Here is a 107,389-nt window from a genome sequence, read left to right on the forward strand (position 1 = left end):
GAGGGTCAGAGTAAAATACATGAGCTGCATCACTTACTTGCATTATGTTGGGCAAAAAAGTTTACTAGGTGAACTGAAGGTATGTTAACCCCCAACTTCCAAAGTCAAATATCTCTCTTACATACACACACATGTACCACATACTGTAACTTCGCTCCCTACATTTACACAATATATTTAACATTTGCTAAAAACATTTTTTTCTGGGGCAAAAAAAATAAATAAATAAAAATTAAAAAAAAATAATAATAAAAAAAAGCTATGAACTTTCCACCAATATGATATTATACCTTTTTGTTACACACAATATGAGCTATTTATACTACTTTAAAGACACTGCCGAGTTCACAGTATGCAGATGAGAGATGGGTGGGTCACTACTCTAGGTAGCTGCAATCCAAGAAGATAGATGCACAATGATGTACAGCAGTGGCAAAAAAAAAAAAACGGACCGACCCTTGTAGCTGATTTCAGAGCCTTGTTCACTCCAGAACACAATAGACTGGTAACTAAGACTTTCGTGGTTCGAATCCTGCCTGGAAAGGAACCTTTTTTTTTTGTTCCTTATCCAAATTTATTCCCAATACTTTCTGATTGCAACGATATTATACTACTTAATTAACTTATTATTCCCAGAACATGAATTTTACCATTTTATTTTCTAATGGCTTTCAATATGGGCTACGTCAGCAGTCGAGACTACAACAATTTCAATAGATTACTCGCTATCTTGTGAATGCGGGTGTGGCATGTGCAGTGGCTAATTTTGGGGACTTTGATTATTCTGTCGGTCCGGGTTTTCTTGCCACTACTGTACACTGACGTTCAAAATATCTGGCCCTACTAATCGATATTTTTTTTGGCGTAAGTATGGCTCATTTAGTATTACTTGTATGAATACATGGTGATGATAATAGTCAGTGTTGCCAATCATACATAAATATACCCGCATTATAGAATTCAATTTTTCATCCCACACTGCTGATTGTGAAGCAACACTGAATTTAGCGGGAAACTATGTCAATTACGAGAATAATTTATGCTCAATCTACATAGTAATTTTTCCTGACACGTTTTTAACTGCTCAAATAATGTTTTTTTTTATTGGGTTATTTTACGACGCTGTATCAACATCTAGGTTATTTAGCGTCTGAATGATATGAAGGTGATAATGCTGGTGAAATGAGTCCGGGGTCCAGCACCGAAAGTTACCCAGCATTTGCTCGTAATGGGTTGAGGGAAAACCCCGGAAAAAACCTCAACCAGGTAACTTTCCCCGACCGGGATTCGAACCCGGGCCACCTGGTTTCGCAGCCAGACGCGCTGACCGTTACTCCACAGGTGTGGACTCAAATAATGGTACCACTTATTGAGAATAGTGGAATTCTTCCAATTTTTGTCAATTTTTAATGTCTTTGGTTCTGACTTATTCCGTGATTGGAAAGTTTGCCTACATGGTCATATAATCATAGGCCGGATATCTTTGAACGCCAGTGTACATGTGATGCTATCAACACTGTACCTACTTTCTTCTCAGAAGAGACTCAACAATTATTTAATATCCTTAGTTTTCTCTTGAAGTCTGGACCAAAACAATGTGACTGGTTCAAAAACCGAGTCGATCAATTAACCCTAGATAGTATATACATATTAAACAAATTATTGAATTGGTCCTGACTACAAAGAGAAAAATTACAATCATTCAACACATATTTTTTCATCACAGTCCTCAAATTTTTTCAATGACAGTTTGCTTTGAAATGTCTGCAGAATGAATTCTCCCATACTTGGAACTGAGTGAAAACTTCGTTTCTGGGCAATGAAAGACTTCCAAAATCGTCATCAAATGCCTTGAAGTAAGTAAATATTTGATGGCTTTCACTCAGTTCTCTCTGGCTTTCTCCCAGAGTGAGAGTATTTTTACAGTGACTGCATTTATGTTTTTTGAGGAACCTTGAGCAAATGTACCCTGCAATGTAGTACACAGCATTATCGTCCTCGATACTTCCAGTATCACACTCCACATCCATTTCGACTATAGTATCAGGAGTACAATCACTGATACAGTTTACATCTGTAACAGATGACGACTCCTGAACAGCCTTGTCACTAACAGAAATACTATTCAATTTCGTCAACACATACTCAACATCTTTTTCGCAGTTATTTCTGTGTGATAACTTGGAAAGAGATGTAATGACTATGTGTCGAAGACCACTTTCAAGTTGTTGGACAGATGGATTTACATTGCACCCGTGCTGTAGTCTTATGGTAGCAAATGTATTCTCCAATGCATCCTGACTCAGAAATCGAGTCCTTAATTTAGGAATGTTGTACTCAGAACTAAGTTCATCGAACAAATTCAGCAAGCTCTGAATACTAATTCTCCAACCTTCAAGACAAGCTGGCTGACGCTTGCAACCCACGAATTCCAAGGACTGAATGTCATTCAAAGTTTTTTTCAAAAATTCTACGTGAACGGAGTCAGGAGTTATGGCAAATCTATATTTAAATTTATCTGTTTTCAGTTTCGTGCTGTTGAAAGTGTCAAACAGCTTGTCCATCATCTCAATGAAGTCGGCAGTATGCAGAGCACTGATAGGTAGCTTTCCCATTCCGACATATGCATGAATTGCAGTATGTACAGAATAGGAAAACACCTGTGTTGCCAGCTTAACGTTCATACGAGAAAACATTTTAGGGAAAACATGGTCCTTTGTCAGTTTAGGAACTAACTTAAGTTTTAACACATCATCATGCATATCATAGATAATTCTAATATGTGACCAAGATACAGGTTTTTCCATGTAATGCAAATCATATCGCAATAAGTTGTTCCTAATGGACTTCAAAAGGTGTGGTGGATCATACATGAAATGGATTTTATTCCCATTGACTTCAAAATACGGTCTTACTGCTGAAACCCCCAATTTAGATGCCAGACTTTGATTATTTGTACCTTGATCACATATTAAAACCTTAATGTGGAACCCGATTTTGTGAAGTTCACAAACACACAAATTGACAATGTTCAAGAGAGATGTAGCAGATAGAGGACCATCAGATATCCAATAACCTATTACCTGTTTCCATCCCTTCTTAATCCCTTTAACCATTGCCATCAAACAATGGTTACCTATTTTCATGGGATATCTTGCTATTCCATCGTCAGCAAAACCCTTAATCATATCAGATTTAGAGTCATAATGCAACTGCTGACGTATGATAATTTCATCAATGATCAGAGAACATACATTCTCTGATCTGTCAGACAGAGGCCCTGCAGCAAGTGACTTAAGAGTTGTCAAAACAGGCTGCATCAGACCTGGCTCAATGTCTCTTTTGTTCTGATAACTTTGAAGTGTCTTGATACTGAGCAATAGGAAAAGTTTTTTCATAAAATTATACCCTTTAAGACTGTGATAAAATAATGACAGAAAAATCTTTCATGACGTCACGACGTCACTCCATCTATATCCATGTTTATGAATTTTTCTCATCTGCACCTGTGCCTCGTATATCTTTTGAACAATTGTTGGCAGTTGAGATGATGTGGCCATTGGCTCCCTTCTCCTTCCAACTTGATCCGAAATTCTGTCTTCTTCGACTTGTTGCAATTTTTTCTACAGTCTCTTCACCTTTGCTTTCAGAGCTGCCATTTTTAGTTTGTTGCTCCTGGGTGAAGATGAGAAGTGAGGACTGGAGAAAAGTTTTCGTTTTGCAACACCAGGACCTAAAGATTACGAAATTAACTTCAGATTAATCTAATTGCTGGGAACTATTTTAAATAAAAAATGAAACGTGACAACACCTTTAGCCTTGTTAAGTTAATGTAGGCCTAACAAAAGGCATGCAAGCTATGGATAGGCTATATAACATACTACAAAATTGACAATACATCAAAATGTGATCAATATTTACCAAGTTTGGAAGGAGGTGTAGCTGAAGCTGAAGGAAACTGTTCCATCATGGATGTATTCATGTCAGTATCTAAGGAAATAAATGATAAATTAAATTGAAGCAAGAATTGAACAGACTTTGTGCTCCATTCATTTCAAACTGCTCTTAACTGTACAAATTATAACTCATATAAATGTTAAGTAATAGTAACAATCCAAAAGTTTAATGCTGCAACAAATTTGATTGTGTTAATCTGAATTGTTCGTTGTAATGTAATATAAAATATTTTTTTGCTAATAGGCTGGGCCATAGAGGACAACTGACACTAACAGAAAGGGATAATCAGCAGAGGTGTTGGGATATTAAAGAGAAGTCAGTAAGAGGGAATGATGGTGTACTTCGTGCCAGGGAGACTTGTCAGGATATCAGTTGCAATATCGATCGTCTGGTTCAAAAGTGCGACAACTCAAAAAAACAAGGTTTGAGATATCTTCAGTTGAAAGTTTCAAATAAATCCCCTAAAAAGGGACAGATTTGTGGTTCATAACCACGACAATTAGAAATGAGTCAGTATTCAGGACGAGTATATCACGATCTTCCAGTTCATTATTAATAGATTTCGAAATGTAGTAATAATGAATTAATAAAGCCCATAGTTATAATTACTTCTAAAGCAGTTTATTTCGTTTTTATTCTTTTTGGTTGTAAATATGACTTATCTCAATATTGAATCGGAAAGACCTCCGAAAGGGGCTTTCAGTAGTATAAATAACTAAAAAATGGCAATTTTTGAGTTGTCGCACTTTTGAACTGGACGATCGATATATAACAAGATAAACACCCTGCCCTGTAGTTAAGAGGATTTGTTATTATTCGCTACTGTAAAAGAATGAAGTATGAAAACTGCAGACATATGGCAGGGGGCAATTAACTTAAATGATTACTAGCATGTTACCAGGCTCACAAGACAGTATCGCTTACCTTCAGCTGTGGGAACCACATTGAATAGGAGCGATGGTTGCTGATAGCCCCTCAGCTGTTCACCAATCATACTGTTCCCTGTAATAATCACAAAAAAAAAACTAAACATAATTAATTATGTATTTTGAAACATGTAATGTAAGAACATCTGATGAGGAACTAAGGCATTCCTTGAAATCCATAAACTTGACTAAGTGGAATAATTACCTTGTTGGCATGCATCTTTATTCATCCCGGCATATGCCGTCGAAGCAGTAATCTTTGAAGCTGGAGTACTCATAGGAGCAGGAATTGTTTGAGGCCTAGCTGCCAAGCCTGCAGCCTGCTCAGTTGCAGCTTGTAAACCTATGAGACTACGCGTACCTGAAATTAAAGAAAAGAGTAATGAAATCGGAAATTTTAAACACGAATGACATAAAAACATTGCTAGTGTACTAATTACCTTCAGCAGCTGCAGAATCAATCTTCGCCCTCCTAGCATACGTCCGCAAAGTCTTGTGATGCCTGAAAATTGGGGTAGACCCCGTTGATAAGGTCGCTCGAGGCATAACTGGGCTAGATGGTGGGCTTCGGATTTTAGGGTTTGATGGCACCACTAATCCATTAGCATCAACAGTGGGCACTGCAGTTTGCTTAAGTATCACTTTTTGTGAAGAGCTATAATAGTCAGACTCAATGAAGTGGTCCATGCAGATTCTCAACCTGTGTGTGGCATCTGCGGCAACTCGATACCGGTCCTCTAGCCCACAAAATCGGAGCCACTTCCAACACCTAAAGCAATGGATTACAATTACTAATGAGATAAAGTAGAATAAATATTGAATAGAAATCATACAAAAATTGGGGAAAAAAATAATAACTTATCTGCTGCATTTGTGTTATTTTAAGAGATGTCTAATGCGCATCACTAGGTGGTGAGTGACCATAGGAAAACTGGTAGCAGCAACAGATATTGGGTACAAACTAAATTAAATATTAGGCCTAAGCTTATTATTATTATTATTATTATTATTATTATTATTATTATTATTATTATTATTATTATTATTACACATGATTGAGAATTTCTCCAGAATGGCTAACTACATCAAAGAAGGCATAATTTTATTTTCCATAACTGTGAGATGTTTATACTAAAAACCACGTGGTTTTAGTTTGCAGCCATGTGGCCTAATGCTACAATTCAGGTTTACGAGGTTTCATTTTCAGCCTTCTTGCTCTTTTTCGTCAATATTTCACATTTCGTTACAGTTTGACTGAATTTTGGAACCATCTAAATTTATACTCCTACTATAATCCTAAATAAATGAGCAGAAAGCAATGCACAGCTCGTCTAACCTACTTACCAAAAAGTACATTGTTTTCAAGTGTAAGGTTTAGGCTACACAGGACAGAATAATAATACTAAAGCTTACCTCATAGGTTCCTGAGGAAAATAGAAAAAATGCTTCCCTCCCACAGTATTAACAGTCTTGCATCCAGGCGCTGAGCATCTTCCTCGAATCTTTTGCATTTTCTGGCATCCATCTTGTCTTCATAACGCTGTTGGCTGGTCATCGGCCAACGTTCTGACTACTTCGTATCGGAAAGTGGAGATTTTTTTTTTTGAACAGATTGTTTCTTCTTAAGTACCAGGTCGGATTTGACCCTTTCCTTTTAAAAGAAGTGTAGGAAATCATATGGCAAGTTTCAGCTTAAATATTCCAAGGCAACGTAACTCTACCAATAGTAGAGGGAGCAAATTGATAATATCTTGTAAGAGGAATCGGTATATTTCTACTTATTAGTGGATTTGGATGGTTGTGGAGGGATGCTAGAAATTTTGTACGAAGAGTTTTGATGTAAGCTGAGAAATACAGTATGTCAAGATCGTCGTACAGTTGGCTATTTCGGATGAGGTAGTCCGCTCCAGTGATGGTTCGACAGATGGATCGTTGAAGACCGTCTAGTCGTTCAAGATGTCGCGCATTTGCTTGAGCCCATATTTCGCAACAATGTCATGTAGGATCGAATTAAAACTTTGTATAACATGGTTTTGACGTTTAAAGATGTATAGCTCTTGAAAAATGAGTAAAGGAGCATATATCGTTGGAAGGCCTTCTCACGAATATGTGAGACGTGATGTTTAAAAGTAAGTCTCTTATCAAGAAAAACTCCAAGATACTTGACGGTAGTTGTGAAAGGTATGTTTTCATTTCGAATAGTTAAGAGCTGTACTTGCTGCGGAAATCTTCTTGTGAAAACAACTGCATGCGACTTGGAGCCATTTATCTTAAGACGCCATTTTGTGGACCATTGTGTAATAATATTTAAGGCTTCCTGCATTTGTAGACAAGCAAAATGAATGTTTATATGTTTCGTATAAATAACAGTATCATCAGCGTATAGCGGAAGATTACATTTGGGATGAATTGGTATATCACGGACATATGCACAGTACAGGGTTGGACTTAAAACTGATCCTTGAGGAACTCCTGCAGATATGACGTGAGCGTTGGAGAGACAGCGTCCATTTTGAACACGAAAAGTTCTATCTGTAAGGTAACTGGCGATAAGTTGAATATAATTTATAGGAATGTTAAGATTGTGAAGTTTATATAATAAACCAGTGTGCCAGACAGTATCAAAAGCTTGCTGAATGTCGATAAATGTAGCTACTGTATGTTGTCCAAGTTGAAATCCTCCTTGGATGGATGTTGTTAATCTATGAAGTGCTTCTCTGGGACTATGGTGGGGTTTAAATCCAAACTGTTCATGGTGGATGACATCAGGTGCAGTTAAATATGGCTTTAGTCGTGCCAGAATGATACGTTCAAAAATTTTTCCAAGGAAGTTGGTTAGACTGATTGGTCTATAACTTTGGGGTAATGTTGGATCTTTTCCCGGTTTAACTATTGGTATAATATGTGCTGTTTTCCACGCTGTTGGAAAATAATTATGATGTAGACATGAGTTGAATATCTTCGTTAAATGTGTTATGGCTCATTTTGGTAATTTCTTCAGTATGGCTGGTGTGATTTTATCCGGACCAGGTGTCTTCTTCGGTGCTAGATTTCGAATTATGGTCTTGATTTCTTGTGGTCGTACGTGAGGTGCAGTTCTGGGTTCTGGACGATGTAATATGGACTGTACATGTTGTGATATTGTTGTTGAAAAGTCTTGCATTGAGGAGTGATGATGGGAGGAGAATCGGTTTTGAAAGGAGTTTGCAAGAGCTTCAAGCCTATCAATAGGCTCATAAATGAATGTACCACTTGAGTCTTTAATAGGTGTTGACTTTTTTGCGATAGTTTTTCCTAGCATTTGTTTTGTAAACGTCCAGAAGGTTTTTCCTGTAGGCTTTATGTTTTCCACTGTGTCGGCAAACTTATTGATTTTATAAATCTCGTATTTTCTTCGGATAGCACGTTGATACAGATAAAAAGCTCTTTTTGCTTGAGGATCCGCATAAAGCTGCCACCATTTTCGAGCTTGGTTTTTAGCTTTAAGAAGATATTTTAGTTAATTGCTACCGTAAACGTTATCTGATGTCTCAAAAGTTAATGTGGAGGACGTTTCATCGAATGTGTCTATTACAGTGTCAGAAAATATTTGTATAGCAGTTTCTATTTCAGAAGTTTTTAAAGTCGGTAGTTTACCCGGGATGATTTGGTGCAAGCGTTTCGTGAAAACATTCCAGTCTGTAACTTTCTCTGTAGAAGGTTGATTTGATATCATATGGAAAGGGGCCTTGAAAATCAAAAGTACTGGGATATGGTCGGAGTCAAGAGCGTTTAAGTAGATTTGTTGAACTGGAGAGTATTTAGTGTTACATAAACAAATATCAAGTACATCTGGATGATGAGTAGTTATCCAGGGATATCCTGTTGGTGCTTTTGGTCCTGTAATTGAGTATTGAAATTTATTTGAATGTAGTAACAAGGTTTCACCTTTTGAAGTATTCAGTCTAGAATTCCATGATTTGTGTTTTGCATTTAGGTCACCACAGAAAATGCAATGTTTGTGATGTGTGATAAGCAGGGTCAGATCATTTTCATTGAGTTGGGCGTATGGCGGATAATAAACATATGCTATTAATATTTCTGTTCCTTCAAGCTGGATGAAGATATCGGTGGCTTCAAGATTTTGAAAAGGCGGTAATATGGCTGTTCGATATGGCATGGAGTTTTTAATAATTATCGCAGTTCCTCCTCCAGGTCGGTTGTTTCTGTCTGTACGGATAACAGTATAGTTGCGTATACGAAATTTGATGTTGGGTTTTAGATGAGTTTCACTAATACATGCGAGGTCAATATCATAATTAAGGAGCAAGGCTTGTAGTTCGTAAGTCTGGTGAATTATTCCGTTTGCATTGAAATTTAAGATGTTTAAACCTCTGTGTTTGGAAAGCATTTAGAGGTCTTTTATGGATTGTTGTAATTGAAAAGATTAATGAAACCTTCAATGAATATTATTACCTTGGATATTGAGTCATTTGCATTTTGGATTTTATGAAAAGTTGTGCGGATAAGCTGAATTGTATGTTGAATGTTCAGTGAGCGTAGGATGTTAACAATATCTTTGAAGGAGTCTGATATTGATTCTGATGATGTTGATGTTGCACTTGGAGTATTAAATGTTGATTGGAAGGCTTTGGTGTTGCCGGGATTAGCAAGTAAAGGGAAGTCGCTCTGTTTCCATGTTGGTGGTGTAGAACGTTCTTCGGAAAGAATTCTCCTGTTCCTCATCTTCTCGTGAAGTTCCGCTTTCTTCTTCAGTTGAATGGGGCACTGACTCTAGCTGGCAATATGTGCGCCGTCACAATTTGCACATTTTGGAATATAGACAGGACCTTTCAGAGGACATTCGGCGAATAAGTGATTATTTCCACATTTAACACATCGAGTAGGTAAATTACATCGACGTGAAGTGTGTCCAAAACCCTGACACTTATGACATTGTGTTATATGTGGACGAAGTCTATATGACTCAATTTGTATGATATGATTGTTAATATCTTGCAATTGGTATATGGTTCGGGAGTGTTCATTATTTGGAAGTGTAAGTATCCAGATGGGGATGGGACGTCGTGTCGGTATGCCATCAGTGTCGTAGCAAGGAAGAGTAATTTGACGAATGTGTTCTATTTGAAAATCTAAGAGTTCAAGTTCTGTTTTGAGAGTAGCAGATTCTACAAACGCTGGAAGTCCTTTCAGTACTACTTGCAGTAATTTAGTTTCCCGAGGTTCGTGAGAATAAAACTGAAGGTTTTCAGTTTGCAAGATATTATATAACTTGTCATAATCAGCACGACAACTAGTTAAATATTTAATTCCTTCAGTAGAGTATGTGATTTTCAGTGGCTGGCTAAGTAGTGACTGAAATTTTTTATTGTTTGCAAAGAAATTTCCGGCTGGGATATTCTTCACAATTATTGGCAGCATTCGAGCTGATTTGGGTCTAGAAAAATCTGTGTTGGTGTTATCTTCTTGGTTCCCTACTTGAGGATTTTTTTTTTTGGTTTGGTGGTGATATGTCGGTATCCATTTAATGGACAAGAGGATCAAAAACATTTTGTAGTTTGATATCCGGATGAATTGATGTTTCATGAGATAAAGTTGCTTGTGTATCGGAAACTGTAGAATTTGGTTTGGCTTTGTCCGTATTTAGTTTCTATTTCTTAATGACATGATCTCTTACTTTACTTTTACTTGAAGTTGCGTTTTCCGCGGGATTAATTTGTTTTCTAGTTGAATTGGGTACGCGAGTAGGATCACATATAGTCATTGTAGATGTAGGGGTACTACTAGTTGTTACAGATGTTGTGGTTGAGGTCGTATGTGAAGTCACTATGTTGTAAATGCCAGGTTGGTTTTCGATTAGACACCAGTCTTCAGTATTTTGGGTCATTTTAACAGTCACTACGCTTGGCTCCGAGAGCCAAGCTAAGGTAATTACTACACAATCACTCGATTATGATCGCGCACGTAACACATAAATAATGAAGAAATAAAGATATATCTTAAACAAACACCACACAATGTCGTTAAACTGTTAAATAATAATATAATTCCACTAAGTATAAACTTGAAAACACTACGCAATTTCGTAAAACACAAGAAAAGTCGGAGCACTGTTCGATACGATGCTTCTCTGATCAGCACTCGATGCGAACTCCGGAAAGTGGAGAACGCTGGTTCTCACGTACTTCTATGATTTACCACCTACGACGTCGGGCGCTGATCACCTTATTTCAGAATACCGCATCTAGATCGTGCTGACCGCAGTTTCACATCCTATTATATATTTATCCATGACCTGGGTATCTGCTGATATTTTAGTACTAGTGTGTATCCTCCTGCCAGTAACATTAATTGATAATGAGATAGTCTTTTCAGCATATCGAAAGTTATTCTATCTGGCCGGGAGAAGAATGGTTAATATGTTTTTTGTAATATGAGTTTAATTTCTTACTGTTACGTGTTCAAGTAGAGGATGTTGTTGTAGTGTATTTGATTTAGATCCTTGTACTGTTTCCGTATTACCCCGCTCCTGTACACTGGGGGGTGCTACCAAATCCAAAAATTCAGATTGAAGATCCCCGTTATAATCCATTGGTCTATAAACCGAGATTTTCTTGTTTGTAAACCATTTAATTTTGTGTCATATTCCAGATGTACTGTGCCCTGGGTGAATTTGGGTGCAAAATTTTCTCCATCCTTGTCTTTTTTTTTTCTTTTTTATTAACCGCATTGTGTTGGCTATGTGATTTTTCAATGTGAAAACAACTGTCTTGTTTGGTTTTTAACGTATTGGGGTAAAAGTAGTCGAAGTTTCGCAATCGCCTGAGCATATTCTGGTGTCCATCATATGGGCCGACATTTATATTTGTTGGTCTTAATTTCTCTTGTTGTAGTGGGTATCTAAAATGTGAGTGAAAGCTATTTGAATTTTCTGGATGATGTCTGGATCCGATTCTTTATTAGGGTTGTGCGATATTTCTGTTGCAATTTATCTTCAAAGGCAGACCAATTGTGTATTTTAATGGGTGGAATTATTATGTGTTTACCTAGTGTCACCATATTCTTATTGATAGTGATTTGTATTGGTTTGTGATCACTGCCCATGGTATCGCTGAGAACCTGCCACGTAGCATCCGTGAAAAGATTTTCAGTTATGAACGTTAAATCCTGTGAAGAATGGCGTTGATTGCAATGTCCCAAACGAGTGTAATCGTCGGTGTTCAACAATAAAAGTTTCTTGTCGACTAATGTATGTAAAAACATATAACTGTGAGTGTGAGTTCTAATTTCTGCTGGCGTTACATTTAAATTAAAGTCTCCGCAAATCAATATTTTTTTCTTCTGGTGGAAATGTAAAATTATTGTTCCAAAAGGCGTTGGAAATATGTATTTGCATTGTATACCGCTAGTAGTATTAGTCCAATTAATTTCACTTGTATCGCCTGAAAATTTTCCGTGAAGTGATTAATTGTTGTAGTCTGGGTAACTTTAATCCTATGTTTTATCAGTATCAAAATCCCTTCTCCTACCGTAGGTCGATCCAGTTGGATCCTGTTATATTGAGGGAGTTTAAATGTTTGCTGTGGTTTGAGCCAGGATTCTACGATTATAATAAATCGAAACTTTTGTTGTTTAAAAAGTATTTAACATCCTGAAGTCTTGGATAAAATACTGCGTGTGTTCCATTGCAATATGGATAGTTTTGTCGGAGTGTCGGGTGACATGTTAGTCCGAAATTGCTTTTCTAAGATTCTGTAGCTGTGCTTCTATAGCCTTTTTCGTTTCGTCTGACATAGTTGGAAATGAATGCTGGATGTTAGATATAACTTGTTGAAATTGATTTCTTTCAATGAGAAAGTATTGTGGTATGCTATTATCTTTAACTTCTCGATTAGATTCTCGTGTTGGTGGGCTAGGAGATGTATCTTTATGTAAGTACACTGGTAGCGAAATTTGGTTGGGTTCTCTGCTGTGAATAGTCCCTACTGGTTTTTTTCGCATTAGCTTTCTTGCTAAGTGGTTGGTTTGTCTGTGCCTTTGCCGTCGGTTTTCGTGGAGAGTTCGGAATCATTCCTTTTTCTGTAATCTGCGGTTTTGTTTTAGTTCCTTGATTATATTGTATAGTTTGTTCAGACAGGGTTTTCTGCGCTTCGCACTCCCTTTCGTGGATTTCAGAGGTACTGCTGAGAAACGTTACGCACCATTATTCTGGCTTGCTAATGTTTTCACTTTCTCCGCATAGGAGATAGCCCCTTTCAAAATTTGAATACCTTCATATTTAGAGATATTAAGGTCATTAACATGCTTTAGGATACTTAATTCCCTTTTAAACACGATATACATTGGGGGTTATTTGCTGCATGTTGCATAGGAAAATCTGGGCATTTTAGTTCAGGTGTTGTGCAAGTATCTGTCGAATGAGATTGCGAGCATTTCAAACACGTTTTCGAGTTGCGACAAATTTTCGCGGAGTGTTCAAATTTAGCGCATTTTTTGCATTGCAACACCCGCTCCTCATATTTTTCAATTGGAAAATAGCTGTAGAATAATGTAATCGCTTGGGGTAATCTCTGTGCTCTGAATGTAATTAGACATGTTTGTGTTAGTATGAAGTTGACTTGTCCTTGTGCATCTACTACTCTTTTATGAAAGCTATGTACATGTTGGATTTCATATCTTTATTTTGTTTTTGATAACGTTTGAATTTCCTCTTCGGAAATTTCCACATCTACATGTCGAACTATTCCTTTTACGTGGATATGGTTGAATGGAATGACCGCCCTAAAATTATGTTGTTCCGCGAATTTTGAGTTTACTAACTTATTGGCTGCTATGTAATTTTCTAAATATATTTTTCAAATTTGTTTGGTCCTATCTTTTTTCACTTGTGTTATTGCGTCTTTGTCGTATTTTTCAAATAGGAGTTTTCCCAGTTTTAAGGGGTGTATTTTGTCCATGTTACCTTCTTCCCCGGTAGATTAACCATGAATGGACCCGAGTCTAAGCAGTTATAGTTAAATTGTTGTCTATTCATAAGGGTGCTTGCCTTATTAACCGATTCGTCCTTTGCTAAGTTGTTTTATCTTCTGTTGTGTTGTTGTTCGTCATTCTCTTTCATATGCTGCATTTCTGAGTCTGTCATGGAGTTATTTTGAGGTGGCTGTTGGATGGTGTTTGGTTTCACTGTAGGGAATTGTTTTGGTGATTCACTTCTATGTCCATCACTTGTTCTTGCTGAAATTGTGAGTGTCGTATACGCTCCTCGTTAGTGACTGACGTCACCGACATATTAGATTTAACAAAGTCAAGTTGATCACTATACATCCCGGAGATACTCACGGGGAGTCACTTCACCCGTAAACGGAAATAATCCAAGACGTAACTAGTCGTAACTCTCAACACCAGAAAAAAAAGTTCGATAAATTGCTTCGACTAAAAAAATATATAGAACGTTTAAACACACTACACCACTAGACCTGCACTTGACTTCGATGTTGATCGTAATCAATTCAGAGCCAGACTGTCAGCGATTGTTTAATGCTAAGATTTATTGAAAATCATCTGTCAAGTGAGGCTGATTACTTTGATCCGGATAATTGAAGTGGAATGCAGCTGTTTTAATAAAAATGAAACTGAATCAACAAAGCCTTCTTGACTAGTAACCTCCACAGAGTTCAATAAAAATTCTATAGTTGGCACAACTGATAACAAGAAAACAGCTAATCATAACACACTATTGCCATCTAGCGGAATACAATGGTGGTCAATTCCACTGTGACGGGTGTTACGTTCAGAAAGAGATTCTTCGAAATTTAACTGGAATACAGTAATTAATAAAATATTTATACTAGTCCTTTTGTTCTCCAATGAATCTCCACTTCTTGCTTGTCAAACACAATTAATTATTTTTTTCTAACCATCATTTCTCAGGTGATATAAATGAAATAAACAATGTGACGGGTGTAACATGAAAAAGACATGCATAAATTAATGATAGTGTAACTGATAACTCTGTGAATTTCACAGTTTGAATTAATTGTGTTACCTATTTTCAGTGAGAGGAAAGTTAAAGGAATCGAGTGATATAATGGATGTAATTAAAATATTAAGCCTTGCACTTACAATTTAATTAATTTTATGTGACGGGTGTTACTTAATAATGTGTCGGGTGTTCCTTGTCTGAAGAAATTTCACTTTTTTTTTTTTTTTGTTCAAATCATAGAACATTTACTCTGAACATACATCTTCTGTAGTCCACTACATAGACTAATATCAAAGGTAGACATGTGTTTTAAAAGTGTGCAATTTTTTTAAGTTAACTTTCACTTAGTACATTACAAATATGATGTTGATAGGTTCAAAATTGTACTTCTGACGCTTTAAAGTAAATTAATACAAACATTTAGCCTAATAGAAACAATAAAAAATACATCCATAGAATCAAAAGAGTGTGGCTAGAAAAACAGACCCGCTTTTGATATTAAACTGTTGTTCCTAACATAAATTTATAATTCTCACAATAGAATTTAATAATTTTTAAAACTGTAATTACAAAACAAAAAGCAACAACTTAAGCAGCATCTCACTCAGAGCTGTCTCAATTTTTACTTTTTGGACAGCTTTTCCTACTGACTGGAATTTCGTACATAGGTGAATCACTGAAAATACTAGTGTTTATTAATGCAGCTTTTCTTGCCCTGTAGTTTCGAACTTTCAATTTTGTTTTCTTTCTGTCAGCAGTAAGTTCTTTTCTTGAGAGCTTCTTTGTTCTCCTAAGCTTGTCCCTCTGTCTCTCTCCTTCTGCAAATAGTCTTGATATCCATGTTGTCTGGGTAAAGGGAGATAAGTCATAAAAATGAGCTTGGAAATAAATTAAAATTAAACTTGGAACTCTTACTGAAAATAATTTTCTGTACAAAACACATCAGCTGCAAGTATTCTTTTCATTTTCACACACTCACTTGTATAATTTAACTTGTGTGTTCATCTGGGGAACAAAATTCCATCTGCACAAAAAATTACTTATCCCCCATTACTCGAACACCACAGAATTTTATCTTTATTTAATTTTATTCGCCTACAGCATTCAGCTTGCTTCTCAGCTGGTGATTTCCCTATTCTGCAATTAAATATATACGGTGTCCAGCTATCTCAAAACGTTAAAAAATTTAGTTGCCTGCAGCTTCGTGTATCCTTAAAAATGCAGCAGCTCAATCTACATTTGTAATTTTTTAGGTTTTGCTAGTGGTTAATATCTTCAGTAATTCATTCCTTGTTAACTAAGCAAGAAATAATGTTACAGAATAGAAAAGTAATATGATTAACTAAAATAGAATATAAGTACATTTACCTTTGTAGCCTATAATTTTTAAGTAAATCAGAACTTTCGACCAAACATTCAGCTTAATGTAAATTTGGTGGGAAATCTTTCAGACAAGTAAGCTTCTGGAGGAAACAGGTATTGACGACTGTTGATAACTTAAAATTCAGTTTTACCAAAATTTGAAACCTATTTAATAATGTGTTGTAGGAACTACCTGCAATAAATCAAAATACAGAATTCCTGTGTTCTCCGAACTCTAATTTTGTAACACCCGTCACATTAAAACACTTGTTATTTTTAGTTAAAAAAAATTAAAAACATACTGTACTTTTGGCATCATATTTTGACTTGGCTATCAAAAACTGCTGCCTTCAGGACAAAAACTGAGAGCAAGAGAGTAACTTTAAGCATATTCTGTGACGGGTGTTACATAAAAATATTTATTTTTAAAATAGCAAATTTTTAAACTCGCTGAAATTCATAAAAGTGAATTGACACTGATTTTAAAGTCTTCTCTTCCTGTTAATAGAATTACAACAGAGAACGGCCTTGTTTATTAATTTTAAGTTATGGTTTGGCAACAAACTGCAAAAGTAAATTTGACAGAACAAAAGTACACACTAAAAATATTCACTTCGGATGTATGTAAAACAAAAATGAATTAAATAAATCGAACTTCTCTGCTAATTTCTAAAAATTTGAACATTCCTGAAGAAAATTATATAAAGAACATATACTGAATACGAAATTTAATTTTAACTTCAATGTCCAACCTATCGTGGAATTGACCTGGTAGAATAATACATTTGAAGACAGTTCAGTATTTTCGTAAGTCAATATTTTATTGTAGTGGAGTACTTCGTTACTTCTAATCTTTATATACTTTCTTTTAATTGTGTAATAGTCACTCGAGTTTTGATTTTCTCTAGATAAATCATAACTTCTAGTGAGATTACTGTTCAAAAAATATAATTAAGAAGAAGGCATTTCCGTGATAAACATAAATTGTTTTTATGTATAATGACAGAGAATTTGAGCAAAAATTTAGGTTATGTAAGGATTCGTGTGTTTTGTTACTTTCAAAAATTGAAACAAATATATACAGACAGAAAAATCGAAACCTTCCACTTTCTCCTACGAACGAAGTTCTAATAACGCTGAGATTTTATGCTGTTGGAATTTTTAAGGCAGTCTTGGATGATCTTGTTGGGGTCCACAAATCAACTATTTGTCGATAGATAGGAATGTTACATGTGAAATTGCTTTGTTATCGCAGGATTTCATAAAGTCCCCAACTTCAGACAGGGAACGATTTGAAATCCAGAGAGAATTTTCAGCCATGTCACTATTTCCTAGAGTAATTGGTTGTATAGACTGCTCACATCCCCATCCAATCACCTGGTTGAAATGATGCCGAACTTTATCGAAATAGAAAAGGTTTCTTTCCTGTGAATGTACAGGCAATATGTAGCCTACACCATCATTCAAATTCTGGAATGTTGTAGCCCGTTGACAGGATTCTACACATATTTTTAATGAGTAGAATACGAGCTCAATTTGTAAACAGAGAGATGGGAAATGTTAAAATAAGTATAACTTATTTCTGTTTTGTTAATGTTTTTTTTTTTTTTATTTCTCGTGTACCAGTAACCATTTGTACTAAATGAGTTGCTTTCACTATATTCCAATATATTTTACTTTCTTTTTTTTTCTATTGTGGTATTATTTTCATGTTGTTTAGTGTCGATTTTATTATGCTATTATTATTATTTTTTTGTAATATGTTAGTATTCTATTCTCTAACTTTTTGTTAAATTTTAACTGCTTGTATACTTTGTGACCTGGTAGAGTGTAAGAGAAGGCCCTATGCCTCAACTCTGCCAGTATAAATAAAGAATTATTATCATTATTATTATTATTATTATTATTATTATTATTATCATTATTATTATTATTAGCTTTTATTAATATCCAATGTGGTTTTCGTAAGCACATAAAGCGTATAATTTTGTGTTGAATATTTTTGTGTATTGTTGTATGTTTTTGTATTTCGTATTGTTCTTGACCATTCAGGGCTATAATATGTAATATCTCCATATCTGTTCCCATAGTATTGTAATAAATAATTATGATTAGTACTGATAATAATATATTCTGTGTTATTGAGTTTGTTATAATTGTTGCTGTCCTGGTATGACTATAATTCGTTCATTGCATTCTCTTTGAAATGACCAAGGTCTACCTGTTAGTGCTACTTTAAAAGTGAGGACAATTATTGCATTTAATTTTGCATTCTCGTCAGGTTATAGTTATTTATTTGCTTTTCTTCAATGTTTACGTATTTGTGTGTTATATGCTATAATAGGTTCAAACGCTCAATTTTCTGAATGTAGTCTTTTCTTTGTTTGTTATTCTGATAGATTAATGTAATGAATTTTCTTTTTTCTTTTTGCGTTTGCGTATCCCTAAATTATTGTTACTACGAAATACTGCATTCATAAATAAAAATACTGTCCATATAAAAAGTAAATTTCAAGTTGTGTTATTTATAATTGATGTTCTGTATTTCCTTCACAAGCTATGTATGTGAAATATGCACTTGTAAGTTAGGAAGCAAACTTATTATTGGATATAAATTGTGTCTTTACTGTACGTTTGTAAAGGAAAATAAGACAGCTGGAGTAGTGGTACTGATGTAGAGGTCAATAAGAAAGGGAGGATTAGGTTAACTGGACCAGTTAGGTTAAGTGGTCCATGCTTTTAAATTTTGGCGAGATTTGTTTTCTGTCCTATCCAATAGATGGCATAAGCAATACTACAGTACAGATAACCTAAGCCTTCAAAAACAATTGAAGTACATAAGGCTTTGTTTGTTTAGAGAGGCTTTGTTGTTCATGGAGGTTAGAAGTTTTTTTTTCTGCTTGTTTTTTCCTGGTTTCATTACTGCTGAAGAAGACTTACGGGAAAGTTAAACTCGCTGAAGAGGTAGAAGTGCCAAGAACTATTTTTAAACTGAAACATCGCAATAATATTCCTTATAACACAGTAGAAGACATATCGAAGAAATATATATATATATATATATATATATATATATACCTTTTGTGACTCATGTCATTGTTCAGTTGAACAACAGACTTCGGTCACATGAGAGATTGTTTCTTTACAGAAGATTCTTTCCATTAGATGTTTGAATTCTAATGCAGAAGAATAGTTCCGTCCTACCTGAGCCAGCTACTATAATTGCCGAATTTAATATGTAGAAGAGAAAGTGAATAAAGAAGAGCCCAGTTCAAGACCGCAAAATGATTTCAGTGCATTTCTTGCATGTACCTCGCATTTTTTCCCCAATATCAGACATCTGCTATTGATTCCTGTTACACTGCCAGTTTCAATTGCAATGCCAGAAAAAACTTTTTCCACCGTAAAGCTCCTAAAACGTTATTTAAGAAACAGCACTCATCAAAGCAGACTCACTGGACTTGCTCTTCTCTATGTGTACCGTATTGTTCCTGTAAATGCAGATGTTATGGTTGATCGTTTATTCAAGATTCCTAGACGATGTTAAAGGTAGATAACAGACATTATAAGCCTTGTACTCTGATTCCTTGTTGAAACAAGAAAGTAAACATTACTGGAGTCACAGAAATCTTAATATGTTGTGATTCATATAGACACACATAATATTTTTAATACTTATTCTGCATGTCAATATACAGTTCATCTCTTCATCCCCCCGAACAAAAATCCTGTATACGCTCCTGGGTAGCCCACTCTATAGACCGTTGGCATGCTCAGCCTAAGGTCCCGGGTTATATGTCCGGCCCCGGAACATTTTTCACTTGTAATTATTCATGTCTAGCATCTATCTAATAAGAATTGTCTAAGCTTATTTTGAAACAAGGTTAGTGTCCGACAGTCTCTGTTCTCGTGTGGGATCACTTGCTCTTGAGACTGGCAATCTATGTAAGCATGAAGCAAAACACTGGGAAGTAGAGGAATGTAGTATTTTGAATAATAGTGATAGACTGTGTAACTGACGGTGTTCCTTAAGGCGCAACCACAATAACATTTGGAACTACGGCGTGACATGATCTCACCAGTGAGTATTACAGACAAAACACACACAAGCATTATGGACACGTAGCATACGTTGTGTGAGAGAGCTTTCAGGTCCGTGAAGAGAACGTCACAGTAGTCGAAGTGAGGAATCACAAAAATGCATGCGTATTTTGAGGCTAGTTCGGAGGATGTCATTTAAGAGTCTGACTGGAGTATCAAAAATATTTTTTAGTGATTTGTGTGACCTTTACTATTCAATTTTAATTTATATCCAGCTGGACTCCTAAATTTTTTACGGTTTTAGATTTTAAAATGTCCCTATTCATAAATATATTGGAAATGGTTTCAATCTGTAGCGAACTTAACAAGCGCTGGTGCCCCACTTCGACAGCCTGTGTTTTGTCTGTGTTATATCAACAATATACCCCTACCAGAAATATCAACAACCAAATTTCTTGGTTTGTCTATTAATAATACATTAAATTGGAAAAATCATATTAAAGAAATAACCTCCAAACTTAGCTCAGCATGCTTCGCAATTAGGTCGTTACAACAATTTCTAAACAGCAGTATCTTAAAGGCGATATATTTTGCCTATTTTCATTCCACTATGTCCTAGGAAACAATGTTTTGGGGAAATTCTGCAGATAGTAAAAATATATTCTTATTACAAAAAAGAGTCATTAGAATAATAGTTGGAACAAAGGCTGGAGAATCGTGTAGATTATTTATTAAAAAATTAGAGATTCTGACCTTAGCAAATGAGTACATATACTCTTTAATAAATTTTCTCTTATGTAATAAAGGAAATTTTCCAACTAATTCAGCCATACAGAGTATAAATACCCGCAGGAAGAATGATTTTCATATGCCATCATCAAATTTCTCATGCAATCAAAGGAGATAAAAATGTTCAATCGTCTTCCTGAAGACATTAAGAATCATAACCAAAGCCCTGCATTATTTAAGGTAAAACTAAAAAATTACTTAATATCTCACACTTTCTATTCTGTAGATGAATTCTTAATATTTCACAGTACTGTGTAAATATTTTAATACTCCTAACCCAAATTTTCCTGACGTCCTCATAAAGTGTATTTTATGTCATCTGGCGACATACTAGGTAAGGACTATTTTAATGAGCCCAATTTGTTTACGCAAGATTTATGAACCTGTTAATAATTTACAACTGTTTGAGACGTGTTTTGAGTTATGGTAGTAATAACAGTGGTTCTGCTTATTTTCCATGGTTGAACTTGCTGACATTGTGGTAGAAAGGTGAGTACTGTGTTCTTACAAATGGCTTAATCTTCTAATTGCGAGTTAGATACAACTCCGGAGATGATGCTTGATGTACTAGATAGTTTGTTGTTTAGTTTCGTCTTAGTAGGGTGCCGTAATTTTGAAATGAATTAGCACAGCCTCATAAGAGGACGTCAGGAAAATACAACTTACTTTGTGTTTAGAATAACTCTGTCTCAGAATAAGCTGTTAGAGCTTCTTGAAAGGAATGATGATTCCGCAATTATTCTTACGACATTATTGCATTACCTGCAGCAACTGTGAATAATGATTAGGATTAGAACCAGAAGACTGCCAAAATCTTGATCACCTTCCAGGTTCACAGCTGTGAGGGGAGGCAATAATTAGTTTACCGGGACCTTCATCAGCTATCGATAACGTAAATTTATCTGAACCTATTCAAAAACAAGTGTTTTGCCCCTCCTTACATTCTAGATCTCTCTACCTACAGTAGTAGGCCTATAGATCTCAACTTCAATTTTCTCCTGCAAGTACTTCCACCTTCATTTCAGGTTCAAGTTCTGGGCTGCAAGTACCAGTGATGGTTATATCATATGGGTTTAACCATTCCAAGGGACAGGAACGTGTAATGACATGTAAGCAGATGAAGATTTGGGATATCGAGCTGATGAAAATGTTAAATGTTTCTTTAGATGTTTCTTATTTTCCATTGATTGCACACATGATAGGTCTGACAGAACAAAATGCATGGCAACTATACAGGAGGGATGGTGGCAAATTGGAATGTTTGAGTTTTAGAAGAAATGTAGCAAATTCCACTCTGAAATCAAATAAACCAGTTGTTTCATCAAAGGCAGGTCCACTAAGGAACGGAAAGTGCTATAGATGCGTTATGATGGTGTGGAGCATTTTGTGGCAGACCCTCAGTTCGACAACGAAGTTAACAGAAAAGAGCAACAGCACTGCAGACAATGCTCCAAGAAGTGTAGTAGGATATGTTTGAAATGTGACTGCTCACCACATGCTTCATGTTTTCTTACATACCGTATGAAAGTTTGAAGTTCAGCATTTGGTGTTTTTATCTAGAGTTTAGTGTTGGAAAAAAGGGAAGCCTCAGGTTGTCACATTTTGTTATACATATTTCGTGTATGAGTTTCTGATTAGTTTTAATTTTTCTGTTATTTTTAGGGGTTTATTGATATCCTATCCTCTGATTGAGGTTCTGGCTGATATATAGGCCTACTTGTGTTATCAGGCAATACATCTCGCTTGACATTATGTGTCAGAGAAAGAACAATTGTTTGTGTACATCTGAAGTCTGACTAGTGTAATATGTAGCTAGTCGGCGCTGTAGGCAATGGAGGGGGTAAGAAACTGGGACACTACCAAATTATCTCCTGGCTTAGTTGCCTCGAGTGGTTCCTTATTGGTATCACTTATGAGGTTTAGATATGTCTTCGGACAGTTGACTGAACAACTGATGTCCCCACTGAGAGTTTTCAGATCCCTTTTAGGCATATTTCAAGCTTCAATCTTTACACAAGGGCACGATACTTCCTACGAGTTTACGGTAATGCATGTTATGGTTCATGTATATGATATTTTGATTTTCTGATTGTTCTTAGATTAGGTAAGTTGTTGGAAATAACTATTTCTTTTTATACTGAAAAATGTTAAAAAAAATATGCTTTGAAAATTTCCCATTTATATTTCATTAAACCTTGCTGAGATGGTGGATTTTCCTGACGTCCTCATGAGAGGATGTTTAATTTCATGCTTATCAAGCTCGGACTGTGTTAAATTGTCTAAGGTCTACAGGTGCAAGTTTTATAAGATATTTTCAGAAAAAAAAATCAGAAATATCTGGGTTAAATGGTAAACATAGTGCATTCTATAATAAGGTATTTTCTGTATATAGTTCATAATATTTGCATTTTTATATGTTAAACGTAAGAATTTGACAGGTTCTTTATTCTATGCTATAAAGCAAATGAGGGGGTTGGGGGAAAAACCAAGCAGTTCCAATTCAGTACTTTTCGAGATAATGAAGAAAAACTTACCGCCAAACAATAAGCATGTACAGAAGAGACAGGTCCAAAATATATTATAACTGTGAATATAATTCTTGGAACTACTTGGTTCTTCGACCAAACGATAGAGCGTGATGTTTTGTCCTCTGTGCATAAATAATTCAAAAATGAAAAAAAATTGGAGGCGGCCTGGTTTTTTCCCCAAATCCCTCAAATGTAAGAATATTATGGAACGAATAAATCTATCTATTTCTCAACGAGAACTCGTTGCTATTTCTCTGTCTGCCTTTCTAATACAACCTCAGACTCGTGCTAATATTGGAGAAATCATTTCTCAGAAATGGAATGTCTGTCCGGGATTCGTATCTTTATTCACGGCTCCTTTAATCATACTGGATACTTGTCATCCTCACGACAGCTGTGTCCATGCCTGAAACGAAGTGAGAATATCGCTATTTTGGGGTTCATTTTTATTGTAATAGCCTAGTCCATAGAGGTAAGTAATGTATCTCTGAATATTGCTAGTTTTTGCTTTCTGTGTAATTATCATTGGATTCTCTCTTATCATTAGTGTCTTGTTTATCCTCTTATTGTACGAGCGTTTTCAGAACACAATTTTACAATATTCTTGCTGCTTAGTAAGGTTGATGTAAGTTATTATTTGTAGCACGTTTCATTGCCAATAATTTATTTTGTGTGCACGAAGTTGGAATTTTGGAGGAAGAGCAAAAGGAAGGTAAGACGTGTGTTCTGAAATTTTGTACCGTAATTCTTGCAGATCGTTTAAAAAGGGTTTAATTCTGTCGTGTGACAAATTTAATATTTGGTAATTGTGGAGATCCACTCCATCGATTTTTATTTTTATTTTCTAAAAATTGCTAATTTTTACCCCAATTTAAAAAAACTTAGAAAAAAAAACTAGCGAGGTGCTTACCTAACTTAACCTAACGTAAATTTCGACTTAGGCATCGTTGCACCGAACAGAACAGATTTATGTGTTTGTCGGATTGATGTCTAAATCAAAATTTAGGTTAGGTCATCTCGCTACTTTCTTTTGAAAGCTGTTTTGAAAAAGGGGGCTCAGAAAATAAAAAGAAAATTCGATGGTGAAGCGGATCTCCACAATTACTTTTAAATGTGCCTAATGACAATTGTAAGTTGATTTTATGCTGTCCACATCCAGTAGACACTTCGGGGTATGATTAACTACTCTTTGGGTTAAAATCAGTTTCCAGATCTTAAGAAGTCCGGTCATATAGAGCGTACATTTTTTTATTTTGGACATAATAGATGGGAAATTGATTCTAAAGTTGTGAATTAAATATCTATTTGTTGATTAAGAAGAGTGAAGTCCACACCTTTGGAGTAACGGCTAGCGCGTCTGGCCACGAAACCAAGTGACCCGGGTTCGAATCCCTTTCGGAGAGAATTACCTGGTTGAGGTTTTTTCCGGGGTTTTCCCTCAACCCAATATGAGCAAATGCAGGGTGACTATTGGTGCTGGACCCCGGGCTCATTTCACCGGCATTATCACCATCTCGTTCAGACGCTAAATAACCTAAGATGTTGCTAAAGCATTGTAAAATAACCTACTTGAAAGAAGAATGAATAAGCCTAAATTTGAGTGAGCTAACGAACTGTTCACTCGTATTAATAATAATTATATGTTTCCGGCGAAAAATACACGAGTAAAAATTAAAACAAGTGTAAGGATGACTTGTGTTGCAATTAGAAATATAATGAATACAACATTTATGAATAGATTACAGGGATATTAAACCAAAATGTCCTTTTATTTTAAAATGATTGTATCTGTTTTGGACATCATAATAAAGAAAAGTGTAAAAAAAATGTAGTTGATGCACAGTGGGACGGATGGACAATCTAGCTGGGATAAATTAGTAACTTCCCTGCTATGTAACATATTCTCACAAAACTGTATTTTGTTAACAGGTAGCATACTTGTTTTTTGTACGAAGTCTCAATACATCTGGATGGGGAAAACTACACACTGTTGTTGTTTAGTCAACCGTCCGAAAACAGGTCAGAACCTCACAAGTGATACGAAAAAGACATCACTTATGAGACAATTAGGCCAGGAGATAATGAGGTAGCGTGTTCCTCTAGTACTTACATCGTCAATTAGCTACATATTACATTAAGATCAGACTTGTGATGCATACAATCAATTGCTCTTCCTCTGACATATATCATCAAGTGAGATGTACTGCCTGATAATACATGTATGCATGAGTCATAACCTTTTATAGAGGATGTATATTCAAGAATACTAACTTCTCTCCTATCTAGCAGATTTTCACAAGATACAGTATATTAGTTAAAAGCACAATACCTGTTTCGTGTACCATGTCTGGTTGCATTTGGATGAGGGAAACTACCCTTTATAGGGGTGAATCCATACAAAAATAAGATATTCTCTCCAATGTAAGAGATTATCACAAAATGTAGTAAATCAGTTACAAGTACCATACTTGTTTTGTGTACGGAAGCTAATTACGTTTGGTCCACACCTGTGGAGTGACGGTTAGTGCGTCTGGCCGCGAAACCAAGTGGCCCGGGTTCGATTCCCGGTTTAGGGCAGGTTACCTGGTTGAAGTTTTTTCCCCGATTTTCCCTCAAGCCAATATGAGCAAATGCTGGATAACTATCAGCACTGGACCCCGAACTCATTTCACCAGCATTATCACCTTCATCCCATTTAGACGCTAAATAACCTAAGTTGTTGATAAAGCGTCGTAAAATAACCTAAAAATATTAAAAGAATTACGTTTTCATAAGGGGAACTATCCTTTTATAGTTGTGAATGTTTACTAAAACAATTTGATATAATTTCTATGTAGCAGATTTACACACACACGCACGCACACACATATGTGTGTGTATATATGTATATATATATATATATATATATATATATATATACATATATACATATATAGTAGCTATATTAGTTACAGTTAGCATACTTTTGTGTACGAAGGTAGATTACATTTCAATTAGGGACACTATCCCTTTATGGAAGTAAACGATTGGTATGCTTTCTTTACTTTCGTTGCCCTTCGAGGAGTTGTGACAGCCACCTCTTTGACCATTTGGGCAGCATTACGCCTTCCCGAAAATTTTAAGGAACACTGTACTGCCAAAATGAATTCTTCTCAATGTGTGAATAAATTACATTTTTCACAACATTTCACCAACATTTTTCGCTCGATTCTGCTAAAAGTTTACGGGATCTCCTTGCTGTAGATGTCGATATTCTATCTGTTAAAAATGTTATGTTTTATTTAACGATGCTCGCAACTGCAGAGGTTATATCAGCGTCGCCGGATGTGCTGGAATTTTGTCCCGCAGGAGTTCTTTTACATGCCAGTAAATCTACTGACATGAGCCTGTCGCATTTAAGCACACTTAAATGCCATCGACCTGGCCCGGGATCGAACCAGCAACCTTGGGCATAGAAGGCCAGCGCTATACCAACTTGCCAACCAGGTCGACTAACTATCTATCTGTTAACAATGCCGAAACTTCAGAAGAAAATTTAATCTTCTCGGGTAGCCATTGTCATATTACAAAAAAAAAATCTTTATATCTCTTAAATTTTTTCCAGAAATTACGAAATTCGCGAACGAAATTCAGTAGAGTTGTTGAGAGAGATTCCTTCCACCTTGACAACAATTCTCCATTTAAGTTTTTGAGTAACAAAACATAATAATGAGTAATTTGTCACGATGTTAATACTTAGGCCTAACACTTGAAAGCGTTCAAGTTGCATGAGAGAGCATCTTTCCAGGGACACTGTAAACTTTAAATGTGCGCTCCATTAGCATCTAGTAGCATGAACAAACTCAGAACCCTAAATTCTCAGTATGTCCTTAATATGTTGTCCTGAAAATTGCAATGCCCACGGCTGCCCTTCATATTTAAAAGTTTAGATAAACTTTCACTAAGTTCAAAATTTTAACGAAATGAATGCCTATAAATGTGACGTAAATGAAATGTTTTATCGCGATATATTTTTCATACACATATCCAGCTTCAATTTCCATTTCACAACTCTACATTCTGCCCACAAACAATTTAGAACCACGTACTATTTTGCTCTATCAGCGATTGGACGAGACCTGACTCCACCTTCTTCCTATATGCTTAACTTCTGGAGCTAGACTAAACATAAATAAGACCTTTCCAGGGCTATCAAACATGGTGTGAGATAATATAGGTATTGCTTAACAGCTCTGATATCTGAAATTGTCAGAATATTAAACTTGATATTTTTAATTCTTTTCAGCTAGATTGTCCATGCGTCCCAGCGTGGGATGTAAGGAAATGGTCTACTCCTGCATTACAACTTGTAAATTTTTTAAAATTTTTTATGATCAGACTGTTCGTATAAGCTGTGGAGAAAGTTTTTGGGATTTACAGTGGATGTTCCACGTCCGTCGTAGAATATTCTAGATTCTGTACATTTTGTGCCGACATGTTTATTTAGCAGTGTTTATATTGAACTTCTGATAAGCTGATCATGAGTCATCTCCACTATTTGCCCAGGGGGAACGAGATGTTATATCCTCCGCTGCATATTTAAAACGTAAGTTAAAAGTTATTGAAACTTTGATCAAGCTATACAGTTCACATGGGGCTGACGCCTTATTTGTGTTGCCCAATTTCATGATGAAATGCAACTGTATGAGACATAGTTTAACTTTACAAATATACATATATATATATGTATCAAATATGAATGAGGTCTCGCCCACCTCATTGCATATTACATGACTAGTGTGAACTAGTCAGTTTGTTTTATTACCATTAAGTACGAGAAAAATTCGTACCGGCACCGGGAATCGAACCCAGGACCTCTCAGCTCTGCGCGCTGAGTGCTCTTAACCAACTGAGCCATGCCGGGACATGATCCACGACGCCGGCCGAACTCCTCTCGTAGTAATTATGTTACGGCCTTACTACCTGCATTTAAGACGATACACGTCATATTTATACAGGAGCGCATATTAAATGACTTTATGGCCATATTTAACAACAGTTTCTGATGACTGTTAACATTATATATGTATCAAATATGAATGAGGTCTCGCCCACCTCATTGCATATTACATTATAAAATTTTAATAAGCAAGTATTTTGCATTAGTTTAATAGGCCTACTGTTTCTCATTTTTATTACCCTCCCGTGTGTGTGTGTCTGTGTGTGTGTGTATGTGTGTGTGTGTGTGTGTGTGTGTGTGTGTGAGAAAGAAAGTACTTGTGTCAGTCTTGCTCTCAGAATGTTCACCAAAAATCGAAGGACGTAGAGATAAAGTTGTAAAACACATTTTATGCATGTAGGCTACTGCTGGATAGAACAAATAATTTTGGCGAATTGCTTTTAAGTTTTTAGACTTTTCTTGAGAATAGTAAGAGCATGAGTGGCACAAGTGCGAAATTTTACAGCAGTCGTTTGCTGAAATATGAATGATTCTATAGCTTTTGACACATGAAAATACTCGTTTATCAGAATTGATGAGATTCAGAAAAATAGTAAAAATCTTTCCTTTTCAAAACTATCAGTTCAATTCTGTCTACCCTTTCCGTTTTGTTATATAAGCTTTCACCATGAACTGTATATAGAAATCATACCATTTGATCAAAGGAACAACAACATAAGTAACAGCAGCACTGACTATGCTCGCCACTTGTGGCCAGTCTGTACCGAGCGATGTAAGCCAAAGAGTAACAATATTCGCTAGTAAAATTTGTGACTATAATGTTTAAGAATTGACTTCACTACTGCAGTAGTGTTTAGCTTGTATGGTGGCGAGTTTTTTTAATGCACCGAAAGAAAATGCACGTCTCCAAAAATTTAACATGTTATCAGAGTGAAATGAAGGAGGAATATAATGTGATTCAGGGAATATCGTGATAATCGACGAAAACAAGTTCGGGAAACAAAATCTATTATAACAGTGGAATAATGTGGCTGACATTCACTAAGCTTCCTGTCATTTTTGCTCGATGTGGTTGTCATTACTCTATCTTCTTATTAATTTCTATCTCAATCATTCACAGTGGGCCTACTTGTCAAAAACCTAAACCCTCATCAAACCCTACCTAACCTTATCACTGACAGTGCGTTTGAAACTGATTATCTCATCTACCTCCACCTAACTCTATCATTAACAGTGGGGCTGCTTGTTACTAATCTATGCCCTCATCAAACCCTACCTAACCTTATCATTGACACAGTGCGTCTGAAACTGATCTATCTCGTCTAACTCCACTAACTCAATCACTAACAGTGGAGTCCACACCTGTGGAGTAACGACTAACGCATCTGGCAGAGAAACCAGGTGCCCGGGTTCGATTCCCGGTCGAGGAAGTAACCTGGTTGTGGTTTTTCCGAGGTTTTTCCTCAACCCAATATGAGCAAAACTGGGTAACTTTCGGTGCTGGACCCCGGACTCATTTCACCGGCATTATCACATTCATTTCATTCAGGTGCTAAATAACCTAGATAACGCGCTGACCATTACTCCACAGGTATGGACTCATGCATATATGTTGGCGACATCTTATACTTTGTTAGCATCATAATGACTTCCACACCTAATGTCCAGTTTAGCTGTACCCCCTTTTCTATGATATTTCAACCAATTTTTTGTTATTTTACATGTCTGCAATATACAGTCAGAGGAAAGGACTGTTGTATAGTGAGGATCACGTAAGTTCAGTTCCCAAACAGCAAATATTTCCGCCTTGTCAGTGTTGCCAACTGTTACCAGATATCACCACATGTAGTAAAATCACGATCCTATGTACTGAATGACTTCTTTACTCACCGAACTTTACCTTAATGTTGGAAGGTTATTCTAAATAGTTTCAGTAATAATGAGAATAATAATAATAATAATGAGAAATGTATTGCTATGTTCTATTCTTTTATTCCTTTACATTATTATTAGTATTAGCATTAATAGGTTACCATACGTAAATATACAACAAAGTATAGTATATAATATTCAAGAATCAAATCTGTTCCAAGACCAATTAAATTATTGTCACTTCACTTCAAAGATTCCAGCGTACATATACCGTACTTCCTAAAGGTAGATAAATTAATAACCAATTGACTTTTGGTTGGAATTCGAATGAACTTCTGATTATCTTTTGAAATTAGTAAGGAAATGGATAATACAACTAGGCTAAAACTGAAATAATAATAAATCAACTTACAAAAATAATTTTGGTCCTTAAAAGCCATAAGTAATTTCACTTCTAGATACCTTTTTAAAGATTTCATTTGTTTGTAAATTGCTTAATAATGTTACACTTACACTTATTATTTCTGCAACTCCACGTCTGTCATTGAAAAAATGTATGATACATAACTGTGAAGTCTCTTTTTGGCTCTTGTGTCCTAAATTTAAATAAGAAAAAACAAATGATTCAAGAAATGTGAGCTGGTGAAAATTAAATACTCAATTAATAAAACAATTACTACCAAAAGAGTATTTTATTAATTCTATACAAAAGATGGATTACACAGAACAGATGGCCAGAAATCATAGATTTATACACAACATACAGCATGAAACGATCATCAAAAAATGCTTTCTGTACACAATAACATCTTTCAAACGAAGTGAAATAGCCAATAAGTTTAATAAATATTATGCTAATAAGTAATAACTATAATTAATAATTATCTACAAGCTGTAAAAGGGAATAAAATAGTATATTGTTGAAATTAGGGGGTTATGGTTTATTACGTGTATTTATAATTTTAATTACTTTTTCTACATTTAATTATATTTTAATTTCTATTAGATTAGTTGGTGGTGTGGTTGTTAGTTTTATCTGTGTACGTCAGACTATTAAGGAAAAACTGAAAGAAATATTAAATCTACAATCTACTTTATATAACAATATTTAATCAAGAACTGAATATTACTATTAATTTAATAACATAAGACCCAAAACATCTCCAAGTCCAGACAATACACATGCTGATTTTCTTAAACATGTTGGCAAACAAGCAAACTCACTACTTTTATCTTGTAATCTCATCTGAAATACAATATCTGTCTGGAGAAAATCTATCATAACATCAATTTTGAAAAGCAATTATTCAACTAATATCTTTTTGAGTTATCGACAGATACCACTTACTAGTATGATAGCCAAAATTATGGAAGAGATGATTTCATAGATTGAATTGGTTCCTGGAATCTAGTAACTAACTTTCATCTTATTGAGTTGACTTTAGAGAATTGCATTCAACAAATGGACAGATTTTAAATTTTAGTCAAGATATTAAAGATATTTTAAACAGAAAACAAAATACCTTAACAATTTTAATTTATTTTCAAGGATCATTTGGCTCTGTAGATATAAATCACTTAAGAAATTGCAAACTTAGGGTGTCCATGATAAAGTGTTACACTGGGCCTGTGACTTGATTATTTGATTCATTGTCACAAATATGTAAACAGAGACAGATTCATCTGGGCTTCCCACATTGTTGTTTTCAGGAATACATTTTCCAATATTAATGTCGATGGTCTAACTAAAGAAATAGATCTTATGATAATCTCATCATTTGCAGATAATATGGTTCTCTAGAACAAAAAATCACAGTCCACAAATATTAATAAACTGAGCCAAAATCGCAACAGACTTTTTGACTCTACTTGGAGAACTCAAACTTGCTCAATTAAGGGAAACTTTACTAATAAAACACAATCCCAAGTTATTTCAAAATGAATAGTATATAAGTTAACTTTAACAGATGATGTTAAGAAATGTGATACTTCTCCAGACATTTTAAAAATCATTAGAAACGATAAATGATCTGGTCAGTGAGTGACTACACAGTATTTTTTTTATAGATGGATCCTGTTTACCAAGCCATAGATGTAGTGGTGTTGTAGTACAATACCAGTATATTCCCTTTTACAGGGAATTATATTCAAACACTTGTTTGCCCCATTTTAACCGTGACAACGCTTTTTAGTTTTTTAAACATTCTGGTTATTGTATTGTGTTTGTGTTTAGTGAAAGATTTTAGATAAGGGCGCAAATAGCCATAGTAGCTGACGCGCCCTTTTTAAACGCCACTAACTAGCTAACTAACTAACTAACTAACTAACTAACTAACTAACTTCAAACACTGACTAATTTTGATAGTGAAAATTTAGATACACTTTTAAGCTTACAAAATCTCCAGTATCGACTTCATAAATCTGAGAAGGCTGTCATACTATCAGATTCAAAATCAGATATTCTTGCTGCAGTATTGGACGTAACAGCATGAAATCTCAATATTTTACAGTGTTTTAATATTTTAAGCAAAATGGTCGAAATACATCGACGACTGGTACTTCCGTGGATCCATGAACTTTATGGAGTGGGAGGTAATGAGGTAGCTGAAAGGTAGCAAAATTACTGTAAGGTTATCTATACCTGCATCTTACCACACTGTTAAAAGAATAACAAGATTAGAACATGACAATGTGGTAACAAAAATCGGAATGATTCTAAAGCAAATGAAAAAATTGCAATAGGCCATCCGGCATCCACTCCACGATGGAGGAAAATCCTCAGAAGAAACCAACTAATCAGACCAAATGGGGAATCCAAACTACCCTCGAGTGCAGCTCTGAATTTGCAGGCCAACGAGTCTACCGACTAAGCTACATTGGTGGTTCCACTAAAAATATGAAGTACATGGCACTCAGATTATTAAATTGACAAACCTAAACAATTATTCATCAGTTAAGCTATAAAATATAATACATAGCAAGCAAGTTAATTCAATTTAAAAGTATAAACAATTCAATCAGTTGAAATATACAGAAATTGATAATAAATATCATGCAAATTACTTCACATTACAAGCATAAACAATTCATCACTTGTGGTATACAGCCTACTATTTAATTTACAGCACATACAATTCATCAGTTAAGCTATAGGCCTACAGTCTACTATTCAATTTACAGCATATATAATTCATCAATTAAGCGAAACAAAAATATAGTACAATACATAGTAAAAATAATACACCTAATTTAATAACTGAACTTCTATGAAAATCTACAGTGGCAGTACTCATATTATCACAGGCCATAATTGTCTCAAATATTTACAAAGAACTGATATTTCAGAATCTCCCCATGCCATTTCTGAAATCTCAATGAAGATATGGATCATTGTCTTGACTGTTTAACTTTACACAGCTTTCAATCATCTGGTTAAATATTGGAGTGCAAGATAACAAATGACATCAACTGCTGAACACTTGGTATCAATCAACCAACAACTTCATTACATTAAAGGGGGAAAAAAACTGAAAGAATTAATTGTATATAGACACAACACATAAGACAAGGCCGCTTCAGAACAGTAATTGGCAAGGCTCTGTTGTTTTAGGATTCTTATGTAGATTCAATTTCACCTGAAAGAAAAAAGTAGCATCCATAAGTATGCCTAATTATGAGAAATAAGAGAAACGGTTGCAATAGTAGTAGTAGTAGTAATAGTAGTAATAGTAGTAGTAATGATACTAATGATAATAATGATAATGATAATAATAATAATAATAATAATAATAATAATAATGACTGTAAAGTATGGAAATTAATATTGCAATGTAATATCAAAAGGTGATTTCACACCATCAACTCTTATCATTTAGTACAACAAATCTATTATATTCAGTTGCAATCACCAGTAGCTGTTCTTTCCTCCATTTTGTTGTTGGCTGATTTTTCACAAGTCTGCTATGATATGCAACACTATCCATGACAATAACGCATTGCCCTAATGTTCTCGGGTTAACAACTGTGTTTGCACCCACTTCTCAACTACAGGGCTATTCATAGCACTATGGTAGTCCTGACTTTTCTTTCAATTGCATGAAAAAATTAAATCAGCACCTGCAATAAAAATTATACCTGGGCATATAATTACGTCACATGAATTCACAGCATTTAAATAAAGAAAATAAAACATAACATAACATAACATGACATGACATCCTCTTTGGTGAAAGGCTTTCCCACGTTTTTATTTAGTCACCAATTTTTATATTTTTGTACCCTGATTAAAAAAATTACTCTTGCCAAATTTATGTAAAATATAAATCAATGTAACTTACCGAGTATAAATCCACCTTTCGTTCTGGCATCTAATCTTCCACCCTCATTTGTTGGTCTACGAATAACACCATTCATGTCACTGGAAACTTCACCTGGTTTATTTCATGAATAAGTGGGTGATCCTACTTAAAAAAACAGAGAGAGAAAAGCAATTCACATTGACACTCTAAGAGACACAAAAATTTTAAAGACAGGAAAACCGTTCAAGAATTTTATAACTAGCCTCTAGTTATAATATGAAACTATTAATTGCAAAACATGTTGTTCCCACCTGAATTCATTACTAGTAGCCTATATTAATTGCAATTTCATATTCCACATAAGTGTTAACCTATTTGTTAGTAAAAAATTCAATCACTCAATGTCTCACAATACATTGAAATTTACCATTCATAAAAATCCAAGTCTCATCCAAGAATACTACGGGTTTAGGGTTCTCACGCTCCACATTTCTTATTTATTCTCTTAAAAACGAATAACATCACTTTCTCGTACATATGTATAAGGATCCCCTTTGCTCCATAGAAATTTCATCTCTTTCAAAATTTTTTTCACCGATGATAAGGATACTCTAAATAAATATCTTTCATAATCATCATTCATATGTTCCAGAACTTTTGCTGCTGTTAGTACTTCCCCTGTAACAGTAAATGAAAATTATGCCATATTTTTATACATATGACTAATATCAGAATTACATTGCATAAATCAACACAATAATTCCTGTAACTTCCCTACCTTTATGTAACTTGTCATAAATAAAGCTCGCAATTGCATCTTTCGTAAAATCATCAGCATCAGTCACTGGATGTTTACGTAGTCTATGTTTTCCTGGTGTCACAAGTGGGGTCCCCTTCTGTGAATTTATCACTTTCGTGGCTGTAGTAAAACCAAGCTGTAATAACAAACAATAACATAACACTTCTAAAAATTGTTATATCATAAAATTCATGCATGATACCAACATTTACAGCTATATGAATAGAAAATGATCAACATGTTAGGTTGGATCTACGATAGGTTTAAGTAGGCTAATATTTAGGTAATCATCAAAGAAGGCATAATTTTATTTTGTTTAATTGATTTCTGTGATATTTACATAGTGATGAACACGTGGTTTTAGTGCACAGCCACAAATACTTTCAGCACAAAAATCCTTTGACACTTACCTGTATATTCTAATGCATTGTTGTAGTCCCTCCCTCAAACGTGTTACTAATTACCAATATAACATGCGAGAGGTCCAGGACGAAGAGAAATGGTTAGTTTCCCAGTAGTGCGTCCTCGTCCTCTCGAGTGTTATATCTTAACAAGTACGTTGGGTGGGGTAGCTTTTCTGAAGAAACACCATATTTAATATTACTTAGACCAGTCATGAATAAATTATTCAGCCAGAGTCAACGTTCCTATGCTTTATAGAGTATGTTATATAGTTATTATATAAAATTGAATTATTTTTAAGCACCATAACAGGCCAACATTCATGTAATATTTGCTGCAATATCAAGTTAATAATTACAATATGACTTGTATTTTCTTCGGCCGATGTGGCATGTAAATTGTGATCTGAACGGTTAATTTAATACCAAAAGAGAAAACTGGAAATTTACTTTCGTGCTGTTTGATTACTTGTTCGTCTAATTTGTAAATGTATTTAAGCTATCACCTACTGCAGTATTACAGTATCTTAAATGTATTTAGTTTGGCAATATGAAAATCACTGACTTGATTAAACATGTAGGCCTAACCTAAAAATTTGTTTTGTTTGACCACAATCATGAAATTATTAGTGCAAACTCCTAAAACTGAATACCACTTTGAAATGTATGCTTAAGAATACTTACTCCTAATAATTGTCCTATTCTGGTTGTAATTGCTGTCTCCGTTAGCATAATTCCTTCTTCATTATCTTCTTTCTTCAACTCATTATACACGTGAACTACAGATTTCTGAAGCGTACTCTGAATGCCACACATTTTCTTCCTTGGAGGAGTCACTGCAACACTATTTCATTTTTTTGACATAGTAATAAAAATCTAAACACGAAAGAAATTCATTAAAATTTGAAATAATATTTCTATCCATTACCCACGTGCATTATCACGCCCAAGTATATTATATTCATTCGTACTTATCTGACTATTCTTGAATTATAACCACAACGCAACACATAAAATAACTATTATGTATTAATATTAATACTAATATTAATTAATTATTAATAAGTTCGAATTTCACTATCTTCCAGTAACCGGCTGAGAAATCTAGTACAATTTTAATTTCATGGAACTCCAGTACCGGCAAATATTGTCGATATTTGCCTTAGCTGCCAACATACCGGTTACAAAATCACTACCATTTATAGTATTTGTCAGTATCGAAATTCGAAACGAAGTTGGCAAAAGAAAATTCAACCTTCAAACTAGAAAATCACCATAATCCACTAGCATTTGTAGTAATGGGGGAAAAATGGTTAGGTTTCACCCTTAGGGTATCAAGTTACCTGGTCTTCCCTATATAATGGCACATTCAAGCGTGGTTAGAGACAAAATAAATGAAACACTGTTTGACAAATATTATGTTAGATTTTTCAAAAAGGGGAAATATGTAATATGTATTCATAACACACGAATGACTAATTAGGCAACAGAAATATCCAATGAAAGAGAAAACATTTCAGAATGTATTTTCGTGAAAGTTGTACTGGTACAGTGAAATTAATGGAAAGCATGTGCATTATGTTTCTCTAAATTTAGTGTCCTTATTTAGTATAGTTACATGTCGATTTAGGATATTATTGACTGAAAGTAGGTTGAAAGTTGCAGAAATTTGTTCATAAAGGAAGATATTTATCATATTATTCCACTTCTTTGTAGTTAGCCTGAAAATCTTTTAACTGAACTCTATTCATGGTTTTTTTTCATAATGACTGAGAAATTTCGCTTCGGCGCTCAGGATCGAACTCGAATCCCCCTGTTCTACGTACTGGGTGCTCTAGCACTGAGCTACGCCAATGCTCAATCCACAGCACCGGATCGAATATTTTTTCTTTGTTTTTTTTTTTTCTTTAGTGGTCCAGTGCAGAGAACTGGGGGTCCCAGGTTCGATCCTCGGCGGAGATAATTCTGTAGTACAAAAGAATAATAATCCTTACTTAGATTATTCGTTTAACAGTGCAAATAAACTGTAGAGTCCCGGCCGAACAAGTTAGTCACATGAGTATGCTCCTTGTGTGACATAATATAAGTCGGACATGGAGTAAGTCCACAAAGGGAAAAACGAAGGAGAAAGATTCGATCAGGTGCTGTGGGTTGAGTCTCGACATTGGTCAGTGGTAGAGCACCTAGTGCGTAGAATTGGAGGTCTCGGGTTCCATCCTCAGCGCATGAGTGAATTTTTCTCTATCATGAATAAATATTAAGCATTAACAGATAATTCTGTAGGATCTAAAAATTAGTAATTCTTACATAGTCTATTCATAGTTGTTGGAACAAATACACCGTGTACCAAACAGGACTTTACAAATTTATAAACTTACAGAAATTTATCCACGTATCTTACAGAAGTGGTTAAAATATCATTTTAAAACAAAACACATCACGTAGTGCCATAGTATCATATTCAGACACCAAGAGCGCTATATCAGTTACATTACAAAATGGCTGGTTTCTCTGGTGGGGAATGCGTTCTCTGTGTGTTTTGGTTTCACGAAACAGAGTCCTTGACTACAGTGCAGCGTAAGTTTCGTACTCAGTATCGTAAACATCCTCCAAGGAGGTCTACAATTTACTCTTGGCACAGAACTTTTGTTGAGAATAGTTGTTCTGTCCGACATGGCAAATCTCCAGTTCGCCCGCGAATTTCTGATGCTGTTGCTGAACAAGTCAGGGAGAACGTTATTCGTAGCCCCAAGAAATCAACGAGAGATGCTTCTCGTGAGATTGGTATAACACACGTCGTCCTCAGCAAGGCAGAGTATCGTAAGCACCATTTTGCTAACTTTACAGGAGAGGCAGTTACGATACTTATCCAGCATGTTGGTGAATACAATAGTTTAAGTTTAAACCAACTTGGCAGATGGAAAAGAAAACTGTTGGAGGCTTACGGATTTCTACAGTCGATGCGCAGTGTTGGGCATTTTATTCTAAGCACCATAACTCATTTTCGGCAAAAGTGGCGCTTACGAAACTTTGCCTTGCATGGAACATGACGGTTTGGCGGATACTACGAAAGCGTAGTAATAAGTGATAGAGGTATATCAAGATATACTCGAAATGTTCCTCATTCCGCAGATTGACGAAAATGATCGAGATGGACTCATTCACTTCCAGCAAGATGGAGCACCACCTCACTACCTCCACGAGGTTTGTGGGCTACTTGATCTGCTTTTTCAGTCGTTAGATTGGTCGTGCAGGGCCAACTGCATGGCCACCTCGCTCACCAGATCTGACACTCAACTCGATTTTTTCCTGTGGGGTTCGTCAAAGATCTTGTATACGTTCCTTCTTTACCTGCCAATCGTGCTGAGCTGAGAGCTCGAATTACTGCCGCAGTCGTGACTCTTGATCTACAGGCTCGTCCACACCTGTGGAGTAACTGTCAGCGCGTCTGGCCGCGACCGGGTTCGAATTCCGGTCGGGGCAAGTTACCTGGTTGAGTTTTTTTCCGGAGTTTTCCCTCAACCCAATACGAGCAAATGCTGGGTAACTTTCGGTGCTGGACCCCGGACTCATTTCACCGGAATTATCACCTTCATTTCATTCAGACGCTAAATAACCTAGATGTTGATAAAGCGTCGTAAAATAACCCAATAAAATAAAAATAAAAAATCTACAGGCTCGTGTGTGGCAAGAGATTGATTTTAGGTTGGATGTCTGCCATATCACAAACTGAAGTCATATCGAATCAAAATAACTGCCTGATAGAAACATGATGTGTTTTGCTTTACAATGACACGACAACCATTTCTGTAAAAGTCCTCTTTGATACACAGTGTATTAATTCTGGTTGTAATTGAGTTTCTGTTTCTAGGTGTTATTACTTTCCCAAAGGTGTAATGAGTGAGATTTTCACATTATTTCATCGTATTGAAGCTTGCCTATGTAACCTAGTATAATATTTACGACAAAATTAATGTAACAAAAAGATTTGGTTGCAATCTCCATAATAGTCTTAAAATTAGCTTCTAACAAACGCATCTGTCGTGTGAAACACAGGGCACATTGTTAGGGCTTATTAGTGGCTCATAGTGAAATCACTGTTGTAAAATAGTTTAATTATCTCCTATTGCTATGACTCTTAAGCAAGTCAGGGCATGCCAATATTGTGTTGGTTTCATTAGATGTGTGTTAAAATGTTGTTGCAATGCGAGGACAAAAAAAAATGATGTCTGCAGATTGTGTCTCGTTTCTAATATCCACTCTTTCCTGTGTATAGTTTACATTGTTGTGCATGTGTTTGTTACTGTGGAATAGACATAGAAATAGAAAAAATGTTTAGCCAATTGTTGCATTTGACAATTACGATTTCAATCCAAAATTAATTTATGTATAAACTTAATCACTCTTCTATGTCGCAGTGATTATTATTGAAGATAACCACGTCATAGGTGTAGCTATATTAGCAGCAAATGGGTAATTTTTTGACAGTGATCTTTCAGTTGTAATGGATGCTATCAAGATGGAACCCGAGGTCGATCCTCTGGCAGTACAGCCATGTGATGACGCTATTAAACAAGAGGAAAATCCTTCATCAGATGTAAGACAATTTTTCTACTGTCTAATTCTTGTATTACTATTTATTTTTATTTATTTGGCTGCAGTGTGTTACAATGCATTGGCCTCTGTTCATACAATTTTATACATACATAGGTAGATCTACTTAAAGGTTATACTCTTGAAACCTTACCGAGCTGTTTGTACCATGCTGCCAACATAAGTGCACAATGGTAAGTTGGCGAACTTAATTGTCATGAAATGCATTGCGCTTTGATTAAATGTTGCGATGATGTGCCACAAATAAGTCTATTTCTCGCATTGCACTTGAGCGCCAGTAGCATATGTTGCGTTTTTTTTTCCAGTCGAAATGTACTTTATAAATTTACTTTTGGGGCAGTGTTGAGTGCCTTAATGAAATATCCAAATTGAATCAGGAAATATTGCAGTCACTATAATGACAATATTTTATCTTATATCAGCGTAATGTGAACTGAATTCCTTCACAGATTTGGCTCTATTCACTCTCATAAGTGAAGATTGCCTTCTTTCTGACATATTTTACTTTTAAAGTCTGGTTTTAATTTTTCTTCAATTACTTCCATACTTTCTTGGCTGTACTACAATTAGTATTGAAGCACTGCATGGAGACCCAGAGTGGAACCTGTAACACTTGTGATCAACTTCTGTCACATTGTAATATATTACTCAGTCAGAATGCCTCTTTGTTCTGCAGGAAGGGAATTCATTGGATCTGCACGTGACTAAGATAAAGGAGGAATACGTGGACGACAGCTACGATCACACATCTGAGATAAAATCTGAAGAAATTGTATTGTCCAATAACTTTCCCGTGGTGAAGTGTGAAGCCGAGGTGAGTGGAGCTCATTGAGAGTGCTGGCTCTTCTTTCCAAAGTTTAGCTTGTATTCTTTTCGTCACAGAACCTTCTCTGTACAGCTATGATGACAGCGGATTTTGGTTGACAATGGGGAAATAAAGCTATATGCATGCTATTTATTGTTTATTTCGGAATAGCCTAAATTGAAATTGCGATGTGCCTGTTTTTTTAAGCTTTGAAAAAAATACTTTCAATCATAATGCAGTTATTTTTGGCAAGGAATGAGATCTTCCTATATTACCATCTTGAATATCCCTTAAGTCCACACCTGTGGAGTAACAGTCAGCGCGTCTGGCCGCGAAATCAGGTGGCCCGGGTTCGAATCTCGGTCGGGGCAAGTTACCTGGTTAAGGTTTTTTCCGAGGTTTTCCCTCAACCCAATACGAGCAAATGCTGGGTAATTTTCGGTGCAGGACCCCGGACTCATTTCACCGGCATTATCACCTTCATTTCAATCAGGCGCTAAATAACCTAGATGTTGATACAGCGTCGTAAAATAACCCCCAAAAAATATATATCCCTTAATGATTGATGTTGTCTATAAGTGGAGTGAACCTTCCAAAACGCAGTTTTGTACATTTTTTATTTTCAAGAAAATTACAAAAATCTGCTGTACGAAAAAAGAAAAATTCTAAAGCAAGTTTATGCGTGCATAACTGATAATTACTGTATTTTGACACGAAAATCATATGTGTTATATCGAGACCTACCTAAAAAAATTACATCGAAGCAATTTTTCTAATTTTGTACAAATGTGTGTGATAGTCTATTCCTGATATGTTCTTTCCACAAATTGAAGGCTACATTTAAGCTCACACATTTAACATACATAAGGTTCTAAGAATTATATGAAGTTGTGTTTTGTTTACAATAGTTATTTATGATACAAGTGTTGAAAGTGGCGTTTATTTCGTAAGTAGGCCTAGAGAAGTTTGGGAAACGAGGCAACACTTGTAACATGTGTCAAAACCGTGTTCTAGATAGCTGTTCATCTGTGCTGGTAGGGTATAGAGATAATTCTGGCAACCTATCCAATGCTGTTTTCTCCTTCAATGTATTCTTGAAACATTGTCACATTAAAAGGAGGAGATGCCATAGCTCAGTATTCGACTACAGATTCAGAAGTATCTGCTTCAAATCTTGGTGTCTCTTATATTTTTGTAAATAAATTTAATTCTTAATTGTGTCATACAGTTAATCAGTAAAATAGTTGTTCAAGCAATTTCTTTATTTCATGTATGTTTCTTAACACAAAAGAGTTTAAACATGCATGCTACGCCTCTTATCATTATATCTATTGCTTGAAATATTTAAAAGTAGGGTAAGATGAAATCTGGGAGGTGCTACAGATATCCGATGCTGATAGAGGAATGTCTTGGTGGCCAGGGTCCAGGGCCGGATTTTCCAATAGGCCAACTAGATCATGGCTTAGGGCTCCTTCTAATAGGGGGCACACTAAACTTAAGAAAGAAAGACAGAAATTGAAAAGGAAAAAATAAATATCAAGTGTTTCAATTTTCTTGAACTTATTTATGGGTAGAATCCAACTTAATTAAAATTCTCGGACACGTTTTCAAGTTGACGAAATTGTTGAACGAATTTTGTAATCAATTTTATTTCTAAGATATAATTGTTATATTCACAGGAAAAGAATCTCTGTGTAATGGAGCTTTAGTATAATAGTATAGTTCTTAATTTTGCTTGACAGAAATGATTAAGCTGAAATGGAATAAATTAGCCAGTAGTATCATTGCTATCAGCATATGCTCAAAAATTGAATTATCAGTTGAAATGTCTCTTAACTGCTTGGATTATGAGCGCAGAAATACTATCAAAATTCAACTATTCGATATTGTATAAAAGACATTATAGTGAAATATTTGATTGGACACTTCAGGATTGGAAGTGAAATCCCAGTCACAGGAAACCAATGAACTAGATGGCCAATTAAAGCTACCTCCTTTATTTATTTCTCTTCTTAGGAATATTCGTTCGATGTGGACAGAGTTCAGCAGGCGCAGACTCTGGAAATATCGACAGAGGAGGATGAAGTGTTGATTCAAAGGTGAGTGTAGTGTGCAAGTTTTGTCTTTCATCCCTTCACACCTTCATGTATATGGTGACGTAAGGAGTTACATTTATAATGTTTGATGCTATTTGCTATCTAATATATGGATGTGGTTATTCATTGGACGGCTTATTTGTGTTTTGGTGTTGAAATGACATGAGATTTACTTATATTATCATTACGATTAATATTATGATACTAAGAGCCCTAAACTTCTTATTTCACCCACTGTGCCACTCTTTGTCTGGCATTTGCTTTCTGATCACATGTACTATCCTTACTATACTTCCATATTTCAATATTTTACTGTTTCTGGTACACTCTTAGACAAAAAAAAATGACCGGGCTCCAGATTCTATGTCCGATTCAGAAGACTTCGGGTGCATTCGTCAGAGCATGATACACACACGGATGAATTTCTTCTGTTGTAAATGTTTCCGCTACTCCACTGCCACCACTATATGATGAATATATAACATGCTTCTTAAAGAGTCATCGTCTCTCTCGCATAGCGTAGTCGGTAGCATTGTGGCCTTATATTCGAAAGGTTTCGAGTTCGAATTTCAGTCTATACTTTTTTTTTTTCATTCTCATTTTTTAGTTCTTGTATAATGACAATAACCAGTATTGTGAAATATTTAACGGAAATTTAATATTTACAAAGGGCAAGTTAGATACATAATAGCAATCTTTTCCCTTTTATCTTGTATTTAAAGAAACTAAACGAAATCTTCTCGGATAGAAATAAACGATAATAAACATTAAGTAAAAGAAATCCTTCTCGGATAGGAATAAACAGACATAATCCTTTTCTTTGTATTAAACAAAATAAAGAAATACATCTCGGAGACCAATAAACAAAAATCAAAATAGACAAAAAATTCAATACCGGGTATGTAATCCCTCCGCATCTATAACCGCCTGCATTCTACAGGGTATGGATGCGATCAGGCGTCTCAGGTACTGTCGACGTGAAGATACACGATCCCAAGCGTCCTCGATAATGTTCCAGAGTGCATCTTTTGTGGTCGGCAGACGTGGTATTGTATTTATCATCGCGTTCACAGTTTTCTTCACCTCCGACCACACATTTTCTAGGACATTCAGATTTGGTGAACAGGGAGGCCATTCTATCAGTCTGATATATGGCCTCTCTGAAAACCATCTCATGACCTCGGCACATGTGTGAACACGATGATTAACCTGTTGAAATATGATCTCATCATCATCAGGATGTATCATCCGTACAGAGGGAAGCATAACATTTTCCAATAAGACCTTGTATTGTTGGGCATTAAGATTTCCGTCGATCTGCCATAGAACATCCAGACCGTCACTGGACATCCAGCCCCAATATAGAACAGATATACGGCCACTGCGAAAGCAAGTTGCCACATGCGTAGGATCGTATCGGGATCCCCGTGAACGGTAGACATTTGCCTCCCGTAATTGTCAGAGGAAAAAGTAACTTCATCTGAAAATATAACCTTATTCCAATCAAAATTAACATTTTCCTCTGAAAATGCAAGGCAGAATAATCTGTGGTCATTATTATTATTACTATTATTATTATTATTACTACTACTACTACTTATACAAATTATAGTAACTGATCAATATTCCTTATGGAGAGGGAAGAAGATCCAAGAACTGAACATCTGTTTTAATTCAAGGGTAATTAGGAAGAAGTCTACGATATTAGTGAATGTTTTTGTTTAATTGTTCAACTAATCCAAACTCCTGTGCACGTTAATAAATGTATCATTTGTTTCTAGCTAGAGAAAAAATAAAACGAAACAAATATATATACTTACACGAAGGCAGATACGAACCTGGGTTTTCTGCGTGGGAAGCCAGAGTTTTACCACGGAGCTATGACACACACACAGTTCAAACCGTTGTTTGCCGATGTAAGAGTATGTTCTTGTATCTCGCTGGTTTCGTCCTTACTACTCTGACTTTAGTCTTGTGTATCAGGCGCACAGCCGAACGGAACTTAGACAAATTTACACTTCAAGAGTACGGTCATTTTTTTTTGTCTAAGAGTGTACATAAACCTCTTCTTCTGTATGTTTATTTTTTCTACTAGTATTTACTTTTCAACTCTACACTGTCCTAAGATGTGCATTCTGTTCGGAATTTGGTAGTGTTAATTTGAAGATGTTAGATTCAAGCATAGATTCACAAATAGCTCTCATTTTATTGATAAGAACTAGCACTTCGTATACAGAATCCTGAACTGGTACTTACATCATATAAAACTATACCTTATCCTTGAGAGTACAATAGTTCATTTCAAAAGCCTTTTTCTTGGTGACTGGGTTATCAGTGGAACAATGAGCATGGAGAATTCACTGGTCAGGTCGCTTCTTCCTTGCTGTCATCGATAGTATCATGAGGTTCAGTGATAACAGCTGAATGTGATACACTATATGCGGTGCAATCCTAAGGTCTACATAGACTGAATGCTTGTCTTTCTTAACTGATTTGTATAGTCTATTATGAAAATTCGATTAGCAAATAATTGTTCTCATTATTCTATTCTGCATTGAGTGATTATTATTCGTTTATCTGTACAAAATCCTCTCGTGCTGTCAGCAAATTACTTCAAAATAAATACACCTGTGATCGCGTTTTAGGTCATATATGCCTACTAGAGTTCATAAGTTTGTTAATGAATTTGGGGCAGCGGGAACAGTGTAAGATGATGTGCAAAGAAGACGTCATACAGTAATCACAGAAGAAATGTAAGATACCCATGTCACACCTGTGGAGTAACAGTTAGCGCTTCTAGCCTCGAAACCAGGTGGCCCGGGTTCCATTCCTAGTCAGGGCAAGTTATCTGGTTGAGGTTTTCTCCGGGGTTTTCCCTCAACCCAATACGAGCAAATGCTGGGTAACTTTCGATGCTGGACCCCGGACTCATTTCACTGGCATTATCACCTTCATCTCATTCAGACGCTATATAGCCTAAGATGTTGATAAAACATCGTAAAATAACTTACTAAAAAAAAAAAACCTACTAAGATAACGCTTAGGAAAATTTCTCTTAAATTATCTTCTGCATATTTGTCAACTAATGGGATTATACTATATTTCCGAAAAAGTGTATAATAAGTTAGTTGAGTTAAACTGCTGTAGCTTGACTGTAATGGAAGAACTTCAACCACGTGATAATGTATTTATGAATGCATGTACATTTTGTAGTGATAGCTGTGAGCAGTATGGAATGAAGATAAATGTCAACAAGACGAAGACTATGATCATAAGAAGAAAAGTAAAGAAAGTAAGCATTATTACAGAAAAATTCGAATCAAATCCAGAATCTCTTAGCTATGTGTGCTGAGCGCTCTTTCGTCTGAACTATGCCGTGACCCGATTCAGTGCGCCGGCCAAACTCCCCTCCTTTTGTCTCATCAGTGGTCTCCTATCTGCATTTCATACATGTAAGTCATGTAAGCAGGAGTGCATATTTAAATGATGATACAAAATGAGGGGAGTTCGGCCGGCACCGTGAATTGGGTCTCGGCATAGCTCAAATGGAAAAAGTGCTCAGTGCGCAAAGCTGAGAGATCCTGGGTTCGATTCGCAGTGCCGGATCGAATTTTTCTTCAGTAATACGTATCTACAGGTATGACTACTTTTAGTCAATGATTGTTCAATGAAGACGGCGAGGTCTGCATATATGAATATTAAAGGAGATAAACTTGTGAATTCTAAATGAGACAGTAGAGCAAGTGCACAGCTTCAAATACTTGGGGTGTACTATAAGCAGTAACATGAGCTGCTGCCAGGATGTCAGAAGGAGAATAGCAATGGCAAAGAAAGCATTTAATAGAAAAAGATGCATCTTCTGCGTACCTCTAGAGAAGAACTAGTGAAGTGCTTTGTGTGTAGTGTAGCATTGTATGGAGCAGAAACCTGAACATGAAATGAAGAGAGGCGACTAGAGGCATTTGAAATGTAGATATGGATAAGGATTGAGCATGGAGATTGAACAGACAGAATGAGAAATGAAGCTGTGGTGGAAAGAGAGGGTGAAGAAAGAACAATGCTGAAGCTGATCAGGAAGAGGAAAATGAATTAGTTGGGTCACTGATTGAGGAGAAATTTGCTTCTGTAGGTTATATTGGAAGGAATTGTGAACGGGAGAAGAGTTCAGTGCAGAAGAAGATACCAGATGATGGACGACATTAGGATATATCGATCATATGCAGAGACTAAGAGAAAGGCAGAAAATAAAGACTGGAGAATGCTGGGTTTTGAGTGAAATACCTGCCCTTGGACAGAACACCATGAATGAATGTACACTTTGTGAATGGATTTTCGCTTAAAATGCATGAGTCCACACCTGTGGAGTAACGGTCAGCGCGTCTGGCTGCGAAACCAGGTGGCTTGGGTTCGAATCCCGGTTGGGGAAAGTTACCTGGTTGAGGTTTTTCCGGGGTTTTCCTTTAACCCAATATGAGCAAATGCTAGGTAACTATCGGTGCTGGACCCCGGACTCATTTCACCAGCATTATCACCTTCATATCATACAGACGCTAAATAACCTGAGATATTGATACAGCGTCGTAAAATAATAAAAAAATTAAAATGCATGATGGAGAAATTGATTCAAATCTAATTTTGTTTTCGATCGAAGATTCCTTTCACTTACAAGGATATGTTAACAAAGGCGACGAATGGAGTTCCGAAATAGGAAATCTACTACATGAGGAACTTCTTTATGATGAGAAAATAGGAGTGTGGCTTGTAGTTAGCAGGGACGAAATAATGAACACGTATTTTGATTTTAGGAAAAAATTATGTGATGTAGAGGATGTGAAGAAATAAGCCGACAAACTTTCTGGAATGACCTTCAATTAAAAAGAATTATAAAGGAAAAGGTTTCAACTTTCTAAGTGAAATAGTACTGTCGACGTCATATAAACACTTTTTGTGATTAGGCATTGTATTAGTGTACATGCTTATTTGAAATTTCTTAGTTGTTTTGCATCGAACTGTTGAACTTCTGGAATCTGAGATCAGCTCTCAATTGGCTGCCTATCACTCTGATTCGGTTGGATTTGCATAATTCAAAATATATTTTTTTGCTTGGTTATTTGAAGAGTGAAACTGGGAAAATGTTATATATACCATTGAGGATAATTAGAGGACAAAAATACGTTGTGCAGCTGAACAAGGCACTTGAAACTCTTTGACATTTTAGTTAATCTTTATGCTACTTCTAACATTACTAGTGCAATGCTCCTTTGTTTGCATCAGTATCATGGCACATAGAACTTGAATCACGAGAAAACAATTTTCAGAAAAACTTTGCCTTTTTCACCATTCATTTAACGACGCTGTATCAACTACTAACTTACTTAGCGTCGATGAAATTGGTGAAAACGAGATGGTATTTGGCGAGATGAGTCTGAGGATTAGCCATAGATTACATAAAATTCGCCTTAAGGTTGGGGGAAAACCTCTGTAAAATTCAATTAGGTAATCAGCCCAAGCAAGAATCGAACCCACGGTCGAATTGACAGGCAATTGTGAGCCGATTGTACTATGCCAGTGGTTAATTTTATGATTAAAAATTGGAAATCACTTCAGCATAAAGAAAAAAACCGTTGGAAATGTATTTTCTACAATAACGCATATCCTTTCTTTTTTCTCGGCCTTCGAGAGATTGTCTGACTTTCATTATTGGGACTGACATTCAACATAATCACAGAATGAAAACTACAAAATTATTTAAAATCGAACTGTGTGATTTTCATTGGCATATTTCTTCATTCTGTGGCTACTACCACAATAAGGTATCTGTCTATTTTTGAGACATTTTACTGTCAAACCTCAAAGTCTGTCAAAACTAGTTTAAACAAGTGCTGCTGGTTCAAATCAGTTTTATCTCGTTAGAACTAGTTCTAACTAGCAAATCATTTTGCAGCGGTGTTTTGCTCATTTAAATGTCATTGAGCTTATTTTTGCATTTTTCCACCAGAACTATGCAACAGCATGTACAGTCAGCTTTTCTTGCAGATATTCACGACGTCTTACACGATACAGTTGCCGGTAACACCATATGGCTTGCTTGACCCCACCCTCTAGCCTCTGTGATTACTAACTTTGGGAAAGTTTAAAATAATAAATTTGTCAGAAGTCCACACACTTTACGCAAAGTGAGAAATAACATTCATCAACATATTAATATTGAATCAATTTGTCAAAGAGATCTAATTTCGATGATGCACGATTTTATTGTCAGAAATGTGTGGATAATGAAAGTTGGCAGCTCAAGTGTTGCTGTGCATGCCATGAGTGATGTGTGTGTGTGTTTATGGGTTTTATCGAAGATGACATTCACCACATTTCGAGGTACAATCCGAAAACTTAACTTTGTTACTGTCCAAATGATTAACCTTTGCATACAATCATTTGATTTTATGGATTCAAACCATAAGGGGAAAAAATATAGTTTCTTCAAGCCACACTCCTTACAGTGAGTACTGTAAGTGAGGATTATAGTATTTTAATCCGTATTTGACTACTTTCTGTATTCCAATACAGTATTCCTATTTTACAAATAAAAATAACAAAACAAGAATGTTATAAAGTATTTAAAAAAATTATAGTTCTCTAGACTTTCATAACAGTACCAAGTACGTAATAATGTGGAAATATTTCTTCTTTGAACTCTATTTAATGTTTTTATATAAGAGTTAGATGAAAAAGACGTCTTGTCCATAATGAATGATTTTCCACAATTCGCAAAAATTTCCTAAATCGTAACAGGAAAAATCTGATTACACTGTATGATGGTATTAAACCCTCATTTTGTGGAAGATCAAAACTAAAAAATATAGGTGTAGATTGAATTTGATTATACGTCTGAATATAATTATTAATATTTGACAATAATTGAACCTGGAGAAAGAAACATTGACCTACAAATCCATTACAGAGAACATTTCAAATTTTTATTGCAGTAACGCTAATGAAATATGCAAAGATTTGAAAAAAAAAGTATTTAAATTCAGTGCAAGACAAGTTTTTCTTGAGATTTTCCATTGAAGATGCATAAATCCAGAGATAAGAATGTATTTGTTCAGAACTTTATGGAAGGTTGATGCAAGTTTTGCATTAAATTTTTATAATGGATTATTCGAGTGATGCATTTAATAACGATTTTCCAGAACTCATAAAACTGTAAATAGGCAAGTTTGATGTAGAAACAAATTCGATATGGTAGTGAACATCGAGTATACGATGCCATGCCTAACACACATTTTTATTTAGATTAGAATTAGACGAGTTTTGCATCTAACAGCCTCATATATATATATATATATATATATATATATATATATATACACACACATACACTCATTTATGTTGACATCATTTCTTTAGTATCTATGATGACGCTGCTGTTATGTGCAACTGCATTTTACTAGAGTAATACTCTATTGTTGCATGTTATAGTCTGTAGAACCACAAACAGCACACCCCTATGTTGCTGTTCACCTTTAATCAAACCTTCCACGGTCCCAAGAGTCCGGCCTTACCGTCAATTCTCTGAATATCCAGTTACAGAGTAATAAGAGACTCTCAGTCGCTATCTGATGAGATAATATAGGTTCAGTGATAATTAAGGAGCGGATTTCTATGTAATTAAATATTATTTTTGCTTGTGCTAAAACACAATTAACAACGTTAAAAATTCCGAACATGAAGTTTCAAGTTTAAAACCCGAATTTTATTTCTCATAAAAACACATATTTTCACAAAATAATTATGTAAATACATATTTTCAGGAAATCTATTATAAACACATAAATCTTGGAGTTTTTTTTACTTAAATAATTTTTTACAAGAACTTTTAAACATTTTAAAACTAAATCAATTATTTTACTCAGAAGTGCGTTATCTTTTTTAAGAATTCTTGGTTCCTTCGTGTTTCTAAGCTGTGTGGTGTATCCGTGATCCATTTTTGTAATAGTATCGCCTCAAGTTCTGAGAACTGCTAGGCAGCATGTCAGTGTTATTATTAGAGAATAAATTAACATAGACAAGGAGGAGAGATCTTGCAACACATAATTATAGGAATGTTTATTGTTGCTGAAGATGATTTCATTCCACACTTTGTTTGTGAAACACAACAGATAAGAACTCGGGTATGAACATTATTTAATTTAAACAAATCTTTTGACTCTCGCTCATGTCCATCAAGTAAGGCAATAAGTTATGTTGTGATTCCCTGTTATCGGGCTTCATCAATCGATATCCTTCAAGATATACTGAAAGATGGTTGTTTAAAAAACGATTTGGCTTTCCTATTAGCAAATCTAAGCTTTTTGTGTGACACCATAAAAGAAACTCGAAACATCCAAAAACCTGTCGTCTGAAACAGGGAGGTGCGTGCCGTGAAAATTAAGCTGTACTCGCTACCAGTTTCAGAAGTACAAGTACTATAGTCCTGTCGCTCTAATTTCCGGCAGCGAATCGCGTTGCAGGTCGGCTACATTTAAACGTGTGCATCTTGTGATTTGCTTATGAAGAAGTTATTCATTTCTTAAGGCTCGATAAATACTTAATATAATCGCCCGCCATTTTGGCTCTTCTGTTGGCGTTCACAGAAAGCACACGAAGACGTTATTTGCCGCTCAATTATTTGCTGAATTACAGTGCGTTTGATTTATTATCATAGGAGCTACGGCATGATAATGTTTAACGGTGTGGCAAATAGATTCCTCGTATGGTAGCTCGGGAACGAAAGAGCAAAAATGGCGAACTATACTACCTACCTAGACTTTATAGAGCCTTCACTTCCTAAGACGTAAGCAAAGAGGCGGAGTCACGCTGGAAATAACAGCTTCGCGACTATAAGGGACAAATTCAAAAATGTATTTGGGAAAAACAGTGGCTATAAAAAAATGTGTAAAGTTGCTCAAGTATTGGAGGATGTGCCTGTAGGTGAAATTGACGGTGTTTGTGTTTGTGACATTCCTCTCTTTAAATATGCACGTCTGACGTCCTGTGATGTGGAAAGATCGTTTTCACAGTCTAAGTCGTTGTTCAGAGATAATCGGCATGCATTTGCGATGGAGAATTTGGAGATGACCTTTGTTGTTCACTGCAATTCTCGGCCAACTACTATCACTCAAGTGTGGTTGGTGAATACCTAGTAACAATTTTTTTCCAAGCTAAGTAAGGTATTTTTGTCATATTTAAAAAAATATATATATTTTTTATTTTTAGCACATAAAAATCCGCTCCTTAGTGATAATTCTACATTTATATGCATGCTTATATAGCCTATTTTGATCTCACCACACAGAGAAGTTCTTAGAATGATAATTATTCATTACAGCATTGTGGATAATGTTGAGAAGACTGAGTCTTCAGAATGCGACGGGATTGGTAGTGATGAAGACATGGTAACACAGATTGGCAGTTACCGACCCCATGGTTCATTTGTTGGTGACATAAGCCATGATTCTATCAAGTGTAATATATGTAACAAGGTTTTTGTAACGCCGGAATCTATGAAACGTCATTCCCATATTCATACATTGGAAAAGTCATTTAAATGTGATGTATGTGGAAAGCGTATTTCTAATTACAGAAATCTCAAAAGACATATTGCGCACCTACATACAAACAGGAGCAAATTTAATTGCGATGTATGTGGAAGGAGTGTTTCGGATGCCGAAATTCTTAAAAGACATATGCGTCTACATACAGACAGCAACAAATTTTATTGCGTTATATGTGAGAAGAATGTTTCGAATGCCGAAAATCTAAAAAAACATATACGCCTACATACAGGCAGGAGCGACTTTAATTCCGATTATGTGGAAAGAGTACTTCGGATGAGAAAAGACTGAAAAAACTATTACAGCAACACAAGCGAATGGCCATTGAAATGTGATGTCTTTGGAAAGTGGAGTGCTAAAGAATCACTCACACGTACACACTGGGAAGAGACCTTTAAAATGCGAACTGTGTGGAAAGTATTTCTCATATTTGGGACATCTAAGGTAACACTCTCGCATACACACTGGCGAAAGACCTTTTATATGCCGTGATGCTGGAAATCTTAGAAGACATTAAACGCCTACCTGCAGTTGAGAGACCATTTAAATGCGGAAAGTTTTTCTCAATCTGAACATCTGAAAAACCATGCATTCCTATACAGCTGAAAGCTTTTTCAAATGTAATTTCTGTGGAAAATATTCCGCGCTTAAGTGTTGCCTCAAACAGCATAAATACATCGACGTTCACGCTAGACATAACATATGAATTGTGTTTGTAAATTAATTCTGTAGTAATACAAAATTGATACACACTTCTATCCCTTTATTCATGCGTGAAAAGTAAATTTTTTCCACAGGAAACTCTGCAGTGTATTCACAGCATCCACAGTATAAGAAGAATCAATAGGGACAATTAGCCCGTTTCATGGGAACAAATTCTGAGTGTGCATATCACGAAACTGGGTCTAATATCTTTAACCTCAACCAGATGGTTCTCCATCTACATCTAATTTAATATTAACTGAAAGCATTTGTTACTCATCTTTTAACAAATTTCAAAGACATGAGGCAAAGGAATGTCAACAAAATCATAATAATAATTACTTCCGTATGTAAACATTATGAAAATATTCACTAATTGACACTAATTTTAAAGTCATTGGTAACGTAATATTGAACCACTAGCTACATAGATCATGACATTCGTTTCGATGAAGTTACGACGTCAACAATGGCTATAATAAAATTTTATTGTCTGGCTAATAACATTATATTAGTGATGGATATTATTTCATACCAGTAACGTTATACTTAGGCCTACATGATTATTCCTTGTATATTGATATTGGTTTCCAAATTGGAATTAACATACACATTAAAATTTCTAACTGTATCGGTTGAATAGAATGTCTCTAAATAAGTGAACGAAAACATAACCTCGGCTACATAATAATTACGTTGGTGTGTAGCTATGGCTAGCTCTTGGATCTAGTTATGAAAGAGTGATTGAAAAGGTACAAAAATTGATAGGAGCAATGACCCTTGCCCGTGTAGTAACATGCCTTAGTTTGAACTCCGTGAATGCATTATTTCCTGGGTTCGAGGCTTGTATAGAGATAAGTAATTAGTATGCGTATGAAGGAGTTAAAAAATGTCAACATTTACATATGTAATGAATCTTGCCCATAGTAATAAGCCATTGCTTCAAATTTGTAAGGGAATTACAGTATTTCCTGAGTTCGACTCTTATAAAGTTATAAGACGTAATTAGGATTTGGTGTAGGACTCTTGTGTCTAGATATGAAGGAGTTAAGAATTTGTATTACTGACTGCAAAAGATTCTTTACGAGAATGGAAGAAGGCAAGAATTTGTTAATTGAAAATTAGCCTATTACAGCAACGGAAAAGTGAAAGAAGTTACCGGGATTTAATTGTTGTCAGTTAAGCATTGCCCACCAAGTGTAGCACTCCATAATGATTTAAGGATTACGTAGTTATGTGATAAAAGTTGCGGTAAGTAATTATTAGGCCCTCTTTGTACACCTAGGTAGTTGTGCCTACAATTAGTAGCCTTCTACATCATATATACAGTGAATACACATTTTCAATTTTAACAGGTTACCCCGAATTCTTGTTTATTTATTAAATGTTTCCCTGGTGTATGTATTTTACAACATATTGTGATCCAAGACGAAATGCAATTGATATGAAGATACAGAATAAAATGGTAAGCACTTCGGTAATAATATATTTTAATTCAATCATGAAGACAGGAATTTTATATGTAATTTGAAAAGAAAAAGTGAATTTGAATAGACCTACCTAATAATTGATTAGACCTACATTATAAGACACAAATATCACTATAGAACAAAGGAGTGCAACATTAATACATAGTTTCATCTGAAAGTTTAATATGTCAATGTGGTCCGAACTGCTTTTCACTAAAATCAGCTGTTAGCTCTGCCGATACTAGCGACATAGTTGGATTCATTGAGAACTAGATCTTAGTGAGCTTGATCTTAGTATCAATAAAATCAAAGGTGCCGATAAGATTTGTCCCTACTGATTCTTCTTATACTGTGCACCATCTTGAATGTTGACCTACGAAGTACAGTGAGTAATAATTTCTTATTTTAATATGTGATGTCACTAAGTCGTCATATTCTGAAATGAGAGCAGGATTTATTGTCATATTTATACCTTATACTGTACATGTATATACCGGTATATCAAGACATTAACATTAGGTACATCAGCGCGTCTGGCTGCGAAACCAGGTGGCCCGGGTTCGAATCCCGGTCGGGGCAAGTTACCTGGTTGAGGTTTTTTCCGGGGTTTTCCCTCAACCCAGTACGAGCAAATGCTGGGTAACTTTCACCAGCATTATCATCTTCATATCATTCAGACACTAAGTAACCTAGAAGTTGGTACAGCGTCGTAAAATAACCCAATAAAAAAAAACATTAGGTACAAATTTTCTTTAAATGTTCGTAGCGAATTTTGTATTAAATTCGATACATTTTCCTGGTACTATTCTTATAAGAAATACGTAGAATTTCTTAAAGAATAATTAGAGCATTCTACCATTAATTATGCATAAGTTTATGTTTTAACTTGTGTTATTTTTTATGTATTGATTATACTGTATTAAACACTGTTTCTGAAATACTTTTCTTTTTTAATTTTATACGAGTTCCTCATACGTCAGTTAATGCATATATTACATAAGACAATTAAGTTGATATAGGTAAGACATGTAATATTTGCCTTTTTTTTTTTAATTATGTTGACGTTGATAAATAATTTTGGTAACAACATTATATAATTCTGCATGTTAGATTATTAATTTGAATAAAAGGTTCTGCATTTATTCACTTCCTTTTCGGGCTTATAAGGATATTTACTTTATCTTTATGCTAGCCCTGTACCTGGTACTTGCTAGAGGTGACTTTTACTAAATATAGTCATATACTTACTTATTTACTTACTTATTGGGTTTTAAGGAACCCGGAGGTTCATTGCCGCTCTCACATAATCACGACATTGGTCTCTATCCTGAGCAAGATTAATCCGGTCTCTACCATCATATCCCACCTCCCTGAAATCCATTTTAATATTATCTTCCCATCTACGTCTCGGCAAAGGGGAGCAAAGGTTTTTTTCCTCCGGCCTCCCATCTAACACTCTATATACATTTCTGGATTCGCCCAAACGTGCTACATGCCATGCCCATCTCAAACATCTGGATTTAATGTTCCTAATTATGTCAGGTGAAGAATACAATGTGTGCAGTTCTTTATTTTTCTTCCGACAACCATGGTATTCGTCTTATTTGCATTTATTTTCGTCCCATACTGCTCACAGCTGTCATTTAGCTCCAGTAGCACAATCTTATCCCTTAGTATAGTTTCCTCTCCTGCTAACAACGACATATCATCAGCAAATCTTATACACTTAATTCTTCTTCCTCCTAATTTAATCCTTCCCATGTTGTGAAAAGAGTTCTTCACCAAATTCTCCAAGTAGATGTTGAATAGGTTAGGTAATAAAGGGCATCCTTGTCGTACTCCTCTCCCTATTTCACTTCCTTCAGACATTTCTTCTCCTATCCTGATTTTGACTCGTTTCGTATAAAGGTTACTGAACAATCTCCTGTCATTCCAAACCACACCTATTGTAATATTTATCATTAATGGGTTAGTCCGGGGCTGGGCGATTCGTGTTAGCTTGAGCGAACTACAGGTATCTGTCTCCTACTCCCGTATTTGCCTCATAGAAAATATTGTCCCCTCCATTGAGGGTTAAACGCACAGTAGTGCTCAGAGAGAGGCTACACGCCCGGACCTGGGAGTGTATTGATGTAAATCATAATTATGATATACAGCATGGCCCATATCCCAACAGATATTTGTTTCCGGACACATGTTTATAGGAACTTTGTTTCTAGTTTCGATCTCTACTACCTCCTATAAAAAAAATGCGACACTTTTTAAGCACCCTGTATGTATGTGTGTGTGTGTGTGTATATATATATATATATATATAACCTGACCATCCCAGAATGAAGTAGCGCCAGACTTTCCGTACCGTATCGCTGTGTACACGGCGAAAGAATCGTATTGCAAGCCATAAGTCATTTGTGCGCTTTTTCCTCATAGCCTCTGCAATCTAGCAGCTCGCTGTGTAGTTTACACGATGCAATAGCGACCTTGCGCTGGAAATTCATTGCAGTGGACAGAAAACTAGCTGCGTGAAGGAGTACCTTAAGAATACTCATTTCTAGCTCGTTGCTGCCAGCTGATGGAAGCTAGCAATTGACGTTAAGATGGCTGACGTTAAAACATTCATTGACAATTGACGCGAAGGTAAGAAAACAATACAAAAATCGACAGAGAATCAAACACGAAACGTACCAATGCTAACATTGTCTGCACAATAAATGTCGCCGAGAGAGCTGTTAAGCACTCGCCAAGTGGGAATGGTAAGTTTGGCAAGTCAACCGTTGTTACCATAGCAACAGGCCTACCATGCTATGTGACATTCAGTTGTTTTTCCGATCGCAATGCTCCTGTCATGTCCCATCTTAAAAAAAAAACAAGTATAATACAGTACTTACTTAGGCCTACTTATGGCTTTTAAGGAACCCTGATGTTCATTACCGCCCTCACAGAAGCTCGCCATCGGTCCCAATTCTGTGCAAGATTAATCCAGTCTCTATCATCATATCCCACCTGCCTCAAATCCATTCTCTGTCTCTAATGCTGTTATTAATAGGCCTACAGGAGGAATAAGTAAAAAATTCAAAGCAGGTATACTATTTATGACATGTAAAATATTTAATAGTTCCACAGCTTGACATCAAAATCAAAAGTCGACCTGGTTGGCAAGTTGGTATAGCGCTGGCCTTCTATGCCCAAGGTTGCGGGTTCGATCCCGGGCCAGGTCGATGGCATTTAAGTGTGCTTAAATGCGACAGGCTCATGTCAGTAGATTTACTGGCATGTAAAGAACTCCTGTGGGAAAAAATTCCGGCACATCCGGTGACGCTGATATAACCTCTGCAGTTGCGAGCTTCGTTAAATAAAACATAACATTTAACATTTCAAAATCAAAATAAAATTTCTTTACTTCAGATGATATTTTGTGTAACATCTTCTTAAAACCCTATAAATCTCAACATCCAAAATTCCGTGTCCTTTCTGTCAGCCGTTTTCCAAATTTTTCTATGTCCTCTATATTTAAACAGGGTTGCCAGATAAAGGAATCGAAACCGTCGTACTAACTTATGAAAATTATCGTACTTCAGCATAAAATTGTCGTACATTTCTCAACTTCCTAATATACTTCTAGTTCACCGCTGTGTAGTAATGGTTAGCACGTCTGACTGTGACCGAGCGGGCTAGAGGTGAAATCCCGGATGAGACGAGTTATCTGTTTGACGTTTTCGGGTTTTCCCTGAACCAATTAAGAGGAAATGCTCGTTAACTTTCGGCACTGGAGTCATTTCGCTGGCATTATCACGTTCATGTCATTACGCAGTTGATAAAGAATCGCAAAATAAATATATCTACCAGTAAATTTCAGTTCCAGTTAAAAATACTACAAATTATAGTTCACATCCACAATGACATTCAGCATTGAAACAAATCACCATCCATTTCTTCATCATCAACACTGTAATCACAGTAAGGCGTGCACGATGACGCTTGGTTAGAATCAACTTTCTTATATTTAAAGTCAGCAGAATTTGATCTTTGGCCGGCGCGGCGGCAATAGGCCTATTTTAGTATTAATAAATGCGGCGACTGAAAATTGTATCAAATTAATTCATCTACAGTCGACTAAAACCCGACACTACTATAATGTCGGCGCGTTTAGCCTTCTTAATGCTACTGCTATATTACTTAACTGCCTATTACACTTTTACTACGTCACACTACTTTTGACCAATAAAACGGTACGAAAGGACGTCTTTCAACCAATCATGGCTGCTTATCGCACAATTTTATCGCGTACCTAGCATTCGTTTAATTTTATCGCGTCCCTAGCATTTGTTTATTTTTATCACTACCCTAGCATTTGTTTCTTTGTTTGCCAACATTTCAAACTGCACTGGTCTGGACGTCAAAAAACAGAAAATTACAAACCACTCCAGTCGATGCACAGCACTTTCAAATATGACTCGCATTGGCATTCAAGAACAAGGCTTAATAAAGATCCAAAGAGTTTGTAATATATAACTAGAGACACCAACGGCGCTAGTTTCGCGTACAAAATTGAACCGCTTTTCGGCCGCCATTAAAGGGAGTTGATGCTTCGCCAGGAGTGCAAGCAGTTCATGCTTATTGAGGAGTACGAATAAATATGAGTACACTTGAAGGGAAATAATAAGAAAATGGTGAAATCCTGCTCCGCAAATAATTGTTCGAACATAGCTACTATTGTAGGATGCCCAGGAAAGCATGCATATCTTAATATTTGGAAAAATGTTCCAAATGCAGTTCCTCCTTTGAATGTGTTGACAGAAAGTCGGAATATTTCTTGGATAAAGTTTTTCCAGAAACACATTAATCAGGTTTATAAGGTTGATTTCAACAAAGTATGTAAGGGTTAGATGCCATCACATTACAGTGAATTATAATAGCAGAGTGCATAAGAAAATCCTCAGACTATATCTGTCTAAAACTGTTTTGTTTCACAATAAATGAATAATTAATCATGTAATTTTCGTTTTGTATAGTATGTACTTCTAGTTTTTGGTTGTATTAAATGCAAAGAAATTAGTGAAAATATAGCTGATGGCCTAGCTAGGCCTACTATTACCACTACTGCTAGGCCTACTATTACCACTGCTCCTAGGCCTACTATTACCACTACTAATTATTGTATTAAAAAGTCTGTACTGACCTCCTACACAATGAATACGTTGTTTTGTGATAAAATTTATTCTCATTATATTTTAAATCAGTTTCCAGAATTTTTATGATCTCATATTTCACCACTAAATATTTTCTAAGCCCCATATACCTTCCTCTTCCTTTGCATGAAAGGACTGAAATATGGATCATTTTTAATATTACAGTAAATATGTCCTTAAAACAATACTAGTAATGCTGAAAATTAATGTTGACATTGCCATTATTCAATATTTCACATACTTATCCCGAGCGTATATGGTAATTTAATTTATTTTTTTTTTTTAGAATATCGTCAAAGATGAATCATTATAATACTTTAATAAATATAGCGCTCCTCTGTCATTCATGTTTATTTCATCACAACTCATCCTTTGTAAGAGATGTTTGAAACAGTGTTTATCACCAGGCCACATCAATGTATTGTGCTACTGTTTTCGAATTTCGCGCCGCAAACACTCCTTTTAATGGCGGATGCTAGCCGATTCAATTTGTGACATTTTTCTTGCCTGCCACTCACGGGTATGTGTCTCTTAGTAAGTATTACAAACTCTTTGTAAAGATCACAGGTCATATGAAATCCTGAATAAGTTGAGGGATACACCATGTACATCAACGAGTTCACTTCTTTTACGCACACGTCCAATATAACATCAACTGAACTACCAACCACTAAAACATTCAAATATGAAAATTATACTTTAAATAATTGTTTCTTTTAAAATTTTTCATGTTTATTTTTTATTTCATCATCGTCAATTAAAACGTTTCTTGTTTATTTCATCATCCATAATTAAAACTTTTCTAACACTTGTTTTTATTATTTAGGTTGTGTTTGTTATAGCTTCTGCTATATGATATTATGGATAGTCACGTATCAGAGATTGTTAAATACTAAGATTTATTGAAAATCATCTGTCAAGTGACGTTGATTACTGGGATCCGGATGATTGAAGTGGAATGCAAATGTTTTAATAAAAATGAAACTGAATCTAGAAATCCTTCTTGACTAAACCGTCCACAGAGTTCAATGAAGATTGCATAGTTGGCACAACTGATAACAAGAAAACATAATTATAAAACACTACTGCCATCTAGCGTAATGTTGAGATGGTACAATAATACATTTGAAGACAGTTGTATTTTCGTAAGCCAATTAATATTTTATTGTAGTGGAGTACTTTGTTACTTCTAATCTTTATATACTTTATAATAATCGTGTAGTCAATTAAATCCCACTCGAATTTTGATTTTCTCTAGATAAATCAAAACCTCTAGTGAGATTACTGTTGATAGAAAATTTCATCTATCGAACAAACAAGGAAGTTAATAAAATTAAATTCGTATTATTTTGATATAACTGCACCGTCTACATGAAATCTAGAGCTCAAGATGACAAATTATGACTTGCATGACAAGCATAGTTACCAGATCGATTTTCAAAGCATCCTCCTTAAAAGCATGTTTCTTTCATATTAGTCCAGGACTTATTAATGAAGAAAACTTGTCTAAAAGGGGCGAATTAACCATCAATTTTATTTTAATTATAGAGCAACATTATAAGTTCCCAATTATTCTTTCCCTTCAGTGAAATAGTCGTACAAAATTGCGTACGACATAGTGTGTGGTCGTACCTCTTACAATTAGTAAAAATAGTCGTATGCGTACGACTATAGTCGTACGTAGGCAACCCTGTATTTAAATCACAATATCATAGATAGTCACAGAGTAAGCCGTGACCGATGGTGTTATGTGACGTGCATTTTCTTTCGTAAGCAGTTATTGAATACTGAAATGCACAGGTATGTGCATGGAATAACTATTTTGTGTGATCTGTGATCGTGGCTAATTTTATAGAATAGAGGTCAGCGTGGGAGATAGACCTGGTTCTTCTTTTGCAGCTTTCAATATTCGTAAGTAGTTATCCAACTATTAATAATGGGTTAGGATTGCGCACGCTGAGCATAGATACGGCTGTCCTGTGTGAAACGCCTGCTACACTCGAGATATCCAAATATTATCCACGCCCCTTATAGAGTAGCCAAATACAGTTAAGGAAGCATTCCTTTCCCCAAATTTAATGTACCTTTCTTATAGTGACTATTTTGTCAGGCTTCATTCTCCTATGTAACAAATACTAGAATCCAGAAAGCCGTGTGCGCAACTACGCGTAACCCAGTTGTTACCACCGTAACAGTGATTTTATTTACTTGGTTATTTAACGACGCTATTAACTACGAGGTTATTTAGCATCGATGCGATTGGTGATAGCGAGATGAGGCCGATGATTGGCCATAGATTACCTGACATTTGCCTTACGGTTGGGGAAAACAACGGAAAAACCCAACAAGGTAATCAGCTCAAGCGGGAATCGAACCCGTGCCCGAGCGCAACTCCGGAAAATATCGTAACAGTGGTAGATTTTATTGTATTCGTTTCTCTATAATTCAGGCAGTCTTCTTCTATTACGCTAATACCAGAATATAACTAGTGAATCATTACTAATGAACGTTCAAACCATTCTTAAACTCTTTTTGAAGTGGGGACCACTTTTTTAAATCAGAACAATTCCGCGGACCACCCTACTTTTGTTCCCTTCGAAAGCAAATTTATCATATTTGTAATATATTTTTAATATCAATATAGGCTACTTATATTTTAAAATAGAATTAATTAATTGAATTAAATTAATTTTATATTAGTAATAACTAATTAAGCTTATGTTAATAGAAGAAAATTCATTTTTGTTTCTTTAATAATTCAAGGCTATTAGAGTTTGGATAATCTTTAACTTATTAACTAAAAAAAAAATGTTGGTACCCACATTAATGAGATGGATAATCCTGCCGATTCTTGCACAGTTGTTCTATGTTTTGACGTATGCTGGTAAGCATAAGTCAGAGGTTGTCACATACATCGAGTCGATTTCGGTAGCTACTATGTTTTTATTAGAGTTTGTTATGAAAACCCTTTCTCACACAGACACGTAGAAACAAACTGAATTATAATCTCTAAAGCACCATTGTACAGTTCACTGTATTCTCTTTTCACTTGTGATGAGGTCCAGAAATTAACCATACCTTCTGCTTGGAATTTCATTTTAAGTCCGGTCTCATTCGAGAGTTCAATTAACTGTTCTCTTTCACTCAATGAAAGTAATCACGAACCCATAAAAATTCGTCATATTTCCTTGGAAAATATGTTTCAAATTGTGACCTCAGAGTTGTATTATTGGTGTACGACGTACAGTACGTGACCATTTCCATGTGCAGACTGGGTGTCGGCAAAACTATTAAGAAAGTCATAGATACATGAAAAGATTCGGTTCTCTGTTGTGAATTTGGTGGTCCCTGGCTGGGTTACAGGGGCGGCGCCAGATGCGCAGGGAAAAGATGGCGAGAAACACCACATTCATAGTGCTTTAAATCCCTCTTTTGTTGTTGAGAGTAGAGTGGGAAGTCAGTAGACGAATAGGGTAATAAATTTCATAAAATGTCAGTACTGAGAGAAAAAGCGAGAGGCGATTGCCATGTGTCATTTCCAAACTCTGAGATTTTCAGCTATTGAATGATACGCAATTCATTTGAATTTTATTTTTTCTGCCCTTTTTGAAGGACCACAAGGTTAGACCTCGAGGACCACAGGTGGTCCGCGGGCCATAGTTTGAGAAACACTGGGTTAGGCTATTGTTATTTATTCTTATAACATTAAGTGCCATTGTATAAGTTATTTTATTGTTCCACGAAAAGTTGGATATTCATAAAGTGTCCATATTGAATTACAAGATTTCTGATTTATAGTGCGACTGCAGCTGAATCAAACGTGTTGTATTCATTATATAGAGTAGTCTGTGTGAAAACCTTAAATCCAGTTAAATCTATCTTCCATCTTTGAAAAGAGACAGAAAATTGGACATGGTTGAATTGTGGTTATTAAACATTGAAAATATAAAGGAAAAAAGACTTGTGTAAGCGAGCGGCCAATTATAATAAGGTTATAAATTGCAGTACATATTGTGCGAATAAATGGATTTTAGCATAGATATTTAATTTAGGCATCAAGAATTGTAATGTCATCGTTATAGAAAAGGTTTATGTACTTTTAAGTAGGTACATTGTGTTGTCTGTACAGATTAATAAACGTAGCTGAGTTTTCACCAAAATTTCTGTGTAACATTATTACTAGTTACTGACAAGTTTAGAAATTTTTAAAATGAAATCTACTATATCAAACAGAATAAAGTTTCTCTGCACAGTTCAGTTTCTGTCAATCACTGCCAATTGCGCATCCTTTTCTTTCAGTTGTGATGGATGTGATCAAGATGGAACCTGACGCTGATCCATTGGCCTTACAATCACATAATAACACATTTGAAATAGGAGAGAGTAATACTTTATCAGAGGTAAACTGAAGAGACTTACTATATATTTTGTTTCTTTAGTTGTTTAAAAGTGCAAGAAAAACATACATTTCACATTTTATATTCAGTAGACTAAATTAGGATCCCTGCCGTATTTGTGCAGTATAAGGCGTCATGGTTTGCACTGGCGATATGAAATGCATGTGATCGGAGTCTCCACGTGGGAAGGAATTTTTTTTACATCCATTTCGACTTCGGTACCCTATGGGAACCAATGAGTTAGAAGAGAGATTGTACCGTTGCTTACGAGATTATATACAAGCTGGCGCATAGCACGATCGAGAGTAGGTCTCTGAGCGTCTTGACAATTTCTGCCGCTAGGTTCGCCTCGCAGTCCTATTAAATGATGAATAGTTCCATTACTTAGCATTTTTAGTAGGTTTTTTACGACGCTTTATCAACAGCTTAGGTTATTTAGCGTCTGAATGAGATGAAGGTGATAATGCCGGTGAAATGAGTCCAGGGTCCAGCACCGAAAGTTACCCAGCATTTGCTCATATTGAGTTGAGGGAAAACTCCGGAAAAAAACCTCAACCAGGGAATTGCCCCGACCGCGGAATCGAACCCGGGCCACCTGGTTTCGCGACTTAGCATTGTGTATCGTGAAAATTCTTTGATTAATTTTCCTTTACTGATCGAGTACGAAGGTTATAAACATGACAAGCATATTACAGTCTTATTTGAGATTTATTGATGACTTGTTAAATATTAGTATGCAGATTTTCAGCGTCATTTAATGCAATTTACAATTTTGTTTCCCGAAAGTCTGAATTTGTTCAGTTAAAAATTTTACTTCTAGACTACATTGTTCATCTGGTTCATTTACTTTGGCAAGTTGATTGTTTTGAGTTTCGTGTTTTCCCTTCAGATTTCGTTCCCTCTAATTTGTTATAACTGCTGAAAGTAAACTAGCGGTGTCTTCTACTTTCAGACTTTATTATTATTATTATTATTATTATTATTATTATTATTATTATTATCAACATCACATTATCATCATCACTATCATCATAATCATCAAACTACTATAGTTCTTAGTTTGTCTTGCAATCAGTAGCGTTTTTTGGAGGGGAAGAGTAGTCTTTACCATCATCATTTATAGTGGCGAAATATTCCACGACAATGGTTAATGCTGAATATTGACACATATGCGATTTGCATTATTTAGGATACAACATACGCAGCAATGTGATTTTAATGTTGAGCATGCCAAGTTTGGTATTCCCCTCATCCACCAAGCCAAATCAAATATTATTACGACATTACGAGTAATAAATAATAATTACTACAATTATTCATTATGATAAAGTACAATTATCACTGCATGGTGTAGCGAAGATTTTACTTTATGTTTTCATTAAATTGACATGTCACGAGTGACGACAGAAAACAGCTCAGGGGAGCGAGATTCAGACATTACTAAAAATGAAATAGGGATCGGGAAGAGCAGATGCGCATGTGCCTATGGGCGGCAAAATTCTAAAAAAAATCATCCCTGAGATATTTGTTTATGTTTTGGAAAATGGTGAAATTCGAAAGCCATTTCTAATCACATATATGAGGCACTCAGAAGCAAAGTGATACAAGTGACATTTAAAAAAAAATTGAGATAAGTGTATATTCTAAATCTTAAACATCAATTCTGTTCAGAGAAAATTTAATATAAGTGCAGTTCCAGTCAGTGCTGCTCCATATTGGCCTTACTCTTGTATTACATTGCATACAGAGTTTTGACTGAGAGGCAAACTAATACAAGTGCGTTGTTTACATATTGTTGTTGCGTTTCTTCTTTTTATGACTAATTTATTTGTCATATTGGAGAGGGGTAACATATTACATATTCGTGGAAGGCCTGCACACATTGAGCTGGACCAGTTATACAATAAGTATAACTTTTGCTAAGTGGAGCAACTTGCAATAGCTAAAGAAATTCATTCCACCCATACACTACTCTTTACTTGATGACCTGAAGCATGAAGGATGGGCCTGTAATAAGGACTGCAGGACGTGGAAGAGTGTGTGGAAGAGAGAGTTCAAGGAATACTGCGGTAGGAGTCCTACAGATGCACTTCATGACAGACACAGATGTTGCAGCAGAGAGATGTGACTTCTTCAGATGAGGCTAGTGACGTAATGAACAGCGACTAAGGCTGAATTTCATTGAAAATTAAACATTTTCTTAGCCCTATTCTTTCGGAGTACTAAAAACGACATCAACTGTTGCCCTAGAAATTGAATGTAGGCTTAATATTCAACCTATCAGACACTATGTATTAAAAAAAAGACTAAAAATACATTTAAAATTGCGAGCCTCATCCAGATATCAGATATTCTTCAAACTGTCACATATCCTGTGTAATTTCTACGAAATAAAGAAAGAAGAAATACCAATATATATGACAGACACACTCATTGTGAAAACTTCAGTTGTGAAATTCCTCCATGGAAATGGGTAATTCCAGAACATAGCATACAAATTCCAGGAAATCATTCCAAAAATGATCCTCCATACATTCTTAAGTTAGATGCCATGGAACTACTCTGCAGCACATATAAGGATCATATTCAAATTTATACAGATGGATCTCTAAACCCTGAAGATGGGACATCAGGAGCAGGGTATTATATTCCAAAATATCAAGAAAGTTACTTCATACCATGTTCATCCTCCTCAGTCTTAACACTGAATTGCTAGCTATTGATGCTGCTCTTCAGTGTGTTACTCAGATTTCTAAAAAATCTATTTGCATACTTACCGACTACAAGGAAGCTAAATTTAATATAATTAAATATGTACCAAACCTATATGCACATAGAATTATTCCAATTCAGAAACAACTAAGTAAACTGAAAAAGCTCCAAAAGGAAATAACATTTCAATGGATACCTAGTCATTGTGGTGTACCTGGAAACGAGAAAGTCAATAACGTTGTGAAATAGGCAACATATTTGCAACCAAGACCTCTTCAACTGATATCTCTATCCAATGCCTTTGCTTCAGTAAAGTCTCATTTTATAAACTTATAGATCAACAATTGGTTCTCTTCTGAAAAAGGAAAAATTTTATAGTCAGTTCAAAAGAAACCAAATGACCTGGAAATGTACAAAAAAAAATTGCCCAGACATGTTCAAACATTTTTAACAAGAGCCAGAACAGGTCACATTGTCACTCAATTGTACCTACACTGATTTCACATTTCTGATAATCCTACTTGTCTGTGGTGTAATAATCATGATGAAGATCTGGAACACATTCTTCTATACTGTCCATCCATAAACCACAAAAGAAGTAAATTAAAATCATTAATATCAATTGCAGAAGACACAGCTCTGCAGTATATATTGACTACTCTAGCTACTAGCAACAGGCATCTATAATGAACACCGTTCAAAATACCCTTCACTCTTCATGAAAAACAAAAACTGAATAAACTATAGGGGACTTTATGTTGTCAGAAAAGAGCTGGATACGTTACGAAGACTGACTGAGTGATTCTTTCGTTTATACAAACACATTTTGTGTTATAATATGATAATCAGAAAACTCAAATGCTGTTAAGACAGAAATGTTTGAATGTTGTAAGCAATGCTCTTCTTCTTGTTTTAAATAATATAAAATACTGAAAACTGTTGCACTTATACACTTCTCCACAAAAATATTTTCGTGGAAAAATAATACAAGTGACTTTAGGACCCTATTTTACCTAAAATGTTTTAGAATATATAATTTCTATTTAGAATTTAAAAATATAGGTACCAACATACACAACTGTAAATTTACTGCAACATAGTCCTGTAACAGATTTTTTAATTTACTTTTCAACTTCAAAGTAATTTATCTCAAATCTTACTAAATGTCACTTGTATCACTTTGCTTCTGAGTGCCTCATATTACAGACTAACTTCCTAATTAATTTAATTCTAATTCCTAATTAAAAAAAACTGTTTACAAACACTAAAATATCATAGCATTTGTTTTTACAATCCACTACAAGTTAATCAGCAGGCCTATTAGATACGTATTTCACCACTGCAAGGTGTGCAAGAAAACTCGCACAATTTTACTAATCATGTATTGCGACTGCTGTTTTCAGTAGTAAAAATCATAACACTTTAACGTCAATATATTTTCAAAAAAGAAAGGAATAAGTTAGGCCCGATTTCAAATGATTAAATTGTGAAATGAGGGAAATGGAAGATAATACAATACATTAATTCATTGGAATAATAATAATAATAATAATAATAATAATAGTAATAGTAGTAGTAATGATGATAATAATAATAATAATAATAATAATAATAACAATAATAATAATAATAATAATAATAATAATAATAATAATAATAATAATAATAATAATAATAATAAATACGTGAAAAAGGTAGACTACAGTGTTCATGTAAAATATATTAAGTTTCTTTCATTATTTCTGAAAAGGTACGATGTATCAAGAGGTCTAGAATAGTCGTCTTGCAGTGTATGAATTGAACAACAGGAAGGTAATACCTTCGTTTATAATATGTAATATCTTTTAATATCAAGAATGACAGCCATTCATTTTAATATTATTGAGACTTAGAAGTTTTGAAATTACGTCTATTGACCATAAATTATTGTACGAAGCTTTTAATAAGCAACGGTGAGTCCTTTAAATGTCCCAAATGTTAATGTCATTTAAGTGTTCTGCTGTGAATATCTAGGACCGAACAGTGCTCCGAGCAGCAAAATTGGCATTATGAGGGAACCACTTTAGACCCGTATTTCAAGCGCTATGCACCAGCTTGTATAATCTCGTATACAACGGACTGTACATTGGCCAAGTTGCCTTGTACATCGCTCTTAGCAGTGCTGCCGCGAAATACGGCAGAAATAGGAAGAGATAGGATAAAGTTCACCTTTCTATTGAATAGAATTCAGAGTCTCGGCCACTGACCGGCCAGACAAAGCCAATGTAACTAGAATACGTAGTCCATGCAGTCATAATGCTATCGGTCGTCAATATTGTGATTCGTTATCTCTTCTGTTTTTATATATTTGTCGTGAATATTATTTATTTTATCAACTGAGTATATAACATAGTTTATCCGTTAATTGATGTTTTACCGATAAATCTAAACAACAATGGGAAATAAGAGACTAAACACTGAAAAATAAATAAAATAAAAAGAGAATTTAACGTTCATAATTATAATATGTTGTCGGAGTTTTGATATACTTTACTTTGGATTATTTAACTTGCACCACAAGAACGTATGAAAATTAATGTTAACATTACCTATTTAGTTACGATAGTAGTACATTGGAACATTTGTGCATATAGCCTGGTCACAATATATAAGTAATCCTATCCTAACCTAAGGAATGGTAGTCTTGTTAATTTCATACCTACATGTTCGTATAAAAATTATACAACACAAGAATTATCTAGTTTGTAGCCTGTGATATTGTCTCGTTTACAGTATTATATAATATACATTTTACGGTAATTACTAGGTGCTTCAACAATATATAGTTAATAATATTATAAAATATACAGACCTAATCCATTACCAAGAAATACCCCTTCCTTCTTATATCCATTATTACTGTACTATTTTTATAGGCTACACCACAATATGCTGTAATTGCTATAATTTAATTTGATGATAACATTAAATAGTCAGTGGCTGAGTTAAGCGATCAGCATTGCAAGGAAGCATATAATATATAGGCCTTTATTATTTCACAGTTTTTCCTTGACTGTAAGACAGCCTAAACGACAAAACTTATTAACATATAAATTTAAACTATGACGATAAAATTGCATTATATTGTATATATTATTCCAAAATATGCAATACTACTATGTTTAGGACAGCGGCACCCAAACTTTATTTGTAAGGCCAGTAACTCTACAAAGATGATCAATCATGGACCGCTTGTTATAAAGATAATTCTTCGAAATAAAAATAAATTTACATGTACACGGTATGCAGTTATGCGTTAGCTCTGCAATTGGGATTGCCAGATTTTAAAGATATTAAAGGCAGACATTTTACTGCAGTTGATATATAAGTGACTTTATGATAATGTATTAATTGAAACAGTGTAGCCTATGTATGTATAGGTTAATTAAACAATTACTTTTTCAACATTTGAATAGATATTTGTCATTATATTTATTTTAATTTATAATACTGTGTTATTTAATGTGATAATTTAATATAAAAATATATATTTCTTATTTAGATATAAAATATGAAAGTACAAACTTCAAGTAGTAGGAAAGTATTCCCTTAAATTTGCATATCCCTCAAGTCTGAACACGGTGCATGGTGTATTTGTTTCACATCATGCACTAATTTCAGTTTCACTTAGGAATGGGTAATATCTTAAAAAAATGGGACATTCTGTGTCCTGTGGCAGGCATGAGTGAAAAACTGGAAAATTTAATGAAAATCGAGAATGTCTGCCATATCGGGACATCTGGCAACCCTAGGTATACTCCTGGTGGCAGTGATATATAATATACAATACCATTACAATAATTACAACATTAAACGTAAAATTAAGGTTACTTTAATGCAATAAACCTAGGAGTACGTATAAATAAAGACTCAACTATAAATAACACCTACTATAAAGATCATTCCATGTGCAACCAGTCAAAAAATTAAAAAATTCAACCTGATCACCTTCAATTTTAATGAAACTCTCAGGAATCATTCTTCACAAAGACCTAAATTAAAATATATTTTTTAGAAAAATTATATTTTGATGCTAATTCATTTTTAAAATCTGCAAAACACTTTTTTTCGTTTACAGTAACGCTTTCAATCTTGAATATTTCTGATTCTGTAAGTTCTATACTGTTGTTTTACACCCCATTTTAAAAGGAATATCACGAGCTTCAGTTTGATATGCAGTTCTACTATCAAACCTCTCATTCCATCTCTGTTGATTTTAAAAGAATTCTTGTTTCCTCTTTGAGTTTCAGATTCTGTTAGTCAATAAATTCTTCCCGTTATTGTTGTAGGATCCACTTTGCTCAATATCGCAATTTTGTGCACAACAAACATATCAGAAAATTGGGGATATTTGAAAGGCAGAGAAGATCCATGTGGTTCCAAAGGTCTTATTTTTACCTTCTACTCCTAATAAACAACCTGTTCATAATTAATTCCAGTATTGGCATGCAACAAAACCGACAGTGTCGTTGATATCCACATCATCAACTGCTACCATTATTTTACACTTAAGTCCTCTGAAAATTAGTAGCTTTTGACGAAAACTCTAGTCTCATTTACAGGACTGTAACTGTGAAATTGTTGAGTATCCACCCTTTATTGTGTTTACTGATTGTAACCTATTCTTCAGAATCTTTTCCTCTGCTAAGCATTTTACCGTTTCTCCCACCATCACACACATTCCCATGTGAGAATGCGAAAAAAAATTCCAATCAGCCTTAATGTTAAATTAGTAGTTAAATTAGTGAAGTAGTACGGAAGATATTAACATTTTTCTTTATAATGGTGACTGTCTTAATGGCAGAAATGGTTAGAATATTACATTTGAAGTACATCGCAATATTATTATACGGTTTTTAAAGCAAAAATTGTTCCATATTGTATCAACCCTGACATTGGATATGTTCAGTGCTTTGTTTTCTTTGTAATTCCACTTTGGTAGGTATTGTGAGTATTAAAATATCCTTCTCCAAAAGATATTTTCACAGACTGTGTAGAATATAAATGAGTTTCTTTTACACATATTACAGTAGGTATGTAAATTATTTTGAGAGGGAACACCTGGCCTATTATCACAGGTGGCCTGTCCTCCTTCTGGTCTCGTTCCTATTCTGCCTTCAATATTTTCCTCTAGTTTGATGTCTATGTTGAAAAAGTTAGTTAATGACTGCCTTACACAATCAGATTGAAGGTTTTTACACGTGAATTCAACTTTACAATAGTTAAATAATGTTATGCAAAATGTTTTTGTGTTCTGTAGGAAGGGAATTTATCGCATCTGGAAGTGGCAGGCATGAAGACAGAATGCGTGGAGAACAGCTACGATATAAAAACAGAGATAAAAATTGAAGACATTCCAGTGACTATTGACTTTCCTGTGGTGAATTCTGAAGTTGATGTAAGTAATTTACTATCATTGTGCAGATATATCAGTAGTGCATTTCTAAGTACGTGAAAGCCATTAAGAATTTTGAATAGTATTATTTTTCTCCCCAATATTTCCTAAATTTGGACGGCTTTCATTTTTTTTTTAATTGGGATAATAATTGGCAAATAAATATTTCCGGTGGGTAACAGAGGATTATCTCCAATACATGGAGAAATTTCCTCCTAGGAACAAGATTTCATTTGAAATATACAAAATTTTTCTTTTGTTGTACTGGTCTCGCAATTAGTATGTTATATATTGAATGAAAGGTTCAAACTGATGTAGTAGGCTATAAATTTATTAAGAACTCAAAGAGATTTGGGAACCCCACTACCTTTGTTAAGAAATAAGTTTATAAGAAAATAATATTAATACAGCTTTGAGGCTAAAAGACTTTATTTTGTTCTATTATAAACCATTCCGTGAAAATATGCCATCAGCTGCCCCTCGCAACTTGATTCATATTGTATTCTGCATGTTTTGTATTCCATGTTTTTTTTTTTTTTTTTTTTTTTTTCCCCTTGGACGTATGTTAGAATGTCAGCATTAACTCCGTTTGCTACGGACGGTGAATGTCATAACATTCATCTGCCACGAAACTAGTTTCTTAATATCTTAGTCCCCCACAGTGACGACAAATTTCAAGTCCCATACCTCAATCGATTTCGAGTTACGAATTTTCTGAAGCCACTGGAACATTCTGTGTTACGTATCTTTTATAGTGAATTTGACTCAGGCCAAATGACATGTGTGGAGGTAAAACTTTTATTTCCTGTTATCTTATCTGAAGAGAATAAATCGTATTAGAGAGTATGCACTTTTGAAGATATGAAATTTTCAACATTGATATGTACAGCGAATTGCATTAGTTTATTGCTTATCTGCATCAAATATTGTAAGAAATTCACGTTGGATATTTTATAGCACAATTAAACATCATATGCAGATATTTTAAAGGTTGAAACTCGATTCCAATGCGTTTCAATAGCCCGAATTTAAGGAAGGATATAATTCAAAGCAATTTGTGGGAACTAATTCGATTTTGTATAAAAGCCATTACAACTTTACTGAATAATTAGATTGAATTCACTATGTTTGAATAGTCAGGTGGTTGACATAGAAAACCTATGACCCAGATGGTCAACTAAAACTCTCTTCATTATTTACTCACTCTTCCAGAAAGATTTGTTCGATATGGACAGAGTTCAGCCGAAACAGAAAGTGGAAGTGTCTTCAGAAGAGGATGAAGTGTTGTCTGAGAGGTGAGTGTACTGAGCTGGTTTTTCTTCTGCGTCTATTTTTCAGAACTTCATTTAATGTTGACGTAGGGAATTAATTTTATAATGTATGATACAGTTTTGTATCAACTATATTAAATTTATACTTGGTACGCTTTTAGAGTCATTCCTCATGTCATCAAAACCACGTGGTCGTTTCTGTTAATATATTATTGGTGGTTCATTCGCGCATAACATTTATGGGCGTGGTAACACACAGACAGTACAAGCAGGTCAGTGTTGAAAATGGAGGTGCATTAAAAAAATATATGCCAGATAAATATAATAATGGTAGAAGTAAAAATTTATAAATTTAAATGTGAAGTTATAAATTATTGATTAATCATTATTATAATTGAGGTCTCACTCTAGACAACGACTCTATCTGTAAATTGGTCCACACAACTAGCTTCATATAGGTGAATGACGAACAGTCCATTATCCGCCATTAGTATGAAAAAGTTTTACTATTAAATTATTGTCAGCATATTAATATAATTTTATTAATAGCCTAACAGTACTGTTTATTATATTTAGGGTATAAATTGGCAGGTTAAGGTAAATAGGCTAAATCAAATTCATAGAACTTAAGTAAATAACTTAGTCACTATCAGACAACACGTCAATTCCTTCCGAATCAGATGGATGAGCTGCCGCCACTGAAAGAATAATCTGCCATAGTAATAGTAAATTTTACCACAATATTGTCTGCCAGATCGTCCGACTATCACATTTTATCTTCTTCCAGATAACATGTTCAATTACACTTTGCTATCTTGAGGCTGTAACATCAGACAACCTAGGCCCTAACTAATAGAAAATTACGCACTTCAGGTAATTTGTACGTCTTAATGTGATTGTTTATCCACTGATTGTATAAGTGGCTTCCCTCATTTACTGCATGTTTCAGTACAGATGGACCTGCAACTTCTTCTGCCATAATATTCTATTCTACGCCAGTAGGCTACAACTTGAAAGCAGTGGCGGCCGGTGAAGTTTGGGTCTAGGTGTTGCACTTTCTGTGATGAGTGGGGTAGAATTAATTACCTTTATCAATACATGGTTATGAACATTTTAATCCAATGCTGGTACTTAAATGATTAATATCAGTAATTCCCGTTCTTGTCCACGACTGTTCCCCATCAAACAAAATACACGCAAACAAAACAATGCGTGAATAATTTCGAGGGAAAAATTGTTCCGGAGCCGGGTATCGAACCCGGGACCTTTGGTTTAACGTACCAACGCTCTACCACTGAGCTACTCGGGAACTCTAACCGACACCAATCCAATTTTTCCCTCTATATCCACAGACCTCAAAGTGGGCGTTTTTCTCTTCACAACCACAAAGCCAGTCATGATTATTGTAAATTTCCTTTCAAAAAATTCCCTTGAACTGTCTTTTCCCCGTAGTAACTCTCTGGACAATATTTAGTCTACCAAGTTCTTTAATTTTTTTTTATTTTTCTTCGTCAGAAAGTACAGAGAAGTTCTTGTTTTGTAAACTATTAACAGAATTCGTAATGGTAAAAGCATGTACATCACAAACTTGAAGAAAGCATCACTTCACTATGCACTATAAAAATTGTGATAACTACCACATTTCACACAAAACTCATTAAACTCCAGAAAAGTTCCTGTTTTTTAACGAAATTCATAACGTTATATGCCTACGTACCTATGTCACAAACTTGACGAAAATATCACATCCAATAAAAAAAATTGTATTATGCAGCACAATTCACATAAAACTATTTAAATTCCAACAAAAACTAAATATTTAAGAGAGGATTAAATGGATTTCACACGATTATAAACGACTGGACCACGTGCTCACCTAGCTACACGTTGGTCAAGAAACAGGAGGTGAGGAAGTGAGAAATCACGTGAGAAACGAAGACTCGGAAAAAAATCTGAAAATTTCGTCTCAAATCACGAGTCATCCAGCGAATGTGTCCATTCGTAATGGTCACTTCTGCAATCTACGGGCAAATACAAGAACTACTTGCTTCCGGTTGTTGCAAGAGCTGTGCCACGACCAGCTGTGTTAACTGCTGGGATAGGGAACTCTGAACTGAGCCTACCTTCAGTACCAGCTGCTACACGAATCTGGCTGTTGCTTGAGCCGACCACTTCTGAAGTATTCACAATTTGATGAATTTTATAAAAGCTGATTATTTTATACTCGAATTCTTTAATTATATATAAATAAAAATATGTATGTATTTAAATTCGACGAGAAGGAAACTTAAAATCTATTTATTTATGTAATATAAACAAAATTTTAATGTGCGGGAAAAACTTGGTCGTTGTGCAACGCTGCAACATGATCAGCGGCCGCCACTGCTTGAAAGTAGTTTCTGTTACAGGTATATTTTTATTTGTTTACATACGTGTAGAGAAATTTGAAAGAACACTATATTTAAATTGTACTAAATGTTGATTGGTCCTAATAATCAGTGTGTTTTCCACTTCGCTCAAGGCATTGTTTCACATGCCTCACAAAACTCTGGATGAGTTTGTATGTGTCCTCCTGTCTTACCGAGTCCCACTCTCTCTGCACACTGGTCACCAACTCAATATGGTTTCTCAGTCTGGGAGCTTGAAACACGCTGTCCTGTGACGTGCTTCATATATGCTCCACAGGATTCAAGTCCGGTGAATTTACAGGCCAGGCAACCCATACTTGGTCGTCCTGCCCTCTCTGCATCCGAATCTATCTTTGTTCTTCCATATTTTCATAACGGCTGTTGGAGACAGTGTCAGAATTTGAGAAATTTCACGCACTGATTTTCGAATCCTGAACAGATCTTGAATTTTTGCTCGCGTATGTTCTCGTTTCGTTGGGAGATATGGCAACCTAAACCATTAAATACACAATTAACTTCGATAATAAGCAATGCACAATGTTATTTCAATATTTGTGCGTGTCCATATAGAACACCTGTGTAACAAACGTTTTTGTTACGTACCAGAAATTTTTGTTACACATTTCTCTTCAGATTGGCTGAATAACTGACTTTTGAAAATTGTTTTTGTAAGTTGAGTAAAACAATTCACTAAGTTTTGAGGGTAAAGAAGCTAATTACCAGTTCCGAGACCCCAGCATACAAGAATGGCTTGACTTCGTAACTGGCTCCGTTGTTTATGATAAGAAATGAAATCGAACAGCAAATGACAGCTTATTGTCTTCCAGGAGCAGTATTTTCTGCGAAATTTCTCATAGTAGAAAGCAGCACACTCTAGTCAATCACGTAATAGCATGAACCGCTAAAATTCAAAGACTCCATGCAGGGAAAAACATAAAAACGTAAATCACTTTAATGTGCTACTGTAACAGAAACTTCTGCTACACGGCGTGTGTGTGTATATACAGAGTGATTCTCGGGGTTTTACCGTCACTTACGGAGCATATTTTCGAAGGCATTCTGAGCAAAAAACGTTATATAAACATTTGTCCTAATTTCAATATTTTCAGAGATATACTAATTTGAAGTTGTTTGTAAAATACCATTATTCTTTCGTTTTAAGAGTAAAAAATATTATGGATAAAAATTTAACTGTTCAGGAGTATCATTTCTTTAATTATCTAGTACTCTGAAGCTAAAAGTGTGTTGTGAATTCCATAGTTGGTTCGTACAGATTTTTTTTTTTATTCTTAACTACAAAATTACATTTTTCTTACGATTTATCACAACAATTGTTATAGATCACGCCACTCTTGTAAATTCTTCAAGACTGTACATTGTGATGCGTAATTAAATTGTAAAATATCAAGTTCCTAATGTCGTATGATTTGTAACAATTATTTTGATAATTGCGTAGGAATAATGTAATTTTTAGTTAAAAATTGAAGAAAAAAAATCTGTATAAAGCAATTAACACATTTTGAGCTTCAGAACTCTAGCGAAATAAAGAAATGATACTTCTGAATAGTTCAATATCTATTTGTAATAATATTTTACCCTTGAAACTAAAGAAAAAAAGCAAATTAGTGTAACGCTGAAAATGAAGATATTGAGATTAGGACACATGTTTATGTTTTATGTTTATGTTTTTTTGTTCAGAATGTCTTCAGAAATAAGCTCCGTAAATGACTGTAAATCCTCGTGAATTACAAACACACACACACACACACACACACACACACACACATATATATATATATATATATATATACCCTAAATACATGTTAAATGTTATGTTTTATTTAACGATGCTCGCAACTGCTGAGGATATATCAGCGTCGCCGGTGTGCAGGAATTTTGTCCTGCAGGAGTTCTTTTACATGCCAGTAAATCTACTGACATGAGCCTGTCACATTTAAGCACACTTAAATGCCATGGACCAGGCCTGAGATTGTACCCGGAACCTCGGGCATAGAAGGCCAGCGCTATATGAACTGCATCAATAAATAATTTACTCTCGCATAATTCAGAACATCGACAATATTCATTCCTCTCGCATAGTAATACCACAATTTATTTATAAATGAATATTGCACTCCAATAAGTAGGTCTATCACAGTTCACAAACTCATAACACAACAGTTCAGTGTAGTATTCGTAGCACTTAATATTAGCGACCGATTGGCTGAAACTGTCCACCTGATATGTCGCACTTCAATTAAGGCTTAATCTGATTAATCTAAGATTACGAGATGCTGAGGTGAGAGAGGTCTGATGCATATCCTGTGCCCGATGACATCATTCAAAATTCAACTATTCTCTATCAGAAATGTGTTTCAGTACAAAGTTAGCCCTACTTTTACTGCATAGTGCCATAGTGTATAATTTAACCTAACCATTGTGTACAACTTTTCCGTGTTTTGTAGTAATGCTCTCAGAAAATAATGTATATATTGTTGTAATAATATAAATCAGTAGCTAAATTTTCGTTTAAAACTTAAAATCTGCAACACTGGAAATTTTTTAAAACAAACTGCTTGTAGAGAGGGAGTAGTTTTCTAATTCTTCACTTGTGTACTTTGGTATGTAACCAATTGCGAGATCCTTCCCCACGTTCACTTGTTGATACGAGGGACTACTCTAAGTGCGTTCGTAGCATATATGGTAATGGTATAAGATTCACTAAAGCTATCATTAACATGAGAAGTAATGTAGTACAGGCCCAGTAGGCTATATCTGGTGCTTTATTATTCTGCACTCCCTTGAGAACCATGATCTTTTTGATCACATCACTTCTTTCGATTTTAATCATTTCTGTTGAGGGCTCAGTCCTGTGTGTCACGCTAGATCACTGTTTTTCATGCTGTGCAATTGGAGTGCTGCGAAAGTTGTCACAAGTTTTTGCAGGCCTGTACTTACAGGTTGCGTTACTTAACAGGCGCTGCTGAGCTGCAGCCTTTCACATCCCTGCTCATAATTCACTTCATTCTTAGTGTTCGTGCACTATCAGATTTTTAATTTATGAATTGGAGGCCATTATATCTTAGATAATTGTTTCTGTTATGAAACAGAGAACAAAGTTTTGAATGATAAGTAAAGAAAGAAAGAAAGAAGAAAGAGAGTTAATATTGAATAGAAATAGAGAACAGGAGGAAGTTACAATCGCTTTTGAGAACTATTATGAAATTACAAGATCTATTTCATAGAAACTCCTTTAGATTGTTAGCAAGATTATTATTTTTTATTTTTACAGCCCTTTATTATATTCAGCCTACAGTGTGTGATATTTGTTTTAACAATATGATTTATTATTTCCATTGCATTAGCCAATTCTGCTAAAGCCTTTTTTTATACTTTTACTGTGGTAATCAGCACAGTTTCTTTTAAATTCATTATGTATTTCATCTACTTCACTAACATGAACTTTGGAATGTAGAACATTTATGTTATCTAGTACCGTAGAAGAGGGTAAAGTCGATCAAAATTTTGCAATTTTTTTAATGATATTGAGGTATGCAATGGAACGAAGTTCCTCAGAAAATAGTATTTTGTCGTCATATCCTTCACTTATGAAATCACATTACAAGAAGTGAATTACAATTTACCAAAGTCTGATTTTTTTTTATTTTACTTGTGATCGAAGTTACCTGTTTAAATAGGGTAAAGTCGATCACCATTGAATTTTTAGTTTAAGATCGATTTTAAAATATTGTGAAGTAAAGTCGATCACTGTTTATGTTTTTAAAAACACATTAAGTGTATTACATGTATTTTATTTGTTATAAGGGGTGTAGAAAACAATAATAATCTATTATATAAGTCTATAGGATTATATAGTGTATATTTTGTTATTGTGATCATACAGTTCGATACAATTCGGCCTATAGGTCTCCACTGTACAAACGTGACAATGATTGCCAATATATAAAACATAAAAAAAAGGTAATTTCCTAGAAGACGGGCAAAATACAACATGGCTGACGAAAACTACCAAAAACGTTCTGGCAACTATGAAGTCACCAAACATTGCAAAATTAAAGATGAAAAATCAAATATATATTCATATCTTTAAAGAAGAACAAGCCCTCCAAAAAAATGTAAATATATTTAATTTTTCGCCTTTGATTTTTTTGGCGTTTCGTGACATTCGAACTTCATTGTTGGTAGTACTTTTCTGGTAGTTTTCGTCCTCACTTTACCCCCAAAAATCACTAAAACACAAAACAAAATATAATTTATCACCTTCTCAAATAAAATTCAATTCTCATTGACGTCTTCATCGACAACCACTTCACTTCCAGTATAAATGACACAGGCTTTAAGGCAATCTAACCTTAAACCATGCAGCCAACAAAGAACTAAACCAACACTTTGTCGTACAGTCAACTTTGCATAAATAAACCACGTCTTTACACTAAATGAAATTCTCTTCGAACACTTATTACACCTTAACATCTACAGAAAATTCAGTAAATAATTCCTTTAAACCACAGAAAAACAGTTTTCTCCTCAACAATCAACACAATCCTTATTCACCAGCGAAAGAACTAAACCAAAATCGACACAAAATTTAATAAATAATTTCAGAACACGGATTTCTTCCTTTCCCTCTTACTTCAAAATTTCAACCTTGTGCACACAAAATAAATTATTGGCACTGAAAAGTGCCTTTTCATAAGCATGATGATGCTCATTCGACAAATGCAGACAAATCTACAATGTAACATCACTCACGTCAAACAACCAAGAACAACTGACAACGTCATTATCCATTCATAATTAATGAAAATTCTAGAATAAATTACAACTATAGCTAATCAAATCGAAAGAATATCACAAAAATCATAAAATGACAAACTTTCAATAGTTTTAGCCATCAGACACAACATAACACCATTCACGTCAAACAACCAAGAACAACTGATAACGTCATTATCCATTCAAAATTAACGAAAATTCTAGAACAAATGACAACTATAACCAATCAAATTAAAAGAAAATCACGGCGACACCTAGTATAAAAAACCTGGAACTAACATGTAAAAGTCACTAAAAGATCACTAACATTTAACTCTGAAATAAAAATGTTGGTTATACTTACTATATTCAACCAAGTGCCCGTCTTCTATGAAATTACCAAAAAAATTAATACTTCACATATCAACCAGGTTAAAGAAATATCAACAAACAAAGATTTAAGAATTCAAAATTTACATTGAAATATCACACTTCAATTATAATCTAAAATACTATTCAACATTGCTTAGGTTTATGTCAGATGTTATTTGAAATCTTCCCCTCCACATGTCACTTTAGAAACTACGTTGTTCCCGTCGTCAGGTACAGAGGGATATACAAAATACGTTCCTTTGGCAGTGCTTCTCTTACGCAAGAAATTCACCATAAATTCGTCTTCCTCCTTCCCCACTATCCCATCAATATAAGCTATACTATGACACTTTTCTGTTTATAAGTCTTAGTTGGAGGTATTTCGGTGAAAAAATTTATTCTTCCTGCTGGTCCTATCTGCTTCGAGTAGGTCGATGGCATGATCGACTTAACCCTACAAAGGTACAAGTTTTTTGAAAATAAGTTTCAATACTAACATTTACGAACTGCAAAACTATTATTTCAGGATACAATCTTAACCAAAAGTACTTACGTATACTTCTTATCTCCTTTCACTGGTAACGATAATTTAGAGTTTGCAAGACTTTGTTTTTGTTGAAAAGAAAAAGTTGAGAATAACCATTTTCACTTCAACGGTAATTACGCTGTGTTCCCATTGTTGCCATGCGCAGGCTTTTTGTTGTCCCTCTCGTTTACATTTACAATGTAAGGCAATGAAGTCAGCATAACAAAATTTTAACAAGTAACTGAGGTAATATATAATTTTCAATAAAAATCGCAAATGATCGATTATACACCCACTGATCGACTTTACCGATTTCTACGGTATATTTTGAGAAATATTATTTCCATAGATTCATAAAGTATCACAAATGGTTGCATTATGATGACTCAACGGTTTTGGGTAAAGAATTCGCAATGAGAAGATTGAAATCCAATATCGCTGTCCCCACTTTCATTACCTTGTGTTATATCAGACATACAGAAATAAAATATTGATCTACTGTTAGCTGTGGTAGCAAAATAGATACCAGATCCGAGTGCGGCACACATCTCATAGCTGAAGGTAGATTAGCATGTGACCTCTTATCACGATTATTTCGATTGATACCTATGATATTAACAGTGCAGAAATAATCATTAGTACTTTTCTTTCCATTTGTCCACTGGAGCAAATGCTACCTACAAGTTTTGCATACCGTATGATGGCCTTGGGTCCATCCAAACTTGACATCAAAATAACGATATGTGCTGTCTGTCTTCACAAACTCGGAAATAGGATTCATGGTAACTTTCAGTGTGTACTCCCTTTAAGTATACATCGCTATAATTCAAGCACGGCTGCGGTGAAATGTCCATTTCTTTGCGAAGTTCGATTTCCAAAAATGGAACGATATGAGTGAGAATATTATACAGACCTCTATAGGGTCCCAGTTATGATATAATTGTTAACTAATATTTCGAAATGAAAAATTACAGTTAGAAGGACGTAAACACACTCACAAAGCCCACTTCCACGCACGCAAAGCTGTAAACTTGGAAAGAGAAGAACGAACTCCAGTGTACAACTGTTTTTAAAGATGAAATCCAGACGTATGTAATCTACGGAACCATGCTAACCATCTAGAGGCTATTACAGAAAATGTAACAATTCAGAATTAAAAATATTGTATTATATATAGGCCTAATTATTATATAAATTCAACAGTATGAAAGAAATAGTGCCGGTACAGTTTAACTTATGTCATTTTCTGAATCAGTGCCTCAAAGTATCACAACAGTTAGTTTAAAAACCAAGACACTATCAAAAACGTTTATTCGTCTGTGTTAAAATTTAAAATTATGGCTCATTTAAGGATGTTCAGAACTGCAGAGATTCTATCAGCATCGCTGGTGAGCCGGAATTTTATCCCACAGGAGTTCTTTTACATTCCAGAAAATCTACTGACATGAGCCTGTCGTATTTAAACACACTTAAATGCCATCGACCTGGGCTGGAATCGAACCGCAACCTCGAGCATAGAAGGCCAGCGGTATACCAACTATGCTACTGAGGCAGACTCACCTGTGTCATCTGATATACATAATATATACATTTCTCTATATAATGTAATCATTAATATATTTTGATTTTGCCACATTTGTTATAGTGGAGACCGATAAATTTTTATTTTCATTTCAGCATTCTGGAGAATGTTTTGAAAGGTGTGTCGCGAGAACGTGCCTGTATTGCTCGTAAGAAACACAAATTGACACAATGTGATAGCGACAAACTAGACTGTTCAAATATTAGCGACATCAGTCGTAATTCTATTAAATGTAATATTTGCAATGAAGTTTTTGTAACACAGCAATCTTTGAAACTTCATTCTCATATACATAAAATACAAAAGTCATTGAAATGTGATGTCTGTGGAAGGTGTTTCTTAAAATGGAGTGATAAAAAGAGGCATGCACTCCTACACACAGGCGAGATGCCATTTCACTGCGATGTTTGTGGGCTACCTTTCAGAAGGTCATCGGATTTCAGGAGACATGAACGCATACACACGAGAGAGGGCCCGTTCAAGTGCGATGTGTGTGGAAAGTGTTCTTCAACTTCGGGGGATTTTAACATACATAGACTTATGCATACAGGCGGGAAGCCATTTAAATGCGAAGTGTGCGGAAAGTGTTTCTCAGCATCGTCAAATTTAAGCAGCCATGAACGCATTCACAAAAGCGAAATGCCATTTAAATGCGATCAGTGTGGAAAGTGTTTTCCAGCATCATGGGATTTAAACAGACATGCACGTACACACTCAGGCAAGAGGCCATTCAAATGCGAGGTGTGTGGAAAGTATTTATCACAATTGGGATCTTTAAAGGAACATCTTCGCATTCACACAGGCGAAAAACCATTCAAATGCAAAGTTTGTGGAAAGAGTTTCTCGGCATCGTCAGTGTTAAGCAGACATGCACGCGTTCATACTGGTGAAAGGCCATACAAATGTGAGGTTTGTGAAAACAGTTTCTCAACATTGTCAGTTTTAAGCAATCATAAACGGATACATACAGGCGAAAGGCCATTCAAATGCGAGGTTTGCGGAAAGTGTTTCTCAGTATCTGTAGCTTTAAGCAGACACTCACGCATACATACAAAGGAAAAGCCATTCATTTGCGATGTTTGTGGAAAGCGATTCTCACAATTGGGACACTTGAAGAAACATGTACGTATTCACACAGGCAAAAGGCATTCAAATGCCATCAAGTAGAAACTCTTTTTACAAGCAGAACATCTCTACAGTCATGTTCGCCTAAACATAGAAGTAATAATATTCACTTGTATTGTCGGGAATGTGTTCTTCCCATTCCCGTCAGTTCAAAATTCACTCCCGCTTACACTTAGGCGAAACGTCCTTGAAATGCTGTGTATGTGAACTTACCTCGTATCGGGAAGACTAAAAAAGAATATAATCCTTCAAGCAGGCGACATGCCTTTCAAATGTGATTTGTTCTGAATTTAATTTACGAATAAAGACGAGCTAAAAGACACATGGGAGAGTGCATGTGAAATGCGAGTGCAAGAAAAAAAAAGCATTTTTAAAATTTGAAACAGTATATTACAAAAAATGGTTAGACGAGCGTTGAGTGACTTCTTTTCCTATTGCGGATGTATGCATCTTCAGCATCCTTACAAATCGTATGAACATAAGTTAGAGACATTGCGAACTTTTCACGCTAGTTTGCAATGTTCCATCGGGATAGAAATTCGGGCATTTTTATACCTCGGGGAAGTCTGTAGGGGTAAGAAAATGGAGTGTTATGACAAGTTAGGTTACTTTAGTCTTTTATTATGTCTTACGTACTTCTCTGTGACATGTTAGGTTACGGTGGTTTAGGGTTTTGTTATGCCTTCTATAGACAAATCTGTGACAGATTAGGTTAGGTTAGTTTAGAATTTTAGTGACAGGTTAGGTTATGTTTAGGCTTTTGTTATGCTTTGCATATACGAAACTGTGACAGGTTAGGTTAGGATAGTTTAAGCTTTTGTTATGCCTTGCATAGGCGAATCTGTGACAGGTTACGTTGGATTTTAGTGACAAGTTAGGTTAGTTTAGGTTTTTATTATGATTTGCATATACGAAACTGTAACAGGTTAGGTCAGGATAGCTTAGGCGTTTGTTGTACCTTGTATAGTCGAATCTATGTCAAGTTAGGTTAGGTTAGTTTAGTTTAAGATTTTAGTGACAGGTTAGGTTATGTTAGTTTAGTTTAGGCTTTTATTATCGTCTAGATGAAGGTGAAAGCGATTGAGTGTGGCGCTGTTGAACAGGTAGTCATTTTTTGTTTTCTGTGTTGACAGTTGAAGTCAGTCTGTGTCTATTTCAAATTCGGCGGAAGTCACTCAACGCTTTCACCCAAAAAATAAAGTAAGGACAAAAATTAATTTCTGCACATCACCTTCCTCTGTGTAAAAGTATCCCTGATATTACATTTTGAACGCAATTGTTTTTCTCTCCAGCTTATTACCACAGTTTACTATACAGTCACGAAGCTTGGGATGATTTTTTGCAATTCTCGCGATAGTTGCTAGCTGCTTGGAGCGCTGTGAGTACTAGGAACAACAGATTGTGCCACAGTCATCGTGATCTAATACAGGCCGCAAAGCAGACCATATAACTCGCTTAACCCGATCACGAAGAGCGGCGTTTCAACCATAGAAATTAGTTGGAATGCATAAACAGTAACATGTTTCTCTAAAATGTAGTGTATTTCCATTAATAAAATTTAAAACAATGATTATGGGACACTTCAGACAATTCACTTGCGAGTTAAGGTGTAATATTATTTATGGTGTGAAAATTACGTTGTTCGTATGTGTAATACCTGCCTTTATTTCGATTAAATACAGTACTGCGAAATTCTTGTGCATTCATTTATGCACGATTCAATAATTTTCAATTGCACCGCACAGATATTTAGATATGTTGAAATTGTTATGTTTACTGTACCAGTTGCCCCTTTCTGTCTAAATTTATTGATCTCCAATGCCTTGCCATTCATATGAAAATTGTAGGTTATGTTTACTATATTTAACTTATATTCCTAAATTCGCAATTATACATTATAATTAAGCATAATACCATGTATGATACCCCGGACATTCAATTTGTCTGTATTTTAATACTACAATTGATTACTGAATTATTGTATTTATCTACTATTGAAGAGACGAAGTAACAGAATCGTATGCACAGCTGTCAAAAAAAAAAAGTGGCCGCACTCGTGAACGGCGAATATTTTCAAAGTCCACTTCGAGTCGCGGCGATGTTACACGATGCATGTGCTTGTACAAGCAGTTCCGGAACTATGAAAATGTTCCATATCTGCGCCTCGTAGACCAGCGGTAGAGTGCTTGTTTAATGATTCAAAGGTTGTGAGTTCGGGCCTTCTTCAAGTTTTCATTTTATTTTTTAATCGTTCTTTAGCGATGTAAATGATATTCAAAATATCATTTATATTCAGTTATCGTTCTTTATGGATATCACGTTATTTATATTTTGTTATCGTTCTTTAGAGATATGAATAAAATTCAAGTCATCATTTGTATTCTGTTATCGTTTTATAACGATATGAATAATAATAATTATTGTATCTCCAATGGGGGTTAGTCCTATTTTACATATGTATGTTAGGGCTATAGTTTCATACACAAAAAAGATGAGCATAAAGAGAAATGGGAAAGAAAATTAAATTAGCTTACGCGATGTAAGCAAAACATAAACAATCCGTAAATTAGGCATTGCGATTGCAAAACAAATATCAGGTATCAATTTGAAACATACAAAAACATTAACAACAAACATACGTAACACTTCTATAACACAAATATGCAGCTTTCCGTACCATACATCATAAATTAATACACAATAGTCACACAAACACAATCAAACTATAATTACGACATTGCGACGACATCAAGCATTCCATAACTGACTCACATACATAACAAATCAAGCATCCGTTGCAACACATACACTTCAACATAGTAACCACACTTTTAAAAGTTACAAATTTGGCTCCAAGAAGAATAAATAGGGCACTGTTACTAATTACTATTCTTCTACAATTTCTTAACTACATCTGCAATAAATCTGTGAAATTCCGATATGAATAATATTCACGTTTTTTATATTCTGTTATCGTTCTTTAGCGATATAAATAATATTCAAGTTATCACTTATATTCTGTTTTCCTTCATTAGCATTATAAAATAATATTCAAGTTATTTATATTGTTATTGTTCTTTCGCAATATAAATAATCTGTATTTTATGTAAGTAATTATTATAACACAAATAACCATTTTCTTTGTAAAATAGATTATTTTATTTAGATAATTAAATACATATTATAATATCTTATATTAATTAAACAAACCGATATTTATCATTTATATTCTGTTATCGTTCTTTAGTGATACTGTATAAATAATATTCAAGTTATTTATATTGTAATCGTTCTTTAGCGATATAAATAACATACATTTAATAATAGGTTTGAAAAAATCCAGTTGCATAATACTGGTATTAGTTTTTCTTTTCTTATTATTACATTATACTGTCTTGAACCACAATAAAATGAAAAGGAGTAACGAGGAATTGAACCTGAGATGTTGACATCTAAATTCCGACGTTCGTCCGCTGAGCTACGAGGGCAGAAGTGTGGAAACATTTTCGGAAAAATTGGCCAGATCACATCTCTAAGATTTTCTGATGATTCGTAGAAGCTAGTCCAGGATGCGGGGGAAAGGCTAATTGGGATTTCCCGGTCTGTGATCGGGTCAAACATCCTGATAGAACTAATATTTAACCCTTGCCGTGACTTTCGGTGAAGTCCGGAGGGCCCAATTAGTCAAATCCACTCTCCTCATCTCCACGCTTGGGCCCCCTGGAATCTAATAAGATGCGAAAGAGATATTGGTGTGCGGAAAGCAACGGGATGTTACCGCATTTAGGCCTATCCTTCCCAAGAAAAGCTGCAAACATGAACAAAGGAAGCTTTTAATAGAAGAAGAAGGATCTTCTGCGGACCTCTGGAAAAAGAACTAAGGAAGAGACTAGTGAAGTGCTTTGTGTGGAGTGTGGCATTGTATGGGGAAGGACATTACGACGAAATGAAGAGAAACGAATTGAAGCATTTGAAATGTGGATGTGGAGAAGAACGGTGCGTGTGAAGTGGAGAGACAGAATAAGAAATAAAATTGTGTTTGAAAAAGTGGGTGAAGAAAGAATGATGCTGAAACTGATTAGAAAGAGTAAAAGGAATTGGTTGGGTCTCTGGTTGAAAAGAATAATAGACGACAATAGGATATGTGGATCATATGCGGAGACTAAGAGGAAGGCAGAAAATAGGAAAGATTGGAGATTGCTGGGCTTGCAATGAAAGACCTGTCCATGGGCAGAACACTTATGTATATATGTTCAGAATGCTTGGAATATCGTGTCTAAGAACAGTCGCTATTTGCAAAGACTAGTCGATTCCATGCCCACTCGATTGCAAGATGATCGAGATAAGAGGAAGATAGACTAAATATTGAATTGTGGCTTTTTGTTTGTTTGTTTTTTTTTTTTTGAACGCTTAATTGTTTGAATGTTTTAAGGCCGACGCCAGTAAATTTGTTTTGTTTATGCCACGAAAGATATTTTTATTGAGAATAAAATCTTTTTTCTTTCCATTTGCAGCCACAATATCATAATGATAAAGTCATGGCATAATATATTAATGAACCTGATGTTAATTACTAAAATAATCGTAAAAGAGAAAGGAGGCATTATGTATAGTTCGTCTCTCTCAAAAACAGAACAAAAAAGAACATAAAAAGCACGAAGTTGTAGTCGAACGCAGGACCTCACGAATAAGAGGCCGGAATGCTAACATTACGCTATCGAATAACACACATAATACTTCAATTATAACTGTAGATATCAGGCAACGTGGTCCAACAACATGTAACATCGCCTGTCTCCGAATTGTAGCGAAGATACCCGAAGGGAATTTTGTTTCAGGAGAGCGGCCACTTTTTCTTTTGACAACTGTACACTAATTCCATAGGAGTGGTATGGTAAGTGTTTTGTCTAAAATTAAGGAAGGTAGATGTGCTAAATTAAAATCACAATATAAATTCTTTTTTATTAAACCTCAAAATAGCTTCCATTCTAAACTTAAAATGTTGACGCGAACAGATTATGTTAACATGTAAAATTCTCTTCTCATTAAAATAACACAGTTTTGTAATTATTTCTGCAATAATTTATGCAATAAGAAGTGAACGGAACTTATGGACACATTACACTAAATAAAGCTTAGCAGTGATACGCAATAAAGTTATAATATAATATTTCACTGAGCTCCATATACTGAAATAGAAAACCCAAACAAACATTACGACCTGTTACAGATTGAGAAGGCATTGACTGTGCCGTATTTTGCATTTTTGTGAAAAGCTATGTAAACTGTGAAATGTTCGTTATCGGTTGTAATAACCATAAATGGGTAAAATACAATAATTTGAAGAATAATATGGAACAAGGAGACGTTTGTAGTATTGTAAATTGTAAGAAAAATAGGTTAGAGTTATCCTTCTTTCGAAAGATGCAGGAAGGTGAGTTTATAGAATATAATATATATTTTATGTAAATAATATATAAACCTCATATATTTCATATTTCAGTAGTGGAAGGAATGTGTTAAATTTTTCAAACGAACGCAATATCGAAAGTACAATCTTACTTTTATCGTCTGCTAGGGAAAGAGTCTGTGATGACGCGATAGTAGCGATCTTGATGGTGAGCAACTGTCTACGTTTGCATATTTAGTAAGTATTGAGCTTCGTGACTGTATATACTAGACTGTTATTACAGAAGGTTTACTCGTAAATTATTAAAGGTAGGATGTCCATTTCTTCTGCATTGAAACGGTAATTTTATGTAGAGTAAGAATATAAATGAGTGAATATTTGAGTTATTTATTTACGTATATTTTGAATATATATATTTTTTGACTTCCCTAAATCATACAGTTATCTTCAAAGTCACTGTGGTTCCCTCTTAGAAGGAGATGATGGAAAACGTTTTCAAACTTTGTGCGCATTCGTGTTTTTATAGTAAGAATCAATTTTCGAAACTTGCATCTTACTTTTATGCAACGTTCACTATCTGAATTGACTAATTCGATCGCATATTTACTGCAGGTGAGATGATCACTTGACTTCCTGCCGCTGTTAAGTGAACTTATAACAGTAGGCTATGTAGTTCTCTTAGGAGCATAATTCTCATTACATCAGTATACTGTGTTATACTTATTAATCATCCATTAAACTCAGTGATCCCAGTGTTCAATTATATGTCTGTCAGTTACGTAAGTGAAAAGAAAACATACACAGTTGCTCTTCCATGAGAATCGAAAAATTTTCAAGTGAATATACGCAATTAATATAAATATTATGCAACTTATAAGTTACTGAAAGAAAAATGTAGATTTACCCTTATATTTAGTGTACAAAAACTTTCTGTATCATTTGTGTAAGTGTTTGGTATAGTAGGCAAACAGAGTTTATGGAAGTGACCGATGCTTAAACACATTTCAATGTCGTCATAAATTAGTATCTGTTAGGAACTTGAGGGAACTCACAGTTTCTATTTGTCACAAATTAGGTATTCCTGAGAGTAAGAGCACTAATTCCATAGGAGTGGTATGGTAAGTATTTTGTCTAAAATTAAGGAAGGTAGGTGTGCTAAATTAAAATCACAATATAAATTCTTTTTTATTAAACCTCAAAATAGCTTCCATTCTAAACTTAAAATGTTGACGCGAACAGATTATGTTAACATGTAAAATTCTCTTCTCATTAAAATAACACAGCTTTGTAATTATTTCTGCAACAAATTATGCAATAAGAAGTGAACGAAACTTATGGACACATTACACTAAATAAAGCTTAGCAATGATACGCAATAAAGTTATAATATAATATTTCACTGAGCTCCATATACTGAAATAGAAAACCCAAACAAACATTACGACCTGTTCTAGATCGAGATGGCATTGACTGTGCTGTATTTCGCATTTTTGTGAAAAGCTATGTAAACTGTGAAGCCGCAAGATTATGTTCAGTTTACAGGAACTGTTGGTTCCGAAGTATATGCTCCTTCTGTACAAGAGAATGTCAGCAAAATAGTGAAACCCATTAAGTAGTGGCAGTGATGTGGAACCCTGCTGTAGCGTCAAGTGTGACAAAAGTTACTGAAATAGAAAATTATTCATTTGAATAAATAAGAAAACTGTACTGATGATAGTGGTAGTTCCTCACTGAAGGAGGAAAAAATTTTCAGAAGATATATTCGAAGAAGAAAGTGTAAAATATAAGCATATTACTGAAATATACCATTTTTGGAAATAATGAGAATACCTAGCAGGAACTTTTGGACGACATAAAGAGAAATGTTTCTAATACAAAAAATAGAAGTTATGATATTCAAATTTTAACATTACAGCATTTGTCTTGGGCGATAATGAAAACTGAAAGACTTCAAATGTAGGCTAAGTAAACCCATGATACAAATCATCTATGTGCTAGGAAGAGTAGAATAAATATTGAGTACTGCACACAAGAAGAAAGAGAAATCTCTACCACAGTCCACTGTAAACGTGATGACACTGAAGAATTCACGGGAAAAACGATGAATGTCACAGTTTTCTTAAGGTTGATGTCATTATCTAATTTAATGGATCACTGCGAAATTTAATGTTGTTCTTATGAAAAATTGTATAAAGGATAATTATCAGCACGAATACAGTAATCCTTTCCTTTATTTTCTATAGAAACAGTACTACATATCTTGCAGTTATAGACTCAATTAGATCATTATCTAATCCTTAACAGAAATGTGACATTTATCGTTTTTCCCGCGAACTCTTCATATTTCTGTGGGTCTGAGGAGGTCAGTTGCAAGATAAAAGGGGAGAAAGATTTTGTCACAATTAGAAAGGGTATTTCGAAAACGAAAGTGACCTGTAAAATAGGGTTTTAAAAATTTTCTGTTCTAAAACCGGTGTATTGTGCGTTAACCAGCTCCCCTGCATCCATACTATGTGTGCAAAATTCACGAGAACACAAAATTAATTATAAACGGAGCTAAATTACTCGGTATAACCAATAAGCAAGACGAGTAGCTGTGAAGGCTGTATTGCTGGTACAATTTGCAATCCTCCATTGTCGTCTTCCCATTTAGGAAACTGCAATGAGTGTGCTGGGACATCCGAGTGAAAAAATTCAATTTCGCACCACGTTGGTGGAAGCAGTGATGGATAAAGTGACATACATACTATGGATTTCATTAAAAAAAAAAAAAAAAAAAAAGAAAACCTTAAATACTTTAGAAAAGGAAACAGAAGAATTCATAGCTGTATTCATTGAAAAAATAATTTCGTTAAAAGTGTATGGTTTTATAGCCAGCTGCAGCTTTTCGTCTCTCCTCATACTTCAATACATTCTTGGGTTGCGTTCCCTGTTAAAATTTCATATGACGAAATTCTGGCAAATGTATTTTAAATGGCTATTTTTTATAATGAACAATGTCAACTGGAGGGCCGGATTTAGGTATACTGCCGCCCCTAAGCAGTGCTAAAATTTACCTCTCCCCAACTCCCATAATTATTTAATAATATTAACACAGTAAAGAAGTTATTGTTAACCTTCGTATCCCCCAGCTTTAGTTATTCAACAATAATATCATACATCTTGATTACACAACTTTTAACACTGTATCACTTCGGTATGTGTATGATAAGAACTTTCTTGTGTTAAATTTTAACGTACCTTGTTAACATGTTTTGACCTATTTTGGGTCATCTTCAGAACTGGTCGTTGTTGGTCTTGGCACCTCTTGTTTCCTGTGAAGGTGCGTTCGTAGTGTAGAGTCAAAGAGTGTATGTGTTTTGAAGTTGAGTTGTGTGTTGAGAATATCGTTGGGGTGTGTTTTCGTGTGTCTGTATATTTCATATTGTTCTAGTGTGTTGAGTTTCTGGCTTTTTGGTTGGATGTGCAATATTTCCATGTCTGTGTTGATGTCTCTGTAGGTGTGGTTGGCATTTGTGATGTGTTCTGCAAATGTGGAGGTGTTTTGTAATTTTGTTATGGCTGTGATGTGTTCTTTGTAACGTGAAATACTAGATTTTAATACAAGGAGGCAGGCCTACAATGGTCCTTATGTTCTTCATAATTAATTTCTTATATGTTTGTTCTTAGGTGCTTCTTTTACTGAATCCAGAAGATACGGCCTCTATTAATTCAGCAATATTGGCTGCAGATGATGTAGGAATTGAAAGTGAACTTTTGTACATAGGTGCACACATCAAGACACTTCCTGAAACAATAACCAAACTTGAGGAACGTGGTCTTCAGTTCACTACTGCAGTGAGTTTGTTGAACACTGTCACATCTTTCAGCAAAATACCAGGGTCATTGGGGAGAATTCTAACAGAGAAGATGAAGAAAATTGAGGAACGAAATCCAGGTTTGGAAACAGTGAATAAGATTAGTGGAATTCTACAAGGTGAGCGCCAGACTGTTCAGAATTACACACCTAAAGAAATAGCAGCTTTTAAGTACTGCCCGTGCCTCACTTCCTGAGCTGTTTCTTTGTGGGGTGAGATGCAAAGAGCGTGAGTTGGAGGTTCTATAATGCTTACCTCATGTGGAGTTATACTACCCTGCGTTCAACACATCGGCCTTTTCAGTATTCCTTTCGTTAGCTATGGAGCAAGTTCAGCCATCGACACACGAACACCTCCAAGAAGGAAGAAATCGTCAGTTATTCATAGCGGTGAACGTGCTATAATAGCAAATGTTATTAAATGTTGTGAGAAAGAAAAGGAGAGAAGTCGTTTACTGGTAAATCTGAACAATCCTACGGAAAGAGCTGCAATATATACGGGCAAGAGTGTGAGTTCCATTAAAAGGATAAGAAAATTTAGTGCAGAGAATCCTGAAGAGCCACATTTTTACCCTTGGAAAAACAAGGTAAGTTACTTCCATAAAATTGTAATTTTAACGAAGATAGGATTGTTTAGGTTGCGTCGGTAGCACAGAAACGCGCGAAATTAACTTAATTCAAGTATGCCTACAGTATAGTGTACAGTGCATATTGGTTCCGAAGTTTGAAATGAAATAATATGCAACAATTTTTTGAACACGTTGTTTAATGTACTTTCACAGAAATCTGAAATCTTCTGTAAAATGTTGCATTATAGATTTTCATTTTCAGTGACACAGGTAGGGTTTACCGTTTATAATTGGTAAAACATTTATAAGTAAGACAGTTTCATACAGTGAAACCTATTCAAGGTGGAAGTGACCTGGTCCTATTTTTTTTTTGTTCCGGACAGGTATCTGTATTATTCAGTTATGACGTTAAAATTGAGTCTTTTATTATTATTTACGTAATATACTGTAAAAGAAACGGTATAGTAGAATAAACTGAATCGTAAATACTGTAAGGGCTATTCCATCTCAAATCGACAGCAATATAGAGAAAATTGACCTTGCAATTTTTAAATACAATGAAACTTTTTTTGTCCGTAGACAACTGTGATACAATGCTTTGTGCAAAGTTTGAGGCATCAGAACTTCATAGTGTTTAAATTAAAAATATTTAAATGTATCGTATTTTCATAAAATTAGCAACTTTAAACTGTTGTGGCTCCGAAACCCTTTCACCCAATGATCAAAATCATGGTTTATTTTGATGCTGAAAAGTTAAAGTTTATATTGACATGTAAACAGTTTTTCTTACTTTTTATGGAAATGGAGAAATTTAGATTTTTCTTCATATTTTTAAAATATATGGTTAGATTCCGCATTGAAAGTACAAATAAACACATTTTTTACTGGTGCACCGTTGATAAGAAAGTATTGAAAATATTAAATAAAGAAAATAAATAGTACGCGCGTGAGCTACTGTGAGGTGGGATCTAGCCGAGGGAAGCAAGGCCAGGAGACAAACACGTGATGTATCGTCTACTAGCGCATAGCTGGGCTAGCTTTATCACAGGTTTTCATAAACACAAGAGTAAAATGACGCCCAACGCTCGCTTATCTTCAGCTCTCGGCCAGTGCGTGCGGTACTGCGCCGTTCAAGTCTAGGCGTGTGAAAATAATTTATTTAATACCCTCGAAACTTATTGCCGAGCCACTAAGCAAACAATGCCGAATCCCTCTTAATAATGCAAGTTTTTTTTGTGAATATTTTTTTACATTTTTACAAATGGGCAAAAAGCCTAAAAGTAAGTAAAATCAGATTGTCTGTTTCTCTGTATACAATAAAACTTCTTATCAAAACCTACCGAATGTCAGCTTTAAAATGAGCTCTCGTTCAATGTTCTGCAGTAAATGGTTCCAGAGTTCTGAGTGCTGAAAGAGGCTTGTTTTTCTGAAATACGCTAAATTTGTCGCTCAACAATACGAAAACCGTTTGACTTTCGATAGTATATTTTTGCAAATGCACTCTCCTCAGCACCTTGTATAAATGGGGAAAAAATTAGGGCATAAAAATGCGAGGTTTTTTACTGATCGATTTCATATGGAATAGCCCGTACATAGTCCACCGCTGTGAAGGAACGGTTAGCATGTCTGTGTTCAAATTCTGGTTGGGACAAGTCATCTGGTTGAGGTTTTTTCTGAGGTTTTCCCCTCACCCCATTAAGAGCAAATGCTGAGTAACTTTCGGCGTTGGACCCTGGACTCATTTCGCTGGAATTACCAACAGTAATCTCACTACAGTGGGATATAATTGACTATTATACGATTAGAAGAATGTATATAAAGATTAGAAGAAATAAAATACTCTAATACAATAAAATATTAACTGACTTGCCAAAATTCTATTTCATTAATATTACCTTCACCAAAACGTTTGAACAGAGCCGCCATTTTCAATTGACTATCACTCTCATGTTGTTTTATGTCTAGATATTAATGTAATAACTATGTAACCAATTGTATTCAATTATAATTAAAGTCTGGCTGGGTAGAAGAGAAGGCCTACTGGCCTTAGCTCTGCCAGATTAAATAAATAAATTTATTATTATTATTATTATTATTATTATTATTATTATTATTATTATTATTATTATTATTATTATTATTATGCGGTAAACAAATGACGATAGCAAAGCATGTTTTATAGTACCATAAAGAATTTGCAGTTTCAAATGTTGGCAAACAAAGAAACAAATGGTAGGGTAGTGACATAAAAAGTAGCAATAAATGGCCATGATTGGTTGAAACACGTCCTTTCGTACCAGTTTTTTGGTCAAAGGTAGTATGACGTAGTAAAAGTGTAATAGTCACCTTAATTTCACTCAGATGCTAGATAACAATAGCAGTCGATAAAGTGTCATAAAATAGCATATATAATACTGCACATAATTATTATTTTCTTACGAAATAATAATCATGAGCATTGTGATATCAAACCGTTGAAGGGAAAATTATAAAAATTAATTGCTTCTGTGTAAATTGACCCATTTATGATAAGTCCTTATTTTTTAAAGTATCGTACATATGAGCTTTCTACAACTCAACTTAATCATTATGTCTCGTACCGGTACACTTTTTCTCCTTTTCCTGTAACTGCATAACTTTTACTTTATCGCATAATTATAGTGCCACCTTTTTACGAGACATTTTTGTATCACAAAATCACTACACTTGCGCTCTCCTCAGCCAGAAGGCATTTGTGTGAAGCATGGAAAATCTTTGAAGGGGTTCGCCTGCCTAACCAAAAGGGTAGTAAAATTTATGACGCTAGCTCTACCCTTGCACCCTACAACATGCTGCAAAGAAAACTTGTTTTTATTTTAGTGAGCGACATATTTCGTACTGTCCGTTACTCAGGAGAAGATGGGCAAGAATGTGACCTTCGTGACTATCGCTGTTGATTATTATAAACATCGCTCAGATAAGCATCCCAGTAGCCAGGTTATTACTCGTGCAGGAAACATGAGTAACAATGCGTATGGAAATTAAAGCTAAGTTGAACAGAAGGAGACCTAATGTTTCCGCTAACTACATTACAAATATTGACATGTTGTCGTACGTTATCTGTTCACATCCCTTCCTCTTCAGTCCGCTCTCGTCTTCTCCTGAGTCACCGACAGTACATTCCTTGAATTTACACACCGTTTCAAAATGTAGAAGTATGTTCAAATAATATTTCAGTTTTGAATAGTAGCAGACAGTTTCCGTTTCAGCGTTGCACAGTTTCCGTTTTAATCGGGAAAAATTATATATAATACATACTGGTAGGACCTACGAGACCATTAAATTGTTCCAAAATAGACAGGATCCTGGATTATTCATGTTCTGATTTGGACAGGTTTCATATATAATTTAAAATAACGATTTAATTTCGTTAAAACATTATTACTTTATGTAAACATTTGTTTTTAAGGCATTTGTAAATAAAATTAGTGCAAGTTTTATATTAATAATTATACTTTAATTTCAGACCCAAGACACCCGACACAGGAAAATTTCATATCGATGATTTCGATACGAGGGTCATCAGGGATACTATTGAGGAGTTCTATACTAAAAAAAAATTGCTCCTACAGTAAAGAAACTCTTAGTAATTCTTCAAGAAAAGATAAAATGGAAATGGAGTTACTCGACTCTTATAAGGGTTTTGAGAGAAATTGGATTTGTGTGGAAGAAAGCACACAATAAGAGACTATTTCTTGTCGAGAGGCGGATATTGTCACCTGGCGGTGTAATTATATTGAAACGTGAGGCAACTTCGCGACCAGGGAAAGGAAATATTTTATTTAGATGAATCTTGGATTGACAGCAACTTGACGATGAATAAGTGTTGGCAAAAGTTCGGAGATGTGCATGGAGTTACAGCATGGAGCAGTGCATCCAAGAGACTTGTAATTGTGAATATAGGATCGAGGAAGGGGTGTCTCCCGGGTGCAGTGTTGCCAATTCAGCGGTTTTCCCGCTAAATCTAGCTTTTTTGGATAATCGTCTCGCGGGTAAAATTATATCATCCCGCTTAGCGGGAATTCTAGCGGTTTTTAATCTTTGAAGTTTCTGAAAAAAAAAGTATTTATATTATCGTTATTGTTGTTTTTGCAAGTTTAATACCGGTCGATTCTAACAATCGGACAGTAAAAAATGTAAGTGTGGTGGCATTCTAATTAAACGTTAAACATCGAACATCTGCTATCGCCATGCACTAGTACTTCACATGATCAACAAAGACTTCAATAATATAATATATTAGAAATTACATACAGACTAAATTCAATTGCTTAAAGAATGTTATTTGTGTAAGACGTGTACCATGACAGTGTTAACTATTACTCGTTTTATAAATATACCGGTACAATATCGTTAAACCTTTCTCTATGCTATTTATCCGTAAATAATTGAGATGTGGGGCCTCAAGATCAGCAACGGTTTCGTAAAGAGTGGCTACGTGAAGTGTAACATAAAGACAAACACAATTGAATTCTGGAGCGAAGTAGCCATTTACAGGGACGCATCTAATATAAACCCTTTTCAAGATTTGCTTGATCTTATTGTTTTCTTGGTCTAATATTCAAGCGAAGAGAATATTTTTTTAGTATGATGAATGTCGTGAAGTCTACGAAAACGGATGGGGACAGAATTAATGGATGCAATAATTCTTACAATACGAGCAGGTCTGGATCATGTGAACAAGTGTTGCAAGAATTATCAGGTACAACCAGAAATTTTGGAGAAAAAATAGGTACCTTGACTACGTACAAAAATGAAAGTGGACAGGCTAGGAATAACTTACTACCCAGGGGACCTCACAGTCACAGTATTATATTCCTGCCTTAGAAGGTTCAGATGGAGATGATCCAGAGGAGCTGCTAATTTGAATTAATGATTTTTAAATTACATGTTTCTCATCAATACTAATTGCATGCGTATAAAATTGAGTGTCTTACATTGTGCCGAAACGAAAGCTTCATTGACCAGCATCTGCGAAAGTTAAACTTGTGCGCTATACCACTTATTTTATTATTATTATAAAATTGAATAATAAATACGTATGAAATCTAGAGATTTTTGTTAGAACAACTGTTGGCAACACTGCCCGGGCGGGCAGTTAGTGTTTGAGGCTGGGACAGCAAAGGGTGACTATCACGGGCAAATGAATGCTGATAATTTTGAAAAATGGGTGAACGATAAGGTGCTGCCAAATTTACCCATAGGAGCAGTAGTTGTAATGGACCGTCACAATACGCAGTGAAAAGGGAAATGGTAGCATGGCTGGAACATAAGAATGTACGTTGTTCTGAGGCTATGAGGAAGAAAGATCTTTTTGCTCTGGTACAAAAACATAAACCTGAGACAAAAATGTATCGTGTAGACGAGGTATTGAAAGAAAAAGGTCACAAGGTTGCTCGTCTACCTCCCTACAATTGTGATCTTAATCCAAGTGAACTTGCTTGGGCGAAAGTCAAGAATTTTGTCCGCGAACATAATAAATCAGGAGATTTATCCCTTACGGACCTAATACGCCTGGCGGACGAAGGAATTTCCTCTGTGACAGCAGAGGATTGGGAGGGCTACTGCAAGCACACAATATCTATTGAACATTTATATTGGGAAAGGGATGGAAGAATGGAGAGTGCCATCGATGAAGTTATAATCAACCTAGGAGATGATAGCAATGACGACGACGACGACGAACTGAATGAAGGTTCTGAAGAGGATGAGGACGATGAGAATGAAGTGTAATAGTAACAATTCATTTTGGGCTATTATTTGGATAAGTCTATAATTTATTAAACCAAGCTATAGTTTATAACTTATGAAGTTGACCCTTAATATTGACATCATGAATGTTTTTTTCGCTATTTATGGCGTCATCAGATAATATACAACAACATGTAAGTATATAGTATTTATAGACATATTAAAACCTAACCACATTAAATACAATGAGTTACAATCTTAAAACAAAACATAAGGATTAATAACAATATATACCTTGACTTTGAATTTATTTAGTACCATATATGAAATTGAGAGTGTTGTAAGGTATATAATAACATAATACACTCCATTTTCACATTGGTCAGTGTTGGGTAAAGAGCTTATGAATATTAAAGATCAATCGCTTTGTGGTGGCAGTCCGTTGTTTGGGAACAATCATCGAATTGAGTGTCAGCGTAAATATAAGCAAAGATATTCTGGTTCAATCAGAGTATAATAAACGCCCTGTTTACACAAAAGATTAAAACTCTTTCTCAACATTGTCGTATGATAAGACAAGTGAAAGTGAACTTTTTCGCCGCATGATTATACATAACGCCCCAGATCCTAATATAACAGATTGCTCAGCTTTATGGGCTTTGACGGCTACAACTTTTATCAATTTCACTATGCTGCCATGTAGCTACTGATAAGAAGTCACGTTATAACTCTTATTTGAATTGCATGGAGCAATTGTACTTCCATCTAACGGTCGTTTTCAATCGACAGTGGCGATCCTGGTGGTTGTTCTCTTCCACATGTTACCAGTTTTAAAATAGTGATGTCCAATCTGTTATATGTGTCATTAGAGATAATGTTTAAATCTCCTGATTTCTTATCTCAACAGATTCTGAGAAACAACTCACAGCAACAAGGATATAAGAGAGCTGCCACTACAAAGTGAAACATCTATATTATTGTATTTCTGCTATATATAACAGAAGATGGCGACATTTAAGGAGTTTAAACAGGAATAGACGTCAGCATGGATAGTCTGCAAATGCTCTCTTTGAACATGCTCTCGAAGTCATTAACGGTTTTGATTGCAATGATAAAGTTGTTGCTCAAACCTACGATGAAGCGGATGTGATGCAGGGAGAACATAATTATTAATATGCAAAATTTCGCAGCCACTGTAAGTCAGCAATTCTTATATGCTACGCTTACAAATTTGTTAAACCTCGTCTTAACTCAGTGTGCCAATTTTGTGAAACAATAAAAGTGATCTTCATTAATCTTGCTGGATTTTCGAGTTTTTTCTGTAAATCATCAAAGTTGGAATGCTTATTTAAATCTATAATGGATAATGAAGATTGTGAATGGACCATGAAACTGTTGTTTGTGCACGAGGGCTGTTAAGTTTACTGAAGGGTTTTGATTTTATTTTCTGCTATTATTATTCGCCGCAATATTTCCACATTCTGATATTCTGTTGCAAAAAGCAACGGATGTTGTTCAGGAATTTTGGGAACACATGGATGATTTTGCTGCTGAAAATTATGCTCAATCTGAAAGTTCACAGCTGGATGCAATCCCTGGGGAGGGTAAGAAAATTGTATATAGGCAATTGTTCAATGAAATCCTGCACGTTATCACAATTGATATTATTCAAAAGTTTTATGAAAATTCCAAATTGAAACTTTTGAGTGTGCTTGATCCTACACAATTTACCACCTTTGCAAATTCGCTCCCTGAAGAAATATTGTTAAATCTAAAAGAAAACTATGAAGCTTATTTTGATTTACTGTATTATCAACAGTGTAGTCGGTCTCGTTCTATGCACTTTCGTCTTTCGTGTTATATCCTTATAAATTATGCTACAAGGAAATTAATTTAAAGAAATCGAAAATTCAACTCAAACATTCATCAATAAGCGGCTATTTCCAGGAACGCAACTCACCCATATAACGAAAGCAGACTACTGTATTTTAATCATTTAAAAAATTGCATCCCTATGTCAAAATGTCACGTGACGCCACTGCTATTCACTTAATAATTATTCGTTACGGTTTGGTTTCAAACCCGGTCTCTGGAAGCCATATGAAGGTCATTTAGCAGGTCTCTTGCAGTTTTTGTACGATGTCGAAGAGCAGATGTACTATAAACTGGGGTAAAGTGGATCCAAAATTTAACGGTTTTTTTATTTTTAAGGAACCCAATGATTCAAAAAAAGGACTCAGAAAAATTATTTATTAACCTACATGTGTGATCTTACATATGCCATTAAAATGAAAATTTTAGGAGACATAGTTTAAATTAAAAAAAAAAATGTTAAAAAGTGATCCGCTTTACCTCATAGGGTGGGGTAAAGTGGATCAGCTACAATTTTTAATTGTAATATCACTTTATCTCATTGCAGGCGGAAAGTGGATCACTATAATGCGTTTTTAAAAAAGAATACACCAATAATGCTGCAAAAAATGTAATAATTAAATATATAATATGGTATTTAATGAGTAATTTTGATAAATTGCAAAATTAAATTTACATTTCATATAATGAACATACAAAGAATATAATGACCATATAAGCAATAAATGTGATATTGAAGTATTATAAGAGAACATACAAGCAATACAATTAATTATAAATAATATAACCCTAATGAACACAAACAATACAATAAACATACAAGGGATATAATAAACATACAAGCATTCAACCATAAAACATAAAACCATTCTCTACATTAGTGTTGGGAGTCTATCTATCTATCTATCTATCTATCTATCTATCTATCTATCTATCTATCTATCTATCTATCTATCTATCTATCTATCTATCTATCTATCTATCTATCTATCTATCTATCTATCTATCTATCTATCTATCTATCTATCTATCTATCTTTCTATCTATCTATCTATCTATCTATCTATCTATCTATCTATCTATCTATCTATCTATCTATCTATCTATCTATCTATCTATCTATCTATCTATCTATCTATCTATCTATCTATCTATCTATCTATCTATCTATCTATCTATCTATCTATCTATCTATCTATCTATCTATCTATCTATCTATCTATCTATCTATCTATCTATCTATCTATCTATCTATCTACCTACCTACCTACCTACCTACCTACCTACCTACCTATCTATCTATCTATCTACCTACCTACCTACCTACCTACCTACCTATCATTATTCTCTATGTCCACACCACAGATTACATATCGATCTCTCCTCATGTCCCTTACAGTAACATTCATCAGGATACTCTTTCTGGATACTGTCTGAATGTCCGACACAACTGGATACACAAAATAATCACTCTTTTTACTTTGCTTCTTCCTTAGTAAATTGATTACAATGTTATTATTTTCTTTTTCCTCTTGAATCTTGCCCACAAAGAAGCGATCCCTTTTGTTTGTACCAAAGGCAACCAATGCATGTGAACCTTCATTGCAGTTGACCTCAGTTGCAGATTCTGTTTCGCTGTCACCACAATTGTTTTCAGCTATTTCCTGTTCTGAGTCTGGGTCATCCACTCTTTCTTCTTCCAGCAGATTAGTTAGGTCTCCTCCTACAACACATTTCCCAGTTTCAATATTCATTCTCCGCCCTGCTCTACGACCACTTCGTGCTGTAACGGGGGTTGTTTCATTGGACCTAGCTTCCTTGAGGTGTTCAATTACAGACTGTGTCCAAAGTTACTGCATTTCTTCTGGCTGGAAGCTTTGCTATGACCTTCATTGGGTTAAAGGGAGCAATTCCAGATTTAATATTCTGAGCAGAAGTGGAGTTAATATGTTCAAATGCCTGCTTCAACAACTTGGGAAATTCTGTTTTCGGAAGTGAGCCACGATTCTTTAACTTCCACTCATTCAGTTGCGTTCGCCATGCTCTTTTCAATGGTCGAAAGTAGGCAATATCAAGTGGCTGGAATAAATGTGTGGAATTGGGTGGAAGCAGGACAAAGCGAATGTTGTTGCTTTCACATTCTTGAACCACGTCTAATGTAAGATGACTAGATAGATTGTCCCCTAACATTAGCTTTGGGCCCTCCAGTGTTCTGAAATATGGAAGAATGATGGTTTAAAACAAATCTTGAAAGAGAGGTGCATCAAACCATCCGCTAAAATTTCTATTGTAGGATGCACCAGCTATTCCTCCTTCAGTCCACCCTGGATACATGTGTTTAGCTTTATAAACTATGTAGGGGGGAAGTACTTGTCCATCAGCTGTTGCTGCTACCATTACACTAGTAATCTATCATTCGTTCTGGGTGTTTCATACCTCGTTTTACAACTACTTTAACAGAGCCCAAGCCCCTACAGTCTTGGCTGCGCGGAATGAGGAAACCGGGGAAAATTGAATGCTGCGCTTGCCGCCATGATGTTGGAGAGCAGACGCATCATAGCAATACGTAAATCGCGCAATTTAACGCTGTGATGATCTAAAATTGACAGATTATGTCCATTTTCGACGTTTAATGTAAAACGAGGACGAAATAAATATATTCAAAGTTTCATTGATATGGGTCAGAGCATTAAAGGAAAGAAAATACGTACGCAGCAATTGATAGAAAACATGCTCATACATCCATAAATAGGCCTACACAATACACATTAAAGAAGGTATAATTTTACGTTAATCAGCATATTCTTAGGTTTCAGAGAATGGAAAATTATATTAACATACATTACTCTTAGATCACAAGACGTAAATACATGCACCTTGATTACACAAGTTCTTATTATAATCAAATTCTTAAGTGAAATAAATATGTGATGTTGTTAAGTTTTTAGAGAATCGAAAATTATATTACCGGGACTTTTAGACCACAGGACATAAGTAACCACGCAAAATGTAATGCGCAAAGGTAGCCAAATTACATTGCATTTACAAGTCATTCTTCAAGGGAATGCTACCAATTATAAAAAGTAGCCTACCGGTACCTAATACATTGCAAATAATAGGTAACATGAGGACCTAACAACTAAACATAATCACATTATGTAAAAAAAAAACATACTTTTTATGAGTGGATTTCTTTACATGATATATTGTTATTTTAAATAAATATATATCATTGCTTGCGGAGTGATAGTACGTAATTTTATGCACATATGTTTTATCAATAAGATGATATTCCTTGCTTTTTTAATAATATATATCCGGCAAAATATAAATGGATTATTTGTATGTGAACTACTGTATATGCATTTATAACCCCCAGTGAAAAATAATGCACTAAGAATATCTGCAAAAACAAAACAACAACAAAAATTTCTGTGCAAATGAAAGCATAGACCTCTCGCAAATATAAAGTAATTTTAAATAAGCACTTTAATCCAATTTAAAAAGACAACATACCTCTTGATTCTTGAAAGGGGGGGGGGTAGGTAAATGCTGCCTCATGATGACTTAAAAATTGATACATTAAAATGTAAGATATTATAATAGGCCTTCATATAAGTTAGGTAACTATTTACATTTATAACCACAATGAAAGATAATATTGGGAATGCCTGCAAAACAAATTCATGTGCAATTGACAATATAGATACCCCAAAAAAACCATTTTAGATGAAAAGATAACAACACAGGGCTACCTCTAAATTCTTGCAAGGACGGTTTCTAATAGATGCCAGATGACGTAGAGATTAATAATAATTACATTACAATTTAATTTATGTTATAATACTCATAGGTTTTTATTTACATTTACAATCCGAATGAAAAATAGAAGTGGGAACCCCTGAAAAGAGTGGAATAAATAAAAGCTGCATAGAAAAAAAATGAACGGTAACTAATAAGTAGCACAAAAAATGCACATGATAATATAGTTACATACCTGTCGATTCATGAAGAGGATGGATTTTGTTAGATGCTGCCTGACAATTGTTCTATGTAAATTAACGTTGTAAGATCTTGCTGTGTGATGGCATCTAATTTTAGTGTACATTTCAACTGTTAAAGATACAATTCTTACGACGTGATTGTCAGGAAACTCGTTTTCTAATACATGTTACTGCAGTTCAGGGAATATTTCATTTAGGCCTATGTTCATCCGTTCTAGAATAGTTCTCCTTATCTTTAGACCTACAGGACCTTTAAGTGGCGTGCCATTTGTTTTCTTTAACAACTGTCTAATGCAACATTCACATAATCTACAAATCTTTACGATGTCTGCTGATGGAATTGTCAAACCCCCATTGTATTTTCTCAATAAAAACGCTATGTGTTTGAGGGATTTGTTGCCATAGTGATTCCTCACATTGATGACAATGCTGTTTCTACCTATTTCATGGCGGCGTGAACATGCGCAGACAAGTTTCAATTTTGGACAGCACACCAGCGCTCTGTGTCAGTCTAGTATACTATTGTGACAGCGACGTGAGATTCGAACTCACGACCAGCGTCCCGCGAGAGAGAGCATATCGCGCGGGCTTCATGAAGCATGAGGGACGGCGCGCGGCGGAGAGGGGAAAGGCCCACGCGACGAGGGGAGAGTGCACGCGCAACTGCTGCATGCGGAGTAAGGGGGAATGGACCTTCCCGACTCTTCCAGAAGTGCGTCGAAGTGGAGATATCCAGATAATTCTCTACACACCTGTAGAAATTTCTCGCAACTATGATTTTGCTATAAAAGAAGAAGCGCCAGCGAACTCGAGCAGTTTTTCAGTTATTCATTCAGTGAGTAAGCCAGAGCAAGCAAGCCGGAGTTCGACTCGAGTGTGCGTCCGCATCTGCGTCAGCATCCGAAGGCCTGAGTTCGAGTGCAGTGGACCGCAGTTGGAGGGACCTGAGTTCGAGTGCAGTGGACCGCAGTTGGAGGGACCCG

General features: G+C 35.1%; 3 protein-coding genes, 1 long non-coding RNA gene and 1 other non-coding gene across 9 annotated transcripts; 2 read left to right on the forward strand and 3 right to left on the reverse strand.

Moving 5' to 3' along the window:
• Window positions 1-2,926: 2,926 nt before the first annotated feature.
• On the reverse strand, window positions 2,927-5,429 carry LOC138693387 (uncharacterized). The gene is made up of 5 exons (XM_069817309.1): window positions 5,324-5,429; window positions 5,089-5,244; window positions 4,882-4,959; window positions 3,922-3,990; window positions 2,927-3,733 (listed from the first exon to the last, which is right to left on the reverse strand). Exons 1-5 carry the CDS (start codon window positions 5,427-5,429, stop codon window positions 3,624-3,626), a joined length of 519 nt encoding a protein of 172 aa, XP_069673410.1. The 3' UTR covers window positions 2,927-3,623.
• Window positions 5,430-23,953: 18,524 nt separating this feature from the next.
• Window positions 23,954-56,111, forward strand: LOC138693163 (zinc finger and BTB domain-containing protein 14-like). Of its 3 annotated transcripts, none has more exons than XM_069816867.1 (5): window positions 23,954-24,057; window positions 40,383-40,491; window positions 41,185-41,322; window positions 43,330-43,412; window positions 52,777-56,111. In XM_069816867.1, exons 2-5 carry the CDS (start codon window positions 40,399-40,401, stop codon window positions 53,291-53,293), a joined length of 831 nt encoding a protein of 276 aa, XP_069672968.1. In that variant the 5' UTR covers window positions 23,954-24,057; window positions 40,383-40,398; the 3' UTR covers window positions 53,294-56,111. The 3 variants fall into 3 exon arrangements, with proteins under 3 accessions (XP_069672968.1, XP_069672967.1, XP_069672966.1); XM_069816866.1 differs by having other exon boundaries at window positions 23,962-24,057; window positions 40,394-40,491; XM_069816865.1 differs by having other exon boundaries at window positions 23,966-24,057; window positions 40,313-40,491.
• TRNAC-GCA (transfer RNA cysteine (anticodon GCA)) lies at window positions 28,412-28,488 on the reverse strand. Its single transcript has one exon. It is a non-coding gene; the product is annotated as a tRNA-Cys (tRNA).
• On the reverse strand, window positions 31,074-38,338 carry LOC138693164 (uncharacterized). The gene is made up of 5 exons (XR_011330236.1): window positions 36,579-38,338; window positions 35,122-35,629; window positions 34,734-34,859; window positions 34,305-34,512; window positions 31,074-34,031 (listed from the first exon to the last, which is right to left on the reverse strand). It is a non-coding gene; the product is annotated as an uncharacterized lncRNA (long non-coding RNA).
• A 5,988-nt stretch (window positions 56,112-62,099) lies between the features above and the next one.
• LOC138693189 (zinc finger protein 235-like) lies at window positions 62,100-96,746 on the forward strand. 3 transcript variants are annotated; one of them, XM_069816927.1, is made up of 5 exons: window positions 62,100-62,273; window positions 64,662-64,762; window positions 72,771-72,908; window positions 74,118-74,200; window positions 94,045-96,746. In XM_069816927.1, exons 2-5 carry the CDS (start codon window positions 64,667-64,669, stop codon window positions 94,058-94,060), a joined length of 333 nt encoding a protein of 110 aa, XP_069673028.1. In that variant the 5' UTR covers window positions 62,100-62,273; window positions 64,662-64,666; the 3' UTR covers window positions 94,061-96,746. The 3 variants fall into 3 exon arrangements, with proteins under 3 accessions (XP_069673028.1, XP_069673026.1, XP_069673027.1); XM_069816925.1 differs by lacking the exon at window positions 94,045-96,746 and adding an exon at window positions 83,936-86,973; XM_069816926.1 differs by lacking the exons at window positions 64,662-64,762; window positions 94,045-96,746 and adding an exon at window positions 83,936-86,973.
• The last annotated feature ends 10,643 nt before the right edge of the window (window positions 96,747-107,389 follow it).

Source organism: Periplaneta americana, chromosome 17 (genome assembly GCF_040183065.1).
Source record: "Periplaneta americana isolate PAMFEO1 chromosome 17, P.americana_PAMFEO1_priV1, whole genome shotgun sequence".
Taxonomy (NCBI): Eukaryota; Metazoa; Arthropoda; class Insecta; order Blattodea; family Blattidae; genus Periplaneta; species Periplaneta americana.

Excerpts from the sequence above, each read along its gene's own strand:
- LOC138693387 (XM_069817309.1), bottom strand. The coding sequence starts at position 5,429 with ATGCCTCGAGCGACCTTATCAACGGGGTCTACCCCAATTTTCAGGCAT. Across the intron at positions 3,991-4,881 it reads TGTGGTTCCCACAGCTGAAG|ATACTGACATGAATACATCC; the intron begins GTAAGCGATACT and ends TTATTTCCTTAG. Across the intron at positions 3,734-3,921 it reads TACACCTCCTTCCAAACTTG|GTCCTGGTGTTGCAAAACGA; the intron begins GTAAATATTGAT and ends CGTAATCTTTAG.
- LOC138693163 (XM_069816867.1), top strand. The coding sequence starts at position 40,399 with ATGGATGCTATCAAGATGGAACCCGAGGTCGATCCTCTGGCAGTACAG. Across the intron at positions 40,492-41,184 it reads AGGAAAATCCTTCATCAGAT|GAAGGGAATTCATTGGATCT; the intron begins GTAAGACAATTT and ends TTTGTTCTGCAG. Across the intron at positions 41,323-43,329 it reads TGGTGAAGTGTGAAGCCGAG|GAATATTCGTTCGATGTGGA; the intron begins GTGAGTGGAGCT and ends TTCTCTTCTTAG.
- LOC138693189 (XM_069816925.1), top strand. The coding sequence starts at position 64,667 with ATGGATGTGATCAAGATGGAACCTGACGCTGATCCATTGGCCTTACAA. Across the intron at positions 64,763-72,770 it reads AGAGTAATACTTTATCAGAG|GAAGGGAATTTATCGCATCT; the intron begins GTAAACTGAAGA and ends TGTGTTCTGTAG. Across the intron at positions 72,909-74,117 it reads TGGTGAATTCTGAAGTTGAT|AAAGATTTGTTCGATATGGA; the intron begins GTAAGTAATTTA and ends TCACTCTTCCAG.